General features: G+C 33.3%; 4 protein-coding genes and 1 long non-coding RNA gene across 8 annotated transcripts in view; 4 read left to right on the forward strand and 1 right to left on the reverse strand.

Moving 5' to 3' along the window:
• Nucleotides 1–2038: 2038 nt before the first annotated feature.
• Nucleotides 2039–10873, forward strand: LOC143257193 (uncharacterized). The gene is made up of 4 exons (XM_076515561.1): nt 2039–2179; nt 8509–8714; nt 9212–9347; nt 10162–10873. The coding sequence occupies exons 1-4, from the start codon at nt 2125–2127 to the stop codon at nt 10248–10250; spliced, it is 486 nt and encodes a 161-aa protein (XP_076371676.1). The 5' UTR covers nt 2039–2124; the 3' UTR covers nt 10251–10873.
• A 13567-nt stretch (nt 10874–24440) lies between these two features.
• LOC143257859 (glutamate receptor ionotropic, kainate 2-like) lies at nt 24441–58349 on the forward strand. Its single transcript, XM_076516890.1, has 4 exons — nt 24441–25039; nt 53803–53958; nt 56716–56967; nt 58171–58349. Exons 1-4 carry the CDS (start codon nt 24955–24957, stop codon nt 58347–58349), a joined length of 672 nt encoding a protein of 223 aa, XP_076373005.1. The 5' UTR covers nt 24441–24954.
• On the reverse strand, nt 26853–39097 carry LOC143257194 (uncharacterized). Its single transcript, XR_013031731.1, has 2 exons — nt 38900–39097; nt 26853–27063 (listed from the first exon to the last, which is right to left on the reverse strand). It is a non-coding gene; the product is annotated as an uncharacterized LOC143257194 (long non-coding RNA).
• Nucleotides 58350–58724: 375 nt separating the features above from the next.
• Nucleotides 58725–116359, forward strand: LOC143257860 (uncharacterized). Its single transcript, XM_076516891.1, has 11 exons — nt 58725–58852; nt 79813–80008; nt 80919–80996; nt 84013–84192; nt 84762–84834; nt 87640–87819; nt 93791–93964; nt 95629–95807; nt 107805–107982; nt 110242–110456; nt 112466–116359. The coding sequence occupies exons 1-11, from the start codon at nt 58725–58727 to the stop codon at nt 112619–112621; spliced, it is 1737 nt and encodes a 578-aa protein (XP_076373006.1). The 3' UTR covers nt 112622–116359.
• Nucleotides 116360–123139: 6780 nt separating this feature from the next.
• LOC143257195 (CXXC motif containing zinc binding protein) overlaps nt 123140–144179 on the forward strand; it is a 22684-nt gene continuing 1644 nt past the window's right edge. Inside the window, exons 1-6 of one of the 4 annotated variants that reach the window (XM_076515564.1) lie at nt 123140–123253; nt 127029–127112; nt 132422–132478; nt 134774–134855; nt 138166–138275; nt 140328–140393. In XM_076515564.1, coding sequence (XP_076371679.1) covers nt 123227–123253; nt 127029–127112; nt 132422–132478; nt 134774–134855; nt 138166–138275; nt 140328–140393 — 426 coding nt within the window. In that variant the 5' untranslated portion in view covers nt 123140–123226. Of the gene's footprint in view, nt 123254–123583; nt 123671–127028; nt 127113–132421; nt 132479–134773; nt 134856–138165; nt 138276–140327; nt 140394–144179 lie in introns of those variants that run through there. The other 3 variants (XM_076515562.1, XM_076515563.1, XM_076515565.1) reach the window with 3 other exon arrangements.

Genomic DNA, 144179 nt, shown 5'->3' on the forward strand with positions numbered 1-144179 from the left:
TACAAACATCCTCTATTATACTTTGTGTCAAAAAGAAAATCTTTAAAAAAGGCTTATGTTTTAATATGAAACTATATACATGAAACTATTTGAAGTCGCTGTAATTGTAAAAACATTTTCACCATTTATTTATCAAAAACATTGTGATATATTTATCTATTTTCAAACCTGTTTTTTAGCTTTTTGCTCATCCTAACATTAGTCATGTTAAATTATCGCACTGGTTTAAATGATATTGTCTATTTAAACTAAGATTATCGGCGCCGAAAACAACATAAAACTAATTAAATTAAACTATTATAAAAGTATCTTTACAAAATATGTTTTAACTAAGAATGCTCTTGGCAAGTTTGTTTGTTGTTAAGTTCAAAGGTACATAACGGACTATCTATGTTGCACCCATTACCAAGTCAAACTATTACAATAAGTAAAGTAACATGTTTAAACTGAGAATTTTAACACCAAACTGTTCTGAAATTAATCATATTAAACTTACGTAGAACGATATTTTTATATCGGAATTATATTAAGGGAAACAGGATTGTGCAAAGTTTTGCCAGTGTACATTTTGAAACGTTGAACGATTTAATATAAAAGTTAGAATTAAGTTTAAGAACATAGTGTGCTACCAAGTTTCGATTTTTGTGAATAATAAAGACCCTAGTTTTTTTTAATTTGATAAAGTAAGCATATTTATGCTAGTGCTGCTATCTAATAGTTTGGTTATGAGTTAGTTTTGACAGTTTCTATTTTTGTGTTTTGATTAACGTAACAAGGAAGGTTATTTAAACTAAAAGGACAGTGGTTTCGTAATTTCATGGTTTGTACGAAGGAAGACTGACACTGTTATCTAGTGGTCAGTTTTTATTTAATTTTAGCGGCTTCTATTTTACGATGCAATTTACATAACATGGAAGGTTATTCAAAATAAAGTATAAAAGTTTCGTGAATTGATATGTGAGCACAGAAAGCATGACGCTGCCATCTAGTGGTTTGTTTTAGTTTATTTTTGACAATTTCCCTTGGACATATGATAAAATGATATTGAAACTCCTAAACAGAAAAAAAAGTAACTGTGACGTGAGATACTATTCACATAAAATCTGCGGTATTGAAAACTCGAATAACATATTAAGAGTTAATAATAATTATGGAAACGGTTTGTGTGTTACAACTTATCTGGTTCTTATAGTAAATTTTGTGTGTCACCACCTACCTGAAAAATATTCCACATATTAGCCGTGTATGTGTTACAAATACATGTGGAATATTTCTTATAGTGCGTTTTGTGTATCATCACGCACTTGAGGAACATTCTACTTATTACCAGTGTGTATGTGTGTGTGTTACGATTATCTATGAAACACTTTTTATAGTATGTTCTGTGTGTCACCACCTACCTTAGGTATATTCCATATATTACCGCTGTGTGTATGTGTATGCTGCAATATCCTGTGGAATATTTCTTATAGTAAGTTTTATGTGTCCCCACGCAACTGAGGAATATTTCTTATAGCAAGTTTTGTGTGTCACTACCTACCTGAGGAATATTTCATATATATATTATCTTTTAGTTCTGCTGAAGTCGGTATTTAACAAGGTAATTTATAACAAAATAATTGGTACATTAAAAATACTCTAAAAGTAGCTGTGACACACACAGGTAAAATATAGAATATTCTACAAGGAGATAATGAAACTGTAATATGTAGTAGTCTATGGGGAGGAGTAGGGGTTACTTTATGCAGTAAAACAAAATGTCCACAGTTTGTCTGCTAAGGTACATTAATTGGAACACGTGTTTCATTCACGCATAGCTGCAGTTTAGGGGTTGCGATCGCCTATCTCTTTCCTATGCACAACCTGATGTTTCTTTCAAGTCGACTAACGAATCACTGTTTTCATATTGAGGACCATCAGCTTGTCTTTTCCAAGTTCGTTACATAACTGTATTTGTCCAGGAATGAGAAGTAAGTTATCCTACCACAAATTAGAGAAGAGTAGCGGGAAGTCAGATTACATGAAGCGCCATCTAACCATGAAAGTATTAACTCACACAGTCAGTGCACGTAGTCAGTAACCGGTGGTATTGTGAGAGTTTTGTTAGAGTCCGTTATACTTTCTATGATGCGTGTGGCTACAGGCTGGATCCCTGTTTGTTTGGTGTTTGTTATCAGAGGTAATCAATTCTAACTCGTGTTGTTCTTAGTTATAGAATTTGAATGAACGATTTGAAATTGATTTTATTTCAAGTTTCAAACTAGAGATTTATTTCTAAGATCATCTATCCAATGTCTGTAAAACGTTTGGTTCTAGGAAACACAAAAACTGATCTAGAGATCTGTTTATCTAAAACTGCTTCGAACTATGAAAATTGGAAATGAAATTTACAATGGTTAAAATACCTAAACCGAACGGTCAGCTGTTAAAACACTTGCTATTTACCCGTTAAAACACCTTCTATTCAATAATAAGCTGTTAAAACACCTGCTACTTGACAATCAGTTGTTAGAACTCTTGTTACTTCAAAATCAAACGATAAAACACCTGCTACTTGACAATCAGTTATTAAAACACTTCTCACTAAACAGTCAGAAGATAAAACACCTGCTAGTTGACAATCAGTTGTTAGAACTCTTGTTACTTCAAAATCAAACGATAAAACACCTGCTACTTGACAATCAGTTATTAAAACACTTCTCACTAAACAGTCAGAAGATAAAACACCTGCTAGTTGACAATCAGTTAATAAAACACTTCTCACTAAACAGTCAAAAGATAAAACACCTGCTAGTTGACAATCAGTTGTTAAAGCACTTTTTACTTAAAATAAGACGATAAAACACCTGTTACTTTACAATCAGTTGTTAAAACATTTGTTACTGAACAGTCAAACGATAAAACACCTGCTACTTGACAATCAGTTGTTAAACACTTGTAACTTAAAAATCAAACGATAAAACACCTACTTGAAAATCAGTTATTAAAACACTTCTTACTAAACAGTCAGAAGATAAAACACCTGCTACTTGACAATCAGTTATTAAAACGCTACTTAAAAATCAGACGATAAAACATTTGCTACTTGACAATCAGTTGTTAAAACCCTTGTTACTTGACAATCAGTTGATAAAACACTGGCTACTTAACAGTCAGCTGTTAAAACACCCTCTACTGAACAATCAGTCTTCAAAACACCCGAGAGTGAACGGTAATTTGTCGAAAATTCTGAATCAGAGGTAATACCAGTCATTAAAATCTTTAAACCAAAGATTATGTTGCTAAAATATCTGAGACGTAACAAATCAGCGAGATCTGAACAGTAACTGAAACATCTATTGTTGAAAAATCGACTGTCTAAGTGTGGTAGTGGTGTGTGGTTTATAGCTAACCATTCTTTGCTGTGTTCAATCAGTAACATTTTATCTTTCAGGAAATTACTTGATTTAGAAGAATAGCAGAAAGTCCTATCATGATAAATGTTTAGATTCCTAAAATCCTTTACAAGCAGTTCGATAAAACAAACAAAACCCTACTCCTGGTTTGATGGTCTTGTTGTTATTTAAATACCAAACCTCACTCTCTTATTCTCTTGGAAGACACCAGCCCTCTTGACAAAAATTGATTAATTGTAAAAACATAGATGTAGGCGGATCTTGTATTGATAGTGTTAGAAATAGTTTTCTTTCTCAATTTAATTTGTTTTGTTGTTCAAAACGCCCTGTAACTGTTATACAATAAAAGTTAAACTAAGGAATGTAACGGTTATACAATAAAAGTTAAACTAAGGAATGTAACAGTTATACAATAAAAGTTAAACTAAGAAATGTAACGGTTATACAAGAAAAGTTAAACTAAGAAATGTAACAGTCACACAATAAAAGTTAAACTAAGAAATGTAACGGTTATACAAGAAAAGTTAAACTAAGAAATGTAACAGTCATACAATAAAAGTTAAACTAAGAAATGTAACAGTTATACAATAAAAGTTAAACTGAGGAATGTAACGGTTATACAATAAAAGTTAAACTAAGAAATGTAACGGTTATACAATAAAAGTTAAACTAAGGAATGTAATAGTTATACAATAAAAGTTAAACTAAGAAATGTAACGGTTATACAATAAAAGTTAAACTGAGGAATGTAACGGTTATACAATAAAAGTTAAACTAAGAAATGTAACAGTTATACAATAAAAGTTAAACTAAGGAATGTAACGGTTATACAATAAAAGTTAAACTAAGGAATGTAACAGTTATACAATAAAAGTTAAAATAAGAAATGTAACGGTTATACAAGAAAAGTTAAACTGAGGAATGTAACGGTTATACAATAAAAGTTAAACTAAGGAATGTAACGGTTATACAAGAAAAGATAAGCTAAGAAATGTAACGGTTATACAAGAAAAGTTAAACTAAGAAATGTAACAGTCATACAATAAAAGTTAAACTAAGGAATGTAACAGTCATACAATAAAAGTTAAAGTAAGAAATGTAACGGTTATACAATAAAAGTTAAACTAAGGAATGTAACAGTTATACAATAAAAGTTAAAATAAGAAATGTAACGGTTATACAAGAAAAGTTAAACTGAGGAATGTAACGGTTATACAATAAAAGTTAAACTAAGGAATGTAACGGTTATACAAGAAAAGATAAGCTAAGAAATGTAACGGTTATACAAGAAAAGTTAAACTAAGAAATGTAACAGTCATACAATAAAAGTTAAACTAAGGAATGTAACAGTCATACAATAAAAGTTAAAGTAAGAAATGTAACGGTTATACAATAAAAGTTAAAGTAAGAAATGTAACGGTTATACAAGAAAAGATAAGCTAAGAAATGTAACAGTTATACAAGAAAAGTTAAACTAAGAAATGTAACGGTTATACAAGAAAAGTTAAACTAAGAAATGTAACAGTCATACAATAAAAGTTAAACTAAGGAATGTAACAGTCATACAATAAAAGTTAAAGTAAGAAATGTAACGGTTATACAATAAAAGTTAAACTAAGGAATGTAACAGTTATACAATAAAAGTTAAACTAAGGAATGTAACGGTTATACAATAAAAGTTAAACTAAGGAATGTAACGGTTATACAATAAAAGTTAAACTAAGGAATGTAACGGTTATACAATAAAAGTTAAACTAAGAAATGTAACGGTTATACAATAAAAGTTAAACTAAGGAATGTAACGGTTATACAATAAAAGTTAAACTAAGGAATGTAACGGTTATACAATAAAAGTTAAACTAAGGAATGTAACGGTTATACAAGAAAAGATAAACTAAGGAATGTAACGGTTATACAAGAAAAGATAAGCTAAGGAAATAAATTTGTTTTAATTTTTATAAAATTTCTTGCGTGACGTATAGTGGTTACGCAAACGAAGGATTTTTGTACCATACGTTGTGTCACATTATATTTATTTCTACTTAAGCACGTGACATCCTTTTCACGCGCAACTACTTCAACTGACTAGTGTATTTATACAGGAAGAACATCAGTTTCAATTAAATTAGTGAAGTACTTCAATAGACAGCAGAAATGTGTAGTTAGCGTTGGTTACTTATGGGATAGACTACGTATAACATATATATCACCATTAACTTACAGTAACCACAGCTACTGTATATACCATTGTTAGTTAAGCCACCAATAATACACACGTCACCAGTAAATGGACCATAAACAGCATATAGAGCATTGTTAAGTTATATATATATATATATATATCACAGTTAGCTATATACCACTACTAACCTATAGAAGCCACAACTAACGTATATACCCCTATAAGTTTATATAGATTACAGTTAGCGTATACACCATTGATAAGCAGGCCACAGATAATGTATACATCACTGTTAGTTAGACCACACCTAAGGTACAGAATATTGTTAAGTCATATAGACCACAGTTAATGTATATACCACTATTAGCTAAAGAGATCACAGCGAATGTATAGAACGTTGTTATGTTATATAGACCCACTAAAATATAGCACATTGTTAAGTTATATAGACCACAGCTAAGGTGTAGAACATTGCTAAGTTATATAAGCCATACCTAAAGTATAAAACATTGTTAATCTATATAAACTACAGCTAAAATGTAAAACATTGTTAAGTTACACAGACCACAACTAAAATGTAAAACACTATTACCTTATATAGGCCATACGTAAAGTATAAAACATTGTTAAGCTATATAAACCACAGCTAAGGTGTAGAACGTTGTTGAGCTACATAGACCACAACTAAAGTATAGGATATTGTTAAGCTATACATATATATATACCACAGCTAAGGTGTAGAACACTGTTAAGTTATATAGACCACAGATAGGTTGTAGAACATTTTTAAATTATATAAACCACAGTTAGTGTATATACCACTATTAGCTGAAGAGACCACAGCTAATGTTTAGAACATTGTTATGTTATATATACCACAGCTAAAGTATAGAACATTGTTAAGTTATGCATACCGCAGCTAAGGAGTAGAACACTGATAAGTTGTATAGACCATAGCTATAGGATGGAATATTGTTAAATTATACAAACTACAGTCAATGTATATACCACTATTAGTTAAATAGACTACAGATAATGTATATAACACTGTCAAGTTATGTAGACCACAGCTAAGGTGTGAAACATTGTTAAGTTATACAGGCCGTAGGAAGAGCGTAGGATATTGTTGAGTTATACAGATCACAGTTAAGGTATAGAATATTTCTACGTTACATAAACTACAGCTGACTTAGATAGAGTTGTTAACTCAATTAGAACACGTGTTAGTTGATATGTTCATATATTGTATTATGATATATATGCATATTAGCAGTTAACCGTTCATTTTCTTCGATACATAAACACTATCTACATTTATACGAATCTTTACTTATAACAGAAAGCTGCACATGAGATACCTTCGCTCTGTCCAACACCGGTATCGAAGCTAGATTTTTAGCTTCGTAAGCCTGCGGACTTGCCAATGAATCACTGGGGAGCTTACTAAAAGTGTCCAAACACTCAAAACTTCCAACAATATTATCTATGTAGGTGTTTATTAAAGTGATTGTTTTACCACTTGAATCGAGAACGTGGCGTCCTCTGTACGTTCTATCTTGGTGTTAGTTTATGAATCAGGTGTTGCGTAAATGATATTTATCATGTTGATTGTTTTGTAACACTTGGGCTCAGAATATGTGCCATCTGTCTTTGTGTTAGTCTGGTGTCGTGCATTATTTGTCACCCTAGTTGTTTTGTAATACTGGTTTATAATGACACTCTGAGATTCCCATGGACGTTTCCTCACTCGGTTGAAGGAAAAGCACTTTAATAACACCAAGTGTCGATAAAAGTGTAACATACAGTTAAAAGCGTAGGATATGAAACAAAACATGTGTGACCACTCATGCTCCATCTAACGGTGATATCGCGAAATTAACGAAGCAATCTCACATCGAGTTTGGCGTGTGAGTTTACTGAGTTTATCTTTCATTGCTACAAGTCTATAAGTTTACTTAGTAAAGAAAAAAATGTTTAGTTCCATCTATCTAACTTCATACTCTCTTAAGTTGATTATTGCGATTATTTTACGCTACGTAACTTCACTTTAAACAATGTCCTTCATCAACTATTTGAAAATGTTGTACAGAGGGAATGATTATCTTATATGAAAAATCAATATCTTTTAACTTTTGTTTTATTTTGATAAAACAAGTGTAAATGGTGTAGTTATCAAATTTTATATGATGGTCAATAATATAATTACACCTGATTTATTTGTGCTGTATTCTTAAGACTAGAGAACAAAATGACATAATTTAAAGACTTGGAGAAATAAACGCTGGATTCCAGTTAATTAAAGCGGGTTTATTTTTACAAGAAGGTTGTTTGCAAGTGGAATTATTTGCTGTAGACGATAATAAATGACGCTACGATCCAGAAGTAGTTAAGAGATAATAAATAATTTCTCAGAAAGGATTTGTTTTTTAATTTTGCGCAAAGCTACACGAGGGCTATCTGCACTAGCCGTCCCTAATTTAGCAGCGTAAGACTAGAGGGAATGCACCTAGTCATCACCACCCACCGCAAACTCTTGGGCTACTCTTTTACCAACGAATAGTGGGATTGATCGAACGTTATAACGGCCTCAACGCTGAAAGTTCGAACATGTTTGGTGCGAACGGGATTCGAACCCGCGACCCACCTAGTCATGACAGTACGCTCTTAGAAAGGAAAGGGTGGGTTTGTATTTGTTAAGAGTTTAGTGGACTAAACGAAGGACTAAACGGTCCTTTGTTGCCTTTCATGTTATGTTGAAATTTTATTAATATGGCATAGTTTGATTTGTATTTATTATTCACAGATATGAAATTATCTTTAAAACTTTCTTTAGAATAAAAGCTATAAAGATATGGAAAAAATATGAAATTTAGTTTTTGTATTGAATGAGAAACTCTCACAAAATACGGTATTTTTATTTTTATTTTCCAGTTGTTTATCCTCTCAGAATTGTGTCTCTTGATATTCCCCGAAACGTTGAAATTGGCCAACAGGTGAAGCTCAAGTGCGAATACGACTTAGGAGATGATCAGCTCTACTCAATTAAATGGTATCGGGATAACATAGAATTTTTCCGTTACATGCCAGATGACAGACCGCATCTCCACTACTTTCCAATAGAGGGGGTTAAAGTTGATGTACGTCAGTAAACAGTAAATATAGAACAAAAAAACCGAGAATAAGCGTATGTCAAATTATTTAAATATTACTATAGAGTTTAGAACTAATCACAGAGCTGTGCTTCAAATATTTTGAATATTACTATAGTGTTTTACTCAAAATAATTAAATTTTTGTAATTTCTTGCATAATCGTTTCAATTTTGGCATATAATTTTGTTGAAAATCATTTAAATATTACTAAAAGCTTTGCTTCAAACCTAAATTCTAATCATGAATATTTAATTAAAGTACCCTATTTTTGTGCTTTATTGTAAACTTAAAGTATATTTGTTTAAATTTATTTTTTTAAATAACCTCACTTGTAAATTATACAAACTACGTGTTTTGATGGATTGCTCTGATAGAAAAAAGGTACAGATGCTACATTAATTAACATGTTCAAGCACCTGTCTTAGAACTTTCATACATTTTCTGAAATACTTCACTAAATATAGAATAAAAAAACATTTTCAGGTATCGAAGTCAAGCAAGAATTCTGTGTATATTTACGACGTTGGAACGCTGACTGAGGGAAAATTCAGCTGTGAGGTCTCTGGTGACACTCCCGGTTTCAGAACGGTTTCAGCATCCAAACGGATGACCGTGGGAGGTAAGAGAGAATATGATTTTTTTGTTAGCCATGGGAACTTAGAAAAAAGGTTTGTAGTAGAAAGAAACGATTAAGCGTTTTCTGACCTCAGTTGAATTCAAAGTTACAACAGAACGTTTGAACTGAAGATTTGTCTTCTGTACAGTTATATATAACTGACATGGTATTACCACCTTTCTGAGTGTTTTACTTTGTAGATACCTCTCATATTAGGTTACATTTCACAATTCTGATAGTTTAGTGACTCCTTCATTTTGTTTATCTATTTATTTACGTCTTGTTGTGTGAAATTACTTATTCATATAGCAAACAGAGATGAGCATATTACCCAATATTTCAGTGACATTTGTTCTTCTGTGAACTTAGTGAAGGAACATTTGTTCTTCTGTGAACTTAGTGAAAGAATATTTGTTCTTCTGTGAACATAGTGAAGGAATCGTGCCACAAATAGAAGGATTATTGTACTTGTGACAGTATTTCCCGTTCTTAAGGTATAAGCTACGTATTACCTAAAAAAAGAGATGTCATAATTCATCGAAAGTAAATATCCAGTAAACATTTATAAAGAGTTATGTTATCTGTACCGAGCAGAACTGCTTATTCAAGAACACACGTTACGGTATAGCGAGTGGTAAAAAATAGCGTAACGTGCTTACTAAGACACTATTATATCATTTGTATAGGAACTAAATATATTTACTTCAACAACACGTTTTCAAAGATTAAAATAAGAATTCCCTTACTCAAATTCAATTAAAAAACAATAGTTAATGTCAATTTATATTGATTAGTTAATGTTATTTTTATGTTATAGGTGCAATTAATGAAGCAACCATTACTGTCCGCCTTTGTAGTATCGTTCAAGTTGTTTGTTACTTCTTCCTTCGTCTGCAGTATCGATAAAACCGATGAAGAAAGAACCAGAAGTGCTATTGTCACTTATGCTTCAAAGTTTGTTCAAAATATGTAAAAAAAATATTGAGAACAGCACTTCGAGTTCGTTAGGTGCTCGTCAGGTTAGAACTTAGAGAATACGAGATTTTAGTATATTTCACACCTGGGAAGCAACGTTAAAGAAACTGTTTTTCTACTGTAGTTAAGACATGTCGGTTAATGAAACTGTAATAAAATCTGTCATAAGAGCATATTGGCTGTAAATAAACTGTTTACTGTCTTGCGCTTCTGAAAACTCTGTAAACAGTTTCATGTTTCACTTGTATCAGAACACCTTATGAATATATAAACAGTTTTAGGTTTAACCTATTTTAACACAATTTGTGAATATATAAACAGTTTCAAACTTAACTAACAGATGGCAATATGTATACACTCAAAATTCCGTTGCGAAAATTATTTTATTTAGGGGGTTAAGCACAGTTTATATTTGAACATGGAATAAATTTTGTGTGCGAACTTTCTATACTAAAGAATCGACATGTTGGATTCTTGTGTATTTTTTCAGAGACTTGTGCTAAATATAATAACGACATTGTAACGATTTTATCTAATAAAGTACATCTGTAGCTATTTTGACCGCATGGATCAAAGATTTTCTAGACGTCTGATCAGTGAAGATAAAGTCATACGTGACAAGTGAGCTAACAACAAACGTCAAGGATGATAAGAGATTATAACCCTCGATTTACGTCAAAATGAATTGTGAACTCAAACCTTCTATCGGGTTTATTTTCTTTTCTTTTTTTCATAAACGTTTGATAACAACGGTTATAAGCTGTTTTACAAACATCTTATTTATTCTGGGTATGTTCCTACATCCAAAACATGAGTTCTCAAACTTTCTCAGCCCAAACCCCACCACCAGAATATTTCACATTCTGATGAAGCATTCACCTAAAAAAAGCACAAAACACAAATACCCAAGTAATCTATAGTTACTGAGGTCCTTGGTAAGACCTCTCTCACGTTTTCCTGTGGGCTCCAGCGAGGTTATCCTGATCTAAAATATGAATTATTATATATAATTTCAAAATCTGCCACCAGATGGATTTACTGTAGAATATTATTTTAAAATTACATAATAATAATCCAAATACTGATTTTCTTCTGCAAATAATAACAAATAGTTTAGAGTATTAATGAAAATCAACTGAAAAGCTTTGTCTAGGAGTAAATTCTACTACACCATTCACCTCCAACCACCCCCACCGAGAAGCTAAAGTGTGCTACAATCTTGGGGCCATGGGTGACCAAGTTGTTGGTCTGCCTGTAGTGTGAATTCATAACTCGCCACTCGTTGTAAAGTGTGATTACACTTTGGGGCTGTGGACTAACTATAAGAGTAGTTGTAAAATGTGGTTACACTTGAAAGCTATGGGCTAACTATAAGAGTAATCCCATCTTTTGATTACAGTAGACTAATCTAAGAGTTGGCGGTGGGTACTGCTAACTAGCTGACTTTCCTCGGCTTATCACCCGGCATGTCCAGGTACTCGACTCATAGTATGAGGGTCGGGGGTTCGAATCCCTGTCACATTAGACATGCTTACCTTTTCAGCCGTGGGGTCATTATAAAGTTTCGGTTAGTCCCACTATTCGTTGGTAAAAGAGTAGCTCAAGAGTTGGGGGTGGATGGTGATGACTAGCTGCCTTTCCTCTAGTCTTACACTGCTAAATTAGGGACGGCTAGCACAGACGGCCCTCGAGTAGCTTTGAGCGAAATTCAAAACAAACCAATCACTTTAAAAGAAATGACGGCTGGTGCCTTCAAGTAAGTCTGTAGGCTTATAGCAATAAAAATCTTGTTTGGAGTACAGATAGCGCGTTATTTAGGTTTTCGTTATTTAACAATAAACAAAGAAAAAGAGTGACTGTTAGTTTAGACCAACCTCATGCAGTCTCACAGACAAAATAATAATAAATAATAAATTTTCCGTTTATAATTAGAATGGTTTTACAAGTACCGATAAACATGATAATTTGAAATGTAAGAATTAACAGTAACTAACTCACTGATAGGTTGGTTTGTTTATTAACTATGTTGAAGCTGACTCACTGATAGGTTTGTTTGTTTATTAACTGTGTTGAAGCTGACTCACTGATAGGTTGGTTTGTTTATTAACTATGTTGAAGCTGACTCACTGATAGGTTGGTTTGTTTATTAACTATGTTGAAACTGACTCTTCGTTAGGTTCTTATTTTTACAAACCAAGTCGAAAATGTCTCGCTGCTAGGTTAGTTTTTTTATTAACGAAATTTAAAATGACTCGCTGTTAGGTACTTTTTTATTAACCATGTTGAAACTGACTCACTCATAGGTTGTTTTGTTTATTAACTGTGTTGAAACTGACTCACTCATAGATTGTTTTGTTTATTAACTGTGTTGAAACTGACTCACTCATAGGTTGGTTTGTTTATTAACTGTGTTGAAACTGACTCACTGATAGGTTGGTTTGTTTATTAACTGTGTTGAAACTGACTCACTCATAGGTTGGTTTGTTTATTAACTGTGTTGAAACTGACTCACTGATAGGTTTGTTTGTTATTAACTGTGTTGAAACTGACTCACTGATAGGTTTGTTTGTTTATTAACTGTGTTGAAACTGACTCACTGATAGGTTTGTTTGTTTATTAACTATGTTTAAACTCTCTCACTGATAGGTTGGTTTGTTTATTAACTATGTTGAAGCTGACTCACTGATAGGTTTGTTTGTTTATTAACTATGTTGAAGCTGACTCACTGATAGGTTGGTTTGTTTATTAACTATGTTGAAGCTGACTCACTGATAGGTTGGTTTGTTTATTAACTATGTTGAAACTGACTCTTCGTTAGGTTCTTATTTTTACAAACCAAGTCGAAAATGACTCGCTGTTAGGTACTTTTTTATTAACCATGTTAAAACTGACTCACTGATAGGTTGTTTTGTTTATTAATTATGTTGAAACTGACTCACTGATAGGTTGTTTATTAACTAAGACCTCCCAATAAAAATAACACTTTGGCCCTAATAACTCAGGAAGCAACTAGAATTTGAAACACCTTTGAAAATACCAGCAAGGGGCTAGAATGTTAAGTAACTATCTGTAACAGTTTTACATGTTCGTGTGTTTATATAAAACATGTTAAGTGGTTTTTAATAATGTGTATGTCTGTTTGTAAGCTCCATATCATAAAGATTTTTATGTGCATACTCACAGCAGTTAATCGGTACGTGCTGTATAGTTTTGTTTTCACTTATTCCAACCACTTCCTCTTCGTTTTGTTTTTCTCGGCCACGTGATACATATTCAGAAGTAGTCAATTTGATATAATTATGAACGATTATAGTTACCATGGCAACATCTACAACTTTCTGGTTTGCAGTGCTGCTAAACGCTTTTATAGAACGTAAATTATCCATATATGACGCACGTAAACAACCTTAAAAAAACACTGTAAATTCACACACGAATGAAACCTAAACAAAATCACGGTACAAAGTCTAGCTGTTGATTTTATTTCAGTTTCGAGTTAGTATTTATCAGGCCAACCAATAACTTCTGTAATTACTTGAATTTTAAAAACTATAAAACTAATAAACAATTTCTCTATATGTGAACGAAAACAATTGCTGGTTAATAAGTCGATTTTCTCTCTTTCATTATTTCCCATGGCTGGTCGTGGCCGAGTGCTTAGCATGCAGAATTGTGAATCTGTGGATTCACTGTTCGTGTTACGTTAATGCAAAAACCGCACTTAACGCTTTGGACTGTAGGTGAGTTATGAGTGTGACAGTCAGATCTCACTATTCCATTATAATAACCACAAGAGTTGGCAGTGGGTGCCTTTCCTCTTGTCTGTCAATACAGGAGGAATATAAAGTGGGCGTGTGTGAAACACCTGACAGAAAGAGTTGTAACAGATGTTTATATAAGCTAAGGAATAACTTAAGTAACTAACAAAAATCCTTCATTGAAAACAGAATTAATGTGATATCCTAGCATGTGGACTAGTGGTAAATCTAAAGGGGTATAACTGTAAAAATCGGGTTTCAATACCTATGGATGGTCTATTGTGTGACTTTGTGTTTAACAGTAAATAATAAAGCTTGTGGTAAATTTATAGAGCTGGCAAGCCGGATTTGAATCTATGCTATACCATCAGATGTTCCTCCTACCTGAAGCTGTAGGGAGGTCGGGTGATGCTGAATGGTTGCGCTCCCTCTGGTGTGCAGTTAAAAATTATGGGTGGTGGGAAAGAACCTTTTTTTGTTATTTAAAAATACGAGTATTACATATATGTGAAAATGCCTCTTCAGATGAACACTAGATAGTGTAAACGAATGTTTCGTATAATAGATGATTTCGACAATTTTACGTTTCACGGTTCAATTTTTCACTACATCAAAATAAAGTTAAGTTCCTTTTATATAAATATAGTCTTATTGAAATTTATTTATAAATAAAAATATGTACAATCATGTCAGCTAATATTTGTTTCAGGCCTGGCATGGCCTAGCGCATTAAGTCGTGCGCTTCGTAACCTGAGGGTCGCGGGTTCGCGCCCGAGTCGCGCCAAACATGCTCGCCCTCCCAGCCATGGGGATGTTATAATGTGACGGTCAATCCCACTATTCGTTGGTACAAGAGTAGCCCAAGAGTAGCTTTGTGCGAAATTCGAAAATAAACAAATATTTGTTTCCTATAGAAAGTTTAGCCATAATTACGAAACTGTTAAATGACTCAAATAAAATATTAAATAAGTTTTAAAAAAAACGTGATTTAGTTAAGCTTAGTGAGTATTTGTAGCAATCACCAGTAAAGGTTTTATAATATAACAGAAACTATAAAAATAGTTTAATAACTGTGCAGCAATATCTACCTTCCCATCGTCTGCCTATTCTTGTCTTCTTGTTTGTTTTGTATTGGAATCAGAAAATAAAACAATATTTAAAACTTTTAGAGATTAAATTTAACACAGCTTACAAATAAGTTCACCAGAATATTGTAAGTTTTCAGGTATGATCACAAAGAGGCTGAATTGTCAAAACTTTAGATTTAATATACAAACAGTTATAACGAAAAATATACTATTCGTATTTTTTCTGCGTAGAAACACCAATTTCAAACAGTTTTCTGAATAGTACTAGATAGAATAGTGAACTTTTATGTTGTGTTTAGAATCTGAAGGTGTCCTACCTAGGCAGCTAACCAAAAAATGTTTGACACAAAAGACTCACAAGTCACGGTTTTCAAATAGTTTTATTTATGTACAGCGTCTTTTGTAGATACCAATATACATGTATATTTAGACAAAATAGATAAAGAAGGAAAATATTCCCACAAGACAAAAACTGCTTTAAGAAAATTGTCAAAATCCGTGTAATAGAAACTACAAAAGCATAACACAAAATTAGCTTTTAATACAAAGCTACTAAAGAGGAAAAAAACAACAACTGCAAACCAATGATAATAAAGGTTAAGGTTTGAATTTGGTTTGAATTTTGCGCAAAGCTACACAAGAGCTATCTGCGCTAGCCGTCCCTAATTTAACAGTGTAAGACTAGAGGGAAGGAAGCTAGTCACCATCACCCACTGCTAACTCTTGGGCTACTCTTTTACCAACAAATAGTGTGACTGACCGTATAATTATAACGTCCCCACAGCTGGCGAGCATATTTTATGTGACAGGGATTTGAATCTGCGACTCTCAGATTACGAGTCGAGTGCTTTAACCACTGGCTTGTTTTGAATTTCGAGCAAAGCTACTCGAGGGATATCTGCGCTAGCCATCCCTAATTTAGCAGTGCACGACTAGAGGGAAGGCAGCTAGTCATCACCACCCACCACCAACTCTTGGGCTACTCTTTTTACCAACGAATAGTGGGATTGAACGTCACATTATAACGCTCCCCTGGCTGAAAGGGCGAGTATTTTTGGTTTAATGGGGATTCAAACCTGCGACCCTCGGATTACGATTCGAGTGCCTAAACCACCTTGCCATGCTGGGTCAAGGGATGGGTATTTACATCACAAACTGATCCACTACTGTTGATTGGTGTGGTTGTGTCGCCACTTTATAATAGCAATTAGAAAGTTTAAAAAATAAAAAATAGATTATAATATTTTATCTACATTGATAAGTTAAATCGGGTACTTCGTCTTCTACCGCTGGAATACATAATTGAATACAATAACAAAATTTTACAAAGTAAATTCAAATTAAAAATTAAGAAATAGGATGTCACAAAGTAATTATTTTAATGATTTAATTTAATAATTTGTGGTCATCCTCTTCACTATCCCACCCCAGCTGTTGAACACAAACTCAGAGAATCTTCACTTCAAGTTAATCTTTCCACTCCCAAAGAAACACCATTTTTTTCAGTTCAGTATTCTCAAAATATTGGGAACCAAGACACCTTCAGGGCAACAAAGTAACATATACTACCATTCGGTTCATCGCTTGTCACTGTGTTATTTCGGTTTCGACGAACTTCACCTCCCGACAGTAATATTAAACAACAGTGTTGTACCGACTTCGACGAGCTTTATCTCTCGTCAGTAACATTAAAGACGACTAGCGTTCTTAGATATACTATTTATTTCAGTTGTCTTTTACTCACCACAACAAACTTATATTTATAAAGAATATGTACCATTCATGGTACTAATTTATTCTTTTAAACTATTCAGCAGACTTCCAGTTGTACATTGGATATTCCATGACCTTTCACCTTCAGAACTCTCCTTCATTTTTTACACTGTGAGCAGTTCTTTTCCATTATGTGTTTTTTCTTCCAAGTCATCACACAAGCAGCTGCCCTTCATTGATAGCCTCTCATGCCTCAATAGAGGGCGTAACAATCTAACAGCCAATCAACTTTCAAGTTCCAATGAAATTACTATTTAAAAAACCGGTTTCCACTTGTCCAGGGTTATTGACGAGGGGTGGAATTCCACAAGACTGGTAAAATTCAGTAACATGAGGTGAACCAAATGGCAGATTAAACTTTATATTTATTTAAGACAAAATGTTTCAATACATAAATATATTATTTTTCCAATCTATTATACGAGTTCATTGTCGTGAGCAGTAAGAAATACGAAATAAATATTTATTAATATTTTAATATTTCACTAAATAGTTTCTTATTTGCATTGTTAACCACAAATCTACACAATGGGCTATCTGTACTATTCCCAAAGCAAAACAAAAACATTTAGAAAAATAAATATTACTGAAAACAAGAACAATTGTGAATTAATCGTCCGTTTAAAACCATTATAAGAAACAATAGTGTTTAGAAGACAAGTCATGTCTATCACATCGATTTTATTATATTTTCAACTGATAAGTTATGAAATTCAAATTAGATAATTTACGATAAACTCCAGAGTCTTAGTATTGGAATCTCCAAGTTCACTGCTGAGTGTTGAGAAGATATTAAAAAATATTGAATAATAATTTAATTATTAGTCGATATCAAATAAATCGATACAACGAAAAGTTAATAAGTATTTTTTAAAAGAAATAGAACATTGTTTGAAAAACAACTTTTTAGAAAACTAAATATAAATTAACAATACTACATGAAAACCTACATTTACGACAGAAAGTGTTCGTACCCCTGCGTCGCGAGTAGTTTGTCCTTGTAACTTAAAAGTATCACGATTAGGATAATGAAAGTACAATATATTATAAATATTATACTGACACACATCTACATAATTTTTGTATGTAAATTGAACGAAAAATAAACTGATTATAAACAAATAACCAAACATAGGAGGGGCAGAAAGTGTTCGTGCGTCTACTTTAATGGTCAGTTGTGTAGCCTTTCAGGTGAATTATTTGGCGCAATCTCTCCTCATAGCCCTCCATGATCGTTTGACAGTACTCGACTGGTATTTTCTTCCATTTTTCTTTACAGAAGGCGTCCAACTCTTGCAAGTTTTTCGGATAACGCTGATGAACCCTGGTCTTCAACTCATGCCAAATGTTTTCAATTGGGTTGAGATCGGGTGACGGCCTAATATATCAACGTACTCTTCTTTTTTCACGATTCCGTTGACGCGGTGAAGGCTGCCTACACCAGAAGAGCTGAAGGAATCCCAGAGCATGATCGAGCCACCTCTGTGTTCAACTGTTCTTTGGAAGATTTCGTTCCACCTTCTTACGGAAAATATAGCGAACATCATTGTGGCCGAAAAGCTCGATTTTAGTCTCGTCTGACCAAAGAATACTCTTACTCTTCCAATAGGTATAGGGTTTATCTGTATGCTTTCTTGCATACCTCAATCGTGCTTCTAAATGAACAGGTTTTAAATATGGAGTTCTACGAGGACGGCATGCTTTGAGCCCAGAAGAGCGTAAAAAAGTTCGTAACTGTGGAAGTGCTTACTTCAACCCCAGTTTCCCTTACCATTTTTTGTATGTTATTACGTGTTAAACGAGGGTTTCATCTAACTTATCTGAGAACCTTCTTCTTGGTTCTCTCTGGAATTTTGGTGGGGCGTCCAGAACGAGGGAGGTTAGCAGTTGATCCTGTGAGCTTAAACTTGGCAATTATGCTTTGAACTGTAGATTTTGTCACATTAAGTTGTGTAGCAATACCGGAAAGGGACACACGAGACTTGTATTTTACAATAATTCGGTTTTTTTTTTTTAAATCACTGGACAGTTGTTTCCTGTTCACCATGATGACTAAGCAAATAATGACGAAGATGGCGCTAAATTGCCGGAAGTAAATTTTTTTGCTGGCTAAACTCCAATAATTATGAACCCAGTGTATAGTTTTGGAATGGTATAATATAGTTTATTCGCCAAACTAAACAAAATATTTACGGGAATATTAGTTTTTTCACACGTTCTGAAGTGTACGAACACTTTCTGCTCCTCCTGTTTTTGGTTATTTGTTTATAAACAGTTTATTTGTCATTTAATTTACATAAAATTTATGTAGATGTGAGTTAGTATAGTAGTTATTATATACTGTACGTCTATTAGCCTAATCATAATACTTTTTATGTTATGAGCAAAAAACTACGCAAGTGTACGAACACTTTCTGTCGTAACTGTACAAAGAGGTTTTGGACCCTGCTGACTCAATATTAAGGCTGAGAGTTTATAATACTCAAATTCGCAATTCACTCGTTACGATGAGCACAGCACAGATAAAATGTCTTAGTGTTATTATACTGCTTCGTGCGTAATCTCCGATTTCAATTATAAAGGTTTTACGGGGTCGTTACCTTGACGATGGATGGGAAATAGTAGACCCCATCACCATATCGTCTTTCATCAGTTTTTATCACACTGTTCTGTCAGTTTTAAAAGTTAATTAATTGAAGACATTTAAAACCCTTAACCCTTTTGGACGCTTCGTTGCATGTAACATTTTCATATACAATATCTTTTGTTCAATCTAAATTTCATGTATTGTTATACAGACTCGAAATGACAAAATAAATACAACATCACATCGATACAGATACGAAACTAAAAAAATAAATACATCATCACGTCTATACAAATTCGAAATTACAAAACAAATACATCATCACATCCATACTGATACGAAACTGGAAAAATAAATACATCATCACAACCATACAGATAATAAATTACAAAAGAAATACGCCATTATAATCATACAGATACAAAACTAAAAAATAAATATATCATCACAGCCATACAGGTTCGAAATTACAAAATAAATACATCATCACAACCACACGCACATACGAAACTAAAATATAAATACATCATTACAGCTGAAAATTGGCAAAATATTTAGCACCATACACAAGAAATAAAGAATAAACCTAAATTCACAAACTGTAAAAAAAGATAAGTGGTGCTTATCACAAAGTACTGATGAGTTTATAGCACCAGAAAGATAACCATGGTGATACCAACTAACAAGTGTTGGGAATATCCTATATCTCCAGCAATGTTACAAACACAGTCACGTAAAACAGCCGAATAAGGGAAACAACCTTGGTGTTTCAACCCTACCCCTCACCCTTCATTGTCGAATATCATTTTCCATTTTCACAAACTATGGGTATGGTGATATGTTATAAAATTACCTTTTCAAAACCCTCCTATATACAATACCATGTCGCTATTAACATTAATATTTTAAAACATATGTTCACACACACACACATAGCTTCTGTAAATATATTGTAACAATATCAATATTCTTGTATCTGACTTTTCCAATACAAATTTCAGTTGTTTTTTTTCTTTATCAAATTTTGAAAAATGTTGTTGATCTTGGAATATAAATTAAAATTACAAAGATAATTTCAGGCTACGATTATAGTGGATAACAATATAATCTTAGTAAGGAACCTAAAAACCTAAAGACTTGAATATCCGTACACTTCAAAAAACAGTCTGATAACGTTTATTATGAGGTTGTTGTTGGAAGCGATCAGACGACTAAACCTAAACAATTATTTTTTTTTAGGAATCTCCCATTATCCAATATTCATCCACGATGCTGACTGGAAGATGAGAGCTATATTTTTATATCGGATTGAAATTCTTTATTTTATGTTCAACGTATCTCTGAACAGTGAATTTGGGCTAAGAATTCCTTATGCTAACCGAGCCAAGTTGTCATGGCTACAGCCCTAAGACTAGTTATTAGCAAATGTGTTTTTGTTTTTTTATTTATTTATATCTTACGTTTCGGTTCGTAATGTCCTGATGTCTTGTCTTAATGGGAGTTCTGAGAGGAGTTAATATTTTGCTGGGATTTGATCCTGTGTCTTCTTAATAGACGTCTGAGGCTATTAACTATTGATAAGCTTAACTCATAGATTATCTCTTTCATTCTACAAAATTATAATAGAATTGATAATTTAATTCTGTTGGATCGAATAAACTCATATTAAAAAAATCAGTCTATTCCATTTCCGTACAATTAGTTATTTAATTATTACGGTCTTTACAATTGGTTATTCAGTTATTGCTGTCTTTACAATTGGTTATTCAGTTCTTAAGTCCTACAGACTAACAAAATGAAGATCGTGCAACAAAATCATTACTTATTCATAATGAATTAATGATAATTAAATTCTAACCAGGGCAAACTGCATACGTAACCTGAAACTAAAAATTTCACCAGGTGTGAGTATACCTAATTTAACACACCATTCGTGCTTATAAGATTATATTGCATTGTTTCATTAATTTTAAATATATTTTCGGCCATAATCCCAATAATACCTCACAAGCTTCGTCCACTTTAGAAGGTTCTAGTTAGTCCTACGTCCACTTACTGATCTAACAGTGTAACAAAGTGCACATAGTCCCCAGCTTGTAGCGTTTGAAGTCCGTAGACTAACATATGGTCCACTATTCTATCAGCTTGACCAACACGAGGAGAAGATTGGCTACAGTAATACTATTGTTTGAGGATCTAAAAAATTTATTCTATAAATAAAAAACTCTGCCATTCCATCAAGTTAACTGTATATTGTGAACTAATGAGTATGAACAAAGAAAATATTGATTAAACTTAATTGGTTTTCCATGCAATAATAATGTTGTTAGACAAAAAAAAAACAAAAACAAAACAAAACGAAAATAGCTACGTTTATAATGTAAGACCCTGAAGTTGGTAAATTTAGTTTAACTATGTTAAAAAATACATATTTATTATATATATTTACACTAACACATTACAAGTATAAGTATTAATGTTACGTAGGTATGCGCTGTAACACGTTACAAGTACATACATAACCGGGATTATTCTCCTCTCTTCATTCAGTAGTAACTTCGATCACTTACAAAATTGAACTTGGGGCTCAAACCAAGCGTGTTTAGAACCTTTTCGGGTATCAAATTTTTCATGCTGTTCGACTCGTAATCTGAGGGTCGCAGGTTCGCGTCCCCGTCGCACCAAACATGCTCGCCCTTTCAGCCGTGGGGGAGTAATAATGTGACAATCAATCCCACTATTTGTTGGTAAAAGAGTAGCCCAAGAGTTGGCAGTCGGTGGCGATGGCTAGCTGCCGTCCTTCTAGTCTTACACAATTAAATTAGGGACGACTAGCCCAGATAGCCCTCGAGTAGCTTTGCGCGAAATTCAAAACAAACAAACATTCTCATGCTGTTATTAAATATTAAGTCATTGTTCAATGACAGAAGAGTACTGTCAAGTAAGACAACTATGTATCAATGACATGAAAGTATTTTTAGGTAAGATAACTATATGTCACGCGACTGCTATACAATTTCATAAATTTGCTGTTGTTGGGGTCAGTAAGACCTACTTACATAACCTTAACGTACAATTGATTTGTGCTTAAAGTTAGGATTTTGAAAACAAGTTGTAGTACACCACACTGTTTGAGTAACTCTGTGATACAAAATAGTAACAATGTCATCTGGTCATATATGACATGAAGATGAGTTTTGTTGATTTTTATTTTTGGGGGGGGATAGTTTTATGATTCACCACAGCATATTTCCATTATACATATTTTGTTGAGCTTTCTACAATTTGTAGAGACTTATTATACACACACAACGTATTAAGTTTAACATGTTATTTTTTTTTGTATTACTCTTAAAATCGTTACATTTTTATGAACCACCCAGGCAGCATTTTAATTTTTCTATTGCTATATTCATACACATCAGTTTTTGTAATACAATAAATTTACTCCTAAAGATTCAATACAGTTTAGAGAAATATTTGTCGCGTACAAATGCCACTCCCCTGTAAACGGTCTAAAAACGCGTCAAATACAGATGCCACTCCCCTTTAAGAGATCTAAAAATATGTCATACACACACGCCACTTCGCTGCAGGAAGCGCGAAAAACATTCTCTGGAAAAAAAATGCTACAGGACAGAATAGAGAAAAGTTACATTAAATTTCGAATTTAGAAACAAATTTATTCTACATCAGTAGTCCAAACAGACAGCAAGTATTTATATGTTCAATAGATAATGTATTTAATTTATTTATCACATTTATCAATGTTAATGGTTGTGCTACTTAAAATATCAAATGTCATTTTTATCATTATACTTTTATCACTGTTATTGTTTTCCGTTGTTAGCTTAACGTAGGTAATTAGAACTAACTATTTCTCATAAGCTGATCGACGTATGAGAGATATTATTGGGGTTATAGCCAAAGAAGTCGTTAAGAGCTTAGGTAACCAAAGTACAATCATGTATACCAATTGCCTGGTTGATTTCTAGTTTCGCTCTGATCGGAAATTGGTATTAATTATAAACATCTCATAGAATTTAAATTACTTCACATTGAGATTTATTCGGGTAATTATTGGATCAGGGCGACACTTAACCTTATGGGTAGTTATGGGATTAAGGCGAAACTTAACCATATGGATACTCACTCAGCAAACCACTCGAGTAAAACTTCCGGGCGTGAAAGTGTCGTTCTTAAATATTGATATGATTTTTTGATGATCCTTACATATAACTGGAGGTAGCGATTCTCTAACCACACCTTACGTTAACTGATACAGGACATGGTTATATAACCACACCTTACGTTAACTGAAAAGCACATATACATGGGTATTAATTTACTAAGTACCCGTGTACGCCATTTAGAAACTTAGGTTTATTGATTTTAAAATTGTTTATAGCTTTGATAGAAAACTAACTAACTAATTTATAGAATGAAACAAATTAAACTGTTAACAACGAAGTAGACACCAGTTAAAAGTTGATTAGTTACGTTTACATTTATTAGATCAATAAGCTAAAAATTTCTGAATATGGTGTAAACCAGTGGTTCCCAACATTTTTTATGCCCCGCACCCATAAAAAATTTTAATATGGTCTCGCACCCCTTACAGTAATTATTTATTTAAAAATAAAGGTGAAGGTGGCCAAAACAAATGTTATCTCGCCCTCTCTGGAACGCTATCTCGCACCCCTGGTTGGGAACCAGTGGTGTAAACGTAACTGTGGAAATCAAGAGAAAAATCGAGAAATCTTTAAATTCTAAATTATGTTTTATGTTTAGAGGAAGCAGAGACAGAATGTCCAAATTTATTATTTTTCACAACTTTTAACATTCGTTGTGTTTTAAATCGATCCTAAACGACTAGGTATCCAAAGATCTGCAATTAAACCACCTTAACAACGGACGTTACCATAGAAACACGTGCATCTTTAACGCCTAAGCGTCATAAAACTCGTAACTATTAAATCAAAAACGATTCCTTAACAGTTACCGAATCAAACGACAGTTCAGAAAGCTACATGAAAAATAACGATATGTTTCAGATACTGAATAAAAGAAACTCATTTTTTGGTTGTTATATTCTGGCTCGAGGAATTGGTAGAGATGAAGACAATTCGGTGCTTTGCTATTCGTCGCTTGCTTCAAACGAATCCCTGCCACGGTTCTCGTGCGTGCTATGTGCCACTGCTGCGGTTCGTTTCTCGTGCAGTTGAGGCAAGAAGCGTGCGTGCACGTGACTTTTATCGCTTGTCTGTCGTGTAGATCGAGACCGTTTTATACGCTTTTCGCTCTACGTTTTTGTCCACATCATACACCAACTGTAGGAGAACATCACATGTGAATTAAAGAATCCAGTTTCTCTGAAGATCCCGAGGTTTGCCTTTCGTGCGTGTGCCACGTGTGTCACTTCAGCTAACATGTGTGTTAAGCGGGTGTTTGTGTTAGCGACGTGGATCACTTCTTTACTTTGCGTTACTGCTCTACCGGAAATTTTAAAAGTCGGTAAGTATTTTTAAATTTCAGGTTTCAGTTCTTGTTTAGCCAAATTTAAAAAAAATACACCACACTGATTAAAGTAATCCTAACTACTTCGTTACGATGGCAACTGTATAATACAGAAGTGAAAATAAAATAAAATAAACTTACTTGGAAGTGAACGACTTATGAGACAACTAGTAGTTCAGCGGTAACTCTGGCTCATAGCGCTAAAATATTAGTTTTGATACTCGCGGTGGGAACAGCAAAGACAGCCCATTACATAGACTTGCGCTTAGTAACATAGAAACAAATGAATTGACCATCAAAATTCTTAATAGAGTTATTTACTCTGATCGTTAGACACTTCTCACACGGATGTAACGTCATAGAACATTGGTCACACAATAAACACTGTGTAGCGACGTCAATATTCAAATATATTTTTAAAATTTATAATCATCATGAATATATAATTAAATAAAATTGTGAGAAGGTTCTGTGGACTTATGCTGCCAGAAACTGGGTTTTGTTATAGATGGTTGGCAGAGTACAGATTGTCCTTTGGTTAGTTTTTTGCTCAAATACAAAAAAACAAAAACAAAAAACACGGCTTTTTGAACGATTTACCTGGTTCAACCTCAGCGGGCCAGGTGGTTAGAACACTCGTCGCACCATTTGAGGGTCACAGGCTCGAATCTCTGACATCAAATAAGCTCGCCCTTTCAGCCGAGAAGGCGTTATAATGTGAGGTCCATATTGCTAGTAAAAGAGTAGCCCAACAGGTGGCGGTGGTTGGTGATGACTAACTGCCTTCCCTCTAGTGTAGCACTGCTAAATTAGGGACGGATAGCAGAGATAGTCGTCGTGTTTAAATAAATAAAACAAGCCAGCTTCGGTGATGGAGCCTCCATCTGCGAGAATTTACGTTTAACAAAACCTTTGTTAGTCTTGAGCAAATTTAAACGATAAAAGAAGGTAAAATTTAGTTGACTCGAAAACAACATTACAATAAAGTAATTTATTTTTAAATATTAATACAGTGTAAAAATGTATAGCGACGTCATTACGGTTGTTATATTTTATCATCCATTGAGTCCGTGTGCCAACTAAGTTGTCAATAGTTCATTACTGTTTTAAACAAAGTAAAAGTGATGATTTATGAACAAATGTTATTTTGATATACCCAATCTAGGGAAGAAGGAATAAGCGCGTGCTGCGATACCTTGTTTGTTTTTTTGTTTTGGGAAGTTAGCCGTACGTCACTATAGGACTATCTGCAGTAATCCTTCCTAATTTTTAAGTGATTGACTCAGTACCACTCACCGCAAACAAAAAATATCTCATTGATCATTAAATCTAACGTTTCTGCAGCGAAAATAAGGAGCATGTTCGAGTCGATGATTACATCTCGCGACCCACATATTGCGAGTTGAGATACGTAACCCTCCGGACTGTGTCAAGGCCCTAACCACCAGGCTATGCCAGACCTACTGTGATGGCAATGATGCATTTGATTTGTTTTTTTAACCCTTAAACAGCGGGAATGTTCTAGTTAGCAGCATCAATTGATGATAACCACTGTTTAAGGGTTATTGTTCGAAGCGTTGTTGTACAATATTTATTGTTCGAAGCGTTGTTGTACAATATTTACTTCTTTTAAAGTTAAAGACGTCTATGTTTTCCACTAAACTATTCGGACAGTGATTTCTGGCATATCTTTGATGCTCGTATATCAGAGAGAAATGGTTACAAATGGACAAAAGCTAACCCTATTCTTGCTTGAGGAAGTTTAAACAGCGTTAGTTAGTTAATTCACTTTTAACCTTTAGCTGTGCAATTTAAGCATAGAAAACGTTCCCACATTGAAAGTATTTTAAAAAACAATCCCAGCATTGCTTTTGCAGTAACCGAATGATGGAAACTTTCACTGATGTGCAGAATACACCTTGTGTTTTATTCGTTTTTGTATATAATTTCTGCAACCATAGAGATCCCAGCTGCTCTGTGGGGATGCTGTAGAATGATTGGATGAGCGACCTAATTCGTTCCTCCAGGAAAACGACAACAACAAAAAATCAATTGACGTAAGTGAAATCAAATTAACGTAAGCGAATCATAATATGTCATCTTTTTGTTATAAATCTATTAACCATGGATAATTTCTCAATATCCAATTTATTTGTTACAGGATGAAACTACTAACTGTGGGTAACTTCAATGTAGATATTTGTTCTTCTACAGAGTTAATTTTAGGCACATTTTAAAATTTCATTGACCTTATATAACAATCATCTACACGTGCACTAGACAAAATGCGAGATTCCAACAAACACCTACACGTGCACTAGATAAAACCCGAGTTTCTAACAAACAACCACACGTGCACTAAATTAACCATATGGTTATGAACTGCTCATAAACCTTAATGAAATACGTACTCTTTCATAAAATGTTCTTAAGTGTCAAGCAAGTTAACAAAACAAATGTTGTACATTACCAATGATAAACAAGAATCTTAAAGATATTATTAAACTAAAACTATCTCTTATCAGAGAATTGTGAAAGTCAATATAGTAGGTATACAATTAAAGTTATATTGATAGTTAACGAGATTAAGAAAACGCTTTAGGACGAGAAAAAATTCTTAATGTGTAAATAATCGTTCGGTATGCTTTTAAGCAGCTAGAAAGGATGTATTTAAAATATACGAAGCTTATTCTAAAGCCTCAAATACAGCTTAAGGGAATACATTAAGGTAATATTTAAGATATATATATATATATATATATATATATATATATATATTCGGAAATCTTTTTATCTTCTTCCTAAGATTTATTCTTACATATGTTGTCTTTGAATATTCCAACAAAACTAGATAAAAACGATTTGCTTTTTATTGTGTGATAGTTTCAGTTTTGTTTTTGAAAACCTGAACTGATAGACAAACAACATTCGCAGTCGGAAAGAACTGAATGTATGAAAATTCTTTTATATGAAATTTACTTATGCAAGAAGATTGAATGTTTCATTATAAACAAATAATTCCTTCATCTTAGTAAACCATTATTCTACATGTACGACATATTTATTGGCGATTTTTAGTCTACTCAAAATAATTTTCCCATTCCAGTAAATATTGACACTTGCATGTTGGATGAAGTTTACGTTTTTTAATCCATCTCAGACACGATGAGTTTATCATAGTTTGAGATACAGTGATGTAGTTAGTTGATTGTTCAGTTTAAGTTGCAGGTTACGAATTAGCAGTGCTTCAATTTTTCTTAGCGTCCATTCATTTTTTGTCGAGTCTGTTGTTTTATTCACCGTTTGGTGTTTTTACTGCAGTCGTTGTAAATTCCAGAGCTATTGAAGGGGCTGTTATACGCATGCTTCTTTATTATTTTTGCTAAAATTTGAGTTGTTGATCCAATATAGAATTGTCTGCATCAAGAACACTAACGTATAGTATCAGCGATTTGTTTGAAGAAGGTATTTTGTGTTTAAACAGAAATAATTGTGTAAACGTTTGTTCAGGTTGAAGATCACTCTTATACTGACTTGGGGATAAGTTGACTGCAGAATATTTCTGATTTTACTTTTTAGTTTGATGTCGTGGAAACCAGTGAAAGGTAACACCAAGGTTATAGGACATTTAGGAACGTTGAGATCAGGAATTTGGTAAACCTTACTGATATATTAAAAAACTACTTTTGTTGATGACTGCTAGAGGGAAGGAAATTTTTAATCGAATATTTATATTTTTTAAGTATTGATAAGTTCATCACGAAAATAACTATAATAGCTGGTAAGTTTATATATCTTCTATGGACTAATATACTTATTAAATTAGTTTTGTAACAGTCAGGTATAAATGTACTAAAGTGGAAGTACAGGACAGAAAATGTCGGTTTGTGGCAGCACTTAGTTGCAGTCCTGTCGTTCCGGTTGATGACTTCTAGACCATTTAGTTTCTTTACCTTCTTCAACCGTGAACTCGATACTGTTGCGTTTTAAATTTACGTAGTATTGAAACTTTCTGACAGGGTTTTATTAAGGTATCTCTTATAAACTAGAGCAGTGGTGCACAAACTTTTTGAGTCAGGGGCCACAAACAGACTTCTCGTAACCGTTGGGGGTCACAAAAAGTGAAGATTAAAATCGTCCCACAGTTGTTTCACACAAGATGGACATCACATTTAAGAACACACAAATACACTACATCAAAGAGTTTGCACATTATTCTAAGAAATGTTATGATACGTCAACTGTCACAAAGTCAGTGCGATGGATGGTGCTGCATGCCATCTACGAGCTTAGAAATGTCCAGCTTGATGTTTGACGTTGAAAGACGCAAGGCTGCTTCCTGATGATCAGTCAGCTGATTGCGAGTGCTGTTTTTGTTCAGTTTCATATGCGAGAAAGCCTGTTCGCAGCAGTACGTGCTGCCAAACATGTTGGTGTGGACAAGTGCGTTCTCTTTCAGATTAGCAAATGTATCAGGCAACGTTTTGTAGAAGTCAAGCAAACTGTTTTCTCGGTAAATAGCGCGTACATTCATCAGATGCCTAGAGGTCAGTAAGTTCGAGATGATATTCTGCTGACAAGTCATCCACTGACACACTGAACGGATCAGCAAAAAGTTTCATCAACAATCTGCATTGGTCAAAGTCATGAAACCGTGAGTTGAAGGATTGAATCAAGGTACCTAGCTTCCCAACATAAACTTGTGTGTCAATGTCCTGATTCTTCTGTAGCTGTGACTGAAATGTGGGAAAGTGAACGAAGTTGCCTGATGCTGCTTGCTGCCGAAACAACTGCAATTTTTTCCTGAAAGCTGAGACGTGATTTGCAAGCTGACAGACAAGCTGATTTTTGCCTTGCAACTTCAAATTGAGATCATTCAAGTGTTGTGTCATGTCGACCAGAAAAGTCAAATCAGCTTGCCATGCTGGATCAGTCATGGAAATCACTTTTGGGTCTTTGTTCTTGCTTCTGAGGAATTCTATCACCTCGTCAATCAACTCCCAGAATATTCTGAGCATCTTCCCTCGACTCAGCCAGCGTACTTCACAGTGATACACAAGGTCACCATAGTCTAAATCAATTTCTTCGAGAAGACTTTGAAACTGACGGCGATTGAGCTCTCGTGATTTGATGAAATTAATGGTTTTCGTCACTAATGCCATCAGTGCCTGAAAATCAAGTTCTTTACTGCACAGGTTCTGTTGGTGAATAATACAGTGCAACTTCACCAACTGTCTGTTCTGCTTTCCTCGATGCTTCATCAACAGTGCTACCAGCTCGCTACTTTCTCCGGCCATGGCTGGTGCTCCATCAGCAGAGATGCCAACTATTTCAAATGACTGAGCTTAATGATTGTAGACAGAACCCTTTATCATTTGCGGCTACTAGGCCTGACCAATGTCTCCAAGCTGTTTGTTATTATATTATTATTATAACTATTATTATTATTATTATTTATTACTGCTATAGATTGCTTATTTATGACTGTTTTGTGTATTTAATAAATAAGTTTTAAAAATTTATTTTGAAATTATGTCTTGTTTAGTTCAAAGTGACAAACATACTAGTAAAACAACATTGAACATGCACAAACAGTAAGCAGAAAAAACCTTTGTGTAAGGACTAGTTTATATCATGTTTATAACACTTATTGAAATAGTTTTGCAGCTGTTGCAGCCTTTGCCTTCATGAGAAGGTCTTTGGATGGTTGGGAGTTATAACAACATTGTCCATTTGACTGCATACACATCTTGTGCGTTATAATACTGCTCAAAACTGAGGAGCTCAAGTTTGGTCTGAACTTGCTTTTGTTTTTAGTCACTAAACTAAATATCCTTTCACTGTCAGCATTAGAATGGAAGTTTGTAAGAATTCCAAGGATAACCTACACAGAATACCATACTTTTGGTTGCCATTTCCATCCTTAACTGTAGACAGTTAAACCCAAAACTTGTCAACATTCAACTGAAGGACAGTTTCTGAAAAACTATCAATTTGATAGTTCAAATATTGCCCTTCCAACTTGTCAATAGTGTCGTGCTCATGTCAATACAAGGACAGGATACCTGTTTATGAAGAAGCATAGAGAAAAGAAATCTATGCTGACTTTCAGTTTTGGATCAGCAACCTCTGCGTGAATCAGAAGTTCATCATTTAGAGGGAAATGTTTCATCATGTAATTTGTAGCTGCAATATAGTATTTCTTGATACTGGTATAGAAGCTGATCAGGTCCAGGTCCTTTTTATATTTAACAATGTATTCCTTGGCAGCATTTCCAATAGAAACTGCCTCATCAGATTTGTGTAAGGATTTATTGTTGTAGTCAAGTTCAGTGGTGTTGCCTTCAAAATATTCTGGCTTGATGTATCTGACAAGTATATTTTTAACTTGTGTAATCAGAGTTCTATGCATAATGTGTATACAAGGTTCTTCTCTTTGCAATATCAAATTGGCTTGCTCAAATAGAGGAATTGCAGGCTGAAGAAAAAGACAAAATAACAAGTTCATTTTGTTTAAGAAAACTGTTAACTTATCTAACTTGCTCTGCACATAACTTTTCTTGGTTACTTCCTTTCTAGCTTTCATTTTCTTCTCTTTTTTCATTGATTGTCTCTTCTTTAGTTCAAGGTCAGACTGTCTAAACATATATTGAGTTATATAAAATGTTTCTTTGTCTGCTTTTGGAGACTGTTGTCTTGTGTCCCTGTGTGGCTGAGAGGATGTCGACTTTTAAAGTCTTGCTACCTGACTGAGCTGCACGTTTAGATCCTTTTGAATCTAGTTTTTCCTTTTCACAGTGAAAATACCTCTTCAATGGCTTTCACATGTTCAATATTCTGTTGAGGCACACCAAGTGATAGCCATCTTGTGTTAACATCAATGTGACAAACTGTACAAAACGCATGACTGTCACTGACTTTTGATGCAATGAGCGGATATTTTGCACTATACTCTTTCCTAAATTTTTGATTTACAGTTTTAGTCCTTTTAGATTTGCCAGAAACAAAACAATCAGGTGAACGAGGTCTCTTTTTCCCCAACTTGTGAACGATCGCATTGGTGTTTTTATGCCGCTTAGAAAACGAGAAATATCCATCTACGCGAGCGCTGATTGGCTGATAAGCACTGATGACGTAACTATGGATTCCCCTTGTACTCAGTATGGAAAAGCACCGCACTCAAACTATTGGTAGACGTCGGAGATACAAATATTTTTTTTATTATTTCAAGCACAAACATGATTATCGCAAGTAGCCATTTGGACTATGTCTTTTATTTATTATCAAAATTTATTTGTATCTCACTAGAAATTTTCTTTTCACCCCTTTCAAGCCCTGGGGGAACAATTTATCACTATTGTATGGGCCTGTATAATATATAATAATTTGGGAGTTGCAACAAGTCGTAATATTTGTCTGTATGAGCGTATAGTCGTAATGTACACACCAAAATCATAATGATTACGCTCAAATGATAATGGTTGGCATCTCTGCATCAGTTGTCACACCAGTTTCGTGAAATCCAATGAAACACTACTACACAGTCGTACTGTCTTTTCGAATAGAGCAGACCCAGTTGTCTGGCCCTTCATGGAACCCATGCTGATTAGTTCCTCTGATATCAAACAATCACGACACACCACGAACAAAAACTAGTAGCTGTGCTGTTGAACTGACGTCAGTCGACTGGTCTGCTGCCAAAGAGAAGTAGACAAAGTTGGCTGCTTTATTTGTAAGCTGCCTTGTCACGTCTGCTGAGAGGTGCGAAGTTCTTCGTTGAACTGTCATACGATTCAAAGCCACCGTTTATAGCTTGTTAACTGCTTTCGGACACAACTTTGCCGATGCAGTAATCATACATTGCTTGACAAAATCACCATCAGTGAACGGTCGGCCAGATTTCGCTATCATCAACGAAATATCGTAACTGACCTCACATGCTGCACCTAAATCTGCTGACTGCTTGGAGAAAACGTTCTGCTGGTGATTCAGCGACCGCCGCAGAGATCCAATTCGAGCTGTTCGTCCATCAACAACGTTGTGGAAATCTTTATGCTTCGACTCATAATGACGCTTCATACTGGATACCTTCGCCACTGTTACTGTCGAATGACACAGCAGACAAATCACGTTCTTCTGTTGTTGAACAAAACAGTATTGCGCAGTCCAATCATCATAAAACTGCCGGTTTTCGTCGTCAACGCTTCTTTTACGATTAGTTGCCATTTTTGTTACAAAATATCAAAATAAGGCTCGTAAGTAAATCTCGAAGAAGAATTGGAACGCGTGAGATTTCGTAATTACGGAAACACAGTGGAGCGCCGTTAAGCCGCGGTATTTGGGTGGTCAACCTGCTTAACCGCGGCTTAAACCATTGTGACTGAAAAGCCGAAGTCGCCAACAGCTCCGCCGAAGAGCCTCATCCGTGATCATTATATCGGATTTTCGAATTAAAAATAATATTTCAATTATTGATCACTTTTTTCACGGATTTACCGCGGATTAACTTTAATGTATGGAGAGGTGTGATTCGATAACAATGGCGGCCTCCATAAAGCTGACATAGAGAGCGGATAAGGTAGATTAACGGTCGATTTCTATTGTAATATATTTTATTTATTTCCCAAATTAAAGCAAATCCTTTTTATATATATACACCTTTGAATTTATAAAGCCAGGATTAAATTCGTAAGTCGCGTTTTTACACGTTCTTAAATTAGCGGTGAGCCGCGATAATCCTCGCTCACAAGACTTGCTACAGCGGCTTAAGCGATTTCGCGGTTTACTGGTCCGCGGCTTAATGGCGCTCCACTGTATCACGTCATTGCGCCAATGATTAAATGCCTATGCATTAACGAGATTTGCTTATTAAATTTTCTTTATTGCTAGACACAAATATGGAACCATCCATTATCTAATCTAATGCATATTCTTTTATAGCGCTTCATTTTCGCGCAGGCACCAACTCTCTATGTTTGACTTTCCCGTTGGATATCGCGGGTCGGACTTTGTGCACCACAGAACTAGAGTTTTAAATTCGGACGGACATGACCGTGACTTTGGTTTCTCTAACTTCGTCAAACCCACGTAATGTGATTGATTTGTACACATTAAAAGTTTAGATATTAGGTCATTACATACTAACATTCTACTTAATGAGGTAATCAAATTAAGTAGTGAATTAGTATTTCCTTGTAACACTAAAGCCAATAGTTTAACTAAAATAATTTTTAAACTACTCGTAATTATCAACAAAGAATCTCACTTTGTGGTTAATAAAGACATGTCATCAAGTTGATAACGTAGTCTCTAATGTAGACACAGGCTAACTTCTTCTCTCATGATGAAACCAATTGATTTCACTCATACCCCTCCGAATTTCAAACCACAATTTGTAAGAAACACGTTGATGAAACCACGTCAAAAAGTTTCAATATTACGTAAATTCAAAGCACAGGAATATACAGTCATTATTTGAAATATACCTAACTAAATAGAGTTAAACACGGTTTGTTGGCAATATGATGTCCTTCAGTTGTGTTTGACAACGTTTTTTACTATTATTATATAAAACAAACCTAACTAAATAAAGAGTTAAGCACCGCGTATTTCATGCTATTATTCCCTTAAGTTGTAGTTTTATAGAGCTAGGCCTGGCATGGCCTAGCGCGTTAAGGCGTGCGCTTCGTAATCTGGGGGTTCGCGCCCGAGTCGCGCCAAACATGCTCGCCCTCTCAGCCGTGGGGGCGTTATAATGTGACGGTCAATCCCACTTTTCGTTGGTAAAAGAGTAGCCCAAGAGTTGGCGGTGGGTGGTGATGACTAGCTGCCTTCCCTCTAGTCTTACACTGCTAAATTAGGGACGGCTAGCGCAGATAGCCCTCGAGTAGCTTTGTGCGAAATTCTAAAACAAACAAACAAACAAATTTATAGAGCTAATTAAAGATGTTATTAGAACTCGTCATTTCCTTACATCGTGAATATTTTGTCTCATTTAATAAAAAATAATTCAGATGTAGCTTAGGACGTTAATTTTTCATGGTAATAAAGCCATATTTACACCCAGGAGCACTAAAATTAGTAATTAGGAGTTATTTTTTTTAGTTACACAAGAGTTACTTTTGCTCTGCCCACCAGGTGTATAAAAACCAGATTTCTAGCAGCATACGTATGCAGACATATCGTTGCCTCACTGAAGGGCTTGCGCAAAGATACACAAGGACTATCTGCGCTAGTAGTTCCTAAGTTAGTAGCGATAGACTAAAGGGAAGAGAACTAGTAAACATCATTCACCGCCAACTCTTGGGCTACTTTTTTAGTAACGAATAATGAGATTGGCCGTCACATTATAACGCTTCCCACGCCTGAAAGAACCAGCATGCTCGGTGATGGGGATTAGAATCTGTGGTCCTCAGATTGCGAGTCGAAAGTCCTAATCACCAGAAACTAGGAAATTAAAAGCATAAGTGGTTTTTTTTTTATATATTCTACACTTTTAAGAATCTCAAGCAGCAAAAAGATGGAAATTGTTTGGTTTGTTTGTTTTGAATTTCGCGCAAAACTACTTGAAGGATATCTGCGCTAGCCGTCCCTAATTTAACAGTGTAAGACTAGAGGGAAGGAAGCTAGTCATCACCACCCACCGCAAACTCTTGAGCTACTCTTTTAGTAACGAATAGTAGGATTGACCGTTACATTATAACGCCCTCATGTTTGAAAGGGCGAGGATGGTTTGTGTGACAGGGATTCGAACCCGCTACCCTCAGATCACGAGTCGAATGCTTTATCCACCTGGCCATGGAAACTGTTGCTAGATGATTACTGCAAAAGCATTAATAACTTTGATATACATACATACATATTATAGGCATACAATTTTCAAGTGATACACAAAATCACATCAACATTAAATAAAATACGCTGCATATTTTTAAAAAGGATCCTAGGGTACAAGCTACAACGTGGGACTGTAAAATGTATCCTTCATTTTGGAGGTGACTGCTACTGAAGTAGGATCCACATTGCGGTGGGGATACACTGTCTATCAGTCTTAACCACCAGTTCGTAGTCACCTCCAAAATCAAGGATACATTTTACAGTCCCACATTGTAGCTTGTACCATAGGATCCTTTTTAAAAAAAATTGCAGCGTATTTTATTTCATGTTAATGTGATTTTGTATACGACGTGAAAAATTGTATGGCTATAATATAATTAATCAGAGGTTGGGATCTGTTGTTTTTAACGCAGCCTTCATCATGATTTTGTTTATTCATTTAGCTTAATTTAGATATAATTATTTAATTTCACTATATATACAGCGCACTTCTATTGGAATGGCCTATACGTGTTTTACTTGTATGACACCATCACTACCATATGAGCTATTTAGCTATGAAACCTACACACGTTTATGGTGTTTCAATCAGGCAAATATTTAACTAACACATACGAAGAAAGCAAAAAACCAAGAACTCTGTTTTCAGAAGTATCTCTAATAGCTTCATAAAACTGTTCAGTAAAACCCCTACTACGTTATCTATTAGCTGCTTGTTGTTGTTTTTTGTACTTTCTCGCAAAACTACACCAGGGTTATCTGCGCTAGCCGTCCCAAATTTTGCAGTATAAGATTAGAGGGAAGGCAACTAGTCATCACCACCCACCAACAACTCTTGGACTACTCTTTTACCAACGAATAGTGGGATTGACGGTAACATTATAACGCCCCGACGGCTGAAAAGGCGAGCATGTTTGGTGCGACGGGGATTCGAACCCGCGTCCTTCAGATTACGTGTCTACTAGCTAACAAAATCTACAACATTTAACAGCCTAAATTTGCCTTGTAACCAACAAGGCTTATAAACACTAATATTTGGGGTTAGTGCCCGCGATGGTCACAAGACGCTGCTTAAAAACAAGTACAAAAATCTACAATGTATATAAACATATGTAACTACAATATAAATAAACATAAACGTATATATATATATATATTCGTTGGTATTGGGTGTTTTTCTTTCCATCTTTAAATCAAAAAATAAACTTGTTTCTTAATATGAAGTAGTTGGACGCCAGAAACATCCAAGGCTCTATTATTTGTTATAAAAAACGTTTTATATATATGATATTCTTTTTAATTTCTCCATTGCACATTACAGACCAGAGACGTATAAAAATGACTTTTCAGATCTGTGTGCTACGAGTTACTTCCCAGAAGGCATTTCTTTGAATGTTAGAATCTTCTGCTAAAGTAAAATAACTAGTTATGATGAAAGAGTATACTGAAAGAGAGACGTCACTAAAGATGGAATGGAATTGAAAATAGACAAGGATCAGAATAGTGAAAAGGAAAATGGAGGAAGCTATAAATATATTAAGAGAAGGTTCAGAGAGAGCGAAACAAATGTTTAAAAATTATACTTAGCGATTAGCAACTTCATACAGAAAGCAAAACAGAACGAACAGAAATGAAAACTAAATAGAACATGGACGACCACAAAAAAGAAGCTGACATAGGAAATAAGACAAAAGTTGACGCAACAAATTAAGACACAGGAACGTTCAGAAATGAAAGTTGATGCAACAAATTAAGATACAAGAACGTTCAGAAATGAAAGTTAATATAGATATTAAAATGTAAGAATGCTGAGAATATAAAGACGATATGGAGAAATAAAGAATAAGTGATGCGAGCATATCATAAAGAAATTTTATAAAGAAAGGAAGTCACGCGTTACCAAGGATATTTCTAGATGGATTAGTAATATTACAAAACGAACCTAAAAACGCAAACTAGTTATTAATGCCTCTCCAAGCAGGAATAGATTATCGAGCAAAAAAAAAAAAAAATTCCAGTTACAAGTTCATTTTTGAGACTGTGGCATTCCGGTCTGCTCAACAATGCTTGGATCAATTCTCACTGGCCGACTAGCCATGTTTTGATCAATGAAAGAAAGATTTATTGCCAAAGTAGATACGGTGCGCGTGCGCAGTTCTTCGCTATCATTGAGCTAAAAGATGCGAGAAAGAAACCAGATGCTGTTTCTTCGGTGAATAAGTTACTGGACGAAAGAAAAAAAAATATTTGAAATGAATGCAGGCAGGATTAAATTGTTCATATTTATAGCATTTTGTCAGACGTCAGTTCAAAAAGAAAGGAATTTCATTGTCAATGCCTATTTAAACTATTAATAGTTCTACAATTTGTGGTACTGGCCATTTTATCAAATTCTAAGATATTTGGAAATATTTTGAAAGTAGTTGAAATAAGGGTCTACTAAGTATGGATAAAAAGAATTATTTCAGGGTTTGTTTGGTTGAAATAAGGGTCTACAAAGTATGTATAACAAGGGTTACTCCAAGGTTTGTATGGTTGAAATAAGGGTCTACTAAGTAATGGATAACAAGGGTTATTTTTAGGTTGATGTGCTTGAAATAAGGCTTGAAATACATACCAAGTATGTATAAGTCTTCTAAGTTATGGATAACAAAGATAATGTATAGTTTAATAGGTGTCGAAGCAAGAGGTGGGATAGGGTTTCGAAATTAATTAAACTTATAAGAATGTTACTGATGTAGATATATGAAAAGTGCAAGTTTTCTAAAAGATGTTTAATAATTATTATTATGAAATTGTGGGTCTATGAGGGTAAGAAAGAAGTCAGAAAATTTAATGAGTAACTTATATGTTTTTCTATACTAAATATTGCTACACGAAAACTGGTTTTTATCATATTCAACCATCAAATAAGACATAAAACTGGTTTTTATTATGTTCAACAATAACAGAAAACTAAATCTACTTTTATTTCCCGCACACACAGTATACCTTAACTGTAACATTAACAGATTTACTTACTCACTGAGCCTAAGTTCCAATGAGAATGCCTGTTATACACTCTCAACCTAAAGGTGATACCATACTCTGTCCTCGTATTGGCTGTAACCAATAAATCAATAAGAAAACGCTTTTAGAAAATCAAATAGCTCCTTCTAGCCGGCGCCAATCTCTTTATGTCATATCCTCTTTAAGTATGTTTTTCTTAGTCGTATTTCTTTTAACAACCTTCTGAAAGTCCTTGTGCAAATTTTGTGCATTTATAGGCCTCAAATAAACTGTTTATTTCACTCCTTTACCCTCCTCCCTTTTCACAATACAACTTGCAGCATTCCTCCAAATAAGCTATTTATTTCACCCCTCCACCCTTTTCACAATACAACTTGCAGCATTCCTCCAAATAAACTGTTTATTTCACCCCTCCACCCTCCTCCCTGTTCACAATACAACTAGCAGCATTCCTCCAAATAAACTCGACTTCATTAAGAATTAGTTAACACCTCATTTTCAATGGCAATTCGCAATTTCTAATTCTTTCGTACTTTTTATTCTCTTCCATATTGCTTAATAAAACAGATGAGTCATAGTACCCCTTTCCACAAATAAAATCATAGCATCATTGTCTAACCAAATGAGCTAAGCTAAATGTACCACAATAAAACTATTTCCTCAAGTAACTTACACTTCTATCGAGCATATATATTCTTAACATATCATACTCAGAGAGAATCACTAAACGTAGTAGAATTTATATTTTCATCAAAGGGAATAGCCGTCGTGCACAAACATTGCTATAAACACACTGTGTCTGATGTATTTAAAAGAGTGTGCATTTCTGAACAGTAACACAGTCACATACTGTTGAACAGTGAGCAACACATTCACATACTGTTGGAAAGTGAGTAACATAGCCACATACTATTGGAAAGTGAGTAATACAGTCACACATTGCTAAAAAGTGAGTAACACAGCCACATAGTGTTCAAAGTAAGTAACACAGCCACATACTGTTGAAAAGTGAGTAATACAGTCACATATTGTTGGAAAGTGAGTAATACAGTCACACATTGCTAAAAAGTGAGTAACACAGCCACATAGTGTTCAAAGTAAGTAACACAGCCACATACTGTTGAAAAGTGAGTAATACAGTCACATATTGTTGGAAAGTGAGTAATACAGTCACACATTGCTAAAAAGTGAGTAACACAGCCACATAGTGTTCAAAGTAAGTAACACAGCCACATACTGTTGAAAAGTGAGTAATACAGTCACATACTGTTGAAAAGTGAGTAACACAGTCACATACTGTTGGAAAGTAAGTAGCACAGCCACATACTATTGAAAAGTGAGTAATACAGTCACACACTGTTGAAAAGTGAGTAATACAGTCACACACTGTTGAAAAGTGAGTAATACAGTCACACACTGTTGAAAAGTGAGAAACTCAGTCACATACTGTTGGAAAGTGAGTAACACAGCCACATACTGTTGAAAGTGAGTAACACAGACACATGCTGTTGAAAAGTGAGTAACACAACCACATACCATATGCATAAACAGCTCGTTTGGGTTGAGAAAATATTTTACGTAAAGGAGCGAACAACGTTTCGACCTTCTTCGGTCATCGTCAGGTTCACAAAGAAAGAAAGAGGTAACTGACCGGAAGCTGACCACATGTTTGAAATGGGTTGTGTAACTGAGGGTCGGAATAAAGAGATAGATATTTGAATATATAATTTTATATTATTTATTTTATTATTTTTAATATAGCTATAAAGGTGTTCCTTTGTATTGGTTTATTTTGGGTTTAAGTTGTTGTATAAGTAAGGGTTCTTTAATTTTGCGTTTGTTTATGTTTGTTTCTTTATTTAGTATTTGAGTGTTTTCTATGGTTATGTTTTGTTTATTTGACTTGCAGTGTTCTAAAACGTGTGAAGGTGACTTTTTATGTTCTTTGAATCTGGTTTCCATTTTTCTACTTGTTTCTCTAATATAGAAGTCGTGGCAGTTACCACATTGTATTTTATAAATAATGTTGGTGTGGTGTTTGTCAGTGTACTTCTTACATAGTATAGACCTCAGTTTTGTGCCTGGTTTTTGAATAAATTTGGTATTAACTGGAATGTCATATTTTGTTTCTAATTTTTGCCAAATGTTGGTTATTTGTTTGCTGATGTCAGAAATATATGGTATACAGCAGTATATGGTTTCGTGATTTTTTGATTCGTGAGATATATTTACTTTAGTTGGTTGATTTTGCTTTCTGTCTAGGTGTGTGCGTATAATGTTTTCTACGGTTTGTGGAGAAAACTTATTGATGTTGATGAAGTATTGTTTTATTTTGTCTAATTCATCGTTAATTTTATCTGGTGAGCATAGTTTTATGGCTGTGTTTATTTGGTTTCTTAGTATGTTGAGTTTTTGTATTGTTTCATGTGCTGAGTCCCAAGGAATGTATAGTCCAGTATGGGTGATTTTTCGGTGGATTTCTGTTTTGAATTGTGTGTCAGTTCTTGTAATTTTGAGGTTAAGAAATGATATTTGATTGCTTTCTTCCTGTTCACATGTGAAGTTAATGTTGAAATGTATAGAGTTAATGTGATTGAAAAAATTAAGTATGTGTTCTGTAGATTTGAATCCCGCAACCGTGTCATCTACATATCTGTACCAGTATAGTGGTGGATGTAATGCTGTGTTAATTGCCTGTGTTTCAACTTGTGTCATAAAAATATTGGCTAGAACTGGTGATACTGGGTTGCCCATGCTTAGGCCATTTGTTTGTATATAGTTTTGGTTGTTGAACATGAAGTTTGTCTTTATCGTGGTGAATTCTATGAGAGTTGCTAACTGGTTACTGGGTATGTCTATAGTTCGGTTAGGGTCTCGGATATAGAGTTCTAAGGCTATCTTGCAGGCTTCAGTGGTTGGAACTTCTGTAAAGAGGGATATAACATCGAAACTGGCCATTAAGGCTTTATGATTAAGTTGAGTAAGATTAGACTTGAAATTAAAAGAGTCTTTGATGAATGAGCTGGCTGATGTTACATAGTTGAAGAATGCCCATACTATGTATTTACCAAGATTGTAATTAAACGATTCATATGTAGACATTATTGGTCGTAATGGACAATCTGGTTTATGAGGTTTGTGGATGCCGTATAATTGTGGTGTGCGTGAGTCGGTTTTACGTAGGTAGGAATAAAGTGTTTGTGAAATTGTGTTGTTTTTAATCATTTTTAGTAGTATTTTGTTTAGTTGCGTTTCGTGTATCTTTATTATATTTGTGTGTTTTGGTTTAAATTTGTTAGTGTTTGATAGGATCTCCATCATTTTTTCAATGTATTCATTCGTGTTCATTATGACTATAGCGCTTCCTTTATCTACTTTTAGAATTGTTATGTTTTTGTCTTGTTTTAGGCTTCTAATAGAACTAATGTCTCTTTTTGTAAGATTGTTTTTCAGTTTTCTGTTTTGTGAAATTATGATGATGGTTTTGTGAGAAAATTCTTTGAAAAATTCGTTTAAGATGTTTTTAGATGTTTCTGGAAAATATAAATTTTTAATTTTTCCTGGGAAGTTTAGCTGTTGGATGTCAATAAAATTATTTAAGTTGTCTTCTTTCTGTTGGTTGTTTTTGGTTGTTTTCTTGTTTTTGTTTTCTGTAGAAAGTATCACAAGTCTCTTGGCTTGGTCTTCTAAACATGTTTTGATTTCTATGGTTGGAATGTACCTAGGTGCCATTGCGAAGTTGAGTCCTTTGTTAATTATCTTGTCTGTGTTTAATTGTTGGTCGGATTTGTTAATTATGGTGATTAATCAATGATTGCTCGTGTTTGTGTCTTTTCTGTTGTTTGCATCTTAGTTTTTCTAGTTTTTTGTTGTGGCAGATCTTTTTGTCTCTGTCATTTCTAGTGTTGATTTGGTTTATGTTTCGTTGTATAAATCCGTAAATCTCTGGTTCAATGCAGCATGCCAGTTGATAGTCTAGGTTCATTTATTGTTTTTGTAAGTCACGTAGTTCTTTGTATTTCGTGTTCAACATGGCTTTATGTAGTTTTTTCTGTAAATGTTGGATAATGTTTGTGTATTTAATAAAATTTTTGAGAGTTTTACCTTTACAAAATTAGGGGTTAGTCACATATTGCTAAAAAGTGAGTAACACAGCCACATACTGTTGAAAGTGAGTAACACAGTCACGTACTCTTGAAAAGTGAGTAACACAGTGACATATGTTGAAATTAAGTAACACAGTCACAAACTGGTGAAAAGTGAGTAACTCAGTCACATAATATTGAAAAGTGAGCAACACAGTCACATACTGTTGGAAGTCACGTACTCTTGAAAAGTGAGTAACATAGTGACATATGTTGTAATTAAGTAACACAGTCACAAACTGGTGAAAAGTGAGTAACTCAGTCACATAATATTGAAAAGTGAGCAACACAGTCACATACTGTTGAAAGTGTGTAACACAGTCACATACTGTTGAAAGTGAGTAACACAGTCACATACTTTCGAAAAGTGAGAAACACAGTCACATACTGTTGAAAGTAATGCAGTTACGTACTGTTGAAAAGTAACATAGTCACATAATGTTAAAAAGTGAGCAATACAGTCACATACTGTTGGAAGTGAGTAACACAGTCACATACTGTTGAACAGTTAGTAACATAGTCACATACTGTTGAACAGTTAGTAACATAGTCACATACTGTTGAACAGTTAGTAACATAGTCATATACTGTTGAAAAGTAACACAGTCAGATAATGTTAAAAAGTGAGCAATACAGTGACATACTGCTGGAAGTGAGTAACACAGTCACATACTGTTGAAAGTGAGTAACACAGTCACATACTGCTGAATAGTGACTTACACAGTCACATACTATTGAAACTGAGCAACACAGTCACATACTGTTGAACAGTGAGTTACACACTCATATACTGTTGAAAAGTATCACACTCACATACTATTGAAAAGTGAGTAACAATGCCACATATTATTGAAAAGTGAGTAACACAGTCACATACTGTTGAAAAGTAGTACAGTCACGTACTTTTTAAGTGTAACATAGTTGCATAATGTTGAAAAGTGAGTAACACAGTCACTTACTGTTGAATGTTGTTTAGAAGTAGATAACATCATGAGTTGTCGTATAACAATTTCATTCAGGTTGTTGCATCACATGAATTGTTGTCCTTTTTATATGGAAGTCGGAAACAATCTGAATAAATCAACATTTAGAAACAAATAAATCATTACTTGATTGAAAATGTTTAATTATTACACATTTTTCATTTATTTATTCTTCGTGTATTTTCCTTAGACAACAGTTAAAATCATGTTTTTTTCGGTGGCTTATAACCCTAAAAGAAGAAAGATGACGTCTTTCTTTTCTACCCGTAAACAGATCATGTGTTTTGGGAATACGAAAGAAAACCTAACTATATATTCAATATTATCTAAAGATATACTAAAAATGCCCATACAACCAATGTGTAATAAAAAATACAATATTTTTTCTTTCTTCTTGTTTCTCAAGCACAAAGTAAGATGGAAAAAGAAATACTCAATTATGTTATCTGTCAATCTTACCTTATGAATTTCATCTTTACAGAAGAAAACTAATTGGATATTGCATTGGTTTCATTAAACAGTTTGATCTCTTGATAAAGGTCGGCTATGGGTTATGAATATGACGTAACAGGAAATGAAATATTTTTTTAATTACAGCTATGTTGATTCTATGGGATTTCTAAACATTAAATGAATACTCGTACCTAAAAGAAAAAAATCATGTAGAATTATTTTGAAAAAAATATATTTATTTGTGAAATAAATTTATCTACACATAAATTCAATTATAAATGTCTTGCTGTTGGCGACTGTAAAACTGGATTTATGTTGCGACAACAAAACATTCATTATCTTATATTAGTATAAACAAAACATTCGTAGAAACAAAAATACATCTTTTTTTTTTTGTTATATTCGTTGCAACAACGAGACGTTCATTGTCTTATATTCGTAGGAACAAAAAGACATTTTCTGATATTTTTATAAAATGACAAATATTTAGTGATGTGGTGTTAGGCATGTTAGAAAATTATCTAAAGTTCATTCTGGGGGTTTTAATGGGGGGAAGATTACCAACTGTATTTTCATTGTGATCTTGAGAGAACATCTGATGTGACATCTGGACTAAATCTTCGGAATTAGAGATTCTAAAATTAAGTATAGATGATCAGTGAGAATACAACCAGTCGGCATCACGCACAGCCCACTCGGCTACTTATATCGAAAGAGTAAAATTGACTGTTACAGTTATAACGCCGCTATAACGGATCGTGTTCATGAATTCCTTAGAAAAAGAATTAAAGTGATTTAGAAACGTAATATGATGTCTGAAAGAAGGCTCTACATGGTTATAAGTTTTATATTGTTTAGACAATGTAAAATGGTACAGTTTTATCCGGTATTATTTTGAAGATAAAATATCATAGATTTTAGTTGCTTTTACGTTAGTTCTTCTTGGATCTAGCGAAGATAAAATAAATACGTCTCAGGAAATATTCCGCTATTGGAAAGCAGTAATACTGAACAAAGCAAGGGAAAGCTGGTCTAAAACCGTACTTCTCCAGTGAATTCCTCTGTCAAAGTAGACAAGAGCTATTTATTGTCCTAAAATATCAAACATACATGAGAGCAAAGTCAAATAAAAAACACCACACAGTGTAAAGTAGGAGTTTTGGAACTATCACATTTCTTTTATCACAAATATTAACTATATATAAGAAAGGAAAATAATTTAAAACAAGAAGAGACTGTTGATCATTAGTTCGAAATTAATATTAAAACTATAATAAATGTTAGCAATGTACGCCAAAAACGTATCAGAATTTTGCTCAACCAAAATTTTAAACTTAATTCTGTGAAAAATATTCACCAGGTTCTGGGAGTTCCACTCATTGAGCTGGGACATAAATAGTAGTTGTGTGATAAATATTCACTCAATTCTGAAATATCCATTGACCGAACTGAGACTTAAACAGTAATTATGTGAAAAATATTCACTGGTTTCTGGGAGTTCCACTCACTGAGCTTATTATATGAGTGTATTTGAGCCATAAATGTCGATTTCATCTTTTTCATCATAATAAAATAAGTACACGAGGAAGAACACGGAATACATTTTTATATACGTCAAATGTATACGTTTAGTATCTATTTACTTATATATATACATAGCCCGGCATAGCCAGGTGGTTAAGCGTTCGACTCGTAATCCGAGGGTCGCGGGGTCGAATCCCCGTTACACCAAACGTGCTTGTCCTTTCAGCCGTAGGGCATTATAATGTTACGGTCAATCCCACTATTCGCTGGTAAAAGAGTAACCCAAAAGTTAGCTGTGGGGGGGGGGTGACGATTAGCTGCCTTTCCTCTAGTCTTACACTGCTAACTTAGGGACGGCTAGTGCAGATAGGGCGAAATTCAAAACAAAATATATATATATATATATATAGTCCCATATAAATTTATATTATAATAAAATATGCATTATAAGTTTTCAGATAGAGTTGCCTTGAAATTATATGTTTTAATATCATAGAAAAGATGAATTACGAATGTGCTTTTAATCCCGCGAAACAAGACTCTCAAATGTTGAACTCACTCTTCTATTATGTTACAATTCCTAAGAGATTCTATTACCGCTATCAACATCTGGGTATCAAATTCTGTTGGTAGAGGTTTGAGAGAATACGCAAAGAGCAGTTTAGAATTACACCATTATTTGCTGAAATAAAGAAATTAGGCTCACGAAAAAATCCACTTTATATATATGTTTTTATTATTTTCTTGAAGACGATGTGAACAAATGTTCTTCATGCAGACGACACCAACCTTACTATGAAGCCTTCACTGGAGGGTCTTCTGTGTTTTGAAAAGGATCGCAAGTCCAGAACACAATTATGTTCACTTCTCTCAACGTTTTCACAAACTTTTTTTTTCAAGCCAGAAACAAGGCTCAAATGGTCGCAAAGACATGATATTAAACTAATATTTAACGTGAATTATCACCATGAGACTAAATCATTTAACGAGATGACTAGTCTGGTATTTCTTTCTGCACAGTAATCTATCTAGACTAATTAAGTAACTTTCTAATATTCCTTTTCCTATATAGACTAATTAGATGCCCAGTATAGAATTCCTTTCTTAAAATAAAATGTGTCTAGACTAATTAGGTAACAAATCTAATGCCCCTTCTTTGTACAGAAACTTTCTAAACTAATTAGGTAACTAATCTAATTTTCCTTTGTTTTCATACAGACTCTCTAGACTAACTAGGTAACAATCAAATTTTCCTTTCTTTCTACAGAATCTGTTAAGACGAATTAGGTAAACAATCTGTAGTATCCATTTCTTTATATAGGATGTGCATATACTAATTAAGGAGTCATTCTATTATTCCTTTCCTTATATAAAATCTGTATAGACTAGTTAGGTGACCAAATCCAGTTTTCTTTTCTATATAAAATCTAGCTAGAATGGATAGATAACACAACTGGTTTTCCTTTTTTATATAGACTGATTAGATACCAGCAGAGTCTACGCAGTGTACTGTGAAATAGTCAGTAACGTTACACATGTTCAAATTATATGAAATGGGTGGTTTCATTCACGCCCGGCATAGCTAGCTAAAGGGGTTCGAATCCCCGTCGCACGAGACATGATGATCCTTTTAGCCGTAAGGGCATTATAATGTGACGGTCAAGAGGCAAGAGGGAGAGAATAGAAGAGCTCAGATCTTCTTTTTTTTGCTTTCTTTTTTTATAAGTAGAAAATTTGGCGTCTGTTGTGTAACTTCTTTACTAATGTGTTTTAACACGAGCTAGGTCAGCATTTAGATGTGAATCCTCGAAAAAGAATCATAACGGAAAGTTATGACCATGAGAGAAGTTTACATGTAAATTTAAAGTAAAACAGATATGATGGTTTAAGTGTAGCGATTAATTTGAACTTTGAGTCCAGGTCGAATAAGGATATAAGTCATTTGAAGATATCCCAATCGGAGATTCGTCGATTGATTACTGAATTTACGTTGAAACATTAGAAAACAAAATAGCTTGGCACTGTAGTATCGTTGTCTTCAGAAAGGGAACCATATATAAGAAGTCATTAGTTTCAATATTACATGAAACTTACAGCACATTAAAGCCCCAAGTTGTAATTTCGAAGTTGAAGCAGATGCACGATGCATAACATAATAATGTCCCTAGCGATTCTCACGTTAAAAATGCCATATTAGTTGAAGTCTAAATATATGGATGATATAATGACCACAACGGGTATCATCATAATGTAATTCATATAGATTTAATTATATTATATTATCTTTTTTTTTATTTAGAAGTTATACCAGCTTTCTTTCATCAAAATCAAATTAAATAATCCTATATCACCAGATCATCCTGTTGGCCAGTTTGAACGATGCTAGCTGTCTCGTGTGGTTCGCGTTAACAGAAAATTTGGAAGTTTCAATAGTCTTCCGTTTAATTTTAAGTTCTCACTTCAGTTGAAGATCTAATATTGGGCCAGCAGCTTTCTGTTTGTTTTTACATTTTCTCATTTCGTTAGAAAGTATGGTTCTCGTTTTGCACGCATTTCTAATGAATGTCAGAAGGCAAGGTACTGGAAAATAATTAACCTAATCTGAAACGTCACCTCTCTCTTGTTTATACAAAAATAACAATAAAAAAATTAGAAAAATTAACTTTAATAGAAAGGTCAAGTTCATCACAGTAGTGTCTCTGACAAATAGTTTATATCAATAATTAATTCAACGTAAAGAAACAGTTCTGAATTAGTAGACACTTCAAGATGAGATTTTATTTTGGATGCTTGGTGAGAAAGTGCTGCTCACTGGTTGCTTCCTCTACGAGCAGTAGTGTAAAATTAGGGATGACGGATGACAGCCGATAATCCTAGACGTTTTGCCATGAACTCATGCTGTATTGTCTTCCCTGTGCACGTGATAATGTTGGGTTAAATAATTTAGCAATTTGACTGATGTCATTGTTGAAGGAAGGACTATTGAAAGACATTGCATTGATTCTAACGAAGAATAATACAGCTAAGTTTACTTGTTCTTTATTAAATATCTTTGTTAGAAAACTGACAGCTTTACAACAAAATCAACCTCTAATATTTCTTACGCCAAGATTGTGACTGTTTGTCTACCGAATTTCATTCAAAACTACTTGAGAGTTATCCGCGATAGCCATCCATAATTTAAAAGTTAAAGGCTAGAAGGAAGGAAGTTAGTTAACACTGCCCACCGCCAACGTTTGGGCTACTCTATACCAAAGAGAAATCAGATTGACCGACACATAATAACATTCCGTTAGCTGAAAGGGCGAGCATGTTCAAACTCACGACCCTCAGATTGTAAGTCGAGCGACCTAACCACCAGGCCGTGCCCTCGGGAGCACACCTAACCTTGTTGTTTTTGTATCGTGTGGATTGCAGGATATCTCAGCCACACTTTCAAAATGAAGAAGATTACTTTAAAACGTTTGACTATATGTTTGTTATCTCAGCCACTAAACGTGAACGGAGATTATGTTTTCACCCCTGCGAATGTTTTTGTTTCTTTGTTCATCGGCAAGATTTCTCAAAAATATAACTGAACGGATTTCGACGAAAGATAGAAATCATTTGGATTATGATCTACCTTTAAAGTGGAAGGTCAAGATTACAACAATCCAAAACATCCTTTTCTGTTAATATGGGGATCGGTTTTTCACACAACTTTTCTCTATAACTCTGTCAAAACTGAACAGATTTTGATGAAACTTAGTGCGTTTATGTAGGATATTATTCCTCATTGTCCTGCCAGAAATGGTTTGTGTATTTTGAAGAAACGAATATTTTAGAGTGCCGGAAGTGTCCCCTCTTCTGACTGTACCTGTATTTCCTCACGTAATGCTTAAAAAAACAACAACTCATGTTTCTCCTGAATTTTAAAACTTGTTTTTGTTAGCTTGAAATCTAATTGGATGAAAAACTGATCAGTTCGATTAATTATCTTTGGAAAATGGAATTATTCTACGTCTCATTCAGAAGTTCTTTAGACACGCTCTTATGATTTAACAAATTGATTACTACATGTATCAACGACGCTGTATAGCTAATCACTCGCTCTCAGTAGTAAAGGGACAGCGTGAATTTGGGTGATTAGCTAATTAGGCAAATCTAGATGACCGTCCGTCAACTCCAAATAATTATCTAGTAATCCTTATAACCAATAATAATAATAAGTTTCAATTTAAGAGTTCGGTTACCAGATGTGGCTCAAGCAGTAAGATATCGATGTTTTCATCATATTAAATAACGAGAAAAGAGAAACATAATAATAAATAAGGATGTGTGACGCCATTAATATGAGTTTAATTTATACACAATGTAATATCTTTGGCTTATTAGGCTTAAAACGAGAAAATGGATTTAGTTACCTTTTTAAATTATACTTTGTATGTGTGAAGAGTTGTTTTCACTGAGTAGGTGTAAGATTAAATTATCTTGTAGAGAGAGAAACAAAGAACTTTGTTTAAGCCTAACCTAAGCCTCATATTATTCATTGTGCGATAAGGAAGATTAGAAGTGAATATTAAGCAAGCGTATCTGTGAGACTTAAACAAGTGTGTTGCCACGTGCATACATATTGTAACTATTGCAACTTCAGTCAGCCTTAAAACTTACAATAACCAGTTCATTTGAGGAGTATAGTGTCACGCCACGTTTTATAAAATTTAAGTTTTAGTCTCTTTGTGTGACGGAAGATTTGGTATCGTAGTTTATTATGTAATCTAGTTTTCTTGTTTGTAACTTAACCTGCAGCAACGTAACCCGCAGTTTCTAAGTGTGCTGGAATGTTTGTTCTTGTAGTTGTATTGATTGATGGTTTTGGAAATTGATTCAGACATTGAATTTGTATGTGGGATAACAGGCCACCAATTTCCTTAGTTATAGCCAAAGATGTTTTAGAAGTAATAAATAAGTTTTGAAATACAAAAAGACAAGAGTTGCAGTTTGTTTGTTTCAGAACAAGGCCACATTAGGCTATCTGCTGCATCCATCGCAAGAAGTTGAATTTCTGATTTTGGGGTTATAAGGGAAAACAAGGAAGAAAACAAATTTAGAAGATGTACATTTTACTGCAGTAAATAATTTTGATACGTAAATCCTGAATTTAATTTCTATATGTAATACAAATCAGCTGTAATTTATCTATTTAGCATAAGGTCGAATAACTTTATATAAACATTTTGCCACACAATGCTTTTCGTTTTTCTTTTATGAACATAATGGAAGAAGAAACTGGAGACAGGGAAGTGAACCACCTACTGGCAATAAACAAATGATGACCGGAGTATGCTATAAATTCACCTCTTGTCACTAAAGTCAGAATTAAGTTTCTGAATTGTTAACGAGGTTATAATATATATAAATCTCATGCATGAGCAAGTGTTCCGCAGTTACGTCTTGCAAGGCGCGACATCTGGTGACGCATTTGAGAATGTTTTTTTATTATTTGTAGAGAATTATATGGCGAGTGTGCCAGTAATCCAGCCATCAATCTCAGATACGGTTTAAATGTATCTACGAATAACTACCACTCTTTGCATTTAGGGATCTGTAAAAAACGAATTGATGGTCTTGAAGAAATTTCATCAGGGACACAAACAAATAATCCTTTACTTCTTTCTATAACTTACCTTCAAAATCCAGGTTATCTTTAACTTTGCAAAATTACTTTTTTCATTCCCGCTTCTTTAGAGATATGAAAACTTAATGACCATCTTGAGCGTACGTGACATTCTGTTTTTTCTTTTATAACATTTACAAGAGAATGTCCGTTGTACTTTGCTATGAATATGAAAACGTGTTGTTTGTAATACAAACAAACACGTATATACGAATAACTTGCTTCTGCCAGTTTATGTTTAATTCAGATGTCCAAGTTATATTTGATTTATTCTTTGAAACTGAGATGATGGCCCCGTTTCATTGTAAAACAAATGTAGTATGTGGATTAAACTACGTTAGACTGCTGTCTATTTTATTGTGAATACAAACTTAGTGCGTTTCTATATGAAACTACTTTAGATTGGAGTTCGCCCTTTATTACTCCCATACATTCAAGTAAAAGTCAGTATGTGAAGATAAAGTTAGAATAATTGTGTTCTATTTTTAAACCAATACACGTCATGAACGTTCACCGGACAACAGTACACGCAATATAGACGAGCGTGAATTGTTAATAAGGCTTGACATTAACGGATATATAAAGCCTATTTGTTTACAACGTTTCACCATTTTCTGTCAAAACCGCAATTCTAAATAACTACATCGTTTATTGGTTGAAAAATTCATTGGAAATGACATCCCATAATATTTTCGAGGTAAGTAAAAGTATGAAGAATTTCCATTACTTGATCATCGTAAGTCGTAAAAAAACGAGAAAGATGATTATTTAGATATAAAATTTGTATACGTAAAAAAAATTGAAAAGTTGCACATTTGTGTTCTTCGTGACGTCACTACAAACAGAAGATGCTTGTAAAAAGATGAAAATGTTACCAGAAGCCACCTATTGTTTGATAATACTGGACAACGGTAAGTCTACAGATTTACAACACTAAAATTAGGGGTTTGATTCCCTTCGGTGGACACAACAAATAATCTGATGTGGCTTTGCTATAAGAAAAACACCCATAATATGAATAAAAATAACCAGTTAACCAGATAAATTTTGAAAAACAAATGAAACATCAATTGAATGAAAGCCAAACAACCAGAATACAAAGCCTTTCTGGCTGTACATTTAACTTAAATAATTTCCTTCTAGCATCTACATATTCTAAACGTTCAAACTATTATAGTTAAAGGCATACAACTGTCGATGTTCGTCTCTTGCACTTAAGTTTTAGGCTTGATGAAATATTCGTAACTACGCTTTGTAACACGTTTTATTATATATTAACCGAAGTTTTCAGTACTCTCCTTTCTCTGTCTAGTTTTCTTTATTTCAATTATCTTATACACACACTGAAAGAACCATCGTTTTTATTAACAGATATTAAATATGTATAATACAGAATCAATATTGTTTAATACTTTCTTTAAAAAAAATCCCTCACGTGGAGTGCCATTTGTAATTTTTTTAATGTTTTAATCCAAAATCAATATTTCATTTTTGTTTAACATAGTTTTCCAAAGAAATCCTTTAGACGTATAAATTGTTTATTTGTTGTTTGTTTAATTTCGCGAAAAACTACGCGAGGGCTATCTGCTTTAACCGTCCGTTAGTTAGCAGCGTAAGACTAGAGGGAAGGCAGCTAATCATCACCACCCACCGCCAACTCTTGGGCTTCTCTTTTACCAACGAATAATGGGATTGACAATAACATTATAACTCCCCCACGGCTGAAAGGGTGATCATGTTTGATGCGATGGAAATTCGAAGCTGCGATCCTCAGATTACGAGTCGAGCGCCCTAACCACCTGGCCATGTCGGGCCTAGACGTATGGAATCCGTATGTACCTGTAGATTGTGTATAGATGACTCTAAAATCACCGGTTATTATCACTTTCGGCTGGTACGTTTTATCCGTGATTTCTTTTGGGCGTTTGATGTATAAAGTTTAAGTTTTGTTTTTCACTGTCCACACTTCACATTTCTTTGCTGAGTTTCATGTGACAGAATTATGTTGTATCAGGTTAAAATGAGCTCAATAAACCTTTCTGGAAGCATTGCTTATTGAACATATTGATATTTTACCCGAAGGTAGTTCATTTTAACATTGTTCCAGTAAACAGTATGTGTATGTATTCTACAATTAGATTCTTTCTCTTACAGGAGGGCTTTTCGAGAGTGATGACGATTCGTTACAGGTAGTATTTCGTTACATCGTGGACAAAGTGAATACGGACCAAGTTCTACTTCCAACTTCCTTCCTGTCAGCCACTGTTGAGCAACTTGAATATCAAGATAGTTTCCAAGCTTCTCGCAAGGGTGCGTAGTGCAGTCACGTGATGAATCACAGAATGTAACGTTTTCTACTTCTTCTCCAGAGAAGTAAAGTAAATTATTAAGAAACGTTAATTTCTATGTTAACAATTTTTGGATCAGTTGATTTATTGTTGTTAAGCGCAGAGCTGCATTATGGACTATCTGTGCTCTCTCCACCACAGGTATCAATAAACCATTTTCTTGTGGTATAAGCCCACAAACATATCACTATGCCACTGGGGATGGGGGGCAATTTTAGGTCAGAATCATGTGTCATTGATAAAGAGTTGATCATCAGTTAGCGGTGGGTGCTATTGTCTTGCTGCCTTCCCTCTAGTCTTTCACTTCTTCGACTAGCGCATACAACCCACTAGTAGGCTTGCGCGAATTCAACAAACAAACAAAAAATGAAGAAAATCCCATAAAGAAAGAAATGCATGTTGTTAGTTAATACATTGAAAGCATTTTCTAATAATCATTCGTTCACGAAATCCCCCGATGGGATAGCTGTAAGTCTGTTGACTTGCAATGCTAAAACCCGGTGTTATATTCCCCGCGGTGGATAGCGCATATAATCCAGAGAATATTTTTTTTCTAGAATAAACAAATAATCATTCACGAGGCTTATTTTTACTATCATTTCCTGATAAATTAAAGACTTACACCCCTGTGCAAGTTAATTTAAACAAGACGGAAAATTACGATTTTTTCAATTTTTTGCGTTTTATTTCTGAGAATCCAGAAATTACTCACCAATTAATGCATGATATGATCGCCTTTATTTTTCAAAAGATCATTAATTTGCTTTGGCATTGAGTCCACGAATTAACTGCAATCTCTACTAATTTTTGGATTGCGGTACCACACGTCAATTATGGCCTCAATTAGCTTATCTTTTGAAATACACTCTTTTCCCCGGAGTCTTTCTTTACAAATCGCCCAAAGATTTTCAATAAGATTTAAGTCCGGGGAGTTTCCAGGCCAGTCCAGCACCTTTATTCGCGTTGTATTCATAAAATTCTTCACAAGTTTCGATGTGTGGCACGGAGCCAGATCTTGCTGAAAAATGCCAGATCCATCTGGAAATCTCTTTTTCAATTCTGAAACGACTCTTCTCTGCAAAACTTCTATGCACTGTGGTCCTCGCATCATACCTTCTACGATATGTAAGCCTCCGACGCCATAGTAGCTGAAACAGCCCCAAAACATCTTCTTCAAGCGATGTTTTACGAACTGATTGATGTGAGATTCTCGAAGTTTCTCACCTGGAGATCTGCGAACATGCAGACTTCTTTGACCCTGTACGAAGAAATGAGTTTCGTCACTGAATAACACCTTCCTCCATTGTTCTTGCGTCCAGTTCTTGTATTTAAGACCCCATTGATATCGTTTTTTCTTCATTGAGTTGGTAAGAAGTTGTTTTTTTACTGGTCTCCTTGCCCTTCTAACGCAATTTCGAATGACGTAATATTTCTCAAAATTTCGTTATATATCCCAAAAATAGATCGATTGTGCTGCAAAACACAGCTAATGACGCCGTATGTGTGAAAAAATGACTATTAAAGGAAATCAGCGGGTCCAGCGAGCCTACACCGGCCGCCATGCTGAAAATATTGTAAAATGACCAATTGTTTCAATTAATTTGCACAAGGGTGAATATTCCTGTTTATAGTTTTAAAATCACGTGTTTAAAATCGGTGATCTAAAAGAGACAGTGTTAATCATGTATCGAAAAAGAAGGAACAGCTTGTGGTATATTTATTCACATTCTTTGAAAAAAAGTAAAGGTTACTGTCTACTTTTAGGTCATTCCTGGAAGAGTTTCACAAGTATGCCCTAAATATCACTAAGTAACTCTCTAATGTTAAAGAGTTGGTTCACTGTATGATATCGAATAATGAATTTGACAAAATTTCATAACGTGATTCACATACCCCAAAAAAATTAGGTTACTAAATGGTAAAGTAAAACAAACTCAAAACATCGTAGAAATAAGTTGTTTACTTTGATGGCAAAATGTTGAGATTATTGTGTAAATTATCTCTCTGTTAGTTGAAGATTTATAACGTAATGCTTCTATCTTGTCTCTTTGTCTCTATATGCTTTGTGGTGTGATGTTTCAGGCATATGAAAGTTTCAAGTTACGTCTGTCACGTTTCTAGTTCATTAAGATTTGTTACACATCAGTAGATTATCGTGGATTGGTTTACTTCTAGATTAGCTTAGATTAGCCAACAAATACAAATACAAAATTATTATGTGTTGCAGGTCCTCATCATTCTAGGTCAGATAATAAGGAAGGTAAAAAAAAATTTACAAAATAGTAAAGCCACATTGGGCTATTTTCTATGCCTACTACAAAAGATCAAACTCCAAGTTTTAGCAGTTTTAGATCGTATACTTACTCCTGTCTCACCAGGTGACTATTATAAAAAATACATCTCAGTATAATTAATTTACAGCTAGGATGGTATTTTGAGTGAAAAAACAGAAAAAAATACCAGACATCTAACTTCTGTTTTTCTTTAAATCAGTTGACATCACAACATTTGTAGGTTTCTAAAGACACGAGGTAAACACATATTTCATTTACTTCGAAACCCTAAAATAAAGGGTTGAATTCCTCGCGATATGCATAACGTAAATAGCCCTTGTGTATCATTGCGCTATGTACAAAGAACAAAAATTCAGTTTTTGATCTATGTAGCTACAATTATTTCCTGATATGATTGAACCAATGAAGCAAGACTTTTCTTACAGTCTGTGACCTTCTTAGCCAAGGAATGGTGGCCATCTTTGGACCCCAATCTATTGAACCCAGAGCTACAGTGCGATCTACGTGTGAAGTGCTGCACGTGCCACACATGGAAACAAAGTGGGACTTCCGCACCCGGCTAGACAACCATACTGTTCATCTGTTTCCGTTTGCCGAAACACTTAGTAAAGCCTACCTCGATCTCGTTAAGACTAAGAATTGGAAAAACTTTGCAATTGTTTACGAAGAAAACGAAGGTAAGTAGCTGTTAAGTAACTTTAGACCTGATATAAAGTTCAAAGTATGTAAGTGTAGATGTTACTAAAACAAAAAATTATCACTTCAGAGCCGACTCTTCTTTGTGTTTTGCTCGTTAATATTTCTATTGTATTTAATCCTCCTGTCCATGGCGGCTCAGTGGTAAGTCTGAGGACTTATACCACTAAAATCTGGGTTTAGATACCCAAGATGAGCAGAACACAGGTAGCCTATTGTATAACATTGTGCTTGACAGCAAACAAATATCTCGTATTTATTTTCTAAATTAGATGGGAATATAAAAAATAAACTGAGTTTTCAAATCGTGACGATATGATTTTGCCAGTTTTTTACGAAATAATCTAGGGTACTTATCATGATACAATCGTGATAGAGTAATTCAGTAATGTTAAAAGTGACCAGAGTGAATATAGCTTAAGGCTGTGACATTCAGCTAATACGAATAATATTGCTGTGAAAATATTGTTTCATATTAACATCCAAATAACCACAGTACTAGATCTAACTAAAATAATGGATAATAAGCGACATGTTGAAAAGTTTCCTATGGACCACTCATGCCCATCAGGTGAGAAACCGACAGTTCTAGATCTAGCTAAAAGGATGTACAATAGGTAACATGTTGAAGAGTTTCACATGGACTGCTCATGCCCACCAGGTGAAAAATCAACAGTTCTAGATCTAACTAAAAGATGTATAAGAGTTTTCTATAGACTGCTCCTAATTTCTGTCCGGTTTGGAAAACAATGTTTCGGTCTCTTTATTGTGTTATCCATGTAAGTGGACGAGTTTCGTTAAAAGATCTAGGGCTTTCTTTATCCTCAACTTTGAAACTAATATAATATAGTATAGATTATGAATCATATCAGTTAAATTTGCTTTTTCTTTTATCCCTAATAAATAAACCTTTTCAACAAAGTATTTTTCTTGATCTTTTGCTAATAATAACGCTAGTGTAAGCGTTAAGCCTAGTAATTATAAATGCAATAAGTTTTTTTAGATGTGCTTAAGAGTCTAAAATATGTGTTCACGATTAGTAATTGAATGTACAGATATTATAAAATAACATGGTAAAACGAATTTTGTAGGCATACCAGCAACTACAGTGTTTAACATAACTCTCTGCCTTCTTGGGAAAAAGCGTAATTTTCATGGAAAGTTAAACGTTTTATTCTTCGTAGCGTTAATACGCTTGGAAGAGCTCCTTAAGGACCCTCTGATGCAGGAAAAACAACGGACAGTGTTGGTGAAGCAGTCCCTACCAGGCCAGGAGTACCGGAAGCTCTTGAAGGAAATCGGAAAAGCAGGAGTTAAAAACCTCATCGTGGATGTGCCAACGGAAAATATTATCCAGTTTTGAGACACGTATGTTTATTTCATTGCTTCTTACTTTATTATTCTGGCCACGAGTTTTGGACACGTGGAGAGGTTTTTTAAGTTTCTGTTTGAGAACGCGACATAAATACGAATTTATGCGCGAGAGAAACGAGAACGATTAAATTTTGCGTGCTGTTAAATTATTCCTGACTGTGGTAGGGTATAGAATGATCCTTACATTCCGCTGTACCTTCACTGTACGGCAAATAGTGATAATATAAACGTTATCGCTAGTTATATATTCATTCCACTGAAGAACTCTTTGCCTCGGCATTATTGTAAAGTGTTGAAGTTCAGAGACATAAAAGAAAGTGATGACGTCACTGCAAGACCAACATCTGCATCATGGTTCATACATATGTACCAACCAACGCAACCACTCAATGCACGGGAAATATATAGGTGCCCATGGTGGGGTGGAGTACTGGAGATAAATCCTAACCCCTTTGGAAACCCTAAAGATAGATATCAAGTGACGTGCAATCGGTTTGTGGTTTCAACCCACAAATGGAAACACACTTCAGACTTTATTTTGTCAGTGGGCTGTAGACAGATAGAAATAGGACGTCTTTTACAAAATTAGTAAAAAATAAAATATTTCAGAAAAACTGCCCGACTTTTTAACGACTACTGATCGTTATTTCTTACCAACTTCAGAAACTATGGTCATATTAATAAACAAAAAGAAGAAAGCCAACAGATGGCGCACTGCAAACGAAGTTATTGACAATGGTTTGTAAGTGTTCAAGAGACTCTGCGACCAACAGCACAATTTATTAAATTTCTTTGGTTTTTGGCAATGTGCCAACTTTCGAGAATTCCTTGTCTGATAAAGTTAGAAGAATTTTGACAGTTTGATTAATTAAATATTTTACACAACGTATGATAATAAAGAGTTCACTATTTCGCATCTTAAAAACTTTATTAAACATACATTTAGAGACAGAAAAAAGGAAGAACAAAGAGGTTAAAGTTCATTAATTCTATTCTCCATATGTACATACATATAGGAAGAGAAAGGAAGGAAAGAAGGTCAAAGTTCATGTATTCTAATACATATAATAAACACAAATATATCAGCGTTATATCATATTTAAATGTAGTAAAGGGCGTAAAATGAGAAATAGTCAACCGTAATTATTCTTACAAAAAAAGATGTGTTAAAAACTTCATTGATCATCCTATAAAAGAAACAACAACATTAAAACAGAAAAATTAAATTAGAAGATTTGGAAGAGTAAATGAAGTTATTTTTCAAGTTGTATCATGTCATCAGTTTAAAACTTCCCCACAAACGATTTTGTTTGCTTGTTTAGAATTAAGGACAAAGCTACATAATGGGCTATCCGTGTTCTACCCACCACGGGTATTGAAACCAAGTTGTTTGCAGTGCGAGTCCACAGATATGCCGCTGTGCCACTGAAGAGGAACACCAAATGTATGTGTTTTCTCATAGCAAAGTCACATGGGGCTTTCTGCTGAGTCCACCGAGGGGAATCAAACCCCTGATTTTAGTATTATAAATCCGTAGATTTACCGCTGTACCAGCGAGGACAGCCTTACCAAACAAGATTTGTTTCTTCTGTTTTTATTCCACTTCAGTATTGGCTCACTGTTTGAAGTTCTATCACGTCACCAAATTATACTTGTTTGAATTTTGTACAACAAATGAAAGTTTGGTATTATTGTATTTGTTATTGTCTGAAGCTGTAATAATATTTGATAACGTAATGGGTTTCAAATGCCACGTTGATGAGCAAAATCAACAAAACTGCAAACCAGTAAGAAGAATTTCTGCCGTTGAAAGAGTTTTGTTTGTTTGTTTTGGAATTTCGCGCAAAGCTACTCGAGGGCTATCTGTGCTAGCCGTCCCTAAATTAGCAGTGTAAGACTAGAGGGAAGGCAGCTAGTCATCACCACCCACCGCCAACTCTTGGGCTACTCTTTTACCAACGAATAGTGGGATTGACCGTAACATTATAACGCCCCCACGGCTGGAAGGGCGAGCATATTTGGCGTGACGCGGACCTGCGACCCTCGGATTACGAGTCGCACGCCTTACGCGCTTGGCCATGCCAGGCCCCGTTGAAAGAGCCACTGAATTTTCCAAGTGATTTACATTTCTTACTAACAACTTGGTATAAATTTGTAGCTTTAAACTCAATATATTTTGAATCAATGTTTCGTTGAATTTTTTAAAATATTTAACAGTTTCTAAATTCGTTTCAATAAAAATAAGGTTGTGAGTTTTGAATTAGTCTGAAAAAATAAGACAACAATGTCAAAGAACCTTATCTTGGCGTAAAATTAGGTTTGAAACAATCTGATATTTATAGATGGCTATGTGTGTACGTCAAACTAAGTTAGGGTCATAATGATCTGATACTTATTATATTTCAAATAAATTAAGCTTTCAACGACCTGATACTAATGGTTTTATTTTTTGCAGAATCAGACACTCAAAACTTTTCGAGATCTCACTTCTTATTTGATCTTAAAAAACGCGTAGAGATTTTTGAAAGAATCTCTTTAAGGTCTCATTGTATTTTTTGTTTACTTGCAACTCGGCTTCTTCTCGCGTTCCGTAACTGATTTCTGGAAGAATATTTCAAGGATTATTCTGTTTTAAATACTTTAATTGTAATCTTTAACTCACTTTGTTTTCTCGAGTATGAATACAAAAGTAATAAGGTTACTAATAGCAACTAATGTTCAGATATACTTTCTTACGCTGTCAGCAATCGAAAAGCATCAAATTTAAAGACAATTGAAACACCCATTGACGCTCTTCCGCTTGGCAAGTTGCCAAACTTGGTTAAAGCAATAGGTAGCGCATGCGTCATAAGGAAGATTGTGCTCGTACATCTAAAAACCTCTTTTCATCTCCACATACTTAATCTTTGACCTAAAACGTTACATTTGGCTGCTTTATTTTCTTTTCATATTTTTTCGGACAAATGTTTTTTAACTGTGAATGAATGAATGAAAAGTTGCACTTGATATATTAGAAGCATTAACGAGAAAATCACTAATATAACCAACAAGAAAGCTAAGAGTATCGTAAATTAATGAAACATGGGTGGGTACAAAAAACAACAACAACGTTTTCACAATTGAAAACTTATTATGCATAAGTAAAGTAGTTGAAAGCCACAACCCGAAAACATTGTAGTCTTGTTTCGGTTTAACTTGCTTTTCTATTGAATATTTCTAATTATTTTTCACTTAGGACTCAGTATCACCTTAAACAACAAAGATATATATACAGAACGTTTCCAGGCTTTTAACATGAGTACCCACATTTGTATTAAGCAATTTATTTGTACCATCACCACGTTTTTAGTGTGTTTTAAATTAATGTTCAAGTTTTCGAATCAAATACTTAAGCCTTCTGCATGCTAGGCAACTTGTGATTAGAATTTATCCGTTAAACCCTGGTCACGGGTTCGAATCCCGGTCACACCAAACATGCTCCCTCTTTCAGCCGTGGGGGCGTTATAATGTGACGGTCAATCTCACTATTCGTTGGTAAAAAGAGTAGCCCAAGAGTTGTCGGTGAGTGGTGATGACTAGCTGCCTTCCCTCTAGTCTTACACTGCTAAATTAGGGACGGCTAGCGCAGATAGCCCTCGAGTAGCTTTGCGCAAAATTCAAAACAAACCGCTTAACCATGGTGTTTATCAAACATCTCGAATCTGTAAAAATACTTAGATAATTCAGTCTAAAACTTGTGCATTAATTTAAAAACCAACAACTAAAAACGTAATGAGAATCCAAATAAATTAATTAATACAAAGATAATATGTTTTTATCCTTTTCACTTATTTTACAAAATCAGGGGAATAGAATCTCTTCCAAAACACGCACGTTATGTTGTCTTCCTGCACACGCAAAAACTGTCCTCTTCCTGAAAACATAAAAATTAGTAGACCAACTTATCTTCACTATTCTCCTGAAAGTAATGGCGCCAGTTTTTAATTTTATCCTAATCATACATATGCATTTCTTCTTCCTGAATACATTCAGGCAAGCCATCCTTCCTCCTGAAAACACCAAAAGGCGTCCTCATTAATTGAGCACAATAGGGTCAGACTTCCTCGTGCTTCTGACCAAAACTCCTTTCTCCAGAATCCTCCAAAACAAAATAACTTTTTTGAATTCGCCGCTTTAACACTCTATTGCCCCAAAAAGAACCAGTTCGACTCTAAAAATCTCCAACTGCTACTAGGATTTGTATTGGAGTCAATGTTGCGGAAATCTCGAAGCAATTCCACACCCCCCCAAAAAAAAAAGACTATGCAATCGAAAAATGGCTCTCGTTACTTCGAAATAATATTAGTTTAAGACATATCCTACTTTTTCTTCAAAAGGCCACAAAATTGATGAAGCATAAGAACGTTAGTACAATTTGTAAAGAAAGATCAATATTTACCCATCAGAACAGCTGGAAATGTTCGCACAGTCTGTCGGCATGCTGTATTATAACAATGAAAGGAAGCTTGACATGGTTTTAAGTTTAGGGTTCCTTAATGTTTAATAACCACAGCTTAAAAACATAATTCTAACTAGACTTTGTTGTGAAGCGCAAACCTTCTTCAGAAGTATATTATCTGTATAGTAAATATAGGAAATGCTATATTTACCAATATAATATTGTATATTTGAACTATTCTTTTATATTATTTGTACAGCACGTTTTATTAAGACAAATTTAATAATTTCAGAGTGGGTTATTGAAGAAAATTCTGAATACCTCTATATTTTCAATAAGTGTTCTAAGGTTCTTGTCAGCTGTTTTCCAACCTGTTCTGTGTTTTTTTTTAAATTAATTTTGGTCAGTGTTAGTTACATAACTCTATTTTATTGTTTTCAATCCAGGGCATTTAATTTTCTACCATTATTAGTCGAACGGAACTTTGTTAACATGAATGGTAAAGACAAGTGGATTAACCTCCATTCTCACTATTGGAATCATTTCTTACTTTTTAGTTGCTAACAGTTGACATTCTTACTCTTCGATTGATTACATGAAAAACATTAAAGAACATTTAAAGAATCTTACGTTAGACCAACTTTCAGTGTTACTATCCCAAGCTTAAAATAAGGTTTAGATGAGAAAATATCACATGAACAGTTGATTAAGTTGCATAAAAATTGCAAATAGATTTAGATTTAATCAATGGAAAAAATTAAATTACTTTACACTTCCAGTGAAAGAAAGGACAACTAACTTTATTAGACCTAAACGTGGATATAATGAATTAATAAAACATAATCTTAGGGAAAGTATTGCACAATTTCTGAACGTGGGCATAATGAATTAATAAAACATAATCTTTAGGGAAAGTATTACACTATTTCTAAACGTGGGTATAATGAATTAATAAAACATAATTTTTAGGGAAAGTATTGCACTACTTCTAAACGTGGGTATAATGAATTAATAAAACATAATATTTAGGGTAAGTATTACACTATTTCTAAATGTGGGTATAAAAAATTAGTAGAACATAATCTTTAGGGAAAGTATTGCACTATTTCTAAACGTGGTTATAATAAATTAATAAAACATAACCTTTAGGAAAAGTGATACACTATTTCTAAACGTGGCTATAATAAATTAATAAAACATAATCTTTAAAGAAAGTATTGCAATATTTTTAAATGTGGGTATAATCAAATAGTAGAACATAATCTTTAAAGAAAGTATCACACTATTTCTAAATGTGAGTATAATAAATTAGTAAAACATAATATTCAGGGAAAGTATTACTCTAATTCTAAACGTTGGTATAATCAATTAGTAGAACATAATCTTTAGGGAAAGTATTACACTATTTCTAAAAGCGGGTATAATAAATTAATAAAAAATAATATTAAGGGAAAGTATTACTCTATTTCTAAACGTTGGTATCATCAATTAGTAGAACATAATCTTTAGGGAAAGTATTACACTATTTCTAAATGTGGGTATAATAAATTAATAAAACATAATATTTAGGAAATGTATTACACTATTTCTAAACGTAAGTATAATAAATTAATAAAACATAATCTTTAGGGAAAGTATTGCACTATTTCTAAATGTGGGTATATTCAATTAATAGAACATAATCATTAGAGAAAGTATCACACTATTAATAAATGTGGGTATAATGAATTAATAAAACATAATATTTAGGGAAAGTATTACACTATTTCTAAATGTGGGTATAATAAATTAGTAGAACATAATCTTTAGGGAAAGTATTCCACTATTTCTAAATGTGGGTATAATAAATTAATAAAACATAACCTTTAGAAAAAGTGTTACACTATTTCTAAACGTGGCTATAATTAATTAATAAAACATAATCTTTAAAGAAAGTATTGCAATATTTTTAAATGTGGGTATAATCAATTAGTAGAACATAATCTTTAGGGAAAGTATCACACTATTTCTAAATGTGGGTATAATAAATTAGTAAAACATAATATTCAGGGAAAGTATTACTCTATTTCTAAACGTTGGTATAATCAATTAGTAGATCATAATATTTAGGGAAAGTATTACACTATTTCTAAAAGCGGGTATAATAAATTAATAAAAATTAATATTTAGGAAATGTATTACACTATTTGTAAACGTAAGTATAATAAATTAATAAAACATAATCTTTAGGGAATGTATTGCGCAATTTCTAAATGTGGGTATATTCAATTAATAGAACATAATCTTTAGAGAAAGCATCATACTATTAATAAATGTGGGTATAATAAATTAGTAAAACATAATCTTCAGGGAAAGTATTACACTATTTCTAAACGTGGGTATAATCAATTAGTAGAACATAATCTTTAGGGAAAATATTACACCATTTTAAAATGTGGTATAATAAATTAATAAAACATAATCTTTCGGGAAAGTATTACACTATTTCTAAAAGTGGTTATAATAAATTAGCAAAACATAATCTTCAGGGAAAGTATTGCACTATTTCTAAATGTGGGTATAATCAATTAGTAGAACATAATCTTTAGGAAAAGTATTGCACTATTTCTAAATGTGGGTATAATCAATTAATAAAATATAATATTAAAGGAAAGTATTACACTATTTCTAAATGTCGGTATAATCATTTAGTAGAACATAATCTTTAGGAAAAGTATTGCACTATTTCTAAATGTGGGTATAATCAATTAATAAAATATAATATTAAAGGAAAGTATTACACTATTTCTAAATGTCGGTATAATCATTTAGTAGAACATAATCTTAAGGGAAAGTATTACACTATTTCTAAACGTCGGTACAATAAGTTAATAAAACATAATCTTTAGGGAAAGTATTGCACTATTTCTAAATGTGGGTATAATAAATTAATAAAACATAACCTTTAGGAAAAGTATTACACTATTTCTAAACGTGGCTATAATAAATTAATAAAACATAATCTTTAAAGAAAGTATTGCAATATTTTTAAATGTGGGTATAATCAATTAGTAGAACACAATCTTTAGAGAAAGTATCACACTATTTCTAAATGTGAGTATAATAAATTAGTAAAACATAATATTCAGGGAAAGTATTACTCTAATTCTAAACGTTGGTATAATCAATTAGTAGAACATAATCTTTAGGGAAAGTATTACACTATTTCTAAAAGCGGGTATAATAAATTAATAAAAAATAATATTAAGGGAAAGTATTACTCTATTTCTAAACGTTAGTATCATCAATTAGTAGAACATAATCTTTAGGGAAAGTATTACACTATTTCTAAATGTGGATATAATAAATTAATAAAACATAATATTTAGGAAATGTATTACACTATTTCTAAACGTAAGTATAATAAATTAATAAAACATAATCTTTAGGGAAAGTATTGCACTATTTCTAAATGTGGGTATATTCAATTAATAGAACATAATCATTAGAGAAAGTATCACACTATTAATAAATGTGGGTATAATGAATTAATAAAACATAATATTTAGGGAAAGTATTACACTATTTCTAAATGTGGGTATAATAAATTAGTAGAACATAATCTTTAGGGAAAGTATTCCACTATTTCTAAATGTGGGTATAATAAATTAATAAAACATAACCTTTAGAAAAAGTGTTACACTATTTCTAAACGTGGCTATAATTAATTAATAAAACATAATCTTTAAAGAAAGTATTGCAATATTTTTAAATGTGGGTATAATCAATTAGTAGAACATAATCTTTAGGGAAAGTATCACACTATTTCTAAATGTGGGTATAATAAATTAGTAAAACATAATATTCAGGGAAAGTATTACTCTATTTCTAAACGTTGGTATAATCAATTAGTAGATCATAATATTTAGGAAAGTATTACACTATTTCTAAAAGTGGGTATAATAAATTAATAAAAATTAATATTTAGGAAATGTATTACACTATTTGTAAACGTAAGTATAATAAATTAATAAAACATAATCTTTAGGGAATGTATTGCGCAATTTCTAAATGTGGGTATATTCAATTAATAGAACATAATCTTTAGAGAAAGCATCATACTATTAATAAATGTGGGTATAATAAATTAGTAAAACATAATCTTCAGGGAAAGTATTACACTATTTCTAAACGTGGGTATAATCAATTAGTAGAACATAATCTTTAGGGAAAATATTACACCATTTTAAAATGTGGTATAATAAATTAATAAAACATAATCTTTCGGGAAAGTATTACACTATTTCTAAAGTGGTTATAATAAATTAGTAAAACATAATCTTCAGGGAAAGTATTGCACTATTTCTAAATGTGGGTATAATCAATTAGTAGAACATAATCTTTAGGAAAAGTATTGCACTATTTCTAAATGTGGGTATAATCAATTAATAAAATATAATATTAAAGGAAAGTATTACACTATTTCTAAATGTCGGTATAATCATTTAGTAGAACATAATCTTTAGGAAAAGTATTGCACTATTTCTAAATGTGGGTATAATCAATTAATAAAATATAATATTAAAGGAAAGTATTACACTATTTCTAAATGTCGGTATAATCATTTAGTAGAACATAATCTTAAGGGAAAGTATTACACTATTTCTAAACGTCGGTACAATAAGTTAATAAAACATAATCTTTAGGGAAAGTATTGCACTATTTCTAAATGTGGGTATAATAAATTAATAAAACATAACCTTTAGGAAAAGTATTACACTATTTCTAAACGTGGCTATAATAAATTAATAAAACATAATCTTTAAAGAAAGTATTGCAATATTTTTAAATGTGGGTATAATCAATTAGTAGAACACAATCTTTAGAGAAAGTATCACACTATTCCTAAACGTAAGTATAATAAATTAATAAAACATAATCTTTAGGGAAAGTATTGCACTATTTCTAAATGTGGGTATATTCAATTAATAGAACATAATCTTTAGAGAAAGTATCACACTATTAATAAATGTGGGTATATTGAATTAATAAAACATAATATTTAGGGAAAGTATTACACTATTTCTAAATGTGGGTATAATAAATCAGTAGAACATAATCTTTAGGGAAAGTATTGCACTATTTCTAAATGTTTGTATAATAAATTAATAAAACATAAACTTTAGGAAAAGTGTTACACTATTTCTAAACGTGGCTATAATAAATTAATAAAACATAATATTTAAAAAAAATATTGCAATATTTTTAAATGTGGGTATAATCAATTAGTAGAACATAATCTTCAGGGAAAGTATTACACTATTTCTAAACGTGGGTATAATCAATTAGTAGAACATAATCTTTAGGGAAAATATTACACCATTTTAAAATGTGGTATAATAAATTAATAAACCATATTCTTTCGGGAAAGTATTAAACTATTTCTAAACGTGGGTATAATAAATCAATTGAACATAATCCTTAGGGAAAGTATTACACTATTTCTAAAAGTGGGTATAATGAATTAATAAAACATAATATTTAGGAAGGTATTACCCTATTTTTAAATGTGGGTATTATCAACTAATAAAAGATAATATTTAGGGATGGTATTACACTATTTCTAAATGTGGGTATATTCAATTAGTAGAACATAATCTTTAGGGAAAGTATTACAGTATTTCTAAATGTGGGTATAATCAATTAATAGAACATAATCTTTAGGGAAAGTATTACATTATTTCTAAAGATTTGTATAATCAATTAGTAGAACATAATCTTTAGGGAAATTATTACACTATTTCTAAAGGTGGGTATAATCAATTAGTAGTACATAATCTTTAGGGAATGTATCACACTATTTCCAAATGTGGGTATAATAAATTAGTAAAACATAATCTTCAGGTAAGGTATTACACTATTTTTAAATGTGGGTATAATCAATTAGTAGAACATAATCTTTAGGGAAAGTATTACACCATTTCTAAATGTGGGTATAATCAATTAGTAGAACATAATCTTTAGGGAAAGTATTACACTATTCCTAAATGTGGGTATAATCAATTAGTAGAACATAATCTTTAGGTAAAGTATTGCACTATTTCTAAATGTGGGTATAATCAATTAGTAGAACATAATCTTTAGGGAAAGTATTACACTATTTCTTAATGTGGGTATAATAAATTAGTAGAACATAATCTTCAAGGAAAGTATTACACTATTTCTAAACGTGGTTATAATAAATTAATAAAACATAATCTTTAGGGAAAGTATTGCACTATATTTAGCTGTGGGTATAATCAATTAGTAGAACATAATCTTTAAGGAATGTATTACATCATTTCTAAATGTGGGTTATAAAATAAAAAAATATAATCTTTAGCGAAAGTAATACACCATTTCTAAATGTGGGTATAATAATTTAATAAAACATAATCTTTCGGGAAAGTATTACACTATTTCTATAAGTGGGTTTTATAAATTAGTGGAACATAATCTTCAGGTAAAGTATTACACTTTTTCTAAACGTTGCTATGATAAATTAATAAAACATAATCTTTAGTGAAAGTATTGCACTATTTTTAAATGTAGGTATTATCAATTAGTAGAACATAATCTTGAGGGAAAGTACTGCACTATTTCCAAATGTGGGTATAATGAATTAATAAAACATAATATTTAGGGAAAGTATTACACTATTTCTAAATGTGGATATAATAAATTAGTAAAATAATCTTCAAGGAAAGTATTATATTATTTCAAAAAGTGGGTATTATCAATTAGTAAAATATAATCTTTAAGAAAAGTATTGCACTATTTCTAAATGTGTGTATAATGAATTTATAAAACATAATATTTAGGGATAGTATTGCATTATTTTTAAATGTGGATATAATCAATTAGTAAAACATAATCTTCAAGGAAATAATTACACTATTTCTAAACGTGGGTATAATCAATAAGTAGAACATAATCTTTAGGGAATGTATTACACCTTTCTAAATGTGGGTATAATAAATTAATAAAACATAATCATTCGGGAAATTATTACACTATTTCTAAAGGTGGGTGTAATCAATTAGTAGGACATAATCTTTAGGGAATGTATCACACTATTTCTAAATGTGGGTATAATAAATTAGTAAAACATAATCTTCAGGTAAGGTATTACACTATTTTTAAATGTGGGTATAATCAATTAGTAGAACATAATCTTTAGAGAAAGTATTACATTATTTCTAAATGTGGGTATAATCAATTAGTAGAACATAATCTTCAGGAAAAGAATTACACTATTTCTAAACGTTGCTATGATAAATTAATAAAACATAATCTTTAGTTAAAGTATTGCACTATTTTTAAATGTGGGTATAATCAATTAGTAGAACATAATCTTGAGGGAAAGTATTGCACTATTTCTAAATGTGGGTATAATGAATTAATAAAATAATCTTCAGGGAAAGTATTATATTATTTCAAAAAGTGGGTATTATCAATTAGTAAAACATAATATTTAGGGAAAGTATTACACTATTTCTAATCGTGGGTATAAACAATTACTAGAAAATATTCTTTAGGGCAAGTATTACACTATTTCTTAACGTGGGTGTAATAAATTAGGAAAACATAATCTTCATGGAAAACATTGCACTATTCTTAAATGTGGGTATAATCAAGTAGTTGAACATAATCTTTAAGAAAAGTATTGCACTATTTCTAAATGTGGGTATAATGAATTTATAAAACATGATATTTAGGGAAAGTATTACACTATTTCTATACGTGGCTATATTAAATTATTATAACATAATATTTAGGGAAAGTATTGCATTATTTTTAAATGTGGATATAATCAATTAGTAAAACATAATCTTCAGGTAAAGAATTACACTATTTCTAAACGTGGGGATAATCAATAAGTAGAACATAATCTTTAGGGAATGTATTACACCATTTCTAATTGTGGGTATAATAAATTAATAAAACATAATGTTTAGCGAAAGTATTACACCATTTCTAATTGTGGGTATAATAAATTAATAAAACATAATCATTCGGGAAAGAAGTACACTATTTCAAAATGTGGTTATAATAATTTAGTAGAACATAATTTTTAGGGAAAGTATTAGACTATTTCTAAATCTGGGTATAATAAATTAGTAGAACATAATCTTTAGCGAAAGTATTAAACTATTTCTAAAGATTGGTATAATCATTAGTAGAAAAAAATCTTTAGGGAAATTATTACACTAATTCTAAAGGTGGTTATAATCAATTAGTAGGACATAATCTTTAGGGAATGTATCACACTATTTCTAAATGTGGGTATAATAAATTAGTAAAACATAATCTTCAGGTAAGGTATTACACTATTTTTAAATGTGTGTATAATCAATTAGTAGAACATAATCTTTAGGGAAAGTATTACACTATTTCTAAATGTGGGTATAATCAATTAGTAGAACATAATTTTTAGGGAAAGTATTACACTATTTCTAAACGTGGGTATAATAAATTAGTAGAACATAATCTTTAGCGAAAGTATTACACCATTTCTATATGTGGGTATAATAAATTAATAAAACATAATCATTCGGAAAGAAGTACACTATTTGTAAATGTGGATATAATAAATTAATAAAACATAATTTTAGCGAAAGTATTACACTATTTCTAAACGTAGCGATAATAAATTAATAACACATAATCTTTATGGAAAGTATTGCACTATATTTAAATGTGTGTATAATCAATTAGTAGAACATATTCTTTAGGGAATGTATTACATCATTTATAAATGTGTGTGTTAAAATTAATAAAACATAATCTTTAGGGAAAATATTACACCATTTCTAAATGTGGGTATAATAAATTAATAAAACAAAATCTTTAGCAGAAGTATTACACTATTTCTAAACGTGGGTATAATAAATTAGTAGAACATAATCTTTAGTGAAAGTATTACACTATTTCTAAACGTTGCTATAATAAATTAATAAAACATAATCTTTAGGGAAAGTATTGCACTATTTTTAAATGTGGGTATAATCAATTAGTAGAACATAATCTTTAGGGAATGTATTACACTTTTTCTCTAACTTTGTATAATAAATTAGTAGAAAATAATCTTCAGGAAAGTATTACACTTTTTCTAAACGTTGCTATAATAAATTAATAAAACATAATCTTTAGGGAAAGTATTACACTATTTCTAAATCTGGGTATAATAAATTAGTAGAACATAATCTTTAGTAAAAGTATTACACTATTTCTAAACGTTGCTATAATAAATTAATAAAACATAATTTTTAGGGAAAGTATTGCACTATTTTTAAATGTGGGTATAATCAATTAGTAGAATATAATCTTTAGGGAAAGTATTGCACTATTTCTAAATGTGGGTATAATTAATTAGTAGAACATAATCTTTAGGGAAAGTATTACAATGTTTCTAAAGGTAAGTATAAACAATTAGTAGATCATAATCTTTAGGGAAAGTATTACACTATTTCTAAAGGTGGGTATAATCAATTAGTAGAACATAATCTTTAGGAAAAGTATTACACTATTTCTAAATGTGGGTATGATCAATTAGTAGAACATAATCTTTAGGGAAACTATTACACTATTTCTAAATGGGGGTATAATAAATTAGTAATATAATCTTTAGGAAAAGTATTACACTGTTTCTAAATGTGGGTATTATCAATTAGTAAAACATGATATTTAGGGAAAGTATTACACTATTTCTAAACGTGGGTGTAATAAATTAGCAAAACATAATCTTCAGGGAAAGTATTGCACTATTCTTAAATGTGGATATAATCAATTAGTAGAACATAATCTTTAGGGAAAGTATTACACTATTTCTAAATGTGGGTATAATAAATTAATAAAACATAATATTTAGGAAATGTATTACACTATTTCTAAACGTAAGTATAATAAATTAATAAAACATAATCTTTAGGGAAAGTATTGCACTATTTCTAAATGTGGGTATATTCAATTAATAGAACATAATCATTAGAGAAAGTATCACACTATTAATAAATGTGGGTATAATGAATTAATAAAACATAATATTTAGGGAAAGTATTACACTATTTCTAAATGTGGGTATAATAAATTAGTAGAACATAATCTTTAGGGAAAGTATTCCACTATTTCTAAATGTGGGTATAATAAATTAATAAAACATAACCTTTAGAAAAAGTATTACACTATTTCTAAACGTGGGTATAATTAATTAATAAAACATAATCTTTAAAGAAAGTATTACAATATTTTTAAATGTGGGTATAATCAATTAGTAGAACATAATCTTTAGGGAAAGTATCACACTATTTCTAAATGTGGGTATAATAAATTAGTAAAACATAATCTTCAGGGAAAGTATTACACTATTTCTAAACGTGGGTATAATCAATTAGTAGAACATAATCTTTAGGGAAAATATTACACCATTTTAAAATGTGGTATAATAAATTAATAAAACATAATCTTTCGGGAAAGTATTACACTATTTCTAAAAGTGGTTATAATAAATTAGCAAAACATAATCTTCAGGGAAAGTATTGCACTATTTCTAAATGTGGGTATAATCAATTAGTAGAACATAATCTTTAGGAAAAGTATTGCACTATTTCTAAATGTGGGTATAATCAATTAATAAAATATAATATTAAAGGAAAGTATTACACTATTTCTAAATGTCGGTATAATCATTTAGTAGAACATAATCTTTAGGAAAAGTATTGCACTATTTCTAAATGTGGGTATAATCAATTAATAAAATATAATATTAAAGGAAAGTATTACACTATTTCTAAATGTCGGTATAATCAATTAGTAGAACATAATCTTAAGGGAAAGTATTACACTATTTCTAAACGTGGGTATAATAAGTTAATAAAACATAATCTTTAGGGAAAGTATTGCACTATTTCTAAATGTGGGTATAATAAATTAATAAAACATAACCTTTAGGAAAAGTATTACACTATTTCTAAACGTGGCTATAATAAATTAATAAAACATAATCTTTAAAGAAAGTATTGCACTATTTTTAAATGTGGGTATAATCAAATAGTAGAACATAATCTTTAGAGAAAGTATTACACTATTTCTAAACGTAAGTATAATAAATTAATAAAACATAATCTTTAGGGAAAGTATTGCACTATTTCTAAATGTGGGTATAATAAATTAATAGAACATAATCTTTAGAGAAAGTATTACACTATTTCTAAATGTGGGTATAATCAATTAGTAGAACATAATCTTCAGGGAAAGTATTACACTATTTCTAAACGTGGGTATAATCAATTAGTAGAACATAATCTTTAGGGAAAATATTACACCATTTTAAAATGTAGTATAATAAATTAATAAACCATAATCTTTCGGGAAAGTATTAAACTATTTCTAAATGTGGGTATAATAAATTAATTGAACATAATCCTTAGGGAAAGTATTACACTATTTCTAAAAAGTGGGTATAATGAATTAATAAAACATAATATTTGGAAGGTATTACCTATTTTTTAAATGTGGGTATTATCAATTAATAAAAGATAATATTTAGGGATGGTATTACACTATTTCTAAATGTGGGTATATTCAATTAGTAGAACATAATCTTTAGGGAAAGTATTACACTATTTCTAAATGTGGGTATAATCAATTAATAGAACATAATCTTTAGGAAAGTATTACATTATTTCTAAAGTTTGTATAATCAATTAGTAGAACATAATCTTTAGGGAAAGTATTACACTATTTCTAAATGTGGGTATATAAAATAAAAAACATAATCTTTAGGGAAAGTATTACACCTATTTCTAAATGTGGGTATAATAAATTAATAAAACATAATCTTTCGGGAAAGTATTACACTATTTCTAAATGTGGGTATAATAAATTAATAGAACATAATCTTTAGGGAAAGTATTACACCTTTTCTAAACGTTGGTATAATAAATTAATAAAACATAATCTTTAGGGAAAGTATTGCACTATTTTAAATGTGGGTATAATCAATTAGTAGAACATAATCTTTAGGGAAAGTATTGCACTATTTCTAAAATGTGGGTATAATCAATTAATAAAACATAATATTTAGGGAAAGTATTACACTATTTCTAAAGGTGGGTATAATCAATTAGTAGAACATAATCTTTAGGGAAAGTATTACACTATTTCTAAATGTGGGTATAATAAATTAGTAAAACATAATCTTCAGGTAAGGTATTACACTTTTTTAAATGTGGGTATAATCAATTAGTAGAACATAATCTTTAGGGAAAGTATTACACCATTTCTAAATGTGGGTATAATCAATTAGTAGAACATAATCTTTAGGGAAAGTATTACACTATTTCTAAATGTGGGTATAATCAATTAGTAGAACATAATCTTTAGGTAAAAGTATTGCACTATTTCTAAATGTGGGTATAATCAATTGGTAGAACATAATCTTTAGGAAAGTATTACACTATTTCTTAATGTGGGTATAATAAATTAGTAGAACATAATCTTCAAGGAAAGTATTACACTATTTCTAAACGTGGGTTATAATAAATTAATAAAACATAATCTTTAGGAAAGTATTGCACTATATTTAAATGTGGGTATAATCAATTAGTAGAACATAATCTTTAAGGAATGTATTACATCATTTCTAAATGTGGGTTATAAAATAAAAAAATATAATCTTTAGAAGAAAGTAATTCACGTGAAAGGCTCCACAACTGACCATTAAAGTAGACGCACAAACACATTCTGCCCCTCCTATGTTTGGTTATTTGTTTATAAACAGTTTATTTGTCTTTCAATTTACATAAAATGTATGTAGACGTATGTTAGTATAATATTTATAATGTACTGTACTTTCATTAACCTAATCATGATACTTTCTAAATTATAAGGAAAACTACTCACGACGCAGGGGTACGAACACTTTCTGTCCTAACTGTATCTATGGAGTTAGCCTTCACATTGGTTTTACAAAATATACTATAATTATTTCAAAATAGTTACATCAGTAATTCTTTAGGTAAACTGTACAAACTGTTATTGTAAAGTTAAATAACAAAAAAGTTTTCAGTAAATTTTAAGGAAGCAAAAAAGAACCACCGCAGCAGAACCTTTAAGATATAAAGCACTGTAAATATTTGTCAAGCCAATCGTAAAAAAATTATCACTGGTAAAGTAAAGCCTGTGGTTATGAAAAGTATCCTTCCGACCCAAAAGTTGTTGCAAGAAACAAGGATTTAGAGCTGATCTAAACGTTTACAGCCACACTTCGAAATCAGTGGTTGCAGGTAACTAAAAAAACAAACAAACTGGAGTGACAATGGACGAGTCTGACCACATGCTTGTCAAATCCTAAAGCATCTCTAATGGACTTTCTTGTTTCTATTTTGGCTTGAATTTCGCGCAACGCTACACGAGAGCTATCTGCGCTAGTCGTCCCTAATTTAGCAGTGTAAGACTAGAGGGAAGGCAACTAGTTGTCACCACCCACCGCCAACACTTGGGCTACTCTTTTACCAACGAATAGAAGGATTTACTGTCACATTATAACGTCCTCATGGCTGAAAGGGCGAGCATGTTTGTCGCGACGGGGATTCGAACCCGCAACCCTCGGATTAGCAGTCGAGTACTTTAACCTCCTGGCCATGCTAGGCCATTAATTAAAGATCCTCTTTTTTTTTTTCTTTTAAGCAGGACCCAGATGGCGTTGACAAGAAGATAGCGAATACATATTGGATTCCTTGGATTGCTAGGAAACAGAGATCACACACCACGACTTTAAGAGACGAATCATGCTGTCTACGGTTGTACATAGACTTTCATAGTTTGCTACCAGGTAGACATTGTCAATACAGTCCACAATTGTATCGAAATTACTTGTCAAACCTTTTTTTTTATTGTAAGCCTAAAAACAAATATATATGCATATATTTAAGCTTTTTGGGAAAAATGACAACAAAGATGCATTTTGGTTAAGTTATTGATTTAGTTAAATTTAAATTGAAAAAAGAGAACTGAAGAAGCAAGTTAAGAGACTAGTTTGGTCACAGGTAGATTAAGAGACAAAGAGGAGAGACTAGTTTGGTCACAGGTAGATTAAGAGACAAAGAGGAGAGACTAGTTTGGTTTCAGGTAGATTAAGAGACAAAGAGGAGAGACTAGTTTGGTCACAGGTAGATTAAGAGACAAAGAGGAGAGACTAGTTTGGTTTCAGGTAGATTAAGAGACAAAGAGGAGAGACTAGTTTGGTCACAGGTAGATTAAGAGACAAAGAGGAGAGACTAGTTTGGTCATAGGTAGATTAAGAGACAAAGAGGAGAGACTAGTTTGGTCACAGGTAGATTAAGAGACAAAGAGGAGAGACTAGATTTGGTCATAGGTAGATTAAGAGACAAAGAGGAGAGACTAGTTTGGTCATAGGTAGATTAAGAGACAAAGAGAGAGAGACTAGTTTGGTCACAGGTAGATTAAGACAAAAAGAGGAGAGACTAGTTTAGTTACAGGTAGATTAAGAGACAAAGAGGAGAGACTAGTTTGGTTACAGGTAGATTAAGAGACAAAGAGGAGAGACTAGTTTGGTCACAGGTAGATTAAGAGACAAAGAGGAGAGACTAGTTTGGTCACAGGTAGATTAAGAGACAAAGAGGAGAGACTAGTTTGGTCACAGGTAGATTAAGAGACAAAGAGGAGAGATGCGGGATTTAGATAGAATTAAACTCCTCTGTTAATAATGTGTTGAAAGTAGTATAATTTAATAGGAATTTGGTAAAATATATTAAATAAATGTTGAGGTTGATTATTATAATAAACTTCAGGTTTCCAGGCTGGTTTTATACTGAAATACACGAAGAGTGGCTCATAAATATTATAATTCAATATTTGCGTTGAAACCAGTGATTAGTTATAGGTTTATAGGCATATTTAATTAATAAATTATTTAATACAAAAACCTAGTTGACAGCCTGAGAAACATTTTGGTAGTTTAAGACCAGTGGTAAGATGTAATACTAGTAAAAATATGTGTAACCTAAAAGATTGGCTGAAAAAAAACTACAGTAAACCTAACAGATTATCTTAGAAAGATTAGATTAGCAATGGATTAAGGAAAGCTGTAAGATATAATACTATTAAAGATAAGTATAACAAACTGGGTGAATGTGGAGGGACTATGGAAAGTACAAATGAACGGAGAGAATAAACATTCTATATAAATATAACAGTACTGTCTGTTGTATGTCCATGTAACTACTTATCTACATAAATATAACACTACTGTCTGTTGTGTGTCCATGTAACTACTTATCTATATAAATATAACACTACTGTCTGTTGTGTGTCCATGTAACTACTTATCTATATAAATATAACACTACTGTCTGTTGTGTGTCCATGTAACTACTTATCTATATAAATATAATGGTACTGTCTGTTGTGTGTCCATGTAACTACTTATCTATATAAATATAATGGTACTGTCTGGGTTGTGTCCATGTAACTACTTATCTATAATAAATATAACACTACTGTCTGTTGTGTGTCCATGTAGCTACTTATCTATATAAATATAACATTACTGTCTGTTGTGTGTCCATGTAACTACTTATATATATAAATATAACACTACTGTCTATTGTGTGTCCATGCAACTACTTATCTATATAAATATAACAATACTGTCTGTTGTGTGTCCATGTAACTACTTATCTATATAAATATAACACTACTGTCTGTTGTGTGTCCATGCAACTACTTATCTATATAAATATAACAATACTGTCTGTTGTGTGTCCATGTAACTACTTATCTATATAAATATAACACTACTGTCTGTTTTGTGTCCATGTAACTACTTATCTATATAAATATAACACTACTGTCTGTTGTGTTTCCATGTAACTACTTATCTATATAAATATAACAATACTGTCTGTTGTGTTTCCATGTAACTACTTATCTATATAAATATAACAATACTGTCTGTTGTGTGTCCATGTAACTACTTATCTATATAAATATAACAGTACTGTCTGTTGTATGTCCATGTAACTACTTATCTATATAAATATAACAGTACTGTTTGTTGTATGTCCATGTAACTACTTATCTATATAAATATAACACTACTGTTTGTTGTGTGTCCATGTAACTACTTATCTATATAAATATAACACTACTGTCTGTTGTGTGTCCATGTAACTACTTATCTATATAAATATAACACTACTGTCTGTTGTGTGTCCATGTAACTACTTATCTATATAAATATAACACTACTGTCTGTTGTGTGTCCATGTAACTACTTATCTATATAAATATAACACTACTGTCTATTGTGTGTCCATGCAACTACTTATCTATATAAATATAATAGTGCTGTCTGTTGTATGTCCATGTAACTACTTATCTATATAAATATAACAGTACTGTATGTTATATGTTCATGCAACTACTTATCTATATAAATATAATAGTACTGTCTGTTGTATGTCCATGCAACTACTTCGCAGAGTGTAGATGGATCTTCATTAACATTGGTATAAAGATTTGTAGGGTATATGCGGAGAACCACGCATGTTTATGGTTTCAGATTCTGTGTTTTGCAGTTTTATGGACGTTTTGAGTTGTTGGTTTTTTTTACAACTATAAAAAAGGAAGGAATTTTTCATTAAACTCGCCCAGGAGACGGGTTCTCCAGCTGGTGTTAAAACAAGACGATAAATTATTTTTTAAAAGCAAGTGAATCCAGGTAGTGAAATCTTAACGTTATAGGGTCTAGTTTGTTTGTTTTTTCTCAGTTAAGATATAGTATTTTTCTAATTTACTTTGGATTTCTATAGTAAATATGTTTTTGTTCACAATTTCTTATTAGAGCACTCAATGTCGAATCTATGTCTAATTTATTTTTCTCTGATTGGTGAATAACATTGTGAGAAAAACGAACTTAATATTCAATTTTGCATTTAAATTGTATATGTTGTGAATAAAACTGATCTTGTAGAGGGAGTGTTAATGGCATCATTTTGGATATTCCAGTAGGGTTCTTTTCCCGCCTGGTGGCGAGACTTGGAGGTTGGTCATGTAGACATGAGTGGACTAGGTTACCTCAGTTATCTGCTGATCAGTGTCGAATAGCTGTACATCCGGGACATGATTTACTGATTGAGAAAGCTCTGTTTGCTCACGCCCAAATTGTAGTAAGTTAGGTTACTATAAAAATCACTCAAGTGTTAAGTTAATTCTATTTTCATTTGTTGTGGCTTGGAATATGATCCTCGTATGCCGTGCAAACCTCAAAGTCTGTTTTACTGAATAAAGGAAATCTGACGTTTCTTCTAATTTTTTGTTCGGAAAGACAGGAATTGAATTTCATTGTTCAAATGTGGATTTTTTTTTCTATTTGGAAAGAAGAACTTTAATCACTTATCGTAATTTATTTTATCATTGTAGATAGATAGAATAATGATAGATAAGTTCAAGGTAACAAGGTTAACAAAGTTTAGTGAACCTACTGTCATATGACTACAGTTAAGAACATATCGTAGATCTTAGATTACACTGAAGGAATATTTCAAAACGAAACGTTGAACGTTAGGACATTAGTTATGTGCATGCTGTGCCGTTGCTGTTGTGTGGAATGTGACCTGTTTCATTGACGTGAACAGATTACTTCATGAATACTCCAAAAACAGTTTCATTAGCGTCGCGATGCTTCGGCAAACCGAACCTGTGTGTAGTTATATTAACGCTGGACCTAGCATTAGAATGATTCCGTAAACGGTGTACTTATAAATTAGAAACATCTGTGCGATTCTTAATTATGAACGTCAAACACGCTGCTTAAAATATGTCATGTACATAAATTAGAAACATCTGTGCAATTCTTAATTACGAGAGTCAAACACACTGTTTAAAAGTATCTTATGTACATAAATTGGAAACATAATGAAAGTCCACGAACAGATTCAAAATCTAACATAACGACGTTTCGGTGAACCGAGCTTGAATAAAGCTAGTTATCAACAGCGAATCTAGAATTAAGTTATCGTAATGACATATTAATATTTAAATTACACAGTTATCTAATTCTTCTGTATTTATTTGTAGGTTACTGTAACTAGAGTTTTCAAACCTGACCATTCAGACTGGAGTGGAAAACCACCCTCAGTGCAAGTCTGTGAGAAAGTAAGTTAATTCTACAGGTCCACAGTTCGTATCCGAAGTTTCGAAATTCGAAGTTTTTTCGTGGAGTGTGGAGCGTCAGTATAACAGCTGACCCAGCTTCACACCCACTTGACCCACCTCACACAAACGTGTCAGTTGTGTCTCAGCGCTCCTACTGGTCACACGTGTGTCTGCTGTAAGCTGGTATTTTTTATTGCTTTTTTATTTTGTGACTTTGTGTTTAATTTCACTGTGAAAAGTAAAAAAAAAAAGAGCTGCAGAGACCCCTATAGGTAACAGTGAGAAAGAAAAGGAAACATTTGACGTCATCAATAACACAGAAAGTGGAGTTATTGCAGAAGTTTGATCGTGGCGTGTGTGTATGCGGCGTCTCACTGAAGAATATGGTGTCGGAAGTACCATTGTGTATGATTTAAAAAACATTTGTTCTTAAATCCGAAAAATTGTGGGCCTGTACCTTAATTCACAATATAATAAAATATGCGTATTTCGTTTTTATTTTTTGGCTATTTGATTCAGTTCTGACTTATAACAAAAAAAAAATCAATTGATCTGGGATAGGGCGCCATCTATAGGTGAATAATTACATGACGATGAATAATGATTATATACATGTGAACTGATTCACGTAAAGTTAAACTACAAAATAAACGTTTATATTGTACGTAATTTTAAAATCTCAACTGTACGTATACTGACTCTAAAGTACGAAGTTTGAGGGTTAATGTAAAAACAATTGAAATGGAGAATACTTCTCTTTCTCAGAAGTTAGTTAAGAAAACCATTTAAAATTTTATTTTTTTACACCCACCTGATTGGTTTACTTAATAATCATCCTGTACTTGAATTCTAACACTGTTGGATGCTTGAAAGAGTTAAATACATCGATAAATTAATTTGTTTTGTTTAAACAACATTTCATGTACTGTGCTTACTCTACAGATCGAATTTTAGTATTATATGCTTCCTTAAGCTTGCTACCAAGTTATAATTTCGTATATAAAAACTATTGTTTAAATCACATACATAGTGTGTATACAGACACTCCTATTGTACCTTATTAATGTGTTTGTTTGTTTTGAATTTTCGCGCAAAGCCACACGAGAGCTCTCAGCTCTAACCATCTCTAATTTAACAGTTCGAGACTAGAGAGAGGCAGCAAGTTATCGTCATCCACCGCCAACTCTTAGTGGGATGGACCGTCACATTATAACGCCCCCACAGCTGAAAGGGCGATCATATTTGGTGTGACGGGGATTTGAACTCGCGCCCCTCAGATTAGGAGTCAAGTGCCTTAACCACCTGACAAACCCAGACCTTTTATTAATATACTCTTCAAAAAAAGAAACGCAAAAGAGATATTTTTGTTATTTTAAAGAGAAATATATTTGTAATAACGTTACAAGCTCAGAGTATGTGATGTTACACGTGTTAAGGCACTGTTTGTCAGACCAAAATGACAATAAAAGTTGTGCACTTTGAAAACGGAAGAAAACATCGGATTTTTCGCCAAAATGCATGCGTGTCCAATAAATTTGTTTGAGAGATCTGTATGTTCTGCAAGTGCAACATGTGCAAAATCCCTATAAAAGTGACGGGTTCTCGGTTTCCGTAGCTCAGTGTTAAGCCACCGACACACAATACAGTTACACCAAGACTGACTGAAGCACAACGCAACAACGCCATTGGTCGCTTGGAAGCAGGCGAATCTCGATCAGATGTTGCCAGAGCTGTGAATGTCCACCCAAGCACCATCACAAGGCTATGGAATTGTCACCAACAACATGGATCAACTTGTGACCGTCCACGATGTGGCAAACCTTGCGTGACCACGCTCGCACAAGATCGCTACATCCGGTTACGTCACCTTCGGGATAGGACCACCACTGCAACGTCTACTGCCTCAACCATACCAGGGCTACGTAGGATTTTCGATCAGACCGTACGCAACCGTCGACGAGATTCTTAGGCCCCATGTGCAGCCCATCATGGTGAACGTCAACGACGTTTTCAACATGACAATGCCCGTCCTCACACAGCCCGACTCACCACTGTCTTCTTGAGACACCACAACATCAACGTTCTTCCCTGGCCCTCCAGATCACCAGATTTAAACCCCATCGAACATCTTTGGAACGAGTTGGACCGACGTCTGCGACGGCGACAACCTCAACCGCAGACTCTACCTCAGCTTGCAGCAGCTTTGCAGGCTGAGTGGACAGCCATTCCACAGGATGTGATTCGTCATCTCATCGCTTCCATGGGCAGGAGATGCCAAGAAGTTATTGATGCTCACGGGGGGCATACTCGTTATTGACGTTGAGTGACGTTAAACTTCACCTAGTGATCGTGGACTTCGCCTTTGCAGACTTTAGATGTTCAGCAGTGAATGTGCAAAGTTTCACACATGTCATACTGAACTATCCGGAATAAACTTGTAAACAATATGTCTCAAATTTTGCCTTTTGCGTTTTTTTTTTTTGAATAGTATATGTCTGCAGTGCGTTTCATAAATAAAATCCAATGTTTCTTTTCATTCCGAAGCAAACATGTCAAGTATACGAAATAAGAAAGAAATCTAAATTAGAAAAAATCTTTTCTTGTTTTATTTTGCCTTTTATCTTAACAACATTTCACAAATAGTGAAAACCAAATTCGTAATATTATTTCCATTTTGATACTGTTAAATGGTTAACAGGTTTTATTAAATCTTTGGTGAATGGTTAATCTCTCCCATTTTCTACCATTAAACGAACATAATTTGTTGTTTTCTATTGAGCATTTAATTTATTTTAGATATTTCTGTTCATAACCCTCCACAGCGGCTCAGTCGTAAAGATTGTAACGCTGAAGCCATCGTGGTCCTTTGCATTAATAACGAACAAACAAAGTTTTCTTTGCATATATCTGTTCGTTCAAACGTCATTGTTAAGTCACTTGTTGATTATGTATAACTCTTAACTGTTAATTATTTCACTACCTGAAATTATTATTAACTCATAGAATATTAACATAGGTGCGCCATCTTTTGGAAGCTGAGCTTGAAACATTGCGTAACAGCTGGTATAAACGTTTGTCCTTCAGTCTCTGCGTGTCATGTCCATGCAAGAAGACTTGTGTACAACACGGCATACCAGGATGTGTAGGTCATTCATGTCTTCATCTGCTACCACTCAGTGATTGCTTGGTCCAGAAGGTGAGAAAAATGGCCGACAGATTTACTTTATTGCTCTGTAGGCATACGTGACCAAGGAAATGTTTACTTCTTTGGATAACACCAAATCGTATTTCGCCCTTTCTATTGTTTCCCCTCCTTTTATGTGTTCATTGAGTTTTATAGTATTTTCCATATACTTAGGATTGTTGATGGAAGTTGTATTAGGAAATTAAGTACGTTTCGCTCACAACGCCGGTAACAATGTAACAGTTTTTCTGAAAAAAGAAATAAACAAATTATTCCAACATTGAGGACTTTGATGGATGGTTTGTCTTAACAATGGAGAAAAATAAGAAGTAATTGAGTTTAACTTTTCTTTACTTAATAATTCGATACAGTTTAATCTGATATCCGTTAAAAGTATTGCGGATACATATTTCATTTAAATATTAAGAAAAATATTTCGTAACTCGTTTAAAGTCTGTACGTTCCTTAAGTAACCCCGTACTAATGTTACTGTATGGGCACAAATTACCATTTTTTACAGATGAAAAAATGAAAACACAAAGTTCTTCTTTCTAAATATTCCTTTTTTCCAATTTCTGCAGACAATCCAGTGTGAATACAGAATTGTAAAAACAGACTTCATTCGAACATTTTTCCCATTTTCCTCGTTGAACGGTAAGTTAATATATCTTATTATATTATATTAATATATTATTAAAGTAGTAAAACTTGGAAATTAAAACATTATAAATACCGCTGGTATCGAAGCATGAATTTTAATATCAACTTCCCAACTTGCCAATGAATCACCGGGGGAGAGGTTATAAACAAAGCGTTTCTTTATTTCGATTTTTTAAATTTTTTATTGTTAAATAGAAAACTATACAATGAGTTATCTATTTTCAGCCTACCGCTGGTTATAAACCCCCCTCAGAGTTATCGTTGTACCACCGACTAACTTCTTTTGACTACAAGAAAGTTTATGACTCAACAACAAAGCATACACAAAAAAATTTCATAATGTAAAAACTTGTGCACATCAAGAAGGAAGCAAATAATATCTCTGTCTGCATTGTTTCTAGAACAATAGTTTCTTTTGACTATAAATATGGCACGTTGTTGCATTAACCACATGCAATATGAAGATTTGTAGCAAAAACATCGCTTAATCGCACAACAGTAATCATGTATTAAAATACTTACTTTTAAGAATACACCAGAGGAAAATTATTCGTTTTTTGCAATTCCTAAAGTTTCAAAATGTCAACAACGATTAGCCAGTTTTTGATGTGGTGAACGCCCATTCTGATGTGAGATTAGCCAGTTTTCGATGTGGTGAACACCCATTCTGATGTGACTTTTTATGAGGAAATTTCACGAGAAAAATTGGACTTCCTCCATCGACTGATTGAAAGAAATACTCTGAAGATAGGAGTATGGAGGAAAAACGCATAAAGAGAGAAACTGGTTTGAGAGCATATTTGTTGTTGTTCAATTTATATATATATATTTCATGTCGGTATTTTATACATGCATTATTTTTTTACCATTTCCAGTAAATTAGTTTGAATTTGGTTGAATATATATTTCTCCTTCATTATGGAAAAGACAATTGTCACAAAGCGTTCACTTCGGTAGCGTTATTTTCTTGCGCTCAGTACAATGACGGGGAACGGTGGCATCCAGTGTAAAAATATTTTCGTGGCTATTCAGTGAAGTTAATCGCTTTACTGCATTGGATGCACCCATTGCGTTGAAACTGAAACATTTTTGCCAACATGCTTTGCAGTCAGTTCTCTTGGCTTAAAAACAAACGTATTGCAATTTGGTTTATTGATATAAGACATAGAATGTCAAAAGACGGTTGTAAACTGCCCACTAGACAATCATATTGCGTATACACTCTGATCCAAGAAATTGTATTGACTGTACATTTTATATTTTTAATCACTATTTTAAAGACAGTTACTGTTGAACTGTTTCAACAGACATCTGTTAGTGTCAATGCTGGAAATCGATCACTTCGGTAGGCTTTGCTAAGTAGAACTTAAACTTGCAAACTATTTCTTTAAATAAATTTAAAGTACGTTTTTGTGAAACTGCTTCCTCAAAACAAAGAGTTTCACTTGAAATAAAATCGTGATCAGGTAATTATTTTAAAAAACTGAAATATATTTTACGTTATTTGAAGTATTAGAACAGTGGCTAGAAATCCAGCATATAGTTATTGAACTGACGTTGTAACGTTTCGAAACGGCTTGAATGGGCAATGAAAGGAACTTGTAATAAATGTACAACGTTTCGACAACGTAATTTAATCATCAGGTACCGTAAGTTTGTTGAAACGATGCACATCTGTAGTAAAATTTATTTCGCAACACATTCAAGACATTTCAAAAATTTATTTTCTAATAATGGTGTTTGTTTGTTTGATTTGAATTTCACGCAAAGCCACACGAGGGCTATCTGCCCTAGCCGTCCCTAATTTAGCAGTAAAAGACTAGAGGGAAGGCAGCTAGTCATCACCAGACTCTTGGGCTACTCTTTTATCAATGAACAGTGGGATTGACCGTCACATTATAACACACCCATAGACTGAAAGGGCGAGCAAGTTTGGTGCGACGAGGATTCGAACCCGCGGCCCTCAGATTACGATTCCAATGCCTTATCCACCTTGCCATGTCGGGTGCGTTCTTTAGTGTCTACTGACATTGTGTTTGTAAAAATAAAAAGGTGATGAGGCGTAACAAAACTAGGAATATTCAAACAAATAAAGCTAATACTTTTTTCTATTGGTATTTTAGGTTTCTCGATAATAAACGTATCAATCGATTCATTAAATTTGAGGGCTTATAATTCTAAAGTTTGGCGTTCGATCCTTTAGGTAAGCACTGAGCAAATAATCCGGTGTGTAATTTTTGCGTTTTCAAAGCAAACTCTTCAGTAATTTAAATGTAGTTTAAAGTTCGCGCATTTGTAGTTAATCACAAGGCTACACAATAGACTATCTCTGCTGTGTTCACCACTAGAACCTGGGTTTTGATACTGGAGGGCAAATATTTTAAATTATTTGTGTCATATCATAACAAATCACACAGTATTATATCACTCTCCTCAAAGTTCAAGGTTAGTATATCTTTTTTACTAATCTATGTAGTAGCAAGAGCGATCAGTATAGATTAATTTAAATAATTCATTGGATTATATATAGTTATTTAACATTTTAAAGAAAACTTATGTAAATATGGCCACTCGCTCATACAGCGGTGTGTCTACGGACTTACAACGCTACAATAAGGGGTTCGATTCCCCTCAGTCGATTCAGCAGATAGCCCGCTGTGGCCTTGCTATAAAAAAACACACACGTTTATTTAAATAAAACACAAATGGGAATTTTTGCATTAAAAACATTGATATAAACATCTACTTTAAATTAATTTTAAACTGCTCACTTAATTTAATCTTTTTATTTTATTTCAGACTGCGGAGCCTCAAGCTACGCTGACCTCCGCCATCTTCCTTTCAAGAATGAAGTGACGAAGTATCGTTGGGATTGTGACACCTATTATCAGAAAGAACATGACTGTATTAAAGTTGTCTCGAGTCTTCTCAATGATGTTAACTCGGGAAAAGACTGGCTTGCTTTAGCAAAGCGACTAGGTAGGAACAAAACTGTTTACAACCGGAGGAACACTCAGGAGAGTCCGTATCTCTTGCCATCCATTGTTGGTCATATTCGGCTCTCATAAAAAATATGTAAATGTGTCCGTATGTCCGTGGCTATCAATGGCCACGGATCATGTTTGGCAGGACAATGAGGAACAATATCCTAGATATGTCCACAAAATTTCATAAAAATTTGATCATTTTTGATTGAGTTATTGAGCAAAAGTAAAGTGAAAAATCGGTAGCCATCTTAACAGATATGGATTTCTTTTAATATTAGAAACTGTAAAAGCTTCTGTATGTTTTACACAAAAACTGTCGGTGATTTATTAGAGTCAATAAGCTGTTAAACAAAGTAGGTTAAAGAAAGAAAAAACGTTTATTATTATTATTTAAAAAAAAAACAGTACAACGTTTAGGCCAAACGTGAATCTTATGCAACATAGGCTTAGCCTGATTTAATGATTTGCGTGCTGCGCTGTGGATCAGATCACCTGCAGCTCGCGTTTCTTTACCGCTAAGAATAAAAAAAATTATTTCGTACATTGGTAGCGCAGTAACATAATAAAGTGACTCAAATCTCGCTATTCGGTCTCATAAGATTTTGTTGTGAGCGTTATTGACCAGGCTATCATTTCAAAATCAATATCCACCTGGTGTAGATAACCCTCAAGTAGCTCTGCACGAAATTCAGCAAAGTGAACGCAAGCCTATTTAATATTGTCAAAACTATGTTTTACTTTTTTGGTGTTATAATATATACAAAACACCTGGGAATAGCAACCATTGCTTCTATTTAGTCACTGACATACTAATAACTGAAGCAATATGTGACGACAAGAATATTAACCTTGATCTATGTAAAGTACGCTGTCTTATTGGTGTCACAGGTTGTTGTTAGAAACAGCTAGCCAAGCCACACAAGTCGTTGTGAGAAACAACTAACTGAATCACATAAGTCGTTGTGAGAAACAACTAACCAAGCCACAGAAGTCGTTGTGAGAAACAACTAACTGAATCACATAAGTCGTTGTGAGAAACAGCTAACCAAGCCACAGAAGTCGTTGTGAGAAACAACTAACCAAGCCACAGAAGTCGTTGTGAGAAACAACTAACAAAGCCACAGAAGTCGTTGTGAGAAACAACTAACTGAATCACATAAGTCGTTGTGAGAAATAGCTAACCAAGCCACAGAAGTCGTCGTGAGAAACAGCTGACCAAGCCACACAAGTCGTTGTGAGAAACAGCTAACCAAGCCACACAAGTCGTTGTGAGAAACAGCTAACCAAGCCACACAAGTCGTCGTGAGAAACAACTAATCAAGCCATACAAGAGAAACAACTTGAGTCATTTTGAGGGCTATTTTTCCTGAGTATCTTACACTTTTCTATTTTCACAAGTTGTGAAATCAGTTACGTAAATTGGTATGTAATTGTGGATATGGAGCACATGCGAAATAACCGTCTTTCATTGGACTAGAAAGGTTAGAAAGTTAAAAATGCCGTTTAAACCAATGAAACTAATTAAAAGATCTTTTTAAAAGTAAGCTATCACTGATCAAACACTCGCCTCTCTTCCGTATCTTGTTACATCGTGAGTTACTAACATAAAATTTAAGAGAGGATAAACTGTATAGAAAACAATGTTGTGATGAGCAAGGATACTAGCACGAAGGGAGGGTATTCTGGAGCTGTCTGACTAATAGATGCTCAGAGAAAGGTTCTTAAACGATGCCCTAAGGGTAACATAAAGTGAAACGGGGTGACATAAGAGTAACTGCAACATGGAGCAGCAGGTGAAGTGTTTCTAAAACATTAGCAGTGAAGGAATAAAATAAACTGAAATATAAGCAGTAGTAGGGTAAGGATAATGAGAATATGGGTAGTAGGGTAAGGATAATGAGAATATGAGTAGTAGGGTAAGGATAATGAGAATATGAGTAGTAGGGTAAGGATAATGAGAACATGAGTAGTAGGGTAAGGATAATGAGAATATGGGTAGTAGAAGTAGGATAATAAGAACATAAGTAGTAAAGTAGGGATAATGAGAATATAGGTAGTAGGGTAAGAATAATAAGAAACTATAGTAGTAGGAAGTAAGGATAATGAAATATAGGTAGTAGGAGGTAAGAATAATGAGAATATAGGTAGTAGAGTAGGAATAATGAGAAATATAGGTAGTAGGGTAGAATAATAAGAAACATAAGTAAGTAGGCAGAAGTAGAGATAATAAGAATATAGGTAGTAAAGTAGAATAATAAGAGAATATAGGTAGTAGGAGTAGGATAATAAAAAAATATAAGTAGTAGGAGTAGAATAATGAGAATATAGGTAGTAGGGATAGGGATAATAAGAATATAGGTAGTAGAAGGTAGGATAATGAGAAATATAGGTAGTAGGAGGGTAGGATAATGAGAATATAGGTAGTAGGGGTGGGATAATAACGAAAACATTAGTAAAGTAGGGGATAATGAGAATATGAGTAGTAAAATGGGACAATCAGAATATGAGTAGTAGGGTAAGGACAATCAAAATATGAGTAGTAGGGTGAGGACAATCAGAATATGAGTAGTAGGGTAAGGACAATCAAAATATGAGTAGTAGAATAAGGACAATCAGAATATGAGTAGTAGGTAAGGACAATCAAAATATGAGTAGTAGAGGATAGGAACAATCAGAATATGAGTAGTAGTAGGGTAAGGACAATCAGAATATGAGTAGTAGGGTAAGGACAATCAGAATATGAGTAGTAGGGTGAGGACAATCAAAATATGAGTAGTAGGGTAGGACAATCAGAATATGAGTAGTAGGGTAGGACAATCAGAATATGAGTAGTAGGGGTAGGACAATCAAAATATGAGTAGTAGGATAAGAACAATCAGAATATGAGTAGTAGAGGTAGGACAATCAGAATATGAGTAATAGGGTAGGACAAGCAGAATATGAGTAGTAGGGTAGGACAATCAGAATATGAGTAGTAGAGGTAGGACAATCAAAATATGAGTAGTAGGATGGAACAATCTGAATATGAGTAGTAGGATAAGGACAATCAGAATATGAGTAGTAGGGTTAGGACAATCTGAATATCAGTAGTAGGTAAGGAGAATCAAAATATGAGTAGTAGGATAAGGACAATCAGAATATGAGTAGTAGGGTAAGGACAATCAGAATATGAGTAGTAGGGTAAGGACAATCAAAATATGAGTAGTAGGGTAAGGACAATCAAAATATGAGTAGTAGAATAAGGACAATCAGAATATGAGTAGTAGGGTAAGGACAATCAGAATATGAGTAGTAGGGTGAGGACAATCAAAATATGAGTAGTAGGGTAAGGACAATCAGAATATGAGTAGTAGGGTAAGGACAATCAAAATATGAGTAGTAGGATAAGGACAATCAAAATATGAGTAGTAGGATAAGGACAATCAGAATGTGAGTAGTAGGGTGAGGACAATCTGAATATGAGTAGTAGGGTGAAGACAATCAAAATATGGGTGGTAGGGTAAGGACAATCAGAATATGAGTAGTAGGGTAAGGACAATCAGAATATGAGTAGTAGGATAAGGACAATCAGAATATGAGTAGTAGGGTAAGGACAATCAGAATATGAGTAGTAGGATAGGTAAGGACAATCAAAATATGAGTAGTAGGATAAGGACAATCAGAATATGAGTATTAGAATAAGGATAATCTGAATATGAGTAGTAGGGTTAGGACAATCAGAATATGAGTAGTAGGGTAAGGACAATCAGAATATGAGTAGTAGGGTGAGGACAATCAAAATATGAGTAGTAGGGTAAGGACAATCAGAATATGAGTAGTAGGGTAAGAACAATCAAAATATGAGTAGTAGGATAAGGACAATCAAAATATGAGTAGTAGGGTTAGGACAATCAAAATATGGGTGGTAGGGTAAGGACAATCAGAATATGAGTAGTAGGGTAAGAACAATCAAAATATGAGTAGTAGGATAAGGACAATCAAAATATGAGTAGTAGGGTAAGGACAATCAGAATATGAGTAGTAGGGTAAGGACAATCAGAATATGAGTAGTAGGGTAAGAACAATCAAAATATGAGTAGTAGGATAAGGACAATCAAAATATGAGTAGTAGGGTAAGGACAATCAGAATATGAGTAGTAGGGTAAGGACAATCAGAATATGAGTAGTAGGGTGAGGACAATCTGAATATGAGTAGTAGGGTGAGGACAATCAAAATATGGGTGGTAGGGTAAGGACAATCAGAATATGAGTAGTAGGGTAAGGACAATCAAAATATGAGTAGTAGGATAAGGACAATCAAAATGTGAGTAGTAGGTAAGGACAATCAAAATATGAGTAGTAGGATAAGGACAATCAGAATATGAGTAGTAGGTTAGGACAATCAAAATATGAGTAGTAGGTAAGGACAATCAGAATATGAGTAGTAGGTAAAGACAATCAAAATATGAGTAGTAGGATAAGGACAATCAGAATATGAGTAGTAGGGTAAGGACAATCAGAATATGAGTAGTAGGGTAAGGACAATCAAAATATGAGTAGTAGGATAAGGACAATCAGAATATGAGTAGTAGGTAAGGACAATCAGAATATGAGTAGTAGGGTGAGGACAATCAAAATATGAGTAGTAGGATAAGGACAATCAAAATATGGGTGGTAGGGTAAGGACAATCAGAATATGAGTAGTAGGGTAAGGACAATCAATATATGAGTAGTAGGATAAGGACAATCAAAATATGAGTAGTAGGTAAGGACAATCAAAATATGAGTAGTAGGATAAGGACAATCAGAATATGAGTAGTAGGGTTAGGACAATCAAAATATGGGTGGTAGGGTAAGGATAACTAAAATATGATAGAATGCCAGAAAGTGAAGAATAGTAGAGTGAACTTTGATCAAAACGAATATAGATGGCGCTAGGATTTGTTTTATTTATGTTTGTAATGTCTTCACAAGTCAAATAAATGCTATCTTCGCTAGTGGTCCCTAATTTTTAACTAACAACTTCTCGAACAACTTTAACCATATATCGTGATTTAACCGTTATTCTTACAACACATTCACAGTCATAAAGGCCGGAGCACGTTTTTATCGGCAACGAGAAGCGAACATTGGACTCTCAAATAAACAGTCTGGTATGTTAACTCATTGGCTATGTGTTTGGAGAATGTACTTGATAGGTAACATGTTTCAGTTTTTACTGTCAAAAATGATTGAAAATCGGGTTTTGATACCCATGGTGGACAGAGAAGGTATAACGTTAACAACAAAGAAACAAACAGTGAAAGGGTTAAAAGAGATTTAGAAATTCACAACTCTTTTTCCTTGCTAGATGGGCAATTTTCATATAAAAATATATTCCATATTTTGCAATTTCCATGTGTGTGTGTGTGTTTTCTTATAGCAAAGCCACATCGGACTATTTGCTGAGTCTACTGAGGGGAATTGAACCCCCTGATTTTAGCCTCATAAATCCGTAGACTTACTGCTGTACTAGAGGTAGAACTTGCAATTTCCCTGTAGAAGTTTCTTATTTTGCAAATATTCGTATTTAATAATCTCCATATAAAAATGTTTCATATTTTGCAATTTCCGTATAAAAGTTTCTTATTTTGCAATCTTTATATTTTACCATCTCCATCTAAAAGTATATTCCATATTGTGCAATTTCAATAAAGAAGTGTTTCTTATTTTGTGATATTCGTATTTTACAATCTCCATATAAAAATATATTCCATATTTTGCAATCTCCATATAAAAATATATTCCATATTTTGCAATCTCCTTATAAAAGGTGTTTTTTATTTTGTAATATTCGTATAAAAGTATATTTCATTTTCTTCAATTTCCGTTTACAAATGTACGTTTCGCCTTTTATGTTATTCTTGAGAAATTCATCTTTGTTAACGTTTTAATGCAACAAAACGTTTATTGTGAAGATTCGTAATGTATCAGTTGATATTCAGGTTACAGCGAACGAATAACCATGAAGTTCCAAGATGAAGTTAACCCAAGTCAGGCCATGATTGAAGATTGGTTAAAAAATAATGGCAGAACCCGCTACTGTGTGGAGCTACTGATGTATTATTTAAGTCAGATGGGGAGAGAAGACATATGCGAGAAAATTCAGGCGAATCTAGGTAATAACATGCATTTAATAAATAATTTGTTTCTAGAGTAAATGCGAGAATATAATAATATATTTATTTTATTATATGATTTTACATTAACTGTAACCTTAATTGTGTTACAACAGTGGATTGACACTGTGGTCATGCTCTTGCGTTTTTTGTGTGGAAGAAAAGATAATTTACTATTTTATTAACTCTGAAACTTCAGCTTTCAAGGGACCCGGCCTGGCAAGGTGGGTTAAGGCACTCGACTCGTAATATGATGGTCGCGGGTTCGAATCCACGTCACACCAACAAGCTCATCCTTTCTTTTAGCCGTGGGGGCGTTATAATGTGATGGTCAATCCCACTATTCGTTGGTAAAAGAGTAGCCCAAGAATTGGCGGTGGGTGGTGATGACTACCCGCCTTCCCTCTAGTCTTACACTACTAAATTAAGAACGGCTAGCGCATATAGCCCTTGAGTAGCTTTGCGCGAATTTCAAGCCAAAACAGAATATCAGTTTTCAAAATCTTGTAGCAGTACTCAAACAGTGTTTATTGTCATTGTTTTTCTCTCTTAATATGTAGTGTTATACAGTAAAATGATTACTTCTCAATGAAATAGATTGGTTGGGGTAGTCCAATTCTGTGTTCGTCAGGCATAACATAACTTGTTTTGAGGGTATGTTAAAGACATCGTGTATCGCAACCATATAGCAAACATTACGGAACTAAAGAGTAGGATAACAGATACCATCGCCACCATAACTTTCGTCAGGTTGCAGCGAACGTGGACTGAACTGGAATATCGGCTGATGTTATGAGAGCCATTAGTGGTGGACACTTATAAGTCTACTGACATGTCAGTGAGAACTGTTTGAGTTGCGCTACAAGATTTTGAAACTGCATGATTGTATTTCCCTAGTTATTAAAGTTTAAAATAATACAGACAGTTTTGGACCACAATGTAATTGATTACAAAACAACAAGGAGATCATTTTAATCCTTGTTATAATCAATTATAATCTAATCTAAAAATCCAAGCCAGTATTAAAGGAAAAGGACCGCAATATCGTATGTTAGTTGTTATCCATGTTAAATTATCAATTACAATATGAAATTATAATATAATCATAATTAGAATCAATAAAAACAGTTATAGTAGAACGTAGTAAGGAATAAAACATACACAATTTACCCTGTAATGGTAATGACCCACTACAAGTTTTCTGTAAAGATGTTGTTTGCCAGCATTTTCAACTTATAGAAACAGCAAGGTCTTTCCCAGCAACAGAAAAAGGACACTTGATACGTCCCATATATTCCTCTAACTGTAATTTCTTAGTGAACTAGTTAAACATGTATCCTTTGAAAACATTTTTTATCATATCGTGAAGTTTTTCACATATAACTCGGACAACATGTGATTTTCTAGTCCAAATGACTACAAGATTCAATTCAATATTTTACATCATCAACTCTGATGAAAAATACATTAAAATATTCTTTCTACATCAATAATTCGGCATTTTAAATACATTTAACACGTTTTGTTTAAGCCTAAGGACAAACAGTGAAGAGTGGTGGAGTTCACCAGCAACTGGTTTGATCAAGAGGGTTAGATTGAAAGAACAAAGAAACTTCACATAACAATCTTTTAATAATGTAGATTGTTTTTTTTTTTTGTATCAGAGCCAGAGATCCCTTGTCCGTCTGTGTTCATTAGTTACCAGTGGGATGCCCAAGAGTTAGTACTTGAACTTCGAAAGAGGTTGGAGCTTGCTGGCTACCCGTGTTGGATGGACGTTGGCCAGCTTGGAGGTGGAGATTCTCTTTATGGGAAGATTTATGAAGGCATTAGTGGAGCAAAGGTCGATTTGAATAAGTTGTTTTACCCTAAGTACACAGTTATTATTCAAAATGTATTCGAATTTAAAGTAAATTATTTTTCCTTAAACAGTGGATGAAGATCTAAATAGGTCGCGCTCATGAAATGTACATAATTATTTAAACTGTTAATTAAGACTGAAAGTTTCAAGTTGGGCAGATTATTTAGGATAACAATGTTATTTCAATGAAAGCCCATAAATCAGCTGTAGAACATCATATAGTGTCACAAGTGGGGATACCTCAGGGCTCAGTCTTAGGACCTTTGCTCTTTTTGATCTGCATGAATGACATAAATGAAGGAATGATCAATAAATTACTTAAAGCTGCAGATGATGTCGAGGTCTTGTGTGTTGCTGGCTGTGAAGAGGATGCTGCTGATTTACAAAAGGATTTATATCATCTAGTGAGTTAGACAAATAAATGGCAGATGGGTTTCAATAATGATAAACGCAAGACATTTAAATTATACTTATTATTTAAATGGGAATAGACTTGACAGTGCCATGAAGAAAGGGATCTTGATGCAATAGTTGATCAGTCTCTAAAGCCATCCAAACTATGGGCTTTGGCTATGTAGTTGGGCAAAAAAGGATTTTAAGTTGTAGCTAAAGAGGTTATAATATTGTTGTGTAGGTCGCTGGTTAGGCCATATTTGGAGTATTGTGTTCAGTCTTGGGCTCCTTACCTTTAGAAAAGACATTGAATTGTTGGTAAGAGTTCAGAGGAGGTTTACTAGAATAGTACCTGGGATAGAGGGATTGCCATAAAAGGAGAGGTTAAAATCTCTTAAATTGTTTTCTCTTGAAAAAAGAATAATTAGTGGGGTATGTGACTGAGGTGTTTAAGATTGTAAATGGAATTAATATTGTTGATGTGTCATCATTTTTCATATTTATCAGTGAAAATAGCAGGAGTATGGGACATAAATATAAATTTTGGTAAGGTGGAGTCATCTTCAACAAAGACAGTTTTATTTTTCTAACAGGATGGTTGGCCCTTGGAATGGATTGCCTTTGAAAGTTGTAGAGGTAGTTCATTTAAGTGAGTTTAAGAAAAAGATTGATAGCTATATGAAAGATAAGGGCTGACTTTAAGATTGATAGCTATATGAAAGATAAGGGCTAGCTTTAAGCTTGATAGCTATATAAAAGATACGGGCTGGCTTTAAGCTTGATAGCTGTATGAAAGATAAGGGCTGACTTTAAGATTGATAGCTATATGAAAGATAAGGGCTGACTTTAAGATTGATAGCTATATGAAAGATACGGGCTGACTTTAAGATTGATAGCTATATGAAAGATAAGGGCTGGCTTTAAGATTGATAGCTATATGAAAGATACGGGCTGGCTTTAAGATTGATAGCTATATGAAAGATAAGGGCTGGCTTTAAGATTGATAGCTATATGAAAGATAAGGGCTGGCTTTAAGATTGATAGCTATATGAAAGATAAGGGCTGGCTTTAACATTGATAGCTGTATGAAAGATACGGGCTGGCTTTAAGATTGATAGCTATATGAAAGATACGGGCTGGCTTTAAGATTGATAGCTATATGAAAGATAAGGGGTGGCTTTAAGATTGATAGCTATATGAAAGATAAGGGCTGGCTTTAAGATTGATAGCTATATGAAAAATAAGGGCTGGCTTTAAGATTGATAGCTATATGAAAGATAAGGGCTGGCTTTAAGATTGATAGCTATATGAAAGATAAGGGCTGGCTTTAAGATTGATAGCTATATGAAAGATAAGGGCTGGCTTTAAGATTGATAGCTATATGAAAGATAAGGGCTGGCTTTAAGATTGATAGCTATATGAAAGATAAGGGCTGGCTTTAAGATTGATAGCTATATGAAAGATAAGGGCTGGCTTTAAGATTGATAGCTATATGAAAGATAAGGGCTGGCTTTAAGATTGATAGCTGTATGAAAGATAAGGGCTGGCTTTAAGATTGATAGCTATATGAAAGATAAGGGCTGGCTTTAAGATTGATAGCTATATGAAAGATAAGGGCTGGCTTTAAGATTGATAGCTATATGAAAGATAAGGGCTGGCTTTAAGATTGATAGCTATATGAAAGATAAGGGCTGGCTTTAAGATTGATAGCTATATGAAAGATAAGGGCTGGCTTTAAGATTGATAGCTATATGAAAGATAAGGGCTGGCTTTAAGATTGATAGCTATATGAAAGATAAGGGCTGGCTTTAAGATTGATAGCTATATGAAAGATAAGGGCTGGCTTTAAGATTGATAGCTATATGAAAGATAAGGGCTGGCTTTAAGATTGATAGCTATATGAAAGATAAGGGCTGGCTTTAAGATTGATAGCTATATGAAAGATAAGGGCTGGCTTTAAGATTGATAGCTATATGAAAGATAAGGGCTGGCTTTAAGATTGATAGCTATATGAAAGATAAGGGCTGGCTTTAAGATTGATAGCTATATGAAAGATAAGGGCTGGCTTTAAGATTGATAGCTATATGAAAGATAAGGGCTGGCTTTAAGATTGATAGCTATATGAAAGATAAGGGCTGGCTTTAAGATTGATAGCTGTATGAAAGATAAGGGCTGGCTTTAAGATTGATAGCTATATGAAAGATAAGGGCTGGCTTTAAGATTGATAGCTATATGAAAGATAAGGGCTGGCTTTAAGATTGATAGCTATATGAAAGATAAGGGCTGGCTTTAAGATTGATAGCTATATGAAAGATAAGGGCTGGCTTTAAGATTGATAGCTATATGAAAGATAAGGGCTGGCTTTAAGATTGATAGCTATATGAAAGATAAGGGCTGGCTTTAAGATTGATAGCTATATGAAAGATAAGGGCTGGCTTTAAGATTGATAGCTGTATGAAAGATAAGGGCTGGCTTTAAGATTGATAGCTATATGAAAGATAAGGGCTGGCTTTAAGATTGATAGCTATATGAAAGATAAGGGCTGGCTTTAAGATTGATAGCTATATGAAAGATAAGGGCTGGCTTTAAGATTGATAGCTATATGAAAGATAAGGGCTGGCTTTAAGATTGATAGCTTTAAGATTGATAGCTTAATATGAAAGATAAGGGCTGGCTTTAAGATTGATAGCTAATATATGAAAGATAAGGGCTGGCTTTAAGATTGATAGCTATATGATAAGGGCTGGCTTTAAGATTGATAGCTATATGAAAGATATGGAAAGATAAGAAAGATAGCTTTAAGATTGATAGCTATATGAAAGATAAGGGCTGGCTTTAAGATTGATAGCTATATGAAAGATAAGGGCTGGCTTTAAGATTGATAGCTATATGAAAGATAAGGGCTGGCTTTAAGATTGATAGCTATATGAAAGATAAGGGCTGGCTTTAAGATTGATAGCTATATGAAAGATAAGGGCTGGCTTTAAGATTGATAGCTATATGAAAGATAAGGGCTGGCTTTAAGATTGATAGCTATATGAAAGATAAGGGCTGGCTTTAAGATTGATAGCTATATGAAAGATAAGGGCTGGCTTTAAGATTGATAGCTATATGAAAGATAAGGGCTGGCTTTAAGATTGATAGCTATATGAAAGATAAGGGCTGGCTTTAAGATTGATAGCTATATGAAAGATAAGGGCTGGCTTTAAGATTGATAGCTATATGAAAGATAAGGGCTGGCTTTAAGATTGATAGCTATATGAAAGATAAGGGCTGGCTTTAAGATTGATAGCTATATGAAAGATAAGGGCTGGCTTTAAGATTGATAGCTATATGAAAGATAAGGGCTGGCTTTAAGATTGATAGCTATATGAAAGATAAGGGCTGGCTTTAAGATTGATAGCTATATGAAAGATAAGGGCTGGCTTTAAGATTGATAGCTGTATGAAAGATAAGGGCTGGCTTTAAGATTGATAGCTATATGAAAGATAAGGGCTGGCTTTAAGATTGATAGCTGTATGAAAGATAAGGGCTGGCTTTAAGATTGATAGCTATATGAAAGATAAGGGCTGGCTTTAAGATTGATAGCTATATGAAAGATAAGGGCTGGCTTTAAGATTGATAGCTATATGAAAGATAAGGGCTGGCTATATGAAAGATAAGGGGTGGCTTTAAGATTGATAGCTATATGAAAGATAAGGGCTGGCTTTAAGATTGATAGCTATATGAAAGATAAGGGCTGGCTTTAAGATTGATAGCTATATGAAAGATAAGGGCTGGCTTTAAGATTGATAGCTATATGAAAGATAAGGGCTGGCTTTAAGATTGATAGCTATATGAAAGATAAGGGCTGGCTTTAAGATTGATAGCTATATGAAAGATATGAAAGATAAGGGCTGGCTTTAAGATTGATAGCTGTATATATGAAAGATAAGATAAGGGCTGGCTTTAAGATTGATAGCTATATGAAAGATAAGGGCTGGCTTTAAGATTGATAGCTGTATGAAAGATAAGGGCTGGCTTTAAGATTGATAGCTATATGAAAGATAAGGGCTGGCTTTAAGATTGATAGCTATATGAAAGATAAGGGCTGGCTTTAAGATTGATAGCTATATGAAAGATAAGGGCTGGCTTTAAGATTGATATATGAAAGATAAGGGCTGGCTTTAAGATTGATAGCTGTATGAAAGATAAGGGCTGGCTTTAAGATTGATAGCTATATGAAAGATAAGGGCTGGCTTTAAGATTGATAGCTATATGAAAGATAAGGGCTGGCTTTAAGATTGATAGCTATATGAAAGATAAGGGCTGGCTTTAAGATTGATAGCTGTATGAAAGATAAGGGCTGGCTTTAAGATTGATAGCTGTATGAAAGATAAGGGCTGGCTTTAAGATTGATAGCTATATGAAAGATAAGGGCTGGCTTTAAGATTGATAGCTATATGAAAGATAAGGGCTGGCTTTAAGATTGATAGCTATATGAAAGATAAGGGCTGGCTTTAAGATTGATAGCTATATGAAAGATAAGGGCTGGCTTTAAGATTGATAGCTATATGAAAGATAAGGGCTGGCTTTAAGATTGATAGCTATATGAAAGATAAGGGCTGGCTTTAAGATTGATAGCTGAAAGATATGAAAGATAAGGGCTGGCTTTAAGATTGATAGCTATATGAAAGATAAGGGCTGGCTTTAAGATTGATAGCTATATGAAAGATAAGGGCTGGCTTTAAGATTGATAGCTGTATGAAAGATAAGGGCTGGCTTTAAGATTGATAGCTATATGAAAGATAAGGGCTGGCTTTAAGATTGATAGCTATATGAAAGATAAGGGCTGGCTTTAAGATTGATAGCTATATGAAAGATAAGGGCTGGCTTTAAGATTGATAGCTATATGAAAGATAAGGGCTGGCTTTAAGATTGATAGCTATATGAAAGATAAGGGCTGGCTTTAAGATTGATAAGCTTTAAGATTGATAGCTATATGAAAGATAAGGGCTGGCTTTAAGATTGATAGCTATATGAAAGATAAGGGCTGGCTTTAAGATTGATAGCTATATGAAAGATAAGGGCTGGCTTTAAGATTGATAGCTATATGAAAGATAAGGGCTGGCTTTAAGATTGATAGCTATATGAAAGATAAGGGCTGGCTTTAAGATTGATAGCTATATGAAAGATAAGGGCTGGCTTTAAGATTGATAGCTATATGAAAGATAAGGGCTGGCTTTAAGATTGATAGCTATATGAAAGATAAGGGCTGGCTTTAAGATTGATAGCTATATGAAAGATAAGGGCTGGCTTTAAGATTGATAGCTGTATGAAAGATAAGGGCTGGCTTTAAGATTGATAGCTATATGAAAGATAAGGGCTGGCTTTAAGATTGATAGCTATATGAAAGATAAGGGCTGGCTTTAAGATTGATAGCTATATGAAAGATAAGGGCTGGCTTTAAGATTGATAGCTATATGAAAGATAAGGGCTGGCTTTAAGATTGATAGCTATATGAAAGATAAGGGCTGGCTTTAAGATTGATAGCTATATGAAAGATAAGGGCTGGCTTTAAGATTGATAGCTATATGAAAGATAAGGGCTGGCTTTAAGATTGATAGCTATATGAAAGATAAGGGCTGGCTTTAAGATTGATAGCTATATGAAAGATATGAAAGATAAGGGCTGGCTTTAAGATTGATAGCTATATGAAAGATAAGATTGATAGCTATATGAAAGATGGCTTTAAGATTGATAGCTATATGAAAGATAAGGGCTGGCTTTAAGATTGATAGCTATATGAAAGATAAGGGCTGGCTTTAAGATTGATAGCTATATGAAAGATAGCTTTAAGATTGATAGCTATATGAAAGATAAGGGCTGGCTTTAAGATTGATAGCTATATGAAAGATAAGGGCTGGCTTTAAGATTGATAGCTATATGAAAGATAAGGGCTGGCTTTAAGATTGATAGCTATATGAAAGAAGATTGTATGAAAGATAGGGCTGGCTTTAAGATTGATAGCTGCTTTATGAAAGATAAGGGCTGGCTTTAAGATTGATAGCTATATGAAAGATAAGGGCTGGCTTTAAGATTGATAGCTATATGAAAGATAAGGGCTGGCTTTAAGATTGATAGCTATATGAAAGATAAGGGCTGGCTTTAAGATTGATAGCTATATGAAAGATAAGGGCTGGCTTTAAGATTGATAGCTATATGAAAGATAAGGGCTGGCTTTAAGATTGATAGCTATATGAAAGATAAGGGCTGGCTTTAAGATTGATAGCTATATGAAAGATAAGGGCTGGCTTTAAGATTGATAGCTATATGAAAGATAATGAAAGATGATAGGGCTGGCTTTAAGATTGATAGCCTATATGAAAGATAAGGGCTGGCTTTAAGATTGATAGCTATATGAAAGATAAGGGCTGGCTTTAAGATTGATAGCTATATGAAAGATAAGGGCTGGCTTTAAGATTGATAGCTATATGAAAGATAAGGGCTGGCTTTAAGATTGATAGCTATATGAAAGATAAGGGCTGGCTTTAAGATTGATAGCTATATGAAAGATAAGGGCTGGCTTTAAGATTGATAGCTATATGAAAGATAAGGGCTGGCTTTAAGATTGATAGCTATATGAAAGATAAGGGCTGGCTTTAAGATTGATAGCTATATGAAAGATAAGGGCTGGCTTTAAGATTGATAGCTATATGAAAGATAAGGGCTGGCTTTAAGATTGATAGCTATATGAAAGATAAGGGCTGGCTTTAAGATTGATAGCTATATGAAAGATAAGGGCTGGCTTTAAGATTGATAGCTATATGAAAGATAAGGGCTGGCTTTAAGATTGATATGAAAGATAAGGGCTGGCTTTAAGATTGATAGCTATATGAAAGATAAGGGCTGGCTTTAAGATTGATAGCTATATGAAAGATAAGGGCTGGCTTTAAGATTGATAGCTATATGAAAGATAAGGGCTGGCTTTAAGATTGATAGCTATATGAAAGATAAGGGCTGGCTTTAAGATTGATAGCTATATGAAAGATAAGGGCTGGCTTTAAGATTGATAGCTATATGAAAGATAAGGGCTGGCTTTAAGATTGATAGCTATATGAAAGATAAGGGCTGGCTTTAAGATTGATAGCTATATGAAAGATAAGGGCTGGCTTTAAGATTGATAGCTATATGAAAGATAAGGGCTGGCTTTAAGATTGATAGCTGTATGAAAGATATGAAAGATAAGGGCTGGCTTTAAGATTGATAGCTATATGAAAGATAAGGGCTGGCTTTAAGATTGATAGCTATATGAAAGATAAGGGCTGGCTTTAAGATTGATAGCTATATGAAAGAGGGCTGGCTTTAAGATTGGCTATATGAAAGATAAGGGGCTTTAAGATTGATAGCTATATGAAAGAAAGATAAGGGCTGGCTGGCTTTAAGATATGAAAGATAGGGCTGGCTTTAAGATTGATAAGATAAGGGCTGGCTTTAAGATTGATAGCTATATGAAAGATAAGGGCTGGCTTTAAGATTGATGATATAAGGGCTGGCTATATGAAAGATAAGGGCTGGCTTTAAGATTGATAGCTATATGAAAGATAAGGGCTGGCTTTAAGATTGATAGCTATATGAAAGATAAGGGCTGGCTTTAAGATTGATAGCTATATGAAAGATAAGGGCTGGCTTTAAGATTGATAGCTATATGAAAGATAAGGGCTGGCTGATAGCTATATGAAAGATTAAGATTGATAGCTATATGAAAGATAAGGGCTGGCTTTAAGATTGATAGCTATATGAAAGATAAGGGCTGGCTTTAAGATTGATAGCTGTATGAAAGATAAGGGCTGGCTTTTTAAGATTGATAGCTGAAAGATATGAAAGATAAGGGCTGGCTTTAAGATTGATAGCTATATGAAAGATAAGGGCTGGCTTTAAGATTGATAGCTATATGAAAGATAAGGGCTGGCTTTAAGATTGATAGCTATATGAAAGATAAGGGCTGGCTTTAAGATTGATAGCTATATGAAAGATAAGGGCTGGCTTTAAGATTGATAGCTATATGAAAGATAAGGGCTGGCTTTAAGATTGATAGCTATATGAAAGATAAGGGCTGGCTTTAAGATTGATAGCTATATGAAAGATAAGGGCTGGCTTTAAGGCTGGCTTTAAGATTGATAGCTATATGAAAGATAAGGGCTGGCTTTAAGATTGATAGCTATATGAAAGATAAGGGCTGGCTTTAAGATTGATAGCTATATGAAAGATAAGGGCTGGCTTTAAGATTGATAGCTATATGAAAGATAAGGGCTGGCTTTAAGATTGATAGCTATATGAAAGATAAGGGCTGGCTTTAAGATTGATAGCTATATGAAAGATAAGGGCTGGCTTTAAGATTGATAGCTATATGAAAGATAAGGGCTGGCTTTAAGATTGATAGCTATATGAAAGATAAGGGCTGGCTTTAAGATTGATAGCTATATGAAAGATAAGGGCTGGCTGGCTTTAAGATTGATAGCTATATGAAAGATAAGGGCTGGCTTTAAGATTGATAGCTATATGAAAGATAAGGGCTGGCTTTAAGATTGATAGCTATATGAAAGATAAGGGCTGGCTTTAAGATTGATAGCTATATGAAAGATAAGGGCTGGCTTTAAGATTGATAGCTATATGAAAGATAAGGGCTGGCTTTAAGATTGATAGCTATATGAAAGATAAGGGCTGGCTTTAAGATTGATAGCTATATGAAAGATAAGGGCTGGCTTTAAGATTGATAGCTATATGAAAGATAAGGGCTGGCTTTAAGATTGATAACTATATGAAAGATAAGGGCTGGCTTTAAGATTGATAACTATATGAAAGATAAGGGCTGGCTTTAAGATTGATAGCTATATGAAAGATAAGGGCTGGCTTTAAGATTGATAACTATATGAAAGATACGGGCTGGCTTTAAGATTGATAGCTATATGAAAGATAAGGGCTGGCTTTAAGATTGATAGCTATATGAAAGATAAGGGCTGGCTTTAAGATTGATAACTATATGAAAGATAAGGGCTGGCTTTAAGATTGATAACTATATGAAAGATAAGGGCTGGCTTTAAGATTGATAGCTATATGAAAGATAAGGGCTGGCTTTAAGATTGATAACTATATGAAAGATACGGGCTGGCTTTAAGATTGATAGCTATATGAAAGATAAGGGCTGGCTTTAAGATTGATAACTATATGAAAGATAAGGGCTGGCTTTAAGATTGATAACTATATGAAAGATAAGGGCTGGCTTTAAGATTGATAACTATATGAAAGATAAGGGCTGGCTTTAAGATTGATAGCTATATGAAAGATAAGGGCTGGCTTTAAGATTGATAGCTGTATGAAAGATAAGGGCTGGCTTTAAGATTGATAACTATATGAAAGATAAGGGCTGGCTTTAAGATTGATAACTATATGAAAGATACGGGCTGGCTTTAAGATTGATAGCTATATGAAAGATAAGGGCTGGCTTTAAGATTGATAGCTGTATGAAAGATAAGGGCTGGCTTTAAGATTGATAGCTATATGAAAGATAAGGGCTGGCTTTAAGATTGATAACTATATGAAAGATAAGGGCTGGCTTTAAGATTGATAGCTGTATGAAAGATAAGGGCTGACTTTAAGATTGATAGCTGTATGAAAGATAAGGGCTGGCTTTAAGATTGATAGCTGTATGAAAGATAAGGGCTGACTTTAAGATTGATAGCTATATGAAAGATAAGGGCTGACTTTAAGATTGATAGCTGTATGAAAGATAAGGGCTGGCTTTAAGATTGATAGCTGTATGAAAGATAAGGGCTGACTTTAAGATTGATAGCTATATGAAAGATAAGGGCTGGCTTTAAGATTGATAGCTGTATGAAAGATAAGGGCTGGCTTTAAGATTGATAGCTGTATGAAAGATAAGGGCTGGCTTTAAGATTGATAGCTATATGAAAGATAAGGGCTGACTTTAAGATTGATAACTATATGAAAGATACGGGCTGGCTTTAAGATTGATAGCTATATGAAAGATAAGGGCTGACTTTAAGATTGATAACTATATGAAAGATAAGGGCTGGCTTTAAGATTGATAGCTATATGAAAGATAAGGGCTGGCTTTAAGATTGATAGCTATATGAAAGATAAGGGCTGGCTTTAAGATTGATAGCTATATGAAAGATAAGGGCTGGCTTTAAGATTGATAGCTATATGAAAGATAAGGGCTGGCTTTAAGATTGATAGCTGTATGAAAGATAAGGGCTGGCTTTAAGATTGATAGCTGTATGAAAGATAAGGGCTGGCTTTAAGATTGATAGCTATATGAAAGATAAGGGCTGGCTTTAAGATTGATAGCTATATGAAAGATAAGGGCTGGCTTTAAGATTGATAGCTGTATGAAAGATAAGGGCTGGCTTTAAGATTGATAGCTATATGAAAGATGAGGGCTGGCTTTAAGATTGATAGCTATATGAAAGATAAGGGCTGGCTTTAAGATTGATAGCTATATGAAAGATAAGGGCTGGCTTTAAGATTGATAGCTGTATGAAAGATAAGGGCTGGCTTTAAGATTGATAGCTATATGAAAGATAAGGGCTGGCTTTAAGATTGATAGCTATATGAAAGATAAGGGCTGGCTTTAAGATTGATAGCTATATGAAAGATAAGGGCTGGCTTTAAGATTGATAGCTATATGAAAGATAAGGGCTGGCTTTAAGATTGATAGCTATATGAAAGATACGGGCTGGCTTTAAGATTGATAGCTGTATGAAAGATAAGGGCTGGCTTTAAGATTGATAGCTATATGAAAGATACGGGCTGGCTTTAAGATTGATAGCTATATGAAAGATAAGGGCTGGCTTTAAGATTGATAGCTATATGAAAGATACAGGCTGGCTTTAAGATTGATAGCTATATGAAAGATACAGGCTGGCTTTAAGATTGATAGCTATATGAAAGATAAGGGCTGGCTTTAAGATTGATAGCTATATGAAAGATACGGGCTGGCTTTAAGATTGATAGCTATATGAAAGATAAGGGCTGGCTTTAAGATTGATAGCTATATGAAAGATACGGGCTGGCTTTAAGATTGATAGCTATATGAAAGATAAGGGCTGGCTTTAAGATTGATAGCTGTATGAAAGATAACGGCTGGCTTTAAGATTGATAGCTATATGAAAGATACGGGCTGGCTTTAAGATTGATAGCTATATGAAAGATAAGGGCTGGCTTTAAGATTGATAGCTATATGAAAGATACGGGCTGGCTTTAAGATTGATAGCTGTATGAAAGATAAAGGCTGGCTTTAAGATTGTTTAAAATTTATTAATTAATGATTTTAGTTAACTTAAGGAAGAAGGAACAGCCGAGATGAACCAATATTTTCCATGCAGTTCCAAAAGATTATTTTATGTTGTGTGCTTTAAAGATATGCTAATTGTATATAAATACCAAGCGATCGAGTCTGAAAAATGTACTTCACAATTTTCGGTGGGACTTCATTACATTACAAACAACCTTTTGGTTTTACTAAGTAAAATAAACGACAAAATATAATTTCGTATTAATTTCTGTTTAACGTTTCTACAACAGGTGGTGATTTGTTGTCTGACACCGCGATATGCAACGTCACCCATCTGTTCACGTGAGGTCAGTCTGGCCGATGTTTTAAGAAAACCAATTATACCTGTGATGATAGAGCCGACTCCATGGCCACCCCCAGGACCACTAGCTATAGTACTTAGTTCATTGGTGTATATAGATATGTGTGGTAAGAAAGACTTTTAATTGATAGGATTAAGGTGTATACATCAGAGTTACTGTTGGTTTATGCAGCAAAAAAAGGTATGTAAAGGTTGTGACCTTCGACAGAATCCTGACCTAACCGGCTTACGTTGACTTGTGTGGTTAAAACGGTTTGTCAATGTACTGACCTTCATGAGGACCACTCGATTTATTACCTTACTGATTGACGTTAACTTTGGGGGCAAGAAACGTTTGATAGATTCACTTATTTGTGGTGAAAGGCATGATGTGTTCTACCATGACTGCTTCTTGAGGTTCAGTAACAACTACTGTATTTAGGACAAGTTGATAAGATTATTTGAAGAGTCTTTAATGGATATTTATATACCCATTATTGATGACAACTACTTTCGATTTTTATAGTATGTTAATATTTTAAGTTCAGAAACCTATATTGTCAGACTAAATAAAATAAATTAGGTTTTATTCTCAGTTTAAAGGAAATTAAGGTTCAGCATTGAGAGCCACATCAGACTATTTGCTGTGTCTACCGAGGGGAATGGAACCCCTGATTTTAGCATTGTAAATCCGAAGACTCGTCGCTTTCCCATAAAATCAGAAAACAAAAAGCACTGATAGAGATATAGTTTTTAAAGGAAAGAAACGTTTTTTAAACTGTAGTGTTAAGGGATATTGATATATCCATTCGCTCCGCAGCGAAAATGGTTTTGCTGAATTTGTGGGGTTAATAGAGTTTCGGAGAAAGGTCGTAACTATTAATTAAACGAAATGTGTGAAAGTCCCCTGGGAACTGTAGTGTTTTGAGTGAGTTTTCTTTCTATGAAGCTCATCAGACCTTTGTGTACTTCACTTTTAGATTAATTTGATTCGGAACTGTTTGTTTGTTTTTGGAATTTCGCACAAAGCTACTCGAGGGCTATCTGTGCTAGCCGTCCCTAATTTAGCAGTGTAAGACTAGAGGGAAGGCAGCTAGTCATCATCACCACCCACCGCCAACTCTTGGGCTACTCTTTTACCGACGAATGGTGGGATTTACCGCCACATTATACGCACCCACGACTGGGAGGGCGAGCATGTTTCGCGCGACGCGGTCGCGAACCCGCGACCCTCGGATTACGAGTCGCACGCCTTACGCGTTTGGCCATGCCAGGCCTGATTAGGAACTGTCTGTCACGAATAAAAATGAAAGGACCAGTTTTTTTGTATTACGTTTTAGTTTTTTAGTCCAAATTTCTCAACATTTTAATAATGTTCAATAATGAATGTGCTAATAATTCTTCACTTGTAGATACATTAAATTAAAGTGTATTATAAGTGTCAGGTATTAAACACCGATATTGAAAGTTTAAAGACACTTCTAGCATAATGTTTCAATTTTTTCATGTGGTTTGTTTTTATTTTAATAACAATGATGTTTCATTGATATGTTTATCATTTACTAGAAACATTTAGTCCATGGCTTAAGATACATTTTTTTGGGGGAGCTATACATATGTTATGGAGCACAATCTTTAAAACGCAATTATGTAGAAAGTTACATTTGGTTTACGCAGCCTTAGAGTTCTGCTTATTTTATAATTCATTTAGTTTGTGGCCCGGCATGGCCAGGTGAATGAAGTAAGACGTTCGACTCGTAATCTGAGGGTCACGGGTTCGAATTCCCGTCGCACCAAACATGCTCGTCCTTTCAGCTATGGGGGCGTTTAATGTGACGGTCAATCCCATTATTCTTTTGCAAAAGTGTAGCTCAAGAGTTGGCTGTAGGTGGCGATGGCTAGTTGCCTTCCCTCTAGTCTTACAGTGCTAATTCAAGGACGGCTAGCGCAGATAGTCCTTGTGTAGCTTTGCGCGAAATTACAAACAAAAAGTTTGGCATCATATAGTAACAAATATAAAAAATAAAAACAATAGTGACAAAAGATGAACGAATCGTGTTTGTTTGTTTTTGACGTTTTGTTAATCCTTTGATTTTTTTAGTATTATTTTGTGTTGTATTATTTTTGCTTTTTATGAATTTCTACAAAATACTTCTTTAAAATAAAAAAACATGGATTGAAGGATAGAGTAGTTTTATTTAACAAGTGGAACAATGGTTAAAAACATGCATGTAATTTAATTAACAACTATTAATTAGTAACTCTACCATTTTAATTTTAACGGAAATGTGGTTCCGAGAAACATTAATTTCATATTTGAATTATTGCATTAATGATTAAATTCAGGTATTTTTGAACATTGTTTATATTATTTTAACTTAAAACAGGAGTTGGTGGACATGGTGGCAGTGGGAAACAGGCTGATTGGGAACAGAGATTTAATGAAATTATCGATAAGGTTTTTTCTTACGTTGCTAATGGAATGAACCAGAGGGCGCTACATGCGCAGGTAAAACCTTACACACCTTCACGAGCTGTGTTAGTTGAAGATTACTGGGCAGGATCTGTCACTGCGGAAGTTGGACCAACCAGCTCTGAGGTGGTAAGTTTAAAATGTGGTGGTTATAATATGTTAGATGTACTAAGAGGAAGTGGTTATATCTGTACCTGGCTTTCACTAGGTCAAAAGTAGGCCTAAAGACCCATATAGGTTTTCGTTCATTTGTAAACGTACGAGCGAATGTCCTGAAGTGGGATGTCGGTCGTGCAAGTTTGTTGCATAATAGGATAAAATGTTTATTAATATTCATCTCAACTGGCCAGCTTAATTACATTAGTGTAATATCTAAATAATATGTTTGTGTTTGTCTGTTCGGAACCTATCTCGCAAATTTCTGGATCAAACGTTACAAATCTTGTATCATTAAAAGTAGCTTTTGTATGAAGAATCTGAATTGCTTGTTGGTCTTTCACTTAAAAATCATCTGACCTACTTTTTGTTTAGTCAAGCTCTTTAAGGCAATAAGTATGCCTTACGATGACACAGCGTTATTGTCACTTCGTAACAACTGGCTTCGATTTCAACTTTCGTTTTTTTATTTGCAAAGTATTTCAAACAACACTTGATCAGCATGTAAGTTTCTTAAAATTGAACATTACACAAAATATAATTTCTATGGGATTCTTGACTTTTTATGTCTAAAATATACATGCAAAGTTCGTATAAAACTATATTCTTATCGTGTCGTAAACACAAATCAGACGTTTCTGCATCATCAGCTGTTTGCCTTCATTACAACTTTATATTTACTTTACTTTGAATAAGTTAGATCCATCTCGTTTCACATACTGCTATAAACAACTTTTCTCTTTTTTTTTTTAACCTTTTTTTTTTCGTTTTTTGTGAACTTATTTATTGGATAAAGTTACATCAACGGGAGTTTGCTTGTCTGAGCACGTGGAACTTTCTTTTAAATAGATCAGGATTTATCGATCTAACACATAATGCTTACAAGAAAGCGTAGCTTAAATGTCGCACCTGAAAATGATATAATAAGGAATATTCAAGCAAAGGTCATGAAAACCACCACAAATATTTTGCAGGAACGCAACTACTTTTCAGCGTATTATCTAACTTGTACTACTAGGTGTCCTGGAAATATAGGCCACACCCGAGAACTCCTCGAAAGTTTTTAGCAACCATGACTGGGGAAGCAGAGAGTGAAACAGTAGCAAAGAGAAAACTTGAAATAGCTATTAAACACGTACAAGTCGGTGTGTGTGTGTTTATAGTAACGTCTCATTAGCCTATCTGGTTGGTCCACCGACGGGAATCGATGCTAACGTTGTTATCAATAGACTTACCGCCTCTTCACCAGGAGGACTGTACATATTTGAAGCTGAGTAAAAGTAAAGGGTTTCAGTATCTCTCTGGGGCGTACCGAAGAATCCCTCGAAAGTTTCATAATGATAAGAGATTGAGAAATTTGAAGAAAGGTTCATCACGAACACGAGACACAAACCGCTTCACAATATGGAATGTTACCATGGCAACTCTGTGGATCATCTATAAATCTGAGGGCTTATAACGATAAAAATTATGCCTCGATATCAGCAGTGAGCATAGCACAAATAGCCCGTTGTGTAGGTTTGCTGTGTTACGTGCATTAGCTTTCCACTTAGCAACGGATTCATGGAGTCTCACCAAGTAGAACTTGTCAACCAAAGACCCGAATGTGGAGAATGGATAGAAAAAAAAACTTTTGAATGTGATGTAATTGGAAAACAGACAAATTCTTGCGGTTTAGAGTTGACATTTTATCCATCCAGAAAGTCTGTTTGTAGTTAAGTGCAAAGCTAAGCAAAGGGCTATCTGGTATCTATACCCGATTTTAGTGTTGTAAGTCCACAGACATTTCGCTGAGCCAATGAAAGACATATAGTATTAACTGTTTTTTCTTTCTCAACTGGGATTGATATGTTAATAAAAACTGTTCACTTCTACATTTTTAAACTCAAACCTAATCTGTACAAGATGAGTTAAGCCTAAGAGTGAACAAACGTTTTAAATTATGTTATGTCGTAACTTGCTTACTAATCTTCTATTTTCAGGAATCTCGGAGAAGGTTGGGAGAAACTGAGAGTTCTCTTTCATCTCTTACTTTCCGCGGAGGCGAGAGACTAGGTCGAAATGATACTCCGTTGGCGTGGCACCACCCTCGGGGACGGAACCGAATTACCCAGTGTTTAATATGTACAATAGTTTAGATTTCACTTTAAAGATAATTTCTTACAAACCGAACAGCACCTGTAGAAGATTTTTTTTCTGTTGTCGATGACATGGAAACACATTTAACATTCCACACATAATGTTTTTCAGAAGTCCAACTTCACAAGTTCCATTAGTTTCTGTGAAGTCCAAAAACAATTACTGAACAATTTTTTTTAGTGTCATACGTGAAACAAGTGCTGAAAAGTCAGCCAATGGTGAACAAAAAAGCTCTAAGTTTCAAATATAATTTCGTTATCTGTTGAAGCTTTATGGGGTATATAAGGTTGTAATTGTGCTGTTCTGGCTTTGGCAGAAATGTGGCATATAGTACTTCAATTTATTTAAAAGGTACAGCGCTGTTAGTATAACCGTAACATCTATACATTATATCAGTATCTAATATCTAACGTAACTATTCCTTTCACTATCTTGTAAACATTTATTATGAAAGCTAAGTTAGTTTGACGATGAAAAACTTATTTAATAAACATTGCCTCTCGTTGGTTCAGCAATAAGCAAGATGGCTTATGGGGATAATCAGGGTTCAGTCCATGCTCTGAACATAACGCAGATAACCTGTTGTACAGCTTTGCACCTGAACAAAATAATCGATAAATTACTTCGCGTCAGACAAAAGTACGAGTATTATAAATCCATTTCATAGACTGATTCATCTGTTATTCGCCACCTTCAAAGAAGCATTAGAACGCTTCTTATTAATAAGAGTTTTTATCCAAACTGTAAATTATCCATACTGATTTTATAATACGAACATGTTTTTGCTTTTGGAAAACTCTGTGACAGCCTTGACATTTTACCTCCTTAATTTAAAAATATCTGTTGTCGTTTCTTTTTAAAGATAGGGACATTAACCTTGGATTCTTTTGTGGCTTAGTTCAAATTTATATTTTTATTTTAACAATTTTTTTTTACGATTTTGGTATAATTTGGTTAATAAATATCCCTCCTCAAGTGACACAACTGTAAGTGTAGGCTAATAATGCTAAAACCTATGTTTCGATTCCCGTAGTGGGCAGAGCAGAAATAACCCATTACTCTAGTTTTGTGTTTAGCCATAAACAGATACGTATTTTATCCAAAAGTACAGCCATACAGTGATTATCATACAGTGACATATTTGTGAGTAACGTTATTGAACTGCTGACAACGATGTCCTGCACCAATGATCAGTAATTAAGTAAGAAGAGGTAAAAATGGAACATTGTTTCTGAAGTTCATCGTATTGTGTTTTATTTGTCAGATTACGTAACTGTAGCTAGGATTAGACTGTCTTCAATGGTGCCATTGGAAGGACATGACATATGACAACCGACAACTCGCTCGAATGCCATTTATTTATAAGTGGAACCAAAACATCAGAGATACAGTGACGCTGAGATGGCCTTCCACGGACATTGAATGACGTGGTCGTATTTCATCCGTTTTTGTACAGTTAATAAGATGAAATATAGAGCAAAACCCCTTGTGAGTTTTGGACAATTTAGGACGCTGGAGGCGGTGTAATGGTGTTGAGAATGTTTTTGTATAAGATATTGAGTTATATGTTTCCTTTAGAAAGGACGTATAACATCCAAAATATACCTGAACGTCGTAGTTATTCATCGTACATTTCCACCCCAATGGATAAGAATTCATCCAAGGCGGTAATTCAATCATTCATTGAGAAAGGCACCATCCCAAACCGGTTTGAAAGGCATGACAGTGAAGCCAGTCATCTTCTGTAAGAAGCACAGTTGCTGAACCTCATTCAATCAGTTCTTTAGAGTAAACTCGAACCTTGTGCTCTACAAAGTATCCCTTTTTAGATGTCATTTGCAAAATAACACCAAACAGTAAGTCTCGAGAAATAGACTTCATCGAAGAAGTTTTCTTGCAGAAGCTGTTGGAATCTGTGCAAGTGTAAGCTATTCTTCTGGAAGTCCTCATAAGGTGTCCAATCATGCTTGATATCTGTTAGGCTTGTTCTACGATCAGTAACACTTCACTCATTTGGTAGCTGTTAAGACTCCTCGTATGAATATATACATATATATTTATATTTTGAATTTCTATATATATACCTTTTGGTGTAATCTCTTCGAGTTTATTTAATATACAAATGTAAAAGTATTAAAAGCATCCAAAATTTGCATCAAAGCGTTTTTTGAAACAGAGGCACCATTGTGACGGGGTTTAGTTTATTGGAAATATTTAGTAGACTAATAAATCGCGAGGAAATGATTCATTTAAAATGTATAGAGGGCGCCAGTAAACTATGTAAAGATGTGTCGTGTTTACACTAAAGTAGGCATTCCAAATTCTCTTAGTATAAGATTTTAAATAAATTATTACTACGTGAAAAATCGTGTATCACAGTTGAAAATTATTACAGTGGTCGGAACAGTGATTGAAATTTAACGAATTTAATATGATATTTAAAAGATTCTATCACGTGTTAGGGTTTGTAACTCTGTGTGTGTGTCTGTATATGAAAAAGATTATGGTGTGGTAGGCTATGACCCTGAATTATGTTTTTGATGTATACTATATGGATGAGTCGATTTATAAATTTGGTTATAATGTTATATAGATTTCAGTCACAAGCATCTATCAAGTAAGCATTTTATTGTTTGTTGACTGGTCACCTTTCGTCTAGGGTAGGGCCCGGCATGGCCAAATGGGTTAAGGCGTTAGACTCGTAATCTGAGGGTCGCGGGTTCGAATCCCCGTCCCACCAAACATGCTCGCTCTTTCAGCCGTGAGAGCGTTATAATGTGAGGTAAATCCCACTATTCGTTGGTAAAAGAGTAGCCGAAGAGTTGGCGGTGAGTGGTGATGACTAGCTGCCTTCCCTCTAGTCTTACACTGCTAGATTATAGACAGCTAGCGCAGATAGCCCTCGTGTAGCTTTGCGCGAAGTTCCGAACAAAGACAAATTACGTGTTTACTTTTTATAATGTTATTGTTAAAAGCGTAGAAACCCGTTTTCAATAAAACTAGAAAAGCTTTAGCTGGTAAACGTTTGGAAAGTTGATGACACCGGCTTCTTCCAAATCCAAGATTAAATATAAGTTTCGGAAGATGAACCTCACTAGTTTAAAAGTTCCTACTAAAGAAGGGTATTAACAAGTGTGAAACACTAAACCTAACAGTACCATTCTAACTATTGATTTCCACACTTCAACGTAACATCGTAATGGTATTTTTGATTATGGAAAATGTGTGTTTTTCACGATTTTCTTTCATATTCAAAACTGATCTTTCTGTGATTTTGTTATTGTAGTTTGTCAGTGAAACTAAACTATTTGGAACTTAACAAGTATTCCAATACTTAGTTTTGACTAAGTGAAACGTTTTAATTTAGATGGAAAATTACTTAACCTTTAGTATATAAAAAGGTACAATTTAAGTTTGTTATGACTTTCAAATAATTTTAAAGCTTATTTCTCAGGTTGAAAGAAGTTAAAAGGATCAAAGAACCATCAGTTCTTGAAATTTCTCTCTTGAATCGTCACTATATGATAATTTTACTTACATAAATTATGCGAAAATTGTGACCGTACATTATTTGTACCACGTCTTTGAGTGGGCCAACTGTAAACTTATGGACTTACAACGCTGAAATTTATGGTTCGATTTTCCGTGGAATTTTTTTGTATTCGTGTGTTTGTGAACTGTTAAGTACTTGTGTCTTTTATATAATTTAATGATGTAAATAAAGATGTGTGAAACAATATATCTATTGGGAAAATTAATTATTTCTCTAATTGTTGAGACATATGTATTCAGAATGACACAAAGTGAAGGGATACGAAACTGGTCCCTCGCTATGATAGCGGTAAGTCTTCGGATTTACAATGCTAAAATCAGGGGTTCGATTCCCATCGGTGGACACAGCAGATAGCCCGATGGGGCTTTGCTATAACAAAATACACACATCACACTCAGAGTTCGTAACGTAAATCAAAGCCTGTTACAATATAAGTAGGACAACGTCACAAGAGGTAAGACAACTCAAAATGTTTTATATACTGTTATAAGAATTAAGAAAAGATATTAGATCAAACTATACACAGATCGTGTAGAAAGTCTGGCCAGCCTGGTGGTTAAGCCAATTCACTCGCAATTTGTGGATCGTGGGATCGAAAACCACACTTCTTCTTTCAGCTGTGGAGAGGAGTGATATCACGTGACAGCTGATAGTATCTGAAGAGCTGGTGAATGTTAACTAGCTGCATTCCATCTACTGTATGACAGATAGCCTCCCAGTAACACAGCGGTATGTATGCGGACTTGCACCGCTAGAAACTGGGTTTTAATACCCGTGGTGGGCAGAGCACAGACAGCCCATTGTTTAGTTCTGTGCTTAATTTCAAAAGAAACATCTGTCAAGTTAAGTGATTAATTATAGTATTTTAACTAAAGCTCCTAATTCTATATGAATCCAACCAACAACGTTAAAATTAGGGGTTCGATTCCCTTCGGTGGGCTCAGCAGATAGCCCGATGAGGCTTTGCTATAAGAAAACACACACACACACACACTCCAACCAACACTGTGGTCGCAAAATACCAGCCATTCATATATCGTATAAAATTACGTTATAACATCTTAACGGAAGTCGAGTTTTATGTATGACACCAATGTGAAAACAAACATATTTTTGTCTTATGACATCTTAACGGAAGTCGAGTTTTATGTATGACACCAATGTGAAAACAAACATATTTTTGTCTTATGACATCTTAACGGAAGTCGAGTTTTATGTATGACACCAATGTGAAAACAAACATATCTTTGAGTGAGGACCAAGTTTTTGAAATTCATCAAACTTTTTTTTGAAATAAATCGTTAATTATACAATGAGAAGGCTTCCGTGAACGTTTTGTTTCTGTGTGCTTGGATATTGGAGTATGTGCAGCATTCACAACAGCTTTAGTTAACAAATTTCCTTTCGGTTATTTGGAAACTTAAAACTGATCAAATTATCTGGACAGCCGCATAAAACGTGTTTGTTTCAGTATTTCGCGCAAAGCTATCCATGAACTACTCTCTTACTGTCAAATGTTCAGATTTGAAAGAAAATATATTCATTCATATGTGTTTGTTTGTTTTTTTAATTTCGCGCAAAGCCACACGAGGGCTATCTGCGCTAGCCGTCCCTAATTTTGCAGTGTAAGACTAGAGGGAAGGCAACTAGTCATCATCACCCACTGCCAACTCTTGGGGTAACTCTTTTACCAAAGAATAGTTGGATTGACCGTCACATTATAACGCCCCCACGGCTAAAAGGGCGAGCATGTTTGGTGGGACAGGGATTCGAATCCACGACCCTCAGCTTACGAACACCCTGACCACCTGGCCATGCTGGGCCCTTGTAATGGGACCATGGGGAATAGCATAGATTGTTTAGCGTTCGAAAATAGAGTTCATGTTTTATTGTGTGTTTGTCTTTCACTTCTACATTTCTCACCTACCCCAACTAAATTGGGTAAGACCCCCAATCCAACAATCCTTAAACTACTTCAAACCGAGTAGAGGGATTAGACATTTACCCCCCATAAACGTTTTAAGGCTCCAAAGTGTGGAGCGTGTTTTTTTTTCTTCTGTGAAACTCAATGCAAACTATAGCTCTCGGATTCGTAGTCCAATACATCACCCGACAGGCCACATTAGGTCCATTTCGGCAGTTTTATGTAGGTGAAAGTTACAAGTCAGCAAATCGTATCTGAAGTCGACACTGTCATCTACAGTTTTTAAATGAAAATTTAAGGACCAGACCCTCTTGCACTCCCACCATCTAACTTCATATTGATAGCGCACCGCGATAAACCAGATTTCGATACCCGTGGTGGGCAGAGCACAGATAACCCATTGTATAACTTTGTGCTTAACTTCAAACAAACAATCATATTGATAGAATCCCTGAAAACAGTAGGTATTTCTTTTCAGTATTGGTACCTTTATATACTTTTATTGAAATTTTAACGTTTATTGTGTTAAGAAACATATGAGCTCAGTTTTCTATCCTTTGAAGGGTACTACAGTTAGTAATAAAAATAAAACAAAATGAAGTTACTGGCCACAAGTGTTAAAACTGTGATCTGAAAATGTCACATAATAACAGTTTTTCTATTATACAACAAAATAAACTGGAAAACGTAAAATGTCTTTGAATACCCCTATTCCAGCAAACCCGTTGTTTTGATTGGTTATTTAAACATTTTATTTTGAAAACATGTGGAAAACTAAACCTTTCGCCACGCCTGTTTTAAAGTTATAACGAATTTATTATCATATACCTATTTTAATATCAATATTGCTTACGTTAAGTTTATACTGTACTTAGAAATATACAGAACTTATATTTTTAAATCTGTATTGTGAAACTTCCCCTTGTTCACTAAAGTTCTAAATGATTCTTGAATGTAAAAATCAACAATGCATTTGTTTACGTAAACAGTAGTGTATCATAAGTTTTGTTGTGCAGACTTAAATTTCTAGAAACTTTCCTCACGCCTATAAATGTAACCAAATAATAATACTAATAAGAATGCTAATACTAGGCCTAACTTATCCAAAGATGAGCGATTTTCTCTATGCACCCTAAAAACCCACAAGGACATCGTCATCAAACCAGCTGATAAAAGTGACGCTGTTGCAGTTTGGCATAAAGATCTCTATGGTCAAGAGGCTAACAAGCAACTAAGGGATTCCACCTGATAAAAGTGACGCTGTTGTAGTTTGGCATAAAGATCTGTATGGTCAAGAGGCTAACAAGCAACTAAGGGATTCCACCTGATAAAAGTGACGCTGTTGTAGTTTGGCATAAAGACCTCTATGGTCAAGAGGCTAACAAGCAACTAAGGGATTCCACCTTCTAGAAACATCTCCAAGACGTTGTTTTTCCCCGTTTTCAGAAACTCATCAAGACTGTATCGAAGAACGCCAAATCTAACCATCTTGTGACAAAAATCTTATACTTCAACACTACGGAATTGCTTTCTCCTACATACCACACGAAATTCACAAACCCGGGTATCCTGGACGCCCCATAGTCTCTGCCTGTAACTATCCCACTGACTTCGTCTTCCCTTATTTTAACAGTATTTTTCAACCCCAAGTAGAAATCTTCCTTACATAGCACTCATGTTCTTAATCAGGTTTGACTTTGTCACGTCTATTGATTACACTGGACATTTAATCTCTGTACACTGTTATACCACACAACGATGGAATGATTGCATTTAAACATTTTATTAACAAAAGAAGCAATTCACACTCCCATGCTGAGGCTGACTGACTTCTATCCGACTTTGAATACTCACATGGAAACGCATATAAACAGTTACAAGGTGTTGTCATGAAAACAAAATGGATCCATCCAATACAAACCATTTTGTTGGTTATGAAGAACTTTTTCTATTACCGTCACTCACAAACTTCCCACTATTTTATCACGTACATCGACGATACTCTGTTTTTTTGTTGTTGTTTTTTTACTGGACACAAAGACGAACTCGACCTTTTCGTTCATTATAGTGGAACTTACTACCAATTTATTTTTACTTCACAAATTCCTAATCATAAAGTTAACTATTCAGGCATAACTATTGACGTTTCTACATTTACATTTACTACCAGCATACGCTATAAACCCACCGACAACCAATTCATTCCTATTTACATATTAATTCATTCCATCCTTCTGAGCACATAAAAACTGTATTTCTGGTCAAATATCTGTAGTTTCTAGATTAATAAGCTTTTATCACAGTTATAGCTTCTGTAGTTTATAGTATGCTAATTGTAGTAAACCAACAATATATTAACTGTCTCTTGGGGGGTTGATTTATAAACATTTAGGGTGAGGTTTTCGAAAGTTTAGTTGGCAACAATATACGAAGATACCCGTGAAACATACATTGTTGATTCTGATATTTCAGAACCTTCTACACATTTAGAGGATAGGCAGGATTTCGCAATACACATTTGACAATATAAGTTGTAAAGGATTTCTAAATGTAAATTACTTATAATAACATCAATTTTAAAATAAATGTATAATAGTAAAACGTTAAAATATCGACATTTATTTAACTTCTAAATTTAAATTATTATTAACTCAGTTTCAGGCTATTTGAAAGTGCAATAGGTAACAAAGTTGAGCAAAAAAACCATGTGAACAGATATAAACCCGAACTGTCTTATTTTTATTCGTAAACTGATAATCGAAAAGAAATGTAAATGTAAATCAATCATTGAATTTCTTAAGAAATGTTATTTGCATTGTTAATTACATGAACCCCTCCACCCAGTGGTTTCGTGGCAAGTTTATGATATTACAATGCTAAATCTGAGGAGGTATTATATAATTATAAATCTTATCTTATGGAATCTATTTGTGTGAAAGAAAATGTTAGTTTATAAAAACTAACTGCTAGCTATATACTTGTTTGTTTGTTTGTTTTTTGAATTTTGCACAAAGCTACTAGAGGGCTATATGTGCTAGCCTCCCTCATTTAGCAGTGTAAGACTAGAGGGAAGGCAGCTAGTCATCACCACCCACCACCAACTCTTGGGCTACTCTTTTACCAACGAATAGTGGGATTGACCGTCACATTATAACGCCCCCACGGCTGAAAGGGCGAGCATGTTTGGTGCGACGGGGATGCGAACCCGCGACCCTCAGATTACGAGTCGCACACCTTAACCCACTTGGCCATGCCGAGCTATATACTCATCCTGATGAACCAGAAAGAAGTTTACATAACTATCTGGTTAGGTTAATTTAATATTTTGTTCGAATTATTATCTGGTAAAAGTTTACATTTTACTCTGTCTGTTTTATAACAGAGCTCTTGCCACATGTAAAAAAATTGAAGAACTGATTGATCAGAAAGTTTTTTTAGTTTATTTTAATTTCGCGAAATAGTCTGAGGGCTATCTGCTAGCTTCCCTAATAAGTGTTAAGACTCAAAACACATGGAAAGTTATATTGTAACCAACGAATAGTGGGTTTGACCGTACATTATAACGAAACGGCTTCAAATATTATCGTGTGTTTTTCTAATAGTAAAGCCATATCGAGATATCTGGTATATGTCCTCCAAGAGGAATCAAACTCCTGATTTTAGTGTTGTAAACTACCGTACAGCCATCCCTAACAGTGTAAGACTAGAGGGATCCAGCTAGTTTACCACTTATACCTTCTGTTAAACTGGATTGACCGTAATCATTATAACGCGAAACGGCATAAACATGCATGTTTTACTTTTGCTTATTGAACTCAGTAACTGAGATACATCATTACATGCATCGAGATTGTTTATATGTTTTAGAGGGAGTGAGTGGAGGCACGTGCCTTACCTGGAAAATAAGAAACATAATTATTTCTTTATTCATTCAGCGGATGTATCTACATTGCTTTCATCATTTCATAACTTCAAATTATTTTATCCTCCTGAAAAACTTTATTTCCTCTGGCAAAAAAAATTCTGTGGACGCTCATGGTTTTGCCGCATCTATATAAATATAATAGCGCTGTTTGTTTTATGTTAACGTAATTGCTTTGCAGGGTTTTGATGTATCTTCACGAAAATTGGTATGAAGGTTCACTTGGTACATGGAGAGATACATACAAATATTCAGTTTTGCGTTTTGCGGTTTTATGGACATTTTTGTGTTTTTTACCGCTATTCCGCCCTCTGTTGATAGAACATCACCAAATTCGGCATGGTGGTTTGTCGAGCACATGCAAAGATACGTGCAAACTTATGGTTTCACATTTTGTGCTTTGCAGTTCTAATGAGAATTTTTATCGTTTTTACAGTTACATGTAGAAGAAGCAACCTTTCATGTCCTAAGTTAACCTTTCATTAATTGTGGCGCAGATAGTCTAGTTGCTTTGCGTCATAAAATACCACCAATCATTAACTGTGAATTTACATAACTTCTGTCTGGGACTCTGGCACTACAGCTAATTTGAAAAATATTTTTTCAAAACTAGGATGACTTTTCTTATTCTTAAAAACACGTCGGTGTAAAAGAAGTTAATATCCAATTTCTACTTTTGACTATTTAATAGGAACGTTCGGTAGAAATTAAGTTGTTTTGATCAGAAATATTTAGGAGTGACCTACTTGACGTGAGAACTTAAAAGCATGTACTAGAACTTTTGAACAAACATCACTTTTTTACTTTAAATAAAACCAACTTAGTAAAACTGCGAATTCAATGTACAAACTCAGATATGAGTCTGATTCTTGCAGTATGGAATAGTGCTTGATGAAGTATTATATTTACTATAATTTTACCGTGTTTAATATCGTCATGAGCTTAAAGTTATTTAAAAAATAAAAAACTGATGACAAATTTTAGAGTTTTTAGAAAAACACCTACTCTTCAGATCGTCAAGATCGAGACTTGATAAAGATCAAAATGAAAACGAAGATTACGGTATGATGGAGCCTAATTGAAAGATAGTTAAGATTGAAATTTTATGAAACGTTAGTTGAAAACATAGCCAATGGAAGGATATGATGAAGCAATACTGAAAACAAAGATTAAGGCCTAATGATGGGTCACCTGTAGATTAAGGGATGATGGAGCACTATCTGAACACAAAGGTAAAGGGCCGATGTTGGTTTAGCTGAAAGTGTCTACAGGGCGTGATGAAGCATTAGTTCAAATTGTGAACAAAATGAAGACTTAATGAAAGAATGACTAAAAGCGTTTCATGTTAAGAAGCATATGCAATTTTAGTGAACATCTCTAATTACAAATTATTTTTTTCAATCTCCCCAACAAAAATAAGACACAGGAAGAAAATAATTGGATGATGAAACAGTAGATTGTTGAAATTATTCATGTTTTTATGAATCAAAATTAATATGTATATATATATAATTATTATCATAACGTTATTTTATTACCAAAATAAATGTTTAGAAATTTTATACAATGATAATTCAAAAAGACTCAGCGCTTTCATATTTAGAAAATTGTGTCTGACGCAACAATATGGTGGTGAGTATGAAAATTTGGTAAAGTGTAGTAACTGGTGTTATTGAAATGAAATATTTAAAAGAATTAGTTATTAGATTAAAGTACACCATTTCTAATTCTTATAATGTTTCACCTCTTTAAAGAAAAACTGAGCATAACTTAAATTGACAGTCGTTTTATTTTGACTTACGCTTGTAAAACAAAAATACCACAAATTTAGTAATGAATACTAATAGTATTAATAATATTACTAATAGTAATAACACACTAATTAGTTGTACTGTGCACCGTGTGGTTTTAATTGTAAAATATAATATTGTAACGTAAGTGTAACTTATTTCATTGTTTGGTAGTACTACTAGGAATAATTATATGATTAAGGCTAATACTAATAGTAGTGTTATTACCCCAGTATAGTATTGAATCAGATTAGTTTGGTGTTGATAGTGCAGTTTCTAAAACGTGAGTTTTAATAAGAGAATTATTAATAATATTAGACTACATCTACAACTGTTTTATAATGTTTATAATGATTAAATGCCAAGAAATAAAAAATAACCTTAACTTACTGGTTAATTAGTAAGATGGTGTGACATGTTATTAGCACAGTGAAAAGGAAAATGAAATGTACATTTTATTTATACAAATTGAATGATTGAAATTGTCTTGTGTGTTATTATTGTTGTCAAACATTAAACATCTGTGATGGATAATATTTTGATAATTTTGACAATATATCTACCATGGAATACTAAAAACTAATGTTTTACTTTAATAATAAAATCAGAACATACCAACATTAGATACATTCTTAAAACTTTTTTGTGGCCATTTTTACTAACTTTTGGTAGGTGAAATAGATGACAAAACTTCATGAGCTACTAAATCAACCAATAACAAATTGTCACAGTAATTATTTACATGGATGATGTAAGAAGACAAATTATTTTTCCTTATTTTGGTGTATATGTAGATTGTAAATATTCATGAAAAATTACAAATATCATTAGACATTAGATATAATGATTTCTACTAAACACTTCAAAGTAGCAGTTTTTTTTAAAGGAATTATGATGGGATGTTTGGTTTATTTACACAAAACTAAATTATTTCTTAGGGCCATAAACCTCACCCATAAGTTAATTTAAATGTTCTATAACACCAGAATGAAAGTCGCCAGATGAAATCTTTCCCTATTGAAAAAATTCTGATTTAAAAATAACCCTGAGCTCTGAAAGTGAACTAATGACATCAACAGTGTTTGTTTTTTTCAAGGGATGCACAAACACTGCTCTTTAGTAATTATTCTTCTTGTTTTGCCTTAAATATACTCTTGTATCATGGGTCTGAGATTTCTTATTGGATTTTCACAGCATACCAAAGGAATGCATGCATGTTTATGATTCCAATGATCTGTCATTTATGAGCCACAACCATCCTGTTTGGTCTTTTGCATTTTCTTGTTTATTTCATGGCATTATTATACAACTTAATTGATCATTACCGAGACCAACACATTTTATTCTAAATCTTTATGTGTGATGCTAAATTCATTTTACAGTCGACTTTTATTTGGATGGTTGTGAGTCCTTATGCTCTTGCTACATACATTTTGTCAACCTGGCTTTATTATACTGTTGAATAGTGTAGGATCTGTTGTGTATTAAACCCTTCTCAGCCAGTTTAACCTTTATAATGATTTTCAGTTTGTATGTCTGAGGTTATGATGCTGTATGTTGTCTAGTAACAAAATACATTTTTCTAAATTTTTATTATATTAAGTTGAAACAGTCTGATTACAATAGAAGTTAATAGTTCTGTAATTTTTTACTTTATCTTTTTTTATTCCTTTGAAAATAAGGTATTATGTTAGCAGTCATTGAATCTTCACAGATTTCATATTATCTAGAAACTAATTTTCTTTCAGTGCTTTTTAGTACATTACACTTGGATAAGTAACTGTACTCTCCTGAAGTTATCTGTTTTGACAAAAAACAAGCTTTTCCTTCCCGTAGTTGAACAAAATGAACAAGCTAGGTATTTATTTATCTTTACTGTTCTGTAGATAGAGAGGAATTGTTTATTTTGTATAGAAGTACTGAAGAGATGAGTGCTCAAGTCTTTCATTTCCTTCTTCTTTCAACACTAATTTTCCTTGTGGTTGTTTTGGTTATGAAACACTGTTCTGTGATACAGTTGCTATTGCAAGACACTTATATTTGTTTCTAATAGTACACCGAGTTCTGTGTTTATCTTCTCTTTATATACTTTCTAAAGTGCATCAACTATGCAAGGGTGAAAGTTATAGGCAAGATTTATTTGACTGAGCAAATAATCTAAGCAAAGGAATGCTTGCCACAGTTGCACCATTTATGACCTGGATGCAGGGCTCAAATTAGGGATTTGGGGTACTGTATTAGATTTTATGAATTCTTGTATACTTGTATCTTGCATTAAAAGAACTATATATTGACACGAACATGTTTCTGGATGCTTTACTGTGATTATATCATACCTTACTAGCATTCAAACCATACAAATATGGTAGTGTTAGCATGTTAATTGATAGTGTGTCACGTTCACTTTGGTATTTTTCTTAGCTCTGCTATTTAGTTCACAATTATAGATGTATTCTGCATTCATCATAAATTCTTATAAACTGCCTGATACGGCTAGGTGGTTAGGGTGCTTGACTCACAATCTGAGAACAGCGGGTTCGAATCCCCACCCCACCAAATATATTTCCTCTTTTGGCTTTGGGGTCATTACAATGTTATGGTCAATCCCACTATTCAGTGGTAAAAGAGTAGCCCAGGAGTTGGCAGTGAGTGGTGATGACTAGTTGGCTTCACTCTGGTCTTTAGTCCTTCTAAGTTAGGGACGGCTAGCACAGATAGCCCTCTGTAGCTTTTACAAAATTTAAGACAAACCTTGGAAATACTTTAAAACCTGAACCTGAGTTATAAAATGTATGAATAATAAAACTTTCAAAGTTAAAGATGAAACAGAAGCTGTATTTCTTTTTTATCTTTGTTGAGAAAAAAAACAACAGAAAAATTAGTATCGAGACCAAAAGCAGAAAGATTATACACAGTACATACTTTCCTCAGTTTTCAACCATTTACTTACTAAACACATTTCGGTGTGGCATCTGTTTCTTGGGTATCTGAAAAACATGTTACAAAAGGGCTGTGTATCATCACTTCCTGTGTGATAAGCAGTTGAATACACGAGTTTAATGGAATTATGTAAATTAATCTAGAGCTGTAGCCATGTGATAGTTGAATTCTGTTTGCTAACACTAGAGTTTGTTATTTCTAACAAAACAACAAGTGTATGATAAGAATGATCTGTAACTATGTTATAAACAATATTCATCAATTTTTCATGCAATAGAAGATTGGACTGCAGTTCAAAGCCAGTTTAGAAAACCTGACAAATTTGAGGCCAGATGGAGATGACTTTCGATGGTACTTCAAGGTTTGTTGAAATACGAATTAGAAAAAAACTCTGTTGCTTGAAAGCTTACAGATTAAATTGTTAACAGTGTTAATTTAACCTTTATTCTGTTTATTAAGCCTGTGAGCTGCATGTTTTTAATTATTATGTTCAGTGTTTATCTAAACGGCTTAAATCCATTATTACTAGATATTTCTTAACACCTTTTCTGTTCCCTCATTGTAAAAGTAAGTGATCCAGGAATAAATATATTGAGATTTTGTAACTTGTTATTTAACTAGATGAACAATGGAGCTTAATTTGTGTTTTAAGAGCATCATGTGTTCAATGAATCAAGCTGATAAAATTAGAAAAAAACTACATTTACATTTCAAATAATGATTTTATACTAACATTTCAATATTAAAGGTTCATTAGGTCTATTACAAAAAAAACACTACAATACTTTTACACAGTAGTAGTGAAGGAAATATGTAAAATTATGATACACACACTAAAAATGCTGCAATGAGCATTATTGTGCCTTAATTTAAAATGATACAGAGAGTGACATTGGGTTAGATATATCCATCTTTATAGTAACATCTGATATAGGTAAAATTTGTCATGCTGGGTTAACAACTAGTCTGAACCTAAAATAAAAATTACATACATTTATTTAACTTAAGATAAAAAGGTAAAAATGAATAGAAGTTTGACATTGGAAAATAAAATGTTTGGTTACCATGGTTCCCTCTGCAAACCATTTGCTTTTTTTGGCTTTTGTACAGAACAAGCCACAGAGCATTACCAGAAACATTCATGTTTTTGTATTGGAATGCCACAACTTAACGCTCTAAAGGGGTTGCCTCAGGAGAAGAAAGGTTGTTAACTTCTATTGTGATGGAGAAATGAGATCCATCATTCTGTTCCCCTGATGAAATTTTGTTTCACTGGGGCAGGTTGTTTTTAAGACATAGTTGTCCTAAATATCGGACTTTCTAAATAATTCATGTGTATTCAAGAAAAGAGACATGTACAGAGAATTTTTTAATTCATCTGCCAAATTAACCTTAATGCATGTACAGTTACAACAGAAAGTGTTCATACTCCTGCATTCTGAGTGGATTTTTTTGCTCATAACTTAAAAAGTATCACAATTAGGCTAATAGAAGTATAATATATTATAAACATTATACTAACACACATCTACATAAATTTTTATGTAAATTAAACGACAAATAATCTGTTTATAAACAAATAACCAAAAATAGGAGGAGCAGAAAGTGTTCATACATTTCAGAATGTCTGAAAAACTGATATTCCCATAAAAAATTTGTTTAATTTGGTGAATAAACTACATTATACCATTCCAGAACCAGACACTGGGTTCATAAGTATTGGAATTTAGCCAGCAAAAAATGTACTTCCGGAAATTTAGCATCATCTTCGTCATTATCTGTTTGGTCATCATGGCGAACAGGAAACAACTGTCCAGTGATTTAAAAATTCGAATTATTGTAAAATACAAGTCTCGTGTGTCTCTTTTCAGTATTGCTACACAACTTAACGTGCCGAAATCTACTGTTCAAAGCATAATTGCCAAGTTTAAGCTTACAGGATCAACTGCTAACTTCCCTTGTTCTGGACTCCCCACCAAAATTCCAGAGAGAACCAAGAGGAAGGTTCTCAGAGAAGTTACTAGGAACCCTCGTTTAATACGTAATGGCATAAAGAAACTGGTGAGGGAAACTAGGGTTGAAGTAAGCACCTCTACAGTTACAAACATGTTGCACTCTTCTGGGTTCAAAGCATGCCGTCCTCGTAGAACTCGATATTTAAAGCCCGTTCATTTAGAAGAATGATTGAGGTATGCAATAAAGCATGCAGATAAACCCTTTACCAATTGGAAGAGTATTCTTTGATCAGAAGAGACTACAATCGAGCTTTTCAGCCACGATGATGTTCACTATATTTTCCATAAGAAGGGGGAACGAAATCTTCCAAAGAACACCGTCCCTATATTTAAACATGGAGGTGACAGTTTATTTGTCATTCAGTTTACAAAAAAATTTATGTAAATGTGTGCTAGTATAATATAATACACTCTACTTTCATTGTCCTAATCATGATACTTTTTAAGTTATGAGGAAAAAACTACTCACGACACATGGGTACGAACACTTTCTGTCGTAACTGTATCTTCAATAATTTCATCTGTGATCTTGTTTCTTGTGTTTATAGGATAACCACATAATAGATTACTCAGTAGGTGTCATACATCTGTGTAGCACATTCTTAGATTGTTGCCTTAGAGATTACACAGCCCTAAACGTTCCATCATGTTTGACGCAGATACTTTGTTCTTTTTACTTGCTATAACAAAATACTTCTTGGATAACTTTTCACGTTTTTTCACTCCCTTCTCTCCATTTCAACTGAGATGCAATGAGAACAAATTTCAGAACTATTTTTCCAATACTCATTGTCATCCTTAAGACATGATAGATACCACTATATAACAAAATTTTTACTTCTTGTTCCTGGGCAGAAAGTGTTATTTCCCAATTGCTTATGCCTAAAGTAAATGGAAAAGACCTATTTTTCTCTTCAAACTTTGCTTTTGTGACCTGGAAGTGTATAACGAAAACATGATGGGAGACAAAATTTGGGGGCTGATACGTGAAAGTGATTTACATTACAGTCGTAAATCTCAAAAAACTACTCACTTCTAAACATTTTTGTATCACTTTAGTATAAATACATGTAAATCTTGATTCATATGTTGTTTTATTCAGACCTTATGTAAATTAAAATGTGCAAATTTGCCCGTTTTTACATAGAAAATAGGTTAATTTCTAAATTTCATTATCTAGGTCACAGAAGCAAAGTTTGAAGGGAATAATGGCCATTTCCTGTACTTTTACAACATAAGCAATTAAGAAATAACACATACTATCCAGGAACAAAATTTGTGTTACATAGTGTAATGTATGTGACTATAGCACCCAAATGCATTGGATGATATATCAAACAAAATTTCCATGTCAATGTTAAACTCTACATCCCTCTAGTTTTATTATCTAGCTATTTTTAACTTATATTGAGTGGATGGAAATTTCATGTAGGGATATGAGTGGTCCAAGACTGTTTGATTGTATGCCATGTGCATGGTATTGCAGTGTCTCTCACACCTATGCTCTGTTTGTCTCTTGTAATTGTTTTTCAGTCTTTTCAAAAGTTTCAATGAGGTGAGTTTTTTTTTGTGTGTGTGTCTTAGTCCTTATCTGTTTACCTCTGAACCATTCTCATATGGCTAGTCTCTGCCTTGCTAGGTACTTCTGTTGTTTTGGTGCATCTTGAGAAGTGTTCTTCCTATTAAAGGTTTGCAAGATACCAAAGAACACTTTGTGAACATATTTACCCACTGAGTGTATAATTGAGTACCCATTGCCATATCTATTTTGTTGCAAAGTCTGTCATTTGTAACAAAAGGTCTAGATCTTTGTGTCATCCCAGGGGTGCTTCTAATTCATTTCTCTTTTATGTATCTTTCATCTCAACCACTCTTCTAAAAGATAGAATGTCCCAATGTCAACTGATCTCAGAACTGCTGGTTGTGTTTAATGAACTTACTCACATTTTAGTTAAACTTTAATAACTCTAATTTATGTTTTAGAATGGGTGTTTGTAAAAGCCTATTTTCTGTTCTGTGGTTGAGTAAGTGTCACCTGTTAATAATACAGCTTGACCATTGTACAGGTTATTCATTTCTTCAAAGCCATGATTTTGAGTGAGTGTCAGTGCTTAAATATGCATTATACATAGATGTAAGTATATATATAGCCTTGTTTCTTAAAATTGTTTAAATTTTTAGCATATTATCACTGAAGACCACTGTCTTTTCCTATTAACTATATACCATTTTACTAACCTGCTACTTAGCAACGACTCTGCAGTAAAGCTTCCTTTAGACCAACTTCCTTCAAACTATACCTTGTGATGTTTACCCTGATTTTCTTATGCAATGGTTTGGTTGTATAACTTACAAAAATGGCAAACAAAAGGTTAAAAAGTCTTGGAGCTGCACTAGGTGGCGTTGCTGTAATTCAAGTTACTTTAGCCTTTCTCTCTTGAATAAAGCCACTGACTTATAAAATCCTAACTGTAAACATTTATTTACATCAGGTTTGTGTTTATGTTTTGTTTAATGGTACCAATTTTCACTTTGCAAATTAGATTATTAGTCATAATTGGATTTGGATGTGATAGTAGTCTCTCTCTTTAACTTTTCTAAACACTGCTGCAAGGTTATGTGCTTCAATGGATAGCACTGAAAACGTCCTTTGTTGAAATTTTATCTTTTTTGACTCTACCTTTAACAGTCTCAGTCTCACCATGTAAATATATTTTATTTGGAAAGAGGTGTCATGTATCCTTTCAACTGCTGGTTAGGTTTGCAAGGGATTTTTTGAAATTTCTAAGCAAGGTTTGTTTTTAAGATATGCAATTTATGACTGTCTATCACATTATTGCAGGTCTAGAACATTTAGAGAACAAAAAGTAATTAATGTAGAGGTACTTCTTTAACCCACAAATGACAATCTTAATTGCAGACTACACTAAAACAAAATGTATGCTTTGTATTCAGAAGACTTGAAGGTTAATCTAATATCTCGAGAAATACCAACTTCAATTTGCTTTTTTTACTTGAACATGAAATTGTAAATTATTGATATTGTGTGATTGTATTTGTTTATTAAACAAACAAAGCATGATTTTAGTAAGTTATATTTGACAGTAGTGCTGGAGCTAGTGTAACTAGAGATACTGTGTTTATTAATTTGATGTCTTGAGGTTTTTATTAGAAGAAGTATATATAACAGTATCTCAACTACTTGTCCACCATATTCACTGCCAGTGATGTATATTGATAAATATCAGAGTCCATCAGGCTAGCTGGGATACAATATTAAATATCAGAATCTATCAGGCTAGCTGGGATACAATATTAAATATCAGAGTCTATCAGGCTAGCTGGGATACAATATTAAATATCAGAATCTATCAGGCTAGCTGGGATACAATATGTTGGAGGTCATTTATGCTGTTTATTAGAAAAATAATTTTTATGGCATGGATACCCTTCCTTTACAAAAAACAAAACAAAACTGGTAAAGTATGATTATAATAAATTGTAATTGATTGTAAATGGTATTTTAACCAACACCACTGATGTTAAGCTAGTTACTTGGCCTTCATTATATACAGTTAGGGTGGAAATATTCCCTTATAGGTACTCTTTATATATTATTAGTCTGTGACTTTAACCTGTTATTGTGTTTCCATAGCTAAAGTGTATGAACTGCGGAGAAGCATCAGATAAATGGCAGTATGTGGTAATGGTGGTAAGTTACTACAATTATTTGCATGTTATTATGGTTTTGAACTTCGTATTTAGTACTTTGTGTGTTTTATATATCATTATAAACATATAATTTAAAAAAAAATCTTGAAATCACATTTTTGAAGTTTTAAATTTGTCTCTTTTGTTAGAATTTTGTTGTTCTAATTTTTGTTGTTTCTACAGTGTAATACTGCTTGTTAAATAGTTTTGCTGAATAATTCTCATGGGTATTATGTGTAGTGTTTACACTTATTATTACTGTATATAAGTTTTCCAGTCATCTTAGTAACTGTATGTAAGGTGTATGGTTGCCGTAGTAAGTATATCTAAAGTTTGTGGCTGCCTTAAGTGTATTTAAGGTTCATGTTTGTCTTTGTAACTGTATGTAGCATGTGTGGTTGTCCTGGGTACTTTCTGTAAGACATATCTTTGTTTTTGTAACTGTATATAAAGTTGTGGCTGTCCTGGGTACTTTCTGTAAGACATATCTTTGTTTTTGTAACTGTACATAAAGTTGTGGTTGTCCTGGGTACTTTCTGTAAGACATATCTTTGTTTTTGTAACTGTATATAAAGTTGTGGCTGTCCTGGGTACTTTCTGTAAGACATATCTTTGTTTTTGTAACTGTACATAAAGTTGTGGTTGTCCTGGGTACTTTCTGTAAGACATATCTTTGTTTTTGTAACTGTATATAAAGTTGTGGTTGTCCTGGGTACTTTCTGTAAGACATATCTTTGTTTTTGTAACTGTATGTGGCGTGTGTGGTTGTCTTATGAAGGTGTATTTTTTAATTTGTGACTTATGTGATTGGTTGTCTCTGTAATTGCACATAAGTGACATATTTATCTTGGTAACTGTATGCAGTGTGTGCAGTTGTCTTATTAAGGTGTATGTTTGTTTTAATAACTGTGTGCAAGATGCATGTTTGACTTAGTAACTGTGTAAGGTGGGTGGCTGTCTCTATAACTGCACGTAAGGCATATGTTTGTCTTGGTAACTGTATGCAAGGTGTGTGTTTAACTTTGTAAGTATGAAGGTTAGATTGTTGTTATTTTATGGATATTGAGTGGTATAACAATTGTTTTTTACACAGTATCCCCATACTTGAAAAATGCACCAATCTAAACCAGACTTCAACTTATCAACTGTTTATGTTTTATCTCACTTTTGTAAATCAATCATTACACATTGCAAGTACATACATTTTTATATTCATGTCACTGACTTCTTCCACAATATTACGAGGGTAAACATAAACAGACTCACTACAGCAAATGTGATAGAGATGAAAAGTGTTTGTGCAGGTTATTTGGTCTACGTAAGTGATAAACTGTGTTTCTGACATGTGTAAAATAACATGATTTAATTCATAATATACAAAAACATCACACACTGGTTATGTTGTTCAGTTTACATATATAATGAAATTGGAACAACCACACAAGAATGTGACATATGAAACACCGTGTCCTCTTCCTTCAAACTTAGGAAAAACCTGTAAAGTTCTGAGTAATTTCATTTTTTTATCAATTAAACTCTGCTTTGAAAAATTAGTATTCTGACTTCATTTGAAAATAATAAGGCTGATTAGAAACTGTTAAAAATAAAATATTTAAATAATTAGTCATGCTAATTTATAAGTCAGTAATTTAGTTATGCATACTTGTTTGTGTGTCAGATTAACCTATTAATAAAAGGATAATATTCTTCATCGACAGTACACATTTAGCAATTTGAAAAAAAAAGGAAAAACATGAAACATTATTAAAAAGTAAATGTTTATTATACATATATATACACATGTATAGAACCACACCAGTCTTGAACTAGTTTATATATATATATATATATTACAATTCATAATAACCCAAACTCAAAAGTATTTTGTTAGTCCTAGGTAACACAATGGGGATTTTTACACACTTTGTTGTTATAGTTTCTTAGAAGTGTGTACTGCCTCACTTTGGTTTGAAATGTTTCTTGTTATACATAAATTCATATTCATTCTTACATAACAAAAATGAACGTTTCTCTTTAATCCTGGTATAGGTCATAATTTTAATTAATGTAATGTTGAGAATTATTATTACATTTTTAATCTTATGTGAAGGGTTGAGTAGAAAATGAAGTTTTTACATGTAATGTTTGTGTATAAACTTGATATTCAGTAAATGTATCATCATTATAAATTTAAGTTTTGAACTTAATACGAGTTTTGGAAGTTAAGATATTACAAGAAAAACTAGATAACTTGTACACTCTAGACTTATGGAGTAATTGTTTTTTTCATACTTAGGAGAAGGTTCCAATGAAAGGAAGCCGAGGTGAAGCTAATCTAGTCAGTAAATGCAAACTGTGTGGAAGAGAAAATTCTATTGGTAAGAAAGACCTAAAATCTTATAAACAGGGGCCCAACATGGCTGGGTGGTTAGGGCACTTAACTCACAATCAGAAGGTTGTGGGTTTGAATCCCTGTCACACCAAACATGTTTGTCATTTCAGCCATGGATGTGTTATAATGTGATGATTAGTTTTACTGTTTGTTGGTAAAAGAGTAGCCCAAAATTTTGCAGTGGGTGGTGATGACTATCCACCTTTCCTCCTCTTGTCTTACACTGCTAAGTTAGGGACGGCTAGTGCAGGTAACCCTTGTGTAACTTTCACAAAGTTTAAAAACCAAACAAGCAAATTTATTAACTGAAACCTTTCTTCCTTGTACTCTTAAAATAATTTTTAATAAGGCAAAAATAATGATTTTCAAGTTAACACACTAATACCAAAATAAAAATTGCATGTGTGTCAACTTTTATTATAATGCAATTAAACTTCACCATTGTGATCTATTTAACTTCTGTTTCCTCTACAATTATGTATTACTATTTAATAAGTTATTTTTAAATATCATTAAACACCATCTGATTTCTTCTGATTTTTTTATTTTTAATAGAAATCTTCTCACTAGTCTAAACTATGGAATATCTATCTGTGTATCTAACATGAAAACCACACCTCACTAGTCTAAACTATGGAAGATCTGTGTGTATCTAACATGAAAACCACACCTCACTAGTCTAAACTATGGAAGATCTGTTTGTATCTAACATGAAAACCACACCTCACTAGTGTAAACTATGGAAGATCTGTGTGTATCTAACATGAAAACCACACCTCACTAGTCTAAACTATGGAAGATCTGTGTCTATCTAACATGAAAACCACACCTCACTAGTCTAAACTATGCAAGATCTGTTTGTATCTAACATGAAAACCACACCTCACTAGTCTTAACTGTGGAAGATCTGTGTGTATCTAACATGAAAACCACACCTCACTAGTCTTAATTGTGGAAGATCTGTGTGTATCTAACATGAAAACCACACTTCACTAGTCTTAACTGTGGAAGATCTGTGTGTATCTAACGTGAAAACCACACCTCACTAGTCTAAACTATGGAAGATCTGTGTGTATCTAACGTGAAAACCACACCTCACTAGTCTAAACTATGGAAGATCTGTTTGTATCTAACGTGAAAAACAAACTTCACTAGTCTTAACTGTGGAAGATCTGTGTGTATCTAACATGAAAACCACACCTCACTAGTCTAAACTATGGAAGATCTGTGTGTATCTAACGTGAAAATCACACCTCACTAGTCTAAACTATGGAAGATCTGTGTGTATCTAACATGAAAACCACACCTCACTAGTCTAAACTATGGAAGATCTGTGTGTATCTAACATGAAAACCACACCTCACTAGTCTAAACTATGGAAGATCTGTGTGTATCTAACATGAAAACCACACCTCACTAGTCTTAATTGTGGAAGATCTGTGTGTATCTAACGTGAAAACCACACCTCACTAGTGTCAACTATGCAAGATCTGTTTGTATCTAACATGAAAACCACACCTCACTAGTCTTAACTGTGGAAGATCTGTGTGTATTTAACATGAAAACCACACCTCACTAGTCTTAATTGTGGAAGATCTGTGTGTATCTAACATGAAAACCACACCTCACTAGTCTTAACTGTGGAAGATCTGTGTGTATCTAACATGCAAACCACACCTCACTAGTCTAAACTATGGAAGATCTGTTTGTATCTAACATGAAAACCACACTTCACTAGTCTTAACTGTGGAAGATCTGTGTGTATCTAACATGAAAACCACACCTCACTAGTCTAAACTATGGAAGATCTGTTTGTATCTAACGTGAAAACCACACCTTACTAGTCTTAACTGTGGAAGATCTGTGTGTATCTAACATGAAAACCACACCTCACTAGTGTAAACTATGGAAGATCTGTTTGTATCTAACATGAAAACCACACCTCACTAGTCTCAACTATGGAAGATCTGTTTGTATCTAACATGAAAACCACACCTCACTAGTCTTAACTGTGGAAGATCTGTGTGTATCTAACATGAAAACCACACCTCACTAGTCTTAACTGTGGAAGATCTGTGTGTATCTAACGTGAGAACCACACCTCACTAGTCTAAACTATGGAAGATCTGTTTGTATCTAACGTGAAAACCACACTTCACTAGTCTTAACTGTGGAAGATCTGTGTGTATCTAACATGAAAACCACACCTCACTAGTCTTAATTGTGGAAGATCTGTGTGTATCTAACATGAAAACCACACCTCACTAGTCTTAACTGTGGAAGATCTGTGTGTATCTAACGTGAGAACCACACCTCACTAGTCTAAACTATGGAAGATCTGTTTGTATCTAATGTGAAAACCACACTTCACTAGTCTTAACTGTGGAAGATCTGTGTGTATCTAACATGAAAACCACACCTCACTAGTCTTAATTGTGGAAGATCTGTGTGTATCTAACGTGAAAACCACACCTCACTAGTCTTAACTGTGGAAGATCTGTGTGTATCTAACGTGAAAACCACACCTCACTCATCAGAAGTTTTCAAAATATGACTCATTCCATTAGTGAGAAGAAACTAAATCAAAATATTTGTTTAGTAATATAATTTAAATAAAAGTTTAGACATGTTGTATAAACTCTAAGCTCATAGTGATTGTCTTCCTGTATATTCATCTATATGCTTTAATTACCTCAACAAGTACTGTTTATTGTGGTTAACAAGCACATTAAACAGGTACAAAGTGACCAATAATTATTTTCTAACAGCTACTTTCTCCTACAAATGATATTCTAAAAATTAATAATTAAGTTTTAAAAAGGAGTAAAATTTGTTTTTTTAAGATTTCATGTCCAGAAACATTTTCTTTGATAAGCTGCATTATTTTTAATAAATGGCTGAAATATACAATGTTTATACTGTTTCCAGTATATCAGTTGGTTCAGAAATTCTTCTGTGCTTATGCAGTGAATGGAAATATTTTTTAATGTTGAATTATTCCAAAATAATATCTTCATTTTTAATTTGATATATTTACCACTGGATATATTTTTTTTTGTTTTAAAGAAAATGTATCTCATGCAAATAAGTGAACTTTAAGAAATTCTTCATTCATAATTTTAACACATATAGTGGCTCGGTGGTAAGCTGTTAGGCTTATAATACTAAAAGTTAGGGTTTAACCCTGTGTGTACAAAACACTAAAAAATCACTGTGTAGATGTGAACTTAAAAAGCAAAACATATAATTTTATATTTATTCACAGAAACTGATATAAACTTTTTTTCCAATTCCAGAAATATTAAAAGACTCAATTAAAAGTTACACTGCAGATGACAGCAACCAGTTTAAGACGATTATAATTTTTGACTGTCGAGGTTTAGAACCTATAGATTTTTCTCCTCGGGTGAGTAATTTTTCATTTATAGTTTCTTGTTTTTTTTTTCTGTTTTTACACCTCTCCATGGTGCATCACCCCTCTTTATGATGTATTTGTTGTAAATGATATTCAGTAACTTATTCAATTCTGCAATTTTATGATGTATAATGTCTGAGCTGGTAAAACAATTGATCAGTGGTTTTTGGTAACATTACATTTTAATGGAATAGATAATTATTTCAATAAATATTCATATTTCATTTCTACCATTGTGTTTTGCACACTACTGTTGATGACCTTGTTTGTTTTCAGTTTCAGAGGTCATTAAATCAACTACTTTACAATATGTAAAGCCTCAGTGGAAATAATAATATCAGTTATTTATAAGGTGTTAAGTATTGTGGTGTTAAATTGCCTGAGTAAACCAATGTTTTTGATCAGTAGATTTTATGTAAAAAAAACAACTTGTAATGAACAGCTTTTGAAGTGCAGCTGCTTAGTAAGTGTAAACTGTTCAGGAAGAGATATAGTATTAATAAGCTAAAAGTCTCTAAATTGATAAAATATATATACACTTACATTGTTTTAAAATTGATTTTTGTATATGAACTTGTGAAATTACAAAAATTTGTATTTGCTTTTGAACAGTTTCATCTAGTGGAAGTCAAAAACAAACTAATAAGTTTCGTAATTAATATATATACAATCACCGTGTAAATGTTCAAAAACAAACTGTAATAAGTTTCGTAATTAATATATATATACGATCATTGTGTAAATGTTCAAAAACAAACTGTAATAAGTTTCGTAATTAATATATATACGATCATTGTGTAAATGTTCAAAAACAAACTGTAATAAGTTTCGTAATTAATATGTATACGATCATTGTGTAAATGTTCAAAAACAAACTGTAATAAGTTTCGTAATTAATATATATACAATCACCGTGTAAATGTTCAAAAACAAACTGTAATAAGTTTCATAATTAATATATATACAATCACCGTGTAAATGTTCAAAACAAACTGTAATAAGTTTTGTAATTAATATATATACAATCACCGTGTAAGTGTTCAAAAACAAACTGTAATAAGTTTCGTAATTAATATATATACAATCAGCGTGTAAATGTTCAAAAACAAACTGTAATAAGTTTCATAATTAATATATATACGATCACCGTGTAAATGTTCAAAAATAAACTGTAATAAGTTTCGTAATTAATATATATACAATCACCGTGTAAATGTTCAAAAACAAACTGTAATAAGTTTCGTAATTAATATATATACAATCACCGTGTAAGTGTTCAAAAACAAACTGTAATAAGTTTCGTAATTAATATATATACGATCACCGTGTAAATGTTCAAAAACAAACTGTAATAAGTTTCGTAATTAATATATATACGATCACCGTGTAAATGTTCAAAAACAAACTGTAATAAGTTTCGTAATTAATATATATACAATCAGCGTGTAAATGTTCAAAAACAAACTGTAATAAGTTTCGTAATTAATATATATACGATCACCGTGTAAATGTTCAAAAATAAACTGTAATAAGTTTCGTAATTAATATATATACGATCACCGTGTAAATGTTTGTAAATATTATGCACTAAGACATTAGCAATAATAAGCAGGAGCACGTTACATAGAAACTAGGAAAAGACAAATTTTAAATTTTTTTATAAAATATTCACTTAGCACTATGCACAGAAATGTATAAACATTTAAGTTACTATGAAAACTAGGAAACAAGGAATGGAAAACAGAAGTTCTCAAAAACTATTTTAATGGTGTTATAAGCCATATCCTTGTTAAACTCTGTAATTTAGATATTAACTAGAAGTCACATGACATTGAGATAATAAAGTTTAATACTAATATATGTATGTAGCATACATCAGAACATTCTGTTTTTAAAGAAAACAGTTTTCAAAGATGTTATGCTAAAGATGTAAATGTTAAAATATAGGAGAGTCATTGGAAATGTGACTGTCTTTCACTTCTTGTAATGAATAGTTTACTTTTTCACTTGAGTGTATTATATTGTGTGCCTTTGTTCTTATAGGGGGGATTTATTGCAGAAGGTGCAGAAAGTGGAACATCATTTCCAGAAATTAACCTCAAAGACAAAGTGAGTATCGTAACAAATAATTTTCAGTGTAAAGAATTTAATATCATAAATTGTGAAAAAATTTTAAAATGCAATGTGTTCATTTTATTCTGGACTCAAACTGTTAGAATGCTGGACTGTGAATCCAAAGACTTGTGGTTCCTGCCTCTTTGTCAAAACTCTGGATTTTGAGACAATTAATGCATTATATGAGTGAGGGTAAATACCATTATTTGAGTAAAGTAATCCAACAGTTGTCTAAATAACCTCTGATTAGTTAACTTCTCTCTAGTCCACCAGTTCAAAACTAGATATGATTAGTGCACATAGTCTATGTGTGCTTTGGCTCAGTTGAAAAGAAATGGAGTATATTATAAAACTATATTGAGCACATTATCTGTACTGTTGTGGGATATATTGAACATGTTACTACTTTTGATATTATATCCAAAGAAGTAATATGTTCAGTATATTATGCTACTGTACCTGTAGGTAATGTGTTCAGTATATTATACTACTGTGCCTGTAGGTAATGTGTTCAGTATATTATAGTACTGTACCTGTAGGTAATGTGTTCAGTATATTATACTACTGTACCTGTAGGTAATGTGTTCAGTATATTATAGTACTCTACCTGTAGGTAATGTGTTCAGTATATTATACCACTGTACCTGTAGGTAATGTGTTCATTATATTATAGTACTCTACCTGTAGGTAATGTGTTCAGTATATTATACTACTGTACCTGTAGGTAATGTGTTCAGTATATTATACTACTGTACCTGTAGGTAATGTGTTCAGTATATTATACTACTGTACCTGTAGGTAATGTGTTCAGTATATTATACTACTCTACCTGTAGGTAATGTGTTCAGTATATTATACTACTGTACCTGTAGGTAATGTGTTCAGTATATTATACTACTGTACCTGTAGGTAATGTGTTCAGTATATTATACTACTGTACCTGTAGGTAATGTGTTCAGTATATTATGCTACTCTACCCATGGGTAATGTGTTCAGTATATTATGCTACTGTACCTGTAGGTAATGTGTTCAGTATATTATGCTACTGTACCTGTAGGTAATGTGTTCAGTATATTATACTACTGTACCTGTAGGTAATGTGTTCAGTATATTATGCTACTGTACCTGTAGGTAATGTGTTCAGTATATTATACTACTGTACCTGTAGGTAATGTGTTCAGTATATTATACTACTGTACCTGTAGGTAATGTGTTCAGTATATTATACTACTGTACCTGTAGGTAATGTGTTCAGTATATTATAGTACTGTACCTGTAGGTAATGTGTTCAGTATATTATACTACTGTACCTGTAGGTAATGTGTTCAGTATATTATACCACTGTACCTGTAGGTAATGTGTTCAGTATATTATACGGTACTGTACCTGTAGGTAATGTGTTCAGTATATTATACCACTGTACCTGTAGGTAATGTGTTCAGTATATTATACTACTGTACCTGTAGGTAATGTGTTCAGTATATTATACCACTGCTGTACCTGTAGGTAATGTGTTCAGTATATTATGCCACTGTACCTGTAGGTAATGTGTTCAGTATATTATGCCACTGTACCTGTAGGTAATGTGTTCAGTATATTATGCTACTGTACCTGTAGGTAATGTGTTCAGTATATTATAGTACTGTACCTGTAGGTAATGTGTTCAGTATATTATAGTACTGTACCTGTAGGTAATGTGTTCAGTATATTATAGTACTCTACCTGTAGGTAATGTGTTCAGTATATTATAGTACTGTACCTGTAGGTAATGTGTTCAGTATATTATACTACTGTACCTGTAGGTAATGTGTTCAGTATATTATACTACTGTACCTGTAGGTAATGTGTTCAGTATATTATACTACTGTACCTGTAGGTAATGTGTTCAGTATATTATAGTACTGTACCTGTAGGTAATGTGTTCAGTATATTATACTACTGTACCTGTAGGTAATGTGTTCAGTATATTATACTACTGTACCTGTAGGTAATGTGTTCAGTATATTATAGTACTGTACCTGTAGGTAATGTGTTCAGTATATTATACTACTCTACCTGTAGGTAATGTGTTCAGTATATTATAGTACTGTACCTGTAGGTAATGTGTTCAGTATATTATAGTACTGTACCTGTAGGTAATGTGTTCAGTATATTATACTACTGTACCTGTAGGTAATGTGTTCAGTATATTATAGCTACTGTACCTGTAGGTAATGTGTTCAGTATATTATAGTACTGTACCTGTAGGTAATGTGTTCAGTATATTATAGTACTCTACCTGTAGGTAATGTGTTCAGTATATTATAGTACTGTACCTGTAGGTAATGTGTTCAGTATATTATAGTACTGTACCTGTAGGTAATGTGTTCAGTATATTATACTACTCTACCTGTAGGTAATGTGTTCAGTATATTATAGTACTGTACCTGTAGGTAATGTGTTCAGTATATTATAGTACTCTACCTGTAGGTAATGTGTTCAGTATATTATACCACTGTACCTGTAGGTAATGTGTTCAGTATATTATAGTACTGAAAACCTGTAGGTAATGTGTTCAGTATATTATAGTACTCTACCTGTAGGTAATGTGTTCAGTATATTATACTACTCTACCTGTAGGTAATGTGTTCAGTATATTATAGTACTGTACCTGTAGGTAATGTGTTCAGTATATTATAGTACTCTACCTGTAGGTAATGTGTTCAGTATATTATGCTACTGTACCTGTAGGTAATGTGTTCAGTATATTATACTACTATACCCATAGGTAATGTGTTCAGTATATTATACTACTGTACCTGTAGGTAATGTGTTCAGTATATTATAGTACTCTACCTGTAGGTAATGTGTTCAGTATATTATACTACTATACCCATAGGTAATGTGTTCAGTATATTATACTACTGTACCTGTAGGTAATGTGTTCAGTATATTATAGTACTCTACCTGTAGGTAATGTGTTCAGTATATTATATACTACTATACCCATAGGTAATGTGTTCAGTATATTATACTACTGTACCTGTAGGTAATGTGTTCAGTATATTATAGTACTCTACCTGTAGGTAATGTGTTCAGTATATTATGTTACTGTACCTGTAGGTAATGTGTTCAGTATATTATGCTACTGTACCTGTAGGTAATGTGTTCAGTATATTATAGTACTGTACCTGTAGGTAATGTGTTCAGTATATTATAGTACTGTACCTGTAGGTAATGTGTTCAGTATATTATACTACTGTACCTGTAGGTAATGTGTTCAGTATATTATACTACTCTACCTGTAGGTAATGTGTTCAGTATATTATACTACTGTACCCATAGGTAATGTGTTCAGTATATTATACTACTGTACCTGTAGGTAATGTGTTCAGTATATTATACTACTGTACCTGTAGGTAATGTGTTCAGTATATTATACTACTGTACCTGTAGGTAATGTGTTCACTTTATCCTAGGACTGTATGAGGACATTTATATTTTTTAGTCTTTTTGTGTTATAAATACATTCTTCCTTAGACTAGATTTGAAATTACAAGGAAAGAAGTGAATGTGGGTGATTTCTGAATCTTGTTTGTTCTTATTTCTGGATGATAACTAATCACAGGTTTGAGAAATTTAATATTAGTTTAAACCATTAAATAATTTAGCAGATGTCTTTAAAAATATGAGTGAAAGGATTTAGTAGACAGGAAAGATTTTCCTCATAAATCAAACATTATTAAAAGAAATAATTCCAATTTGAAGAGTGATAGGTGTTGTCTAGTTCTGGAAACTGTG

Source organism: Tachypleus tridentatus, chromosome 7 (assembly GCF_004210375.1).
Source record: "Tachypleus tridentatus isolate NWPU-2018 chromosome 7, ASM421037v1, whole genome shotgun sequence".
NCBI classification, from domain to species: Eukaryota; Metazoa; Arthropoda; class Merostomata; order Xiphosura; family Limulidae; genus Tachypleus; species Tachypleus tridentatus.

Bases quoted from the DNA above. Each gene is read 5' to 3' on its own strand.
- LOC143257193 (XM_076515561.1), top strand. From the start codon at position 2,125: ATGATGCGTGTGGCTACAGGCTGGATCCCTGTTTGTTTGGTGTTTGTT. The intron at 2,180-8,508 runs GTAATCAATTCT...TTTATTTTCCAG, and splicing joins TTTGGTGTTTGTTATCAGAG to TTGTTTATCCTCTCAGAATT. The intron at 8,715-9,211 runs GTACGTCAGTAA...AAACATTTTCAG, and splicing joins TAGAGGGGGTTAAAGTTGAT to GTATCGAAGTCAAGCAAGAA.
- LOC143257859 (XM_076516890.1), top strand. From the start codon at position 24,955: ATGTGTGTTAAGCGGGTGTTTGTGTTAGCGACGTGGATCACTTCTTTA. The intron at 25,040-53,802 runs GTAAGTATTTTT...TTTCTCTTACAG, and splicing joins ACCGGAAATTTTAAAAGTCG to GAGGGCTTTTCGAGAGTGAT. The intron at 56,968-58,170 runs GTAAGTAGCTGT...TATTCTTCGTAG, and splicing joins TGTTTACGAAGAAAACGAAG to CGTTAATACGCTTGGAAGAG.
- LOC143257860 (XM_076516891.1), top strand. From the start codon at position 58,725: ATGTACCAACCAACGCAACCACTCAATGCACGGGAAATATATAGGTGC. The intron at 87,820-93,790 runs GTAGGAACAAAA...GTTGATATTCAG, and splicing joins TGCTTTAGCAAAGCGACTAG to GTTACAGCGAACGAATAACC. The intron at 107,983-110,241 runs GTAAGAAAGACT...AACTTAAAACAG, and splicing joins GGTGTATATAGATATGTGTG to GAGTTGGTGGACATGGTGGC.